General features: G+C 42.8%; 3 protein-coding genes and 1 pseudogene across 3 annotated transcripts; 3 read left to right on the top strand and 1 right to left on the bottom strand.

Moving 5' to 3' along the window:
* Window positions 1-18,379: 18,379 nt before the first annotated feature.
* On the top strand, window positions 18,380-49,192 carry FBP1 (fructose-bisphosphatase 1). Its single transcript, XM_019966535.2, has 7 exons — window positions 18,380-18,669; window positions 31,411-31,573; window positions 34,533-34,625; window positions 42,873-43,013; window positions 46,019-46,156; window positions 47,178-47,297; window positions 48,864-49,192. Exons 1-7 carry the CDS (start codon window positions 18,500-18,502, stop codon window positions 49,053-49,055), a joined length of 1,017 nt encoding a protein of 338 aa, XP_019822094.1. The 5' UTR covers window positions 18,380-18,499; the 3' UTR covers window positions 49,056-49,192.
* Window positions 49,193-71,192: 22,000 nt separating this feature from the next.
* FBP2 (fructose-bisphosphatase 2) lies at window positions 71,193-112,779 on the top strand. Its single transcript, XM_019966533.2, has 7 exons — window positions 71,193-71,468; window positions 76,567-76,729; window positions 78,704-78,796; window positions 95,800-95,940; window positions 102,462-102,599; window positions 109,021-109,140; window positions 112,374-112,779. The coding sequence occupies exons 1-7, from the start codon at window positions 71,299-71,301 to the stop codon at window positions 112,566-112,568; spliced, it is 1,020 nt and encodes a 339-aa protein (XP_019822092.1). The 5' UTR covers window positions 71,193-71,298; the 3' UTR covers window positions 112,569-112,779.
* Window positions 112,780-134,287: 21,508 nt separating this feature from the next.
* LOC109562565 (CTD nuclear envelope phosphatase 1 pseudogene) lies at window positions 134,288-135,133 on the top strand (annotated as a pseudogene).
* A 658-nt stretch (window positions 135,134-135,791) lies between these two features.
* Window positions 135,792-141,595, bottom strand: LOC109563231 (procathepsin L). The gene is made up of 8 exons (XM_019966532.2): window positions 141,505-141,595; window positions 140,901-141,036; window positions 140,274-140,396; window positions 140,033-140,179; window positions 139,340-139,564; window positions 137,635-137,797; window positions 136,633-136,750; window positions 135,792-136,165 (listed from the first exon to the last, which is right to left on the bottom strand). The coding sequence occupies exons 2-8, from the start codon at window positions 141,024-141,026 to the stop codon at window positions 136,066-136,068; spliced, it is 1,002 nt and encodes a 333-aa protein (XP_019822091.2). The 5' UTR covers window positions 141,027-141,036; window positions 141,505-141,595; the 3' UTR covers window positions 135,792-136,065.
* Window positions 141,596-144,179: the final 2,584 nt, after the last annotated feature.

The raw sequence follows: 144,179 nt of genomic DNA, 5'->3' as shown, positions 1-144,179 counted from the left end.
CCTAGCCAAAACAACTTTCTTTTTTAGATTTATTTTCTAATTGGAGGAAAATTGCTTTACCATATTGTGTTGGTTTCCAAAACAGCTTTAAAAAGAACAAAGTTGATCTACTAACACTACTTGATTTGAGGACTTATTTTAAAGCTACAAAAATAAAAATATAGGGTATCGATGTAAGATAGACAAACCGATCAATGGGACAGAATAGAGAGTCCAGAAATTAGATGTACACATACATAGACAACAGATTTTTCACAAAGGTTCAAAGGCAATTTAGTGGAGAAAAGATGATGCTTTTTGGGTATCCATAGGCAACCAATTGAACTTGGATCCATGCTTTGCACCACATATAAAAATTAATTCAAAATGTATCATAGACCTAAAGATAAACTGAAAAGTATAAAATTTCTGGAAGCAAACATAGAAGATAATTTTGTGGTATTGGGCTAGTAAAAGATTTGATTTAGATATAACAGTAAAATATAGTCCTTAACACATAAAATTGATAATAGGACTTTATCAAAACTAAAAACTTCAGCTCTTCAAAATGTTAGGGGAAACACTGACTGGAACTGCCCACCCTGGCCAGGCACCATAGTAGCCATTTGTATGAGTTATTTTATGACCAGAGGTCCTGGTAAGGAACATGGAACTGACAAGCCAACGGCAACTGGGAGAATCTGGGAAAGGTGCAAAGGAGATGCCACACATCCCGCCAACCCCCTGGAGTCCTTGCTGGGATCCACCTTGGCCGAGTGATGTGAGTGCCACCAGGAAGGACCCTGAGTCACAGTGATTGGCCAGAGACAGCTTGGAAACTAGTCCCATCGCCATAAAATCAGAGGCTGTAAGACAGAGCAGTCCTCCTGGGTTCCCTTACCCTCCTGTTCTCTACCCAGGCACCTCTTCCCAGTGAAGTCTCTTGCTCTGTCAGCAGCCTGTATCTCTTCAGACAATTCATTTCTGAGTGTTAGACAAGAGCCTACTCTCAGGCCTTGTAAAGGGTATCCCTTTCTGCAACAAAAAAGGCACTGTTGAGAGAATGAAAAGAGAAACCACAACCTGGGAGAAAGTATTTGCAGATCACATACTTGATAAAAGGCTTGTGTATGGAATATTCAAAAAATAGTCAAAACTCAGAGAATGACAATCAACCCAATTTTTGAAAATGGGCAAAAAATGTGAATAAACACTTTACTGAGAAAGGCATACAGTTAGCAAGTAAACACATAAAAGGATGCTCAATGTCATTGTCATTACAGAAAGGCTAGTTAAAATTACAATATATTTAATGCAACCAGTTAGAATGGCTAAAATTAAAATTATTAACCAACCATACCAAATGTTGATGAGGAAGTAGATGAATGCAACTTTCATATATTTCTAATGGGGATAAAATGGTTCAATGGATTTGGAAAACAGGGTGGCAATTTCTGAAAAATTAAATATACACCTACCATATGGTCCAGCCATCCCACCCCTAGATATCTTCCCAAGAGAAATGAAAACATTTGTATCCACAAATGTCGTAGCAGTTTTATCTGTAACAGACTCAAACTGGGAAAAGCCCATATTTCTCAACAGCTAAATAGCTTGATTATGGTATATCAGTACAATGGAATGCTACTTAGCAATACAAAGAGACTATTGATAACTAGCAACAACGTAGATGAATCTCAAAATAATTATTACATGTAACAGAATAGAAGAAGGGTGCATACTGTATGATCCCATTCACATGAGATCCCAGAAAATACAAACTAATTAATCTAGAACAATGAAAAGCAAAGTGGTTGCCTAAATATGTGTGTGTTCTGTATGCAGGCAGAGGGCAAGCCTGGGTGGGAAAGTCAGTTGAGGGGGTAGATTGTAAAGGTCATGAGGAAATTGAGGGGGCAATGATATATTTATTATTTTGATTGTGAAGTTATTTCTACACATGTCAAATTTTATCAAATTGTGTGTTTTAAATGTATGCAATTTATTATTAAATATACCTCAACAAACTGTTTTTACAAAAGGAAGATCTCATTAGGGGTTCTTACTTCCTGTGGTTCTCCAATAGCAGCAGGAAGAAGGAGTCTAGAGCAGAATCTGGTGACAAAGCAGCCCTGGGACATTTGGCTGGTGGCACACACACCCCTTGGGAGCACCTCCCAGGGACCCAGTACCCTCCAGTGCCTGCTAAGGCAAGAAAATGTTCCAAAGGATAGCTCTGTCTGTATTTGAATTATAATTAAAGTTGCAAATAATCCAAAATGAATAAAGACTTTCCAGCTAATGTGTCACTCCTAATTTAATCTAATTGGTCTCTGAATGAGAGCTTCAGCCTTTCTCAGAGGCAAAATTTTCCAAATGAAGTGACTTTAAACTGCTAAGTAATTGCAAACTGGGGGGCTTCATCACAAGAACAACTGTTATTGTTCCTTGATTACTTGCACAATTGGATTATTTGCTCATTACCATTAGAACCCCTGGGACTCTGAGGTAGAGGCCCTTACAGTACGTAAAATATTTTATAAGATCTACTGGAATGGAGAGTTTCCCACAGCAGATTGGCCCAAAACAGCTGATTTTCTGAATTATCTTGATTTATCTTGATTTTCCGAATATTTGGAAAATCTTAAAGCCTATTTCAGGCTTCCCTGGTAGCTCAGTGGTAAAGGATCCACCTGCAATGCAGGAACTGCAGGAGATAGGTTCAATCCCTGGGATGGGAAGATCCTCTGGAGAAGGAAATTGCAACCCACTCCATATTCACGCCTAAGAAATCTCAAGGAAAGAGGAGCCTGACAGGCTACAGTCCATGGGGTTACAAAAGGAATCAGACATGACTTAGCAACTAAATAATAACAACAACAACAAAGCCCATTTGTTGAAGAAATGAACAGCCTGTGCCACTCACTCAAATAACCTCCAACCTACTATCCTTGTGTTTGGAAACATCAGTTTTTACTTAGCCCAGGGATCTAGGTTACAAGCTCTGAGGTTGTCCCATGGAATCAGTATCTTGATTGTTCAATAGTTTTGAGGTGTAGCCAGTTATACCTGGGGAGGCTGCTGGAGCAGAAATGAGTGGAAAAGAAGACCTCTATTTTAGACCATTTCTCATCAGCTGTGTGATGTGGACATGTGATTGGACCCCTCTGAGACACAGGCAGAGAGAACTGGTGGGAAGAACTATTCACCTGCTGCTCCAGCGCTCAGTGGCTTATTAGCAGGCAAATCATTGTATTGCTTTCATTCCCTCTTCTTGAGCAATAACTGCTGCTTCAGAGAGTTGCTATTATTACTGAACATGATCAGCTTTGTGAAAACATTTTGTACTTGTTAAAAATTTTCTTTTTGTCACCTGTAAAATGAAGGAATTTAATCAGAGGATTTGAACAGTCCCTGTATTAATTCCCTGTGTCCACCATAACAAAGTACCATAAATTGGGTAACTTAAAAATACAGAAATGTATTCCCACACATTTTTGGAGGTTAAATCTGAAATCAGGGTGTTGGCAGGGCTGTATTTCCTTTGATGGCTCTAGGGGAGAAACCCTCCTTGACACTTAGCACTTGTGGGCGGGGCGGAGGGGGGTGGTCCCAAGTGCTTCTTGGCTTCTGGCTAAATCACTCTAGCCTCTGCCTCCATCTTCATAATGGAACTCTCATATATTGCTGGCAGGAATGCAAAATTGTACAGCTTCTCTGGAATGCAGTTTGCAGGTTTCTTACAAAACTAACATACTCTTGTCATACAAACCAGCAATCATGGTCTTTGATATTTACTTAAAGGAGTTGAAAAGTTATGTCCACACAAAAACCTGCAGAATGATGTTTAGAGCCACTTCAGTCATTATTGCCAAAACTTGGAAGCAACCAAGATATCCTTCAGTAGATGAATGGTTAAATAAACTGTGGTTCTTCCAGATAATGGGATATTACTCAGCACTAAAAAGAAAAGAGCTATCAAGCCACGAAAAGACATGGAAAAAACTTGAATGAATATTATTAAGTGAAAAAAACTCATCTGAGAAAGCCACACTGTGTATGATTCCAATTATGACATTTGGGAAAGGGCAAGACTATGGAGACACTAGAAAGATCAGTGGTTGCCAGTGGCAAGGTTGTGGGGAGAAATGAATCAGAAGAACAGAGGATTTTTAGGGCAATGAAAATATTCTGAATGAAAAAAAAAAGAAAAAAAAAGAAAATATTCTGAATGACATTATAATGATGAATACATGTCATTATACATTTGTCCAAACCCATTGAATGGACAGCACTAAGTGTGAACCCTAATTCACACCCTAAGTGTGAACTATGGATTTTGAATGATGATGTGTCGGTGTAGCTTCATTTTGGGGAAAAAAAATGCACCATTCTAGTAAATGAGGCTATGCATGTGTGGGACAGAAGGTATTTGGAAAAATCTCTATACCTTCCTCTCAATTTTATTGTAAACTTAAAACTTCTGTCTAAAAAATTTTTTTTTCTAACATTTTTTATGTGGCTATACTAGGTCTTAGTTGCAGCATGAGATCTTTGATCTTTGTCGTGCTATGTGGGACCTTTAGTTGTGCCATGTTGGATGTAGTTCCCTGACCAGGGATTGGGAGCACAGAGTTTTAGCCCCTGGACCATCAGGGAAGTCCCTCCAAATAGAGTCTTCTTGAATATATAAAGTGATTGGGCATAGGAATCTGGAGCTTCAAGGGGTGATCTGGGATGGAGATTGGAGTTAGCAGCTATTAGAAAATGGTAATTAAAGCCACAGACTGGCCGTGGGAGATACCTGAGAAGATCCATGAAGAGCTCCAGAGGGCCAGAAGACAAAGCAGAAGGGTGTGTTGCAAGGAGCCAAGGGAGTGTTGCAAGAAAAAGGGTGCAGTCAACAATGTCTAATATTCCTGAGAAGTCAAGAGGAGAACTGAAAACGTACTCCGAATTTAGCAGCATGGAATTTATCAGTGACCCTGGCAAGGATTCATTCAATGAGCAAGTATGAACAAGTAGGCGTCAAAGTTAACCCATAGTAGGATGTGAAAATGGAGCAAGTTTTTATACTCATTGACCTTTTTTACATTTTCTCGAGACTTGACTGTGAAATGGCAGCTGGAGAGAAGTAAGGGGGTCAAGGGAAGGATTTGCTTATTTTTCTTTTAAGAGGTAGGGTTTGTATATGTTCGTGGATAACAAGACAGATCCTTTTGTGAGGAGGTAGCTGAATATGCAAGAAGGAGACACTCCACAGCGGGGCAGGGTTTACTGAGAAGGCAGGCAGGTGGGCTTCAAGGCTCAGAGGCAGGATTGGGCTTTAGGAGGAAGGAAAGAAGGTCAGATCAGAGGCAGATGTAGTTAGATTTCTCATTTGGGCAGAAGCAGTTGAAGAGCTCCTACCTGAAGCTTTTATTTAATCATTGAAGTTGGAGGTGAAGGACTGGACATTTGAGAAAAGGTGAGTGAGTTGATTGGAGAAATGTCCAACCGTGTGTGTGTTTATGAACCTGTGGTGCGACAGTTGGCATGACTCTCTCCAGCAGAGTGCCCAGAGGAGAGAGAAAGCAAGTAGCTGGGTTTATCCTGGCAGAGGTGGTGAAAAGACTGGAGGGCAAGGAGACGTGAGCATTGCCAAGAATGCCATTGAAATGATGCCTTGTAGGATCGACGCTGGAAAAGGAAGCCTGGAACAAAAATATTGGTGGAGTAGGAAAAAGCAGAGGATGATGAGCAAACCCAAGTTCACCCCTCCCTTCCTCTGTGAACGCTTCCCTAGTTACCTCATGGAGAAATGAGTCTGGCTTCCTCCTGGTTCCTGAGGCATCGATGGGTGTATCGTCCCTCACCTGATATAACAAGTTATTTGTATTTATGACACTCAATAAACATTTATTGCACCTACTATCTGCTGTCAAAGAATAAAGCAAAGACCATCAGAACCATACACAAATATAATAATAACAACAACAAGAAAAAAATGCTGAGTTTTTTTTTTCTCTTGCAAGGGAAGTGAAGAAATTCACTGAAATGTTTTCTGGGAGGAGAAAATTCAGATTTTTCACCTTAGGAATTAGGAAAAATAGGTTTCATGGTGGCTATGCTAAATAAGGATGGATGCATGTACCCCGGATAGGACATCTTAGAAAAATACAATACAATACAATAATACAAAATACAATCAACACAAAAAAATACAATACAATCCCCTATGTATTGGTCCCAAAAGAGGCTCCAGTGAGTTCTACTATGGGTCTAGCATCCTGAGTTAGTTAGAACCAGTTGAGGTGAAGCAGCATTCCATTGTCATCTCTCCTCAGCAAGTGCTGCTCTAAGTGAAAACATTATCCTTTTACAGCACGATGTGTTTTTCTGTGTCCTGGATTAACAGAGGCAGTTCCTGGCCTCCTTGGAGCTTGGAGCCCAGGGTGGAGGGCAGAAAAGGGACAGAGCACAGTAATAAGTGGATGATGGAGGGGGTCCAAAGGGCAGTGCGGGCCCACAGGAGGGTAGCGGACCCAGCCCCTAGGGAGCCCGACCTCAGAGACCTCTCTGGTGGCCAAGGATTACCATGGCAAGTGAGAGAGGGGTGGACTGTTTCAGGCAGGAAAATAGCAGATGGACCAGCGTTGAGACTGGAAAGAGATGGGCCTCGGGCAAGACCTGAACTCTACAGATCCTGGAAGCCAGACAGAAGACAGTAGATTCCTAAGGTGATTCCCCCGCTGCTTAGCTGTGTGACCTGGGGGAACTATTTAACATCTCCAAACCAGTTTCCTCATTAAAGTGAAATGAATGAAATCATAGCTGCATTTATTCATAAGGGTGTGTGGGATCAAGTGAGACAATTTGTTTAAAACCATACTTTGCACAATGCTAGGCATAGAATGAGCACTTAACAAACATTAGCTATTATTACTACTCTGAGTCAAAGAATGTAAGAGAAGGAAGAAATTTTGCAAAAACTTTTAGTTTCACCTCCTTATTTTAAAAATAAGGAAGCTTGGCCCAAAGGGATTGACATTCTTAATTAAGATGAGCTGGTTTTTAGCAGAGTTGGTCCTGGAATCTGAGTGTTCTCTTTCATGGTCTCATCCCATGAGATAGAATCATGTTTAGTGCTAGCGTTCAAATTCCAACTCTGCTACTTATTACTGTATGGCATTAGGCAGAACAGTAAATCTGTCTAAGCTTTATGTAAATGGGTTAAGAATCTCAGGAGATTGTCATAGGGATTAATTAGAGACAGGCTGTGGGGACATATCCAAGAAACCCAGCCCATGGATGTTTCATTATGCCCCTTTTCTGACCTTTCTGCTATTTTGCTAAAATGATGATGGTATCACTAGCTGGGGCATAGATGAGTGCCCCGCTGGATGGTGAAATGGTCAAGACCTCCCTGTGCAGTCTTTGGTCCAGGGCAGTGGCCTTGAAGAGCTTGTCAGGTTTAGTAGGTGCAAAGTCATTGTCACAGAGGGAGTTCCAGGACCAAATGCGCAAACAAGGGCAGGGGGCTGTTTTGGGGAGTGAGGCAGCTGGAGCGCTGGAGAGGGTGAAGGCGGGAGTTGAGGCGTGGGGTTTAGTATTGTGCAGTGGTGGTTTTAGACGTCCTGCTCAAGAGCTGACATTTTCCCCCTGCCAGTAGGGAGCCTTGAGAGATTCAAGAGTGAAGGAGTGACAAGATCTGAGTATCTTCAAGAGCAGTAAAGCATTAAGGACAGAGAATGAGAGGATGGGAACTGGCAAAAAGTGGGGAGATGGGAGAGCTGTTTCAGAAGCAGAATGACTGGGTGTGAGGGCCCAGGAGTGCCAAGATTATCCCCAGGAATTTGGATTACTGGCCCATGGTCACCCTGAGATTACAGGCTTGCATGGTCAGAGAGCTGGCAGTGGCATCTTGCTTAAATTGTGCTCAGGATCCCGGATTTATTCCCCATGGTGTCTGAAGTGTGGGGACCTCTGAGTAGCTCAGGACCTATGACCTAATTTATTACATGTCCCCTTGGGAGCCGTTATACAGTCAAGACCCTGGAAGTAGAAGGGGTTTGCATTCTCAGGAAACAAAATTACAGAATAAATGATACAAAACCATTTCAGGGAGCAAAGAATGCCAAGAAGCACATGAAACAGGGCCATGAGGTACAAACTGATCATAGGAAGATTTCTTAGGAAACGACCTTTGATTCAAGGGCTGTGCTGCATGTGCTCAGCCATGCCTGACTTTTTGTGATCTCATGGACTGTAGCCCGCCAGATTTTTCCTCTGTCGACAGATTTTTCCAAGCAAGAATACTGCAGTGGGTTGCCATTTCCTTCTCCAGGGGATCTTTCTGATCCAGGGATTGAATGTATGCCTCCTGCTTTGGCAGGTGGATTTTTTGCCATTGAGCCGCCAGGGAAGCCCCTTTGATTCAAGGCTGAACAACAAAAGAATTGGGGCAAATGAAGAGCTTATAGAAAAATGTATAGGAGAATAAGCAAAGAGGGCAGCAGGTGTAAAGGTCAAGGTGGAAATGGGTTGGAGTATTCAAGGAACAGGGCTTCCTAGGTGGCAATAGTGGTAAAGAACCCACCTGCCAATGCAGGAGACGTGGGAGACATGAGTTCAGTCCCTGGGTAGAGGAGATCCCCTGGAGGAAAGCAAGGCAACCCACTCCAGTATTCTTGCTTGGAGAATTCCAAAGACAGAGGAGCCTGGCAGGCTACAGTCCATAGGATCTCAAGGAGTCAGACATGACTGAAGCGACACAGCACAGACACTCACACATTCAAGGAACAGTAAGAAGGCCAGGGTGGCTAGAAGGGGGTGGGGGGGAGGGATGAGGAAGAGCCATAGGAGATAAGGTTAGAAAGAGAAGCAACAGCCAGATGATGAAAGGCCTGAGAATAAACTGTAGCGGGTCAAGTCGAAAGTCAGGAGGCGAGCTGAAGGAAGTTGATTCAACCTCTGCTTGATTGCCTGTCAAATGTGTGAAGATTCTGTCATATTCCTCATAAATTTTTACTTTTCCACCACATATTTTTAGCTCCTTCTATTGTTCCTCATATTATATTTTCAATTCCTCCAATGGCTCCTCATATGGCAAAGCCCTGTAGCTCTTCATGTCCTTCTCTGACCTTCTGGCTCCATGAAACTCCTCCCACACCATGCTCCATTCTACAATTGCTCCTCCTCTCCTGTCCATCCCATACCCTAGGGATCCATTCTCCTACTTCAAAATTAGCCTACTTTTCTTACCCCCACTGATAGTAACTAGGCTAATGATTGCAACAGCAGGATGGAACTCAAAGTGGAGGAGAGGGCTCAGCCAGCCCTGCAGGGAGCTCTGAAGCTGGGCTGACCCGTCAGAATAGTCTGAAGGTAGGGCAGGGGGGCCAGAACTTCTATCCCCCTGTCAACCTGTCATTGGCTCTAGGCTGCTATGGGAAAGGTCATGGCACAGAGGAAGTGGCTCTCTTGTGTCCAGGAAATAGTTCCAGGAGCTGGAGAACAAGTTCTTTATCCTCGGTGAGGAACTGGTGACATATTACAGCATCCACTATGATAACCAAGATGACTAGGAACTGAGGTGAGGCAAGGATCTCTCTGTATCTCTCAGCTTCCCTTTCCTCTCTGTGTCATCTCGCAGATCCTCTCTTCCCTTGGAGGAAAGTGTATGACCAATGATATTTCCAGACTTATGTTCTACCAGCTTAGATTTACCCACTGGTTCCAACAAAACCAGTGGCTTCCCTGGTGGCTCTGGGCTTCCCTAGTGGCTCGGAGGGTAAAGTGTCTGCCTATAATGTGGGAGACCCAGGTTCGATCCCTGGGTCGGGAAGATCCCCTGGAGAAGGAAATGGCAACCCACTCCAGTACTCTTGCCCGGAAAATCCCATGGACAGAGAAGCCTGGTAGGCTACAGTCCGTGGGGTCACAAAGAGTTGGACACGACTGAGCGACTTCACTCACTGGTTCCAACAAAAACCCAATGCTGAACTCCTACTGGTCCAGATAAGTGATCATTCCTCAGCCAATGATTGTCATTATAGGGATAACACTGGACCTGCTCTAATTTATTTATTTACTTTAATAATTTTATTTGTTTTTTATCTTTGATTGTGCTGGGTCTTTGTTGCTGCATGTGGGCTTTCTCCAGTTGCGAGCGGGGGCTACTCTTTGTTGTGGTACACAGGCTTCTCATTGTCATGGCTTCTCTTGTTGCAGAGCACAGGTTCTAGGGCACATGGGCTCAGTAGTTACAGCTTCTGGGACCTCGCGCACAGGCTCATTAGTTGTGGCACACTGGCTTAGTTGCTCTGTGGCATGTGGACTCTTCCCAGACCAGGGATCAAATCCATGTCTCCTTCACTGACAGGCAGATTCTGAACCACTGAGCCATCTGGGAAGCCCTCTAATTTATTTTGAAAATGCAAATAATTATGAACATTAGCACTTTGCCTGTTTACAGGTCAAATGAAATACATCAATAAAAGCAAAGCACATGAAAATTAATAGATGGTCAATCTACTGCTGTTGTTGGGATTTAGATCATTATCAAGGGTTGGTATCCAGGATTGAACATTCTGGAGCCAAAAGGAACAAGAAATAGCATAAGAAAGCTGAATTGAATTTGAGGGACAGTGAGTCAATCACATTCACAAGGTGGATGATTTTTTTTTTAAATAATATTTGTTCATTTGGCTGCATCAGGTCTTAGTCGTGTCACACAGGCTTTTCTAGTTGTGGTATGTGGGCTTAGTTGCTCTACAGCTTGTGGGATCTTAACTCCTCCAGTGGGGATTGAACCTGCATCCCCTGAGTCACAAGGCAGATTCTTAACCACTAGACCACCAGGAAAGTCCCCAAGGTGGAGGGTTTTGATGGGAGAAGAATAGTCAGCAAGTCTGGAGAAGAGCATTTCATATAAAAGGACAAACACCAGTTAACTCTTTGCTCCTTGGGCAACTTTTCAGGAGAAATACTGCAGAATGCTAAAAGCAGGGGGAAGGGACTTGGAAAAGAAATATTTCCGTAGATATAAAACTTGAAGTATAAAGACTAATATTTTGGGCCTAGCAATGGGTAATAGCAGCTCTGTTTAAGTGTTTGTCCCCTTATGTGCCAGACATTTAGTCCCTTGGGATCTCAGATTTGGTGGGACATAAAAGGCATCTAGTCCAGCCCAGCCCAGCCCTCCTGAAGTTTATTCCCTTGGAAACCATCTCTAATAAGAGGTGAAATGGTCAGGATTGGGGTGGGGCAGGCCTGCTGGATTCTGAGTGCCAGCTCTCCCCAGCCTGGAGACCTTAACCAGTTCCCCTATCTCACTAAACACACGTTATTTGTAAAGTAGGATGGTTGTTTCAGTTCAGAGGGGTGTCACGATGGCAGAGTGCTCAACTCCCAGCTGGGCAGACAGGACACACTAAGTACACGAAAGCGCATCCGTCTAGCTCATCTGTTGCTTCCTGTCACCCACAGTGAAGGGAAGCCCACCACTTACAAAGGTAACCACCCCCTTAGATATAGGCCACTTTGCATGGTGGTCAGGTACACAGACTCTGGAGCTAGATGGCCTGGGTCTGCATGTCTACTTATCTCACTGAGCAATATTTTGTTCATCTGTTAACTGGGGCTAATGATTGTAGCCACCTTAGAAGACTGTATAGTGATGCAGGTGCAGTGTTTAAGAACCTCCCTGCTCACCCTGCAGTAAGTATCAACACGTGCTATGTAAGCTTTGTTATGTGAATAGTGACAGCACTACTGAACTGAGGAAGACAATACTCAAGAGTGTGTTGGTTGCAAAGGACAGTTTGGTTTATTCAGGAGGCCAGCAACCTGGGGAAAAGGCAAACTCGTATCCAAGGAACAACTCCAAAGATTCTGCTCTACCATGAAAGTTTTTAAAGGAAGAATCATTTAGGGAGGTGACCAGAGCCTTCATTATCAACACTGCGTGCAGGCTCCCTTCTGATTGGTTGGTGGTGAGTTAACAGGGTGGTATTTCTGGAATCTTGGGCTTAGCCTGAAGTTACCATCCTCCACCTGGGTAGGGGCCTTAATTCCTACAGAAGAACGCCAAGATATTCTTGTGTATTTTACTTGAGGAGGATCCAGGACCTTGCCCCATGGCTGCACTACTGTTTCTTGACTGTTCCTTTTCATTTCTGTGTTCCCTCCCTTTGTTGTTCAGTTACTCAATTGTGTCCGGCTCATTGTGACCCCATGAACCACAGCGCGCCAGGCTTCCCTATCCTTCACTATCTCCTGGAGTTTGCCCAGATTCATGCCCATTGAGTCAGTGATGCCATCCAACCATCTCATCCTCTCTCGCCCCCTTCTCCTCTTGCCCTCAATCTTTCCGAGCACCAGGGTTTTTTCCAATGAGTCGGCTCTTTACATCAGGTGGCCAAAGTATTGGAGCTTCAACTTCATCATCAGTCCTCTCAGTTACTATCCAGGGTTGATTTCCTTTCAGATTGACTGGTTTGATCTCCTTGCTGCCTAAGGGACTCTCAAGAGTCTTCTCTAGCCCCACAGTTCGAAAGCATCAATTCTTCAGTGCTCAGCCTTCTTTATGGTCCAACTCTCACATCCATGACTACTGGAAAAAACATAACTTTGACTGTACAGACCTTTGTCAGCAAAATAGTGCCTCTGCTTTCTAGGTTTGTCATAACTATTGTTTCTTGACTACTTCTCCTTTGTTTCTGCATTCCCTCCCTTATTCGATTAACAACTATTTGAATCTGCCCTTTGGAATTCAGGGAAGGTCAAGGAGACTGACTGAAGCTTTCTTCCTACCAACAAGAAATGGAGGACATGGAAAGGATGTGTGTCCAGGAGGGCCCTACAGGGTCCTGTTCTGTTTCAACAACTGTTGGTTTTATACAAAAGCAGAAGAAAGTTCCCTTGTTATCAGTAAGGGGCTAAAAGGACATGGAAATGGAGATTCAGACTGTACTTGCCTATTGCACAGTTATGTCCCATCCATCATGTTAATGATTGTGACTAGTTCTTTTCTGAGTCAGAGTACATAAACTTATTACCTGGGTATTAGCCAGAATCAGGAAGGTGCATGACCGGAGGACAGTGGGCACCTCCACAAACAGGATTTCTCCCTCCTGCCTCCACCTGTGCCCGGCAGAGCTGCTCCTTGCTGGCTGCAATGATTTCTCCTCTTCGATCATCACAAAACACACTGACCTCACACAACACTGTAGATGTAAATGGCATGTGTATGGCATTACCAACTTTGTTACAGTTCTTCGTCCTGTGAACAAGCAGTGATCACCAATTTCCTCACTCAGCTTTGTGTCAGAGGCAGGACGTTGAGAAGTAACAATCTGGGTGATCACTCACCACCCCTGCCACCCACCCCCTGAAATGAAGGTACTTCTGCTTGTTGCCCCACACCTCAAGGCAGCTAGCGCAACAGGGAGGTGGCCTCCTATCTTGATAATCTATTTACAAAAACTTTTAAGCATCCTCCTTAGGTTTAAGAAATTCCTTAACCTCAGCTCTAAGGCATGGGGGCCATTTCCCACCCCCACCTCCCCCCAGAATCCAATTGTTTGGAAATAGTCGAATAGTCTTTTAAGGGGCCCCAAAGTCTTAAGTAGGACTCCTAAATCCATTTTTTTTTGTTTGTTTGTTTTAGCTCTTTCTACTGGACCTAGAGCCCATAGAGCTGGGTTTACTTTCTCTAAAATTTTTGTTGTTTCGTCACTAAGTCATGCCCCATGTTTTGTGACCCCTTCACTATCTCCTGGAGTTTGTTCAGATTCATGTCCATTAGTCAGTGATGCCATCCAACCATCTCATCCTCTGTTTCCCCCTTCTCCTCTTGCCCTCAATCTTTCCCAGTATCAGGATCTTTTCCAATGAGTCGGCTCTTCACATCAGGTGGCCAAAGTATTGGCTTCAACTTCAGCATCTGTCCTTCCAGTGAATATTCAGGGTTGATTTCCTTTAGGATTGACAGGTTTCATCTTGCTGTCCAAAGGACTCTCAAGATACGGGCCACTAAGTTTTCAGGTTCTATTATATCCTCTTCCAGGGCTAGTGAAAGCTGTGTTCCTCTCCTGAGATATATGCCCATTCATAATGAAACAAGAGGGAAGGGGGCAAGGCACAACTTTTAAAAGCCTGACATAGCCACAGGACATGAAAATAAATAAACTGGTTAGAACCAAATAGGTCCAAGATAGTGGAAGATTTGACTTCCAGTAGAGCCTGAGACTCGTTATACGCTTATTGTAATACATTAGCATGCTAAATCAGAGAAGGCAATGGCACCCCACTCCAGTACTCTTGCCTGGAAAATCCCATGGACGGAGGAGCCTGGTAGGCTGCAGTCCTTGGGATCACTAAGAGTCGGACACGACTGAGCGGCTTCACTTTCACTTTTCACTTTCATGCATTGGAGAAGGAAATGGCAAGCCACTCCAGTGTTCTTGCCTGGAGAATCCCAGGGACGGGGAGCCTGGTGGGCTGCCATCTATGGGGTCGCACAGAGTCAGACATGACTGAAGCGACTTAGCAGCAGCAGCAGCAGCATGCTAAATGACATACTGACCAGTGCCATGACTGTTCAGAGGCTAATCACAGAAGCCCAAAAAGTGTACAGTGGCCCAATTCCTGGAAATCCCCAACTCCTTCCCCAGGATTAGTTAGAATAATTCTCCCATTCATTAGCCTTTGAAATTACCCAGCCCATAAAAATTAACCATGCCATATTCTGGCATGTTTTGCCTTCTGAGATGGCCCACATTCTGTCTGTGGAGTGTTTTTTTCTCTAAATAAATCCACTTCTTACCTCTCACTTTGTCTTTTACTGAATTCTTTCTGCAATAGACATCAAGAACCTGAGCTTCATTAAGTCCTGAGATCAAGTGTGTGATCTCAGTTTAAAAGAAGCCAGGCTCAAGTCTCAGCCTGTAGGTTGAAGTCCCAATCTGGCTTCAGCTGGGTTTGAGTCCTGGCACATGGGTTCAAGTACCAATCAATGTTGCATGGTTTCAATTAGGTCAAAACTTATAGAGACTTTTACTTGAAGGGTCCCATATCACATGCCAATGGTTCTAAAAGAGAACCTCCTGTTAGATCTGCCCAATTCCCCTTTAACAGCACACTCCTGTTGGAACATTCTTCCCTTCAAGGTGGTCAAGACTGAGCAGAAATGGCTTCAAGAACTATTAAAAATTCTATTTTTTCTTCTTCCACTTCTTAGACAACCCAGGGCTCCTCTGGGGGAGATGGGGATTATACCCCAAGGAGCCAACTAGGGAGCCCCTAGTCCCTGTCAGTGTTCCTCTGCTTGTGGCACCTTGCACTCTCCATGGTCCCCCTTCACAGAGGATGATCGGAGCATTCCCTTTTACTTACTGTCTTCCTTCTTGCTGGAAGCACATTGGTTGGGCCCGCACCTTGGTCCCTCAGCATATTCACCTGCGTTCATCCATCAGTGCCATGGGTTACTCAGTGTGCCCTAGGGGGCGACAGCCAGGAGACTGGTTTGTCTCTTTAGCTGCTTGTCCTCCTTTTCTTCCTCAGCCAATACCTGGGTTATTGAACACTCCCAACAGGAATACCCACCACATGAGAGTTTGGGGGCATTTGGACCCACCGCTACTTTCTGCAACTTCCCTTAGATGTTGGGGGCCACTCTGAGGTATAAAGTATAACCACTGGGTCACTCTCAGGGGTATCTCCATTAAGAGTTGTCAGAGGCATTCTCTACCTTCTCTAAGAATGTTGATGGGTTTTCATTGCCTCCTGTTGAATGTTTCTGACTTTTCCCATTTATAGGTCTCCAGGCAGCAGCCTTCATCCCTTTAAGTAGGAGACTTCGATGATGCTCAAGTCAGGCCCTGCCCAGTCTCTATGGGATCCCATGTGGGTCAGTGGTGGGCACTACTCCTGTAGCTGGTCTCCAGGTCTGGTGACTGGGCTGAGTTTGGTGCTGCTGCAGCCCCATAAGGTACTGTACTAATGGGATCTTGTTCCACTTTTCTAACCTTTTGCAATAAAGATCCAACTGCAGGATGGTGTTATAGTTTATCTTCTGGCCACTTTTCTTGATTTTCTATTGAGTCTTGGGGCCAGGCAACATTCCTGAGAAATGCCATCTGGTATTTTGCATGGGTTACACCCAAAAGATTTCCAATTTACAATACATTCCGATGAAGAATTGGGAACAGAAAAGTTGTTTTCCATTCTGATGTACCACAGTCAGCCATTCTCAAGGGCTGACTAATGTGAGTTATAGATACCCGAGTTTGCTTGTCCTGAGCCTGAAAGTAGATTTTCCTATGGTTGCTAAGGAACTCAATTTCAATTAATTTATTAACAGATAAGACAATCAGACATTGAAGACGAGACAAACAAGGCAAAAACATAAACTAGAACCCTATGACTCAAAACCAGGGTGAACCCAGACCAGCAGCCAAAGCCTCAGAACTCGAACCCCAGTTTAGTCATCAGCTTCTGCCACCTGAAAGGGTGAGTTCAAGAACCCTATCCACCTATGTGTTCCCTGCACGCAAAAGTCTCTTGTTTCTTATTGAAAAGGGACTCAAATTGCCCCCCACCCCCATCACAGAAAAGGTGGCTTCTAAACCAGAGGTCTGCAGTTTCCCACTGGAAGGAATGCAACCTTCCAAAGTAGTAGGAAGGGAGTTCTCATTCACAGAGACCTCTGGTTCCTCCGTGGCAGGAATGCAACCTCCCAGTGATAGAAATCAGGACCCGGTCTGGAACCCAGGGTGAAATCAGAAACCCAAGCCCAACTGAGTGCTTCTCAAATTCTGGTCTAAAAAGTGAGGCTATCCTGACATCCCCACCCACTGTAGCACCAGTTCTGAATTCTACTCACCCTCTGAAGTCTACTGGCATTGAACAGAGTTGTGCAGGTGGCCACTTGGCTCACAGAGACTGAGCCAGTGAACAGTCTGAACCAGTAGACACCCAACAGAACAATGTCTGACCAAGAGGACCTGGACTATCTGACCAAAATCAGAAGCAAATTAGTCCACTTCACTCCAGTGTGGCCAGCTCCCTTTGTCCCTGGCCAGGGCACATGTCCTACCAGAATTGCCAGAAATTGTACAGAACTCAACAGGCCCATCGTTTGAGGTGCTTGTAAGGAGACAGGGGCTAGCTCTCAAAGCACGGTCTTGCTAATAGCAGATGCTCAATAAATATTGTTCCATGAATAAGTGCATGAACTGCCTTAGGACAGAAGCAATGTGCCTACAAAACCCTCAGGATGTGGCCTTGGAGCCTCTAATCTCAGTGTGGTATCCAGGACACCCTTTCCTGGGTCTGTGAACATTTTCTCTGCAAAGTGCAGTTATTGGAAAGGAAGGTCTCTAACCCAGCACCAGCAGGACTCTCTGAGGCCTTCCCCCATATCAGCTCTTCGAAGTACCTAGATAATATAGATAACAGTATTTGATACAAGTTTCCTGAGTTATTTTGTAGACGTGAATCCGCCTCCCTCCACCCCTCCACCAAATGAAGAAACTGCTTGATGACAGTGAGCACGTAGCCCCTGCCACTGCCCCCTGCGCCGCGCCCCGCCCCCCCCGCAAATCTGCCCTTAAAAATACTTTGCCAAAATCCTTTGAGGAGCTGGAAACTTTTCCGGGTATGAGCCACCTTGTTTCCTTGCATGGCCTTGCAATAAACCTTTTTCTGCTCCAAACTCAGACTGTTTGACTTTGTTTGGCCTTACTGTGGGTTTGGCACAGGAACTCGCATTAACAGGTCCCTTTAATAGCTCTCAGACTACAGAAATCCTGAGAACAGATCTGAATTAAGGATCCAAAACCAAGCCATCGGACAGTAAGGAACAGAGGAATCCAGTCTCTTGAAGTTGGTCAGAAGAATCAGACGACAGGACAAGCAGGGGTGGACAGAGGGCAGGGAGCAGATGGCAGGTGACGACGGTGGCGGTGGGAAGCACAGCGGTTAGAGCCTGAACCCCGGAGCAGCTGGGCTGCAGCGCGGGCTTTTCACTCACTAGCCAGGCTGCACTGAGCACTGCGCTTAACCTTCCCAACTTCCGTTTTCTATCTTAGCGGGGTAGGGCGGGAATCAGGATTGCACCTGCGTGGCAAGGTCGTCGTGCGAACTGAAAAGGACCATGGCTCAGAGTAGCGCTCTACCACGCTGGAGGCAGTTGGGCAGAGGCGCATCGCGGCGACAGCGAGGAAGCGGAGGTGGGGTGGGGGCGGGGCACGAGGCGGGGGGACACCCAGCGGCTGGGGGAACTGAGACTGGACGAGGATCCCGGACGTCATAGAGGGTCGGAGAGGGCGGGGCCGCAGTCGGGGGGGCGGGGTCCGGGGCGCGGAGGTGTTCCCGGGGGCGGAGGGCGGTGACCCGCGCCTATAGGCTACCCGGCCCCGGGACTGGAACCTGGCCCGCTCCGGAGCCGCCGCGCTGACACTCTGTGCTGCGGCCGCTTCCCACCGCTTCCCGCCGCCCGCACCTGTCGCCTAGCGAGCCGCAACCCGGCCCCAGCATGACGGACCAGGCAGCCTTCGACACCAATATCGTCACCGTGACCCGCTTCGTCATGGAAGAGGGCAGGAAGGCCCGTGGCACGGGCGAGATGACCCAACTGCTCAACTCGCTTTGCACCGCGGTCAAAGCCATCTCCACGGCCGTGCGCAAGGCGGGCATCGCGCACCTGTGAGTCAGGCTTCTGTACCCCCCAGCCCCCACCCTGGCCGAGTCCTCTTTCTCTCTGGCTGGGGATCTACCGGGCAGTATGCTGTCGGTGCTCTGCCCCTCCTGTCAGTCTGTCTCTCTGATAGCTGAGATACCTACACACTGTCTCCGGTAGCTCCTCTGCAGAAGCTCAAACCACACTCAAGCCCTAGTTCCCCCCTCCCTTAAGCTTGTGGGTGCCCACTTGGGGGGCCTGTCTCACAGTCCATACCTGCCTCCACCCTGCAACCGGCGCCCCTGGGCTGAGCAGCCTTGGCACCTCTCTCGGCCTCCTCCTGGTGAAACTGACTGGCCCCATGGACACCTGGCCTGCCCACCACACCCACCCTAGCCTCAAATGGGAAAGTGCTGGTCCCCGTGCCTCCCTTTCCGTTTTTCTCTCCTTTTGCTTTCATTCCCTTTGAAATTGGGGTCCCAAGTCAGGTTTCTAATTGAGTATCTCCTTGACCCTGAACAAGTCTTGTTAAGAAGCAGCAGGTAAGCCGGGCTGGGAGGAGGCTGGGAGGAAGCCTGCAGTATTTAGCGCCTTCAGGGTTTCAGTGCTGGTGTACACGGGGCTGCAGAAGGTCTGGGGTGGGGACTGAGATGCTGGATTTCTAAGTTCTGTGGTGGTAGGGCTGCTGGTCTGCAGATCACATTGTGCGTAGTAAAGGAATGAACGGGACACAGGGATTCAAAGGGTACCTTCTTGTGAGGCTTTTACGTTACTAAGACAAATACCCTTTGCTTTATTCTGGTGTGCACAAGGATTTTATGTTTAGACTGGTCCTCACTTTAGCTGAAGGATACTTGGGTTTTCAGATTGCTCATACTCCTTCCTAGTATTTCTCATACTCAGGAGCACTTCATAAGCATTGTACACAGTGCTCACTGCAGCTGAAAAAGCCCAGCCCCTGAAACCTGGATTCCTTATCTTGTCAGTTCTTCGCCTTTGGTTTTACAGTATGGCTTGGTAGAGCTAACTTAAAAAAAAAATTTTTTTTAATCTTATATTGGAGTATAGTTGGTTAACAATGTTCTGCTAGTTTCAGTTATACAATAAAGAGATTCAGTTATACATACACATGTATCTTTTTCAAAACTTTTTCCATTTAGGTTATTACAGAGTATTGGCAGAGTCCCCTGTGCTATACAGTAGGTCCTTATTGGTTATCTGTTTTAAATATAACAGTGTGTACATGTCAATCCCATCATCATTTATTTGCAGATGTCAAGCAAAGTTGGGCCCTGATGGGAGAGGGATTGGGAAATATGTTAGAAGGTGGTGACTCCACTACTATTTCACCTATGACCTTCTTAATACATGTCTAAGGAGACTTTGCTTTAGGAAACATTCAATTAAATTCTTACTTTAAACGTAATGTACAACAAGTAAAAGTGTCCTCACAGCTTTACCTGACTTTGAAAACCAGGGGGCTTATTTAAAAAGTGAAGGTAAGTAAAAGTAACTCAGTCATGTCTGATTCGTTGCCACCCCATGCACTGTAGCCCACCAGGCTCCTCTATCCATAGGATTTCCTACTGTTTTAAAAAAGAGTGCTTGTCATTTTTGTATTGTTTAAAAATGTGTCAGCACCTCTCACAACCCCAAAGAGACTCAGAAACACAAGATCTGCTTTGAGGTGCATCTTTCCCACCTAAGGGCTTCCCTGGTGGCTCAGATGGTATAACGTCTGCCTGCAATGAAGGAGACCCAGGTTCGATCCCTGGGTCAGGAAGATCCTCTGGAGAAGGAAATGGCCACCCACTCCAGTACTCTTGCCTGAAAAACTCCATGGACGGAGGAGCCTGGCAGGCTACAGTCCATGGGGTTGCAAAGAGTCAGTCACGACTGAATGACTTCACTTCTTTTTTCCCACCTTATAAGTAACCTCAGATAGTGGGACCGTAGGTAGTGGGATATTAGTAGAACCTGGACAAAGGGTGCCAATTTTGGCTGTATGAATTGTGCATATTTGTTAAACTAGACACCTGTAAGCACTAGGTTAAAAAATAGTTTTTGCTATAATTATAAATTCCTTTATATGTTGCGCACGTGTGTGTGTGTGTGTGTGTGTTAGTCATTCAGCTGTGTCCAACTCTTTGCAACTCCATGGACTCTACTGTCCGTGGAATTCTCGAGGCAAGAATACTGGAGTGGGTTGCTGTGCCTTCCTCCAAGGGATCTTCCTGACCCAGTTATTGAACTTGGGTCTCTTTCATTGCAGGCATATCCTTTCCCTCTGAGTCACCAGGGAAACCCTTTATATGTTACTTAACAAAAATTCAAACCACTCAGAAGAACACAAAGGGAAAAGTGAGACCCACCTTTATCCATTCCCCGGGGTAGACACTGTTCATAATCTACTGGGTTTCTTTTTTTACTAGATACTTCTCTATATTAATATAAATTTATACATGGATAAGCACTTCCATGTGACTATTTGTAAACAGCAAACAAAATGGAATCACACTTGACATGCCTTTCTGCAGTTTGCTTTCATTATTCAACTCTACCTAATTAGCCTCCTCCGATGTCAGGACATGTAAATTCACCTCCTCCTTTTTAACTGCTGCATAGTGTTCACTAGGGCTTCCCAGGTGGCACTAGTGATCAAGAACTTGCCTGTCAATGCAGGAGATATTAGAGAACCAGGTTCGATCCCTGGGTCAGGAAGATTCCCTGGAGGAGGGCATAGCAACCCACTTCAGTATTTTTGCCTGAAGGATCCCATGGACAGAGGAGCCCAGCAGGCTGTAGTTCATAAGTTTGAAAAGAGTTGGACACAACTGAAGTGACTTAGCACACACAGTGTTCCACTGTACAGCCATATCATGAGCTATTTGACATTTCCTGTATGTTTGGGCACGTCACTGGTCTTTCACTATTTCAAAGAGCATTGTACCCATGAAATGGGCATTTCACATGGTCATGTGGATGGCTGACAGAGAAAGAGTAGAACCTGAACATTCTGTATGCCCGTGGGAAAGTAAGTTTGACTGTCTCTGTATCATATGTAGTTGGGGAGGGGGCAATAAGACAAGATCTCAGCTTGGGCTCCAAATTATGCTTATTATCGGCTTTGATATTCTGGATGAAAAGGCTAGCGTACCTGCAGATAACTTGTTAGTGCTGCTGACTTGCCCTAGTAGGGCATCTAGCCAGAGGGACAAGATGATTGCAGACTTGCAGGAACCTTGTGGGACCAGTTTATGGATGTCAGCTCTGACTCCTCATCAGGCAGATCAGGAGTTTAAACATAGAGCCTGGAGCTCGCTCTCTCTCTCTTAAATTTTAGAAGTTACTGAGAGATGAGAAAGATACAGAGCTTATGCTTTAGGGAAAATATTACATGTATAGAGTTAGAATACAATAGAGAATCTTTTCAAAAGAGATTTATTTGGCCACATAAGCTGAGTTTTAGAGGCTGGAGAAAGGTAGGGTGATTCCAGGCTTAGCTGCAGCACTCGGGATCTTGGTTCCTACCTGCAGGGGTCTTCCTTTGAGAATGAGGGATCTAGGTCCCTGACCAGGATCAAACCTGGGCCCTTTGCATTGGGAGCATGGAGTCTTAACCCCTGAACCAACAGGAAAGTCCCAGCAATAGAGATTCTGAAAGATACTTTTGTATAGTTGGCAAAAATATGTGGATGCGAAAGATGGTGGCCCATCAAGATGGTTGTTTGTAGTGGGCAGGCATAGCTGGTCATAAGGCCTGATGGCTGGGCTGCCATGTGAGGAGAGGTACGAGCTAGGAAGATGTTTCTGGAAAAGGTGCTTATTTGGTTTGACTGAAACCTGGAACCCTTCATGTAATGTAGTGATGGAGCATTTGTGGATGTTAAATTGTGGGCGCATTGGGGGAACATTATGTGGCAAGGGTGAATACTTTATTTTTGAGGGGGTGACCAAAGGGGAGAGGTACAGGTTTTTGAGTGGGGCAGTGGCACGATTGGAGATTCATCTGGGGCAGCTATGACTGGAAGTACAGAGTTAGAAGAGGGAAAGTGGAAGATGTGGAAACCCATCAGGATTCAGAACTGCAGGATTAGAGGAGATGGGGGAACATGGGAGAAGTCTGGGTGGGGGCTGGGGGAGAATGACAGTGAGGGAGGTTCTCAAAGAGCAGATCCTAGCAACTGAGATCAGGGCTGTAATGTTAAAAAACAAAACAGTGAAAATAAAACCACAATTCCAAAGGAGGGGCTGAGTTTTAGAGGCTAGAGAAGGCTGGGAAGATGATTCCAACATTATGGAGATGCTGAACTTGAGGTGTGAGAGGGGCATCCTATTGAAGATGTTGTGCAGCCTTCAGTTAGTGGCGACAGTCTGGAATTTGGGTATGAAGAAGTGACTTAAGATTAGGCCTCTGGGTTTTGACACATGCACCCGAGATAGGCAGAGAAGAAAACCAGGACCTGATTTAGCAGAACAGAAACATGGGGGGCTTTCAGATCAGTTCAGTTCAGTTCAGTCGCTCAGTCATGTCCGACTCTTTGCGATCCCATGAACTGCAGCACACCAGGCCTCCCTGTCCATCACCAACTCCTGGAGTTTACCCAAACCCATGTCCATCGAGTCGATGATGCCATCCAACCATCTCATCCTCTGTCGTCCCCTTCTCCTCCTGCCCCCAATCTTTCCCAGCATGAGGGTCTTTTCACATGAGTCAGCTCTTCGCATCAGGTGGCCAAAGTATTGGAGTTTCAGCTTCAGCATCATTCCTTCCAATGAACACTCAGGGCTGATCTCCTTTAGGATGGACTGGTTGGATCTCCTTGCAGTCCAAGGGACTCTTAAGAATCTTCTCCAACATCACAGTTCAAAAGCATCAATTCTTCAGTGCTCAGCTTTCTTTATAGTCCAACTCTCACATCCATACATGACCACTGGAAAAACCATAGCCTTGACTAGATGGACCTTTGTTGACAAAGTAATGTCTCTGCTTTTTAATATGCTATCTAGGTTGGTCATAACTTTCCTTCCAAGGACTAAGCGTCTTTTAATTTCATGGCTACAATCACCATCTGCAGTGATTTTGGAGCCCAGAAAAATAAAGTCAGCCACTGTTTCCACCATTTCCCCATCCATCTACCATAAAGTGATGGGACTGGATGCCATGATTTTAGTTTTCTGAATGTTGAGCTTTAAACCAACTTTTTCATTCTCCTCTTTCACTTTCATCAAGAGGCTCTTTAGTTCTTCTGCACTTTCTGCCATAAGGGTGGTATCATCTGCATATCTGAGGTTATTGATATTTCTCCTGGCAATCTTGATTCCAGCTTGTGCTTCCTCCAGCCCAGCATTTCTAATGATGTACTCTGCATTTAAGTTACATAAGCAGGGTGACAATGTACAGCCTGATGTACTCCTTTTCCTATTTGGAACCAGTCTGTTGTTCCATGTCCAGTTCTAACTGTTGCTTCCTGACCTGCATATAGGTTTCTTAAGAGGCAGGTCAGGTGGTCTGGTATTCCCATCTCTTTCAGAATTTCCCACAGTTAATTGTGATCCACACAGTCAAAGGCTTTGGCATAGTCAATAAAGCAGAAATAGATGTTTTTCTGGAACTCTCTTGCTTTTTCCATGATCCTTCAAATATTGGCAATTTGATCTCTGGTTGCTCTGCCTTTTCTAAAACCAGCTTGAACATCTGGAAGTTCATGGTTCACGTATTGCTGAAGCCTGGCTTGGAGAATTTTGAGCATTACTTTACTAGCATGTGAGATGAGTGCAATTGTGCGGTAGTTTGAGCATTCTTTAGCATTGCCTTTCTTTGGGATTGGAATGAAAACTGACCTTTTCCAGTCCTGTGGCCACTGCTGAGTTTTCCAAATTTTCTGGCATATTGAGTGCAGCACTTTCACAGCATTATCTTTCAGGATTTGAAATAGCTCAACTGGAATTCCATCACCTCCACTAGCTTTGTTCGCAGTGATGCTTCCTAAGGCCCACTTGACTTCACATTCCAGAATGTCTGGCTCTAGGTGAGTGATCACACCATCGTGATTGGGTCGCGAAGATCTTTTTTGTACAGTTCTTCTGTGTATTCTTGCCACCTCTTCTTAATATCTTCTGCTTCTGTTGGGTCCCTACCATTTCTGTCCTTTATCAAGCCCATCTTTGCATGAAATGTTCCCTTGGTATCTCTAATTTTCTTGAAGAGATCTCTAGTTTTTCCCATTCTATTGTTTTCCTCTATTTCTTTGCATTGATCACTGATGAAGGCTTTCTTATCTCTCCTTGCTATTCTTTGGAACTCTGCATTCAAATGCTTATATCTTTCCTTTTCTCCTTTGCTTTTTGCTTCCCGTCTTTTCACAGCTATTTGTAAGGACTCCTCAGACAGCCATTTTGCTTTTTTGCATTTCTTTTTCTTGGGGATGGTCTTGATTCCTGTTTCCTGAACAGTGTCACAAACCTCCATCCGTAGTTCATCAGGCACTCTATCTATCAGATCTAGTCCCTTAAATCTATTTCTCACTCCCACTGTATAGTCCTAAGGGATTTGATTTAGGTCATACCTGAATGGTCTCGCAAAGAGTCGGACACAACTGAGCGACTGAACTGAACTGTACTGAACTGAATGGTCTAGTGGTTTTCTCCACTTTCTTCAATTTCAGTCTGAATTTGGCAATAAGGAGTTCATGATCCGAGCCACAGTCAGCTCCCAGTCTTGTTTTTGCTGACTGTGTAGAGCTTCTCCATCTTTGGCTGCAAAGAATATAATCAATCTGATTTTGGTGTCGACCATCTGGCTTTAAGAACATATTTTGGAGAGATGGAGCTGGGCTCAGATTGGTGGCTCTGCTGTTTAATTTCTGTGAGGATTTGATACCATCCTATGAGCACACTTTGGGCTGGCATGAACTTAAGCCAACATTGGGGTTTGCAGCCTTTGAAGCTGCTCTGGTTGGCATCTCTTCTTCAAAATATAGTTGTTCCTAGATGTCCATGAGGATTGGTTCCATGACACCCCTCACCTACCAAAAGACACGGATGCTCAAGTCCCTTAGATAAAATGTCTGAGTACATCTGCCCTGAGTAATCTTGGGTTCAATTAACCACAGGTGGAAATTCGTGGATGCAAACCCCAGGATACCCAGGGTGGACTGTATTTCTGATCTGACCTTTGGATGTTCTGGGTTGGATGAATGGTTGGTCATTTACTTCAGAATCAATCAACAAGTCTGCTTTAGCAATAAGGATTAAATAACAATCTGCCTCCCTTTTTCTTGTGAAGATGAGCTCTTCCTCCTTGGCTCTGGTGCATGCTAATTCAAGAACTTTACATGGTCATGCTGACCTCAGAAGGAGAAGATCTAGTTAGTTAGCAAATCAAGGAAGTCATCGAAAGTTTTCTAAGTGTGGCCCTGACTCCAGTCCTTGTATCTAGAGAGGTGCTTCAGGAATGTTAAAGGAGACTTTCCCAGACTATCAGTAATCATAGACTTTATGGCTTTAAAACAGCTCTAGAAACTGTATGCAAATTTGAAAAAAGAAAAACATGCTAATATTTAGTCCAAATTTCTAAGGATTTAAAAACACTGGTCAAATGAACCTATCCTTCTAAAGAGTTTCCCACCATGTGAATTAAAGTGACTTATAGCTGTTTCACAGTTTCAGTGAAGTTTATATAGTAAGTATAAAGGAAGAGAGATTACTTGCTGCGTGGTGTAGCCAAAGAGAGAGAGAGAGAGAGAAATTACAGACAGCAAAATTTAAGTTGATTTTTTCTTCCCAAACTCCAGAGAGTTTTTTCTTCCCAAGCTCGGAGGACTTTTGTGTCTCCAGGGATTTAAAATTGAACAGTCACAGAGACATAAACCTTGACAGAATGCTGTGCCACCCTGAACAACTTGGGCTGCAGGGCCAACTAATATGAATAAAATTGAGGTGACATGTCATAAGCGTCTGAAATGAAATAATACATTTCATTTCAAAATGACCGGTTAGTCAAATGTGAACTTTGAGCACTTTCTTTTGCTTAGCTATCTGTGACACTGTTCTGCGCTGGCTGTCTTCCCAGAAGCTGCCTGAAAAACTGGTTCAGAAGTAGTTCCCCTCCCCCTCATCAGCCAACCGGTACTTAGTGGGTTCCTGTGGGACAGGCACACAGCACCACACGTGGGGCTCCATTAAGAATGGTGATGGCTGCCTTTGGCCTCTATGAACCAGGTGCATCAGGTGGATTAGTCCTTGTCCTTACAAAGCCTAGAAATGAACCATCAGGGAGCTGAGACAACTTGATGGAAATCATGCAATCAGCAAGAGAAAAAGGCAGAATTTGAGCCCAGGTCCCTCTGGTGCTTCTCAGCAGGGTTGTATTCCTGCTGAGGGGTGTTGAGGGTGGGATTCTGTTTCCTGCCGACTTCCTTGGTGCCAGTCTCTGTTCTAAGTCCTTTACTCTTGTCAACCCATTTACACTCCTTCTCTACATACTGTGCCATAGATACACTAAATTCCGATTTTACCAAAGATCAGAGATGCTAAGAGATTGACACAGAATTGTTCAGCATGTGGCAGAGCTGGGATTTGAACCCTCATGGTCTAGGGTCCCAGCTTATGGAGGAAAGCCCATGATGCTGTTGCCTTTCCCTGCTGCTGCTGCCTGTGGCCATCAGGTTATATAGTGAAGGCTCTATCCTTTGGGACCTTTGATGGAATGATGACTGATCAAAATGCAGAAGAGTATTGCTTTTAAGGAGCTTCCCAGGTGGCTCAGTGGTAAAGAATCTACCTGCCAAGTAGGAGACCTGGGTTTGATCCCTAGATAGGGAAGATCTCCCTGGAGAAGGAAATGGCAACCCACTCCAGTATTCTTGCCTGGAGAATCCCCATGGACAGAGGAGCCTGGTGAGCTATAGTCCATGGGGTCACACAGACATGACTTAGCAACTAAACAGCAGCGGCATTGTTTTAAAGGATTTTCTGAAAACTTTTGAAGAAAATAAACTCTTTTCTTCAGCTAATGACTTCTCTGAGCTTGAGAAGAAAAAAACTCTCTGGAGTTTGGGAAGAAAAATCAACTTGAGAAGACTCTGCACTTCCTAATGCAAGGGATTTGGGTTTCATCCCTGTTGGGGAACTAAGATCCCACATGCCAGGGAGGTGTACCCAAAAAGTAAAAAAAGAAAAAAAAAAGTTGCAGAATCCTTTCCTGCTTCCGACTTTTCATTGATCCGTAGAATATGTACTGTCCAGGTCTTGCTTCCCTTCTGGGGAACCCTCGTGAGACGTTGTGGGGGAAGCCTGACTGAACATTTGCTTAGTCCTGGCTCGTCATTCCTGGGCAGGATGAAGCAGGGCCATGTGAGATAAAGCTAACTTCACGCGCTAAGGTGCACCATGCGGAAACCAAGGTGATGGGGGTATTGACTCAGATATCGTCACTAGTGAGATGGCAGGAATTCTTCATTCATTGGTATTCTTCATTCTGAAGCCTGTTTCTACCTTAGAGTCACTTTCCTGATCCTTCTTGAAGACCTTCCTAACACAAGGTCCCACTAGGGGAAACCCTCCCACAAGATATCCTAGAGTGTGCCTGAATCTTGACTTTAAGGGGCCCAGAATAATCTCTCTTCATTTTTTTTTTATGCTTCACAGGCAACTGGAGGAAAGATGGGGAAGGATCTTTCTGGTTAAAACAGAGGAGGGAGGCTCCACAGGGGTAAAGAGGAGGATGGAGAGGTGACCACCTGTCCAGGCAGGGAAGCAGGGCCATCACAGAGGTCTGCATGGTTTGGCCAAGATGGCAATTTGGGTTCTGGTGTGTGGAGTGTCCCCCACAGTTCTGCAGCTGTTATATGGCCCCACCTGACTCCCCCTGAGAGGTGGTGTGACCCCAGGACAGGAGCCGCCTTATAACCCTAGAACAGCAGAGTGGAACCCGGCTGGATGAGCCAGCTGCCCTGAGGCTGACTACAGCCTCTTGTAGCCAACAGCATGGGAAAGACTTTGAGGTTTAAAAAGTTACTTGTATAAATGTGCACAGAGCAACCCCTCCCATTTGGAAATATGTGAAAAACAAAGTCCTTGTCCCTTTGGATAAATTACTAACCCAGAGCTATTCTTTGGAATCATTACTGGCTGGCTTATTTGGACTCTCTTAGGGCTTTGTCATAGCTTCATTTTTGTTTGGAAAACATCCAAAGTATCCTTCAGCTGGAACTGCTCCCTTGCAGTGAGATCTTCCTTGACCATCTTGACCCTTTCCCAGCCGTCCCCCAGCACCTTGTTTCCTTTTATTAAAATGAGAGCACCTGTCACTTTCTGACATCATCTTATTCATTCGGAAGTACATATTGATTTCTTGTTTTCCTCACTCACTAAGCTCCATGAGGGTTAGATGCTGAATGGCATCTTGTTTAGCACAGCACTCAGTACAGTGGAGACAAAAAATATTTGCAGAATAAATAATCACTCACACAGGCCTCTGGGAAGATTTTGAGTGAGAGGGCTGAGGCCTAACTGCTCTTCACCCATCTCACTGAGCCAGGTGCCTGAGCAAGTGGAACATGGATAGTAGGTATTGCCCACTCTTGCCTCGGTGGCTCATCCACCTGTTCCAGCCCCCCAGGCCTCCCTGGAGCTGTCCCCATAGGCCAGTCACTCTGGGGACTGTGCCAGAGGCTTCCTCCACACTCCAGGGTGTGGAGTGACCTTGAAGTCTACTGAGTCCTATACTCATTTCTTCAGGCTTGAGTTTCTATTCTCTTCAGTGGATACTTTTTAGCAAGTATTGCTTGAGGGCCTACTATGTGATGGAAGCTGGGACACAGTGGGGAAAAACATACCCCTCTGTCCTCATCCTCATGGAATTAAAAGTTAAACAATCATGGCAACACGATGATGGGTGAAGCAAGGTGGATCTTGAGAATCCTCCCATAGTGCTGCAGATTCTTAATGAGTTCTCCTTTTAGTGGGAAAACTGGGGATTTAACATTGAGAGTCAAGAGCTGTGCTAAACCCATTGTATATATGCGATGTGTGTAATCCTCCAACAGCCCCATGAGGCATCATTGCCTTCCATGTTCATGAGTGAAAAGGAGAGCTCAGAGTAAGCAAAGGATTTGTAGAGCTGAGGGTCGAGCCAGGTCTCTGTCAGGAAGCCCATATTCTTTTCCATCAATGTTGTTTGCCCTTTTGAATTAGTGATGATTTTAATGGTGGAAATATCAGGCTAGGAAGGAGAGCCAATTGATGCCAGTAGGGCTTTTGAGGGAGATGGAGGCCAGTGAGTGGTTGGGTCCAGCCAGGCCCTAGTTCAACCCAGAATTTGGCTGCCTTCCTTCTTCATCAACATCAGCCTCTCAACTGAAGTGAGAAAGAGATTGTGTGGAAGGAGAAGCAAAACCTCAGCTGCAAGTCTGATAGATCCCTTGGTCTTTCATTCATGTAATAGGAGTGACATAATGAAAAGAAAAGGGTTTGGAGGAGGGCTGGAGGGATGAGATGATGTTTCCAGGTGGGCGGGAGAATGCTGCTGAAAGAGACGACACTGGAGAATGGGCTCGGTGATAACTGGAGTTACTTCCTGGAGAGAGTCAGGCCAGATGAGCCATTTGGGTGCTGGCTCAGTTTTGGCCAGCCAGAGTCTTCCACGTTATGTGTAGAGAAAATGCATCTTTGAGAGTTGAAGCAGTGAATACCATGACAGTCAGTCCCCAGATAAGTGCTCCCAGCCATCTCAGCCGAGGTGCCCCATAACACCCACTCTCAGCTGTTTGGCATTATCTTCAATGCTCTTACTCTTTCTCTCTCCACATCCAGCCTCTTCTCATGTTCTGTGCATCCTTCCTCAAAAACATTTCCCCTCCTTTCAGTGTTCCTATTCAACCCCAGGCTATGACAACCCTTTTCTTCCCTCATTCTAACAAACTAGGCTCTACTTTGGACCAACTATTTGTTGGTCCACAATTGTGGGAATTCCACAATTACTGATTTGCAGGTACCTTTCAAATAAAGTAAGGACTCCGGACTTCCCACTCCCTCCAGCCCCTAGGACTCCTGCTGGAGGTTGTGAGGTACCACCAGGAGGGGCCTGGCCTGGAAGTCAAAGTGAGCTTCTCACCTCCGCTCTGCTGCTCCAGTTTAGAGAAGGTATCTTAGAGTGAGCTTCCTCTATAAAAGGAGGTGGTAGGATCTGTCAATATTTATTTTCTTTTAGGATCTTGTCAGCTATAAAACCAGAGATCCCTAGGCTTAGTTCCCATCTCAGGCTCCCTCCCGCACAGAAGGTTTCTTTGCTTGCCTTGTCTCTCACCTAACTCATTGTACATTAACTCATGCGTTCAGGGGTTAAAATTCATTATTGGTGGTGGTGAAAAAAACAGTCATTTTAGGTATGAAACATATGGACAGATAGTGCATAAACAGACACACTCTATCTGTAATATTAAATTTTCATGGGGGAGTGTGTTAGAGGAAAAAAATAAGCCTCCTTAGGGCCATAATGAGAAAAAGGCTGAGAAGCACGGATTTAGCCACAAAGCTGTGCTGGTTATCATGCTAGGCATTGGACAGGTGAGCGACAATATTGCCTTCCTTCCAGAAGCCACTCCAGGGAGACGGCCATCCTTCTCATTCTGTTTCTCTCAAGCCATGTGTCTCCTTTCATTTCTTCTAAATCTGACCAAATGCTCTCTTTCAGTGACTTTATAGATGCACTAACATTCTGGTATTCATGGCTTATATTTTTGTGGCTTTTTTTCCCCCTCTAGCTATGGAATTGCTGGCACTACCAATGTGACGGGAGATCAAGTGAAGAAGCTGGATGTCCTCTCCAATGACCTGGTTGTTAATGTGTTAAAGTCATCTTTTGCTACCTGTGTTCTTGTGTCAGAAGAAGATGAACATGCCATAATAGTAGAACCTGAGAAAAGGGTGGGTCTGCTCCTACGCTACTGAGGGTTTTAATGTAATCATTTTTCTTTCTGGCTTCGTCAATGACTCCACTTGTTCAACCAAGCTGGATTCTTAAGACTCACCCTAGATCCCTCCTGGATCACCGGTCATCATTTCACAGATTCCTCCTCACTGCCATATCTCAGACTGTCCTCTCCTGTCTGCACTTTGACCACAGTCCATTCTGTTATCATCTTTCCTATGTGCTCATTCATGGGAGAGACTCAAATATATTCATATTTATCTCCACTTCTTTTAATTGTCATGTTCAAAGCTCTACAAAGTCTGTCTTCTGTTAACTACATCATTTGCTTCATCTCCATTCACTTAGTTTCCAATCTTCACAACCAACCTTCCTGCCAATCTAAACTGCTAGCAGTTCCTATCAGTGATTCATGCATTGGAATCCATTGGAATCTTATTAATCTTGTTACCAAACTTAGGTTGCTCAAGAATCAAATACTGAGAGAAAAAAAGGGAAAGTGAAAGTTGCTCCGTTGTGTCCGACTCTTTGCAACCCCATGGGCTGTATAGTTCTCTGAGCCAGAGAACTAGGTCTGAATTCTCTAGGCCAGAATATGGGAGTGGGTAGGCTTTCCCTTCTCCAGGAGATCTTCCCAACCCAGGGATAGAACCCAGGTCTCCTGCATTGCAGGCAGATTCTTTCCCAGCTGAGCCACAAGGGAATCCCACTGAGAGACAAGTGTTGGGTAAAAGGAAAGATAGCTTTATTGAGAAAACCAGTCATGGTGGGAAGAAGGTGGACTCATATCCCAAAGAACAAACTCTCTGCTGCTGATCTAGGGGCAAGAGTTTTTAGAGGGGAGTTTCAGGGGCTTATAGGCAGAGGGAAGGAGCTGTATGCAGAATAGCACAGTCGGCCCTGACAGTCATCTTGAAATTGGTCATGTAGTGGTCAGATTGGTGTCATCTTGATTGTTTTAAATACGGCTAATCTTCAACTCCAGGGTCAGTTTGTTCCCATCTCCTTGAAGCTAGTTCTTAAAAATAATTGTGTAAGCTTAATGGTTAGCCTGGTTTTCATGTAGTTAACTTCTTCTACCTGGGTGGGGGATTCAGTATCTGCAAAACAGCTCAAGGGATATGGCTCAGAAGAAAGAAATGAAGGTTCTTGACTTTGTTTAATGACTAAACTATTATTTGGTCTTCCTTGATTGTTTTCCTTTGTTTTTGCATTTTGTCACTTCTATGATTGAATTTATTCTTTAGCCAAAGTGTTTTTCTACAGACAGAAGGCAGGCAGAGGACATAGGGGTAGGGGAGAGGATCTTTCCTAAGAAAGCCCTATAGGCTCCTGCTCCACTCCAATCTGATTGCTTCTTGAGGGCAGAGAACAATTTCTATTCTCTATATTCCAGCATCTGGCACAATACCTGTGCATTGTAGGGGATCAACAATAGATTATTGTTGAAAAAGTGAATGAAAGGGTATATCCAGGTTTTATTGAACAACAATCATAATACTAATAATACCTTTTGAGTAGAAAAATGCAGTTATATGGCTTACTATCTTTCCCTGTTTGAGATAAATTGAGGACATGAAGGAGTATGATGAGAAAAAAGCAACAGGAGGTCAATTTAAAGACACTGCCTGATATCCAGTCTAACCTTTATAAGAGGAATGGAGAGTCACATCCGATTTGATTGCTTTGTGTCATTCCTAAAATACTACTGAAGTTCATATTGTTCTCTGCTGCGTTTCTAAAGGTACTTGTCAGTTTAGGGCATGTTCATTTTAGGATTGAATTTGCTGTTTAATATTCTCTGTCAGCCCAAGTTCTCTGATAACAATGCACTGTAGTGATAAGCATACTCCTGTTTTCCTGATGACAGTTTCTCCTGCATTGGCCAGGAGGATTTGTTAGGAGCAAGAAGCCAGGGAATCAGAGAAGTGCCTTAATTTGATGCAAAAAATTTAAAACCACATATTAAAGTGGCTAACTTGGAGATGGAAAATTTCCAGTGGTATGCTGGTAAACTGTCTCTCTATTAGAAAAAAAAATCTGTAATTTGTAGCACTTGTCACTTGAAACTGTGAAATAGTGTCCCATAATTGATTTTAAGTTATCAATATGACATCACTGAAAATAGAGTTGGGAAGAGATGTGCACAATTGGCTCTTGAGAACCAGTACCAATCAGCTCCAGAGTACCACTGAAAATCCTATCCATAGACTGAATCTTTGGTAGTTCCACTACTGTTGAGGGTTATTTCCTTTGGAAATTATAATAGGAATATGGGTGAGAACTCTGTGCATTGTAACCCCAAGTGTCATCTGTAGGAACTACATGAAAATTTTCTTATAGACCTTAATGTTGACTTTATTTCACCTAAATTATTACATTTGTGGCTCAAACAGTAAAGAATCTTCCTGCAGTGTGGGAGACATGGTTTTGATCCCTGGGTCGGGAAGATCCCCTGGAGAAAGGAATGGGTACCCACTCCAGTATTCTTTCTTGGAGAATTCCATGGATTAATAGAAGAGCCTGGCAAGCTACAGTCCGTGGGGTTACAAAGAGTCAGACACGACTGAGCAACTAACATATCCCTTATGAATAAAGAGAATGAAGTGACTAATCTTGTTTCTCTTCTTCCTTGACTGCCAGGAAACTCAAACCATAATGATGATTCATTCAAATCAATGATATAATAAATTATTTAATATTTGTATTTCTCACCTTCATCTATGCCTCCTATTCTGTGTTTTCTCTTCCTAATGATCTTTTGATATATGTTTGTTATTGTTTTCACTCTGTGTACCATCTCATACCTTCCCTGACAGAGTATAAACAAACACATTTCTTGAATTTTCCCTTAGATTTCTTCTTTTAACCTCTTAGTGTATATTCTCTGTTTTGTTACAATGTATTCATTTTTAAAGCAAAGTTGTATTAATATTTTCTTTCTTTTTTGTTCAGGGTAAATATGTGGTCTGTTTTGATCCCCTTGATGGATCGTCCAACATCGACTGCCTTGTGTCCATTGGAACCATCTTTGGCATCTACAAAAAGGTAAAATGTAATGGATCAAGCAGCTGGCTTGGGATCAAAAGTACAGTTAAGGTTGAATATCCAGTCCTGCTTCACTGTTGATGGCACAGCCAGACTGTACATCATGAAACCCCACGAGGCTTGAAGTAGGGGGGTAGCCTATTCCTTCTTCAGTGGATCTTTCTGACCCAGGAATCGAACCAAGGTCTCCTGCATTGCAGGCAGATTCTTTACCAGCTGAGTAACCAGGGAAGCCCCAAAGTGAAAGTGTTAGTCACTCAGTTGTGTCCAACTCTTTGTGACCCCATGGACTATAGCCTGCCAGACTCCTCTGTCCATGGAGTTCTCCGGGCAAGAATACTGGAGTAAGTAGCCATTCCCTTCTCCAGGGGATCTTCCCAACCCAGGGATCAAATACAGGTCTCCCACATCACAGACAAATTCTCTACCACCTGAGCCACCAGAAAAAAAAATAAAAACCCTTATTTCTCAAGTTATGACTTTTCCAGCATTAACTGCATAGTGAAAATCTATTAAGTTGTTAAAAGAAAATGTAGTAAGAGGTAGATGGGAAGAGCTGGTGCATAGCTGTAGCACTGATAACCATGTGAACTGAGAATTGTGAGAGTGTGACAACAGTAGGGATTATATCAAAACTGTCCTTTAAATTTTCTAAATCAAGTCTGCAAACTGTGGTTTCCCCAGGCCAAATCCAGCACATTGCCTGATTGCTATGGCCTGTGAACAAAAAATAACTCTTTGGCATTTTTGAATGGCTAAAAAGAAAATTAAAAGAATAATATTTCATGACCCGTGACATTTATATGAAACTTAATTTTCAGTCTCCATAAATAAAGTTTTAATGGCATATGGTCAGCTTGCTTGTTTACATGTTGCCTTTGGCTGATTTTGCACTACACAGGCAGGGTTAAGTGGTTGTGATAAGGACTGTGACAGTAAAGCCTAGAATATTTACTCTCTTGGTTTACAGGAGGAGTTTGCTGACCCTAAACTCCTTTGTTATAAATTACAGAAAGCATACTGGTACAGCATGGGGATCCAGATTTCTGCCCTGTGTCTCTTCTTCCCGCATGACCTGTGCAGGAACTCTACCTCTAAAGCCTCTCTTTAAGTCTGTGTGTGGAGGGCTGGGGGGTGGAAGAGAGTTCAAATATACAGACAAGTGAAAAATAGATAAATACCTGTGGGTCCATCATAAAACACGATGAAATCTAAAATGTGTCATCTTGTCTTCAGCCCTCTTGTTTATTTTAGAAATAAAACTTTACAGATGCCTTTGAGGCTGAGCCCTTTCCTTCATCTTAATGGACGAGGCAGCTAATTCAGCCGACCTCCGAGGTTCCTCCAACTCCCCCATTCTGGGATATAGAGGCCATAACTTAAGAACTGAGACTGCAATTTGTGCATTACTTTTCAAAGTGACTTGTCTAGTATTGCACATAATCTCCTTTCAAACATGGAAAGTAGGACCACCATGGGACAGTTTTCTTTCGTTACTGAAATAAATTTTGCATTTGTCTTGGCTGGGAGACAGTTTAAGTAATTGAAGGTTCTAATACTCATACCAGAAAGACAAAGGCGGGAATTAATCTATCTTTCAAGTCATACCATGAAATATTCCCTTCTTGGTATAGATATGCAGGCATGTAATTTTACCTGCAAGGTAGCAGATCCAAATATTATAGTATACAAGAGAGCTTTGTAGCAAAATTCTTCATATAGAGGTAGACTTTTGGTTAATGACTCAACCAAAGCTAAAGCAGCATTAACATTTGCCAGCCCCAGTTTCTGCCTCAAGCCCCCTCTCCCAATAAAGACTCTTTTAAGGGAAAAAAAAAATTGGGAAACTGACACTATCAACTGAAAAAAAATAACAGCTTGCGGCAGCAGCTTGAATTACAAATGCTGGAAGAACTCAACGATGCATCTCCACACTCTTCTCAATAAACCTGAAGTGACTCTCTTAAAGACTGAGAGAGGTGACGAGTGTCACATTGCCTTTAAGTCATTTCAGTTTTCAAAAGCCTTATTGATTGTTTGAAGCCATTTGAGAGCTTACAGGGCATAAATACTGAAATGTCTGATGTTTTAAAGGAGGCCTCTCCTGCTTTCTGCGGAGCTGGTTCTGGGCTGGAATTCAGGTTCCTGGTGCACCCACTCAGAGGCATAACATCAGTTGGTAACTGGAATCTGGCAACAGTGAGCTGGTCTTGCCCACAAGATGCCTGGAAACAGGCTCCAAAGGGATCTCTTAGGGCCCGTGGTCCAGTGTTTCTATGAAGTTCCTGCCATGGCACCTCCAGAAGAGTCACCCTGCCTCTGGCTAGAGATATTCAGAAGGGGTAGAATTTTCCTGAGGTGTTGAATGAGTGTTTGTCCAAATATTGAATCAAAATCTGTCTCCCTGTTGCTCATAATGGCCTTTTTGTATCATTAGAAAATAAGATTCTTTTACATGCTTGGAAATGGCTTTTTTGCCCTCCTCTCTCTTTCTTTTGAAGCTTGCAAAGTCGCTTCAGTCATGTTCAACTCTTTGCGACCCTATGGACTGTAGCCCATCAGGGTCCTCTGCCCATGGAATTCTCCAGGCAAGAATACTGGAGTGGGTTGCCATTTCCTTCTCCAGGGGATCTTTCTGACCCAGGGATCAAACCCAAGTCTCTTTCTTTTAAGTCTTCTGTATTGGCAGGAGGGTTCTTTACCACTAGCACCACGTGGAAAGCCCTTTCTTTTAAATCTTAAGTTAAATATCTTTCATGTGAGATGATTTTTCGACCTCTCTCTAGTGTGCTTATCCTCTATTGGATACATTCTAATTTTTAATATCCGTTAAACATATCCTGGCCCAGAAGTAAAAGCAGAGTTTCAGAGGTGTTCTAGCAGCTTCAGAATCCAATTCACTTCCCTTAACTGGACACACAGAGTCTTAATAGCCATATAGAATATGGCTTCCTGACATTGACACTTACTAGGTTTGTGAGACCTTGGGCAATATAACCTCTTGTTTCATTATCCATAAGGACAAGATATTGAAAATTAAGCATAACAGCAATGAAAATAGTGCCTGGCACATAAAAAGTGCTCAGTAAATAGTGGCCATTAATATTACTTGCTTTTTCTATTAATATTCAACACACAATTTCACAACTCAAACCAACTTAAGGAGAGAAAGGAAGGAGGGAAGGGAATGGAAAATGACTGGTGTATGTAACTAGAAAGTCCACTGGGTAGTACAGCCGTTTTCGAGGACTCAGACACTCACATAACAGGACACTTTCTATCTCTATAGCTCCCTCCTTTCTGGTAGAAGAATGGCTCCCAGTAGGTCTGGGCTTACATTCAATCCTTTCAGTGACTCAAACAGAAGATGCAAAACTTAGACTTCCCTGATGGTCCGGTGGTTAAGAATTCACCTGCCAGTACAGGGGACATGGGTTCTGTCCCTGGTCCTGGAAGATTCCACATGAACAGGGCAACTAAGCCCATGTGCCACAACTACTAAGCCTGGGCTCTAGAGCCTGGGTGCCCTAGAGGCCACTGCACTGAACCTACATGCGGCAACTGCTGAAGCCCGTGGACCTAGAGCCTGTGCTGCTCAACGAGAGAAGCACTGCAATGAGAAGCCCATGCACCACAAGGGAAGAGTAGCCTCCGCTTGTTGCAACTAGAGAAAGCCCGCATGCAGCAATGAAGTCCCATCACAGCCAAAAGTTAATAGACAAGTAAAAGAAGATGGAAACCTCTTGTCCAACAATTTCAACAGGGATTTCACCTCATCAGCCCTGCTTGGCTTGACTTAAGTCATGAGTGCATCTCTCAACCAGTCACTGTGGCCTAAGGCATGCAGTGATCTGACTGGTCAAGTCAGGGTCATGTGTCCACCATTGGAGCTAAGAGTGAGGGGGACGGTATCTTAAGGAAGATTAAAGTTCAGTTGTCAGCAGAAGAGTGAAGCATACTGGCCAGGCAAAATCAGCTGATGTTCACTCCAGATTATATACCCCTTGAGATCAGGGACCTCATTTTATATATATTTTTTTGCACACTAGGTTGGTACAGTAGTGAGTAATATTGGCTGAGTTACTGGAGATGCTGCCAAATGTCCTGTGAGAACTTTTAGGGATGGTTGGGTTGTCCCTCTGTGGGAAGACTGTCTATTGACATGACAGCTCCACGCCAATTCTGCCTGACTTTCTCCTCCACCACCTCAAGTCTCCAGAATCCATGGTGTCTTTCATGCTCTATATGGAGTAGCATGGGTTAAAACAAATCAATACCTGTTGCAGGTGGTGGCCTGTGATAAGTAGAAAAAGGTAGGGTCCAGAGGCTTTATAATTTTTGCCAAGCTTTATGCACATTGGTCTGTGAGCATCTACATGAGACTGTAATAGGTTCTTTTTGAACAAAGACATTCATTGTTGGGGGTTTGGAGGAGGCTGGGCATTAGAAAGGGGTTTGGGCTAGAAAAAAATTCCTCCAACTCCATGACTAGATGGAATTACTTTGTATTTCTTTTGAGCATATGGATCATAGAAAATGTTGAGTTCAGTTCACTTCAGTTGCTCAGTCATGTCCGACTCTTTGCAACCCCATGAATCGCAGCACACCAGGCCTTCCTGTCCATCACCAACTCCCGGAGTTTACTCAGACTCATGTCCATCGAGTTGGTGATGCCATCCAGCCATCTCATCCTCTGCTGTCCCCTTCTCCTCCTGCCCCTAATCCCTCCCAGCATCAGGGTCTTTTCCAATGAGTCAACTCTTCACATGAGGTGGCCAAAGTATTGGAGCTTCAGCTTTAGTATCAGTCCTTTCAATGAACACTCAGGACTGATTTCCTTTAGGATGGACTGGTTGGATCTCCTTGCAGTCCAAGGGACTCTCAAGAGTCTTCTCCAACACCACAGTTCAAAAGCATCAATTCTTCGGCGCTCAGCTTTCTTTATAGTCCAACTCTCACATCCATATATGACCACTGGAAAAACTATAGCCTTGACTAGATGGACCTTTGTTGGCAAAGTAATGTCTCTGCTTTGTAATATGCTATCTAGGTTGGTCATAACTTTCCTTCCAAGGAGTAAGTGTCTTTTAATTTTGTGGCTGCAATCACCATCTTCAGTGATTTTGGAGCCCCCAATAATAAAGTCTGACATTGTTTCCACTGTTTCCCCATCTATTTCCCATGAAGTGATGGGACCAGATGCCATGATCATCATCTTCTGAATGTTGAGCTTTAATCCAACTTTTTCACTCCCCTCTTTCACTTTCATCAAGAGGCTTTTGAGTTCCTCTTCACTTTCTGCCATAAGGGTGGTGTCATCTGCATATCTTAGGTTATTGATATTTCTCCCCACAATCTTGATTCCAGCTTGTGCTTCTTCCAGCCCAGCGTTTCTCATGATGTACTCTGCATAGAAGTTAAATAAGCAGGGTGACAATATACAGCCTTGATGTACTCCTTTTCCTATTTGGAACCAGTCTGTTGTTCCATGTCCAGTTCTAACTGTTGCTTCCTGACCTGCATATAGGTTTTTCAAGAGGCAGGTCAGGTGGTCTGGTATGCCCATCTCTTGAAGAATTTTCCACAGTTTATTGTGATCCACACAGTCAAAGGCTTTGGCATAGTCAATAAAGCAGAAATAGATGTTTTTCTGGAACTCTCTTGCTTTTTCCATAACCCAGTGGATGTTGGCAATTTGATCTCTGGTTCCTCTGCCTTTTCTAAAACCAGCTTGAACATCTGGAAGTTCACGGTTCATGTACTTCTGAAGCCTGGCTTGGAGAATTTTGAGCATTACTTTACTAGCGTGTGAGATGAGTGCAATTGTGCGGTAGTTTGAGCATTCTTTGGCATTTCCTTTCTTTGGGATTGGAATGAAAACTGACCTTTTCCAGTCCTGTGACCACTGCTGAGTTTTCCAAATTTGCTGGCATATTGAGTGCAGCACTTTCACAGCATCATTTTTCAGGATTTGAAATAGCTCAACTGGAATTCCATCACCGCAACTATACCAAGGCAACATTTCATGCAAAGATGGGCTTGATAAAGGACAGAAATTGTATGGACCTAAAAAACACAGAAGATATTAAGAAGAGGTGGTAAGAATACACAGAAGAACTGTACAAAAAAGATCTTCATGACCCAGATAATCACGATGGTGTGATCACTCACCCAGAGCCAGACATCCTGGAATGTGAAGTCAAGTGGGCCTTAGAAAGCATCACTAGATAACGTTACCATTTCTTATTCCACGCAAGGAAGTTGAAGGGTTGAGATTATTTGGTGACAGTATTTCAGGGAAAAGTGGTTCATTCTTTAAAAAAAAATTTTTTTTTTTAAATTTTTGACTCCGCTGGGTCTTCATTGTTGCAAGAGGGCTTTCTCTAGTTGCATCAAGTAGAGGCTACTCTCCAGTTGTGGTGCTCTTGCTTCTCATTGCAGTGACTTTTTTTGTTGTTGCACATGGGCTTAGTTGCTCTGAGGCATATGGACTCTTCCCGAACCAGGAATTGAACCCATAGCCCCTCCATTGGCAGATAGATTCTTAACCAAGAACAAGTTTGTTCTTTCTTGTGCCACAGGCAGACATGGATGATTCTGGATGAGGTGACTCTCTGAGGGACTTTTCTTGGTAGAGAACTGACTACTCCAAGCCTCCAGGGGCTTCCATCTGTTTACATACTGACTTTGTTCTATTTTGTGCTATACTTGCAGTGTTAAGTAGTTATTATAGAGGAGATGTTTAGAGCCTGCCTGTTTTCTTCCCTTTATATCACTGGTTTCAAGGCTGTGCACTTAAAATTTGGAGTTTGAGAAAACAACTCAAATATTTGGTACTGTGTTTAGTCTGTGTTTAGCTGCAAAGTACTACCCTGGGAATACAAACCAAACTAAAGCAAATAACTTGGCCCAACCCAACCAGCCAAGAAACCAACCAACTGTCTAGATGAAAACTATTAAATACAAAGCTTGGAGATACGAGAAAAAAAAGGAAAGAAGTGATTTTTTGTGACTCTTCCTTTTACATGAGTAGTTCTTAAGCTTCAGTGCGAGAGTCATCTATGGTGCGTGGTAAAATGCAGATTCCCAGGGCCCACCTTAGAAAATCTGATTAGTAAGTTTAGGTCGCAGGCCCAGAATTGCATTTTAAATAAACATCTCAAGTGATTCTGAGGTACATGGACTCTGGGTCATACATTCAAAAGTTATAGGGAAAATTACCAGGAATGTGTTTGCTGAGGTGACCTCCATCTCCAGTATCATGATATGAATTCCCTTATTTATTCTCAGGCCCTAGAATCTGTGGTTGGGAAAGAATAAATGAAATTTGCAGAAACTGCTCATTTTCATTTCTGTTTAAATTCAAGTAGAGAATTTTCAAGCAGAAAGATTTGTTTGCGGCTGTTTTGAGGACCATAGAAGCCAGTTGTTAAGAAGATAATTATTAGTGACCATTGCTTAGGAGCCATGCCCTTAAGTTCTTCCTTTCCTTAGTATTAGGGAACAAACTGAGGCACTGACCCAGTGGGCTGTGTTTTTAATGAAAAACAAAGGAGATTAGAGTAGATGTTATGTTCTAAGTTTAAGTATTGTTTTGTTAAATTTTTGTAGTTGTATTGGTACTGGTTTGTGATATAAAATGTATTTTTTACTGTAGGTAATGGTTAAAAACATGGAGAGCATTGTCCTGCATGGTAATGACCCTGGAGAGATAGTGTCTGTATTTCTGAGAATTTCTTTGTGTGACTACGGAGCATGTTGCTCACTGGAGTATGTGCCACAACTGGCAGGAACTCAGGAAATTGATTTCCTCGCCAGACTGGTAGCCGTGCAGCCCAGTTTTAATTTGTTTAAATAAAGATAGAGTAGGCAAGGGAAAGACATTGATGCCTGTAATAAGATTAAATTAGTGGGCGCTGGCATGGAGGCATGCTCTTTTTTTGAGAGTGATAATGGAGAAATGAAGGAATATCAAATTAGTAAGATTGAAGGAGAACTCAGATTGGAAAGATGGATCCAGATGCAGGAAATTTGGGTTTTGGTGGGAAGGTCGCTGTGGTAATACAATCAGGATATGACTGGTGTGTGGAGGAAGCCCTCCTCCCTGCCCCCGCCCCCCTCCCCATCCAAGAAGATGCCCTATTTCATTAGGAGAGCACCTTGATAATGCATCTTGCTAAGGGAGGAACTGCAAAAAGAACCACAATACAGCAAAACAAAGATGTTTTGTTTTCTTTCTTGTCCTAGATTTCGAAAGATGACCCTTCTGAGAAGGACGCTCTGCAGCCAGGCCGGAACCTGGTGGCTGCTGGCTATGCACTCTATGGCAGTGCCACTATGTTGGTCCTGGCCATGGCGAATGGAGTCAACTGCTTCATGCTGGACCCGGTGAGAGATCCCGGAGTGGGGGGCAAAGTCAGGTGCTTGGCTGGTGGCTGTGAGTGTCTGTTGTGTGTGTGGCGGTGGGAGTCAGTTCCTAAAGATGGAAGATGAGACCCATGGAGGGACCGAGACAATGGGGTGGGGAAGCAGGGTAGAGAGATGGATGGACCATATGTGTACATTATAAGAAGATTACTGAGGTGACAAATGGTGTCTGTCCAGAGCACAAGAGGGAGTTTTTGTTTCACAATGAATTCTTTAGGGCGGACATTACTGAGCTGACTCAGATGCCTGCTGGGCTGGGCAGGCCACACGAATGAGTGGAGTGTGCTGGGGCAAGATGGCAGGCACTGTGAAGGGCAGTGGGGGGTGGCAGGGAACTGGGGAGGTCCAGTGGTTGTTACTCCTTGGGAATAGCGGCTCTCTTCTACGGCTTCCAGTGTTTCAAGAAACACTGGATTTTTAGAAAATGTTAGGTTTCTGGATGTGTAAAACACTGTGCTAGCCAACTAAAGCACGTTTATAGACCAGATGGGGCCCATAGATGGTCTGTTTGCCACCCACTCTCTCCATTACCAGTTTATTTTCCTGAGGTGAATGGGTGTCCCAGCTGGAGCAGTAGATCACCTCATTTCTTCAAAATTAGCTCCCAGATTCATTTGATGTGCATTGCAACATCAAATGAAATGCAAGCTTCAGTGCATGCAAACCTTCAGTGAACCCTTGTGGTTTTGAAAGACTGAAACTAGCTCGAGGAAGTGGAAATAAGGAAATGAAGATAATTTCTTAGTCCACCTTATAGAGGAAACTCCCTCATGAAGAGGAGCTCAAGGCACCATGAAAAATATTCATTTGCTAATTAATATTAATTTTAATTTGAGGATAATTTCTTCCATATGTCTATTAATTGGGGTTGTTTATTTACTCTGTTGGATGACAGTTTTAACACAGCAGATAAACCAGGCAAAGAACTCTCTGTAAATACTTTGCCCGATTAAACCCACCTTTGATATGGACTCCATAGAATCATCTTCAGTAGGTATGCCCTTGGTCCAGTGTCCCAAGGGAAAAAGAATTGAGTTTTTAAATACCTTTCAGTTTTAGAAATGTCCTCAGATAACATTTAATGAAGCACTTTATTTATTTGGTGCATTTTGCTGACAAACTGAACACTAGGTACCATTACCTACTGGCGTCCTGTGAGGAGCAGGCTGCTGGTGGTGGGGCCTCAGGGTTTGTGGGTGGCAGGTCGTAGAAATTGGAACTCAGGCTGCCTTTGTCCCTGCACTGTTGCACAACTGGACTTTGGCTCCTTGGCATACTGGTACTTAACAAATAAACAAGGGTAAGGAAATGCACTAGTTCAAGCCTCCAAAGGCCATTATTTCAGGGAAAACAGTGGCAGACCCAGAGCAAAGTTCACACTGACCCCAGGGATTGATTTCCCAAATCACTGATGTCTGTGAATTTATCCTCTTGCTGGGTGTTTACCTCTTCTCCAGACATTCTTCTGGTGACTTCTCTATTACCTTTGAACTGATGGAAACATTAAATCTCTTCTTGTTTCAAGATTGCAGATGTTATGTCCGGGAGTGAGTTTCTGTGTGTTTCATAGTCTCTTGCTGTCCTCACGCCTAATGGGCACTCAGTGTTTGGAAGAACCATGCAGGCTGGCTGCCCTCCTTCTTGCTGGCTGCCCTCCCCATTGCTGACAAAGCCTCTGCTCCCCATGCCTGTGGAGTAGGGGTTGGGGTGGGGGTGGCGAGCTTCTGATCAGGATACAGCTTTCATTTCATTTTGGCTGACAGTTTCTGCTCAAAAGACTGCAACAGCTTTATGTGCTTCTCTAGCAAGCTTTAAAGTACGAAAGGCTTTTCAGTCTCTTTTCTTCATGTACAAGAGACTCACCCCCTCCATGGGTAGGATGCTTTGGCCAGGTACCAGGGTGAGGTGTCTGTGAAGCATGGCTTCATGAGCACTTGTGCAATGGCTTCATTTTCTAGACTTTCACCAAAAAAATCATAAAGGAAAAAAAAAAGAATCACTCACAATGGTACCTTTCAGTGACCACTGTTAATTCTCATCTGTTTTCTCTCCCTACACTCCTCTCTCCCTCCCTCCCTTCCTCTCTAGTTCCAATGTGCTCCATATTGGCAGGAACCAAGCTTTGCTATGGGAATAAGTGGCTGGGGAGAGATGTGTCCATGGGAGGGCCTCCCTTCTTAACTCACCTGTCTCTGGAGCAACTTCCTTCTCAGATGGGTAGAGCCTCAATCACTCTCTTATCAGGGACATGGAGAAGCCCCAAACAGTCCAGAGCTCCAGTAGTGATGTGACACTGTTTTCCCAAGTTTAAATCTCCAAAATGGCAACCCACTCCAGTATTCTTGCTTGGAGAATCCTACGGACAGAGGAGCCTGGCAGGCTACAGTCCATAGAGTCTCAAAGAGCCAGACGTGATGGAAGCGACTTAACATTAACATTGAAGAATCTAAGCCCTGAAGGCATCAGCTTAGTGCTGGGACTTTGCGGAAGCTTGAGTCCTGAGAAACAGTCTTCAGATCAGTGAGCAAAGGCATGGGAAGTTATACATGCGGTAAACTCGGGGTACTCGGGGAAAATGACATCAAGACAGAAACAAAAACAGGAAAGCTAAGATAAGAGCAACCATGAACACCTTTTCCTGATATCCTAGCTCCAGTCTCATCTTTTTTTTTTTTTTCCCAAAGGCACACCTGTCTCAGGCCAAGGATTTCCCTTGCTGGTAATCATTTCACAACATACACAAATATGGAAGCATTATGTTGTATACCTGAGACTAACATAATGTTATGTCAATTACACCTCAATTGAAAACACAAAATCCAAGCTCTTTGTACTGAAGCATATACTGAAGCACAGGTGTGACCTCAGGCCTCGAGCCCCCCCTTATCCCCAACCCGATCTGTGACCCTCTCCTGTAGGCCTGGAGGAGACGTCCTCATCTTTCCACTTTCCTTTCTGTTTCACAGGCCATTGGAGAGTTCATTTTGGTGGACAGGGACGTGAAGATCAAAAAGAAAGGGAGCATCTACAGCCTCAATGAGGGCTATGCGAAGGACTTTGATCCTGCCCTCACCGAGTATGTCCAGAGGAAGAAGTTCCCCCCAGTAAGTGAGGGCTGGGGGTGGTGGCGGTGGGGATGGCCCCTGAGCTTGCAGAAATGTGTTGACTCATGATTTACCCTGGAGAGGAAAGGTGGGGGGTGGGGTGGAAGTAAGTGGACTCCACTGTGCACTGACCCCTATGGTTAAGTTCCCACTCAGGTACTGGGGACTGGAAACCCTGTCCTGGGACATCACCCCTTTGTCACTTTCTTTTGACCGAAGAAAATCAGGACGATCATGTCAGCCAGGTGAATGACGTCGTGGCAATAAAACATGTTCACTTCTGGGGTCCGTGATCTCAGTTGGTACAAACGTGATTCTTGTACCCCAGGCCCCAGCCCTGTGGCACTGGATGGATTTCTGTGTTGTCTCTAGATTTAGCATCCATTGTGGTAGCTCTCTAAAGAGGTTACAAGTCACTGAAAACGAAGAGAAGAAATGGCTGGTCCTATGTGGGAAAATCCAATTTTGTCCTATTCTAGCTTGACACCACTAGAGGCTGCTGAGTTCTAAGGACAAAGCCCACATGCTATTAGTATGGCACTTGGGGCCCTCGGAGCCGACTCCCAGGCTCTCTCTCCAGCTTTATCATCTCTCCTTCCACCTCTCCCTAGAAATGCCCTCTGCCCCAGCGGCACCAGGCTCCTCCCCGGGCCCAAGGCAGACAGCTTCTCCTTTGCCTGAGCAGTTCCTGCTCCTATGAGATGCAAACCTCACCCTTGTCCCTGCTTCTCAGCTCCACAGAATCCTTCTTCCCGCCAGATCTTGCGAAATGCCTGCCCCACCCCAGAGCCCGAATCTGCCCCATTCTCCTCGGGGCCTCCTTGGGTAAGCTGAGCTACTATGAGATGTGAGAGGCTGTCTCCATTATTCCCATTTTCTGCTTCTTGGGAACAGATTTTCATCACTAAATACACATCTCAAAAAAGGTGCTCTGTTTGATTGCTGAATCGAATAAGCATAGAGGACAGAAAGAAATCTCTCTTTTCTATAACCCTAATTATTGCTGGTCTTCATGTTATAGGACAACTCAGCCCCCTATGGCGCCAGGTACGTGGGCTCCATGGTAGCCGATGTACACCGCACCCTAGTCTATGGAGGGATCTTTATGTATCCAGCTAACAAGAAAAGCCCCAGTGGAAAGGTAAATAAATCCCCTATGAGTGGTGGAGCAGCAGTAGATTTCATTTGCAGCCCAGGGGGTTTGACTGAGGAAGAAAGAAGAGTCACAGAAGCTGTTATGCTCTGCAGTAGGAAGCAAAGGATGTCTATGGCATATTCTTTTCTAGATTAAAGGCTGTCCTGGTTAATGTCAGGTGATATCAGGTAAAAATGATCTCTCGAGAGCCCTTCTGTTGCTAAAGATAAGTAAAGATGTTATGGTCAGAGGGGACTGAAAGTGCTTAGTGCTTCCAGTGGGTATGTGGTTTGGCTTGGACAAAATGAATTCCATTCATAAAGTGAAATGAAACAGTCCAACCTCATTACCAAGGCAGCAAATCACATATGTATCCCACACAGAGGTTTTCCTTGATTGCTTTTTCAAAAGGCAGAAAATTGAAATAACTTAATGCTGCTCGGAAAATGATACCTTTCTATAGAAGGAAAGAATCTCTGGGGACACCTAGAGCTTTCAGGTGAGCTGTTACTGATGCATTGGTCTCATGGCCACAGGCTTCCTGGAAGCCACGGGATGCGCTGTGCTTGCTCATGCTAGTGAAAGGGTGTCTCACTTTTCTCCTACACAGAGGGTCAGTGTGTTTGCTTCTCTAGTAGTGTACTTTTGACCACCCCCCCTTTTTTTAATATGAGCGAAGGAACAACGATCCCCATAAAATAGTTATAAATTGATGTATTTCAGATATGATCAGATCTCTGTTTATGGCATGTGGCATCCAGTTCACTAAGGATGTTCTTACTTACTTAAAACACCACTCTTGTCATAGCCCCCTCTGACATCCCAACCTATGTGATTAGCCTGCTTTATAGCACTTTTCTCTAATGCCTCAAAAAATTGTTCCTTAATGTAAATATTGAGGTTCCTCCCCTCCTTTTTATTTTCAGCTTTGCAGATCTGACCCTGACACCTGTATGGAAATAGAGTCAGGAAACACCTGCGAAAAGCTGTCTACTCAGTAGGCAGACTGCATGAAAATGCATACAATAAAAAAGTTAACATTTAAAAGTAAATGCCAAGATGTATAGCATACTAAATCCCAACCCTCGAGCCTTAGGAGAATTGTAAAAGGAATGTGTACAGAGTTGCAAACAATATTATACTGTTTGGAGGAGCCTGTCTGCTTTCCAGATGTCTGCAGCCAGACACTGCCATGGACTTTAAATGCTTTTAGAATAGGCAAAGGTCCATCCAAAACACACACAGAATCACTCATTAGGTCCATTCTCCGGGCTATAAAGAGAAGGGAACCATCGGTTCTGCCAAAATGTCATTCAGTCCTGAATCCAGGTGGTCTGCCTCACATGCATCAGGCAGTCTGTTGCTGGCTCTTGATGGATGGCTTAACTTAACCAAATGATTAAATTAACCATTCAGTCTTAGACACAACCTCATGGGGGAGCTTTTACAACCTCATGGAAGGTAAAGGAAAGTATCAGTTACCTTGGATCGGCTCTGCACTACTTTGCTATGGAACAAATCTCTTTTCTGTGTAATATGTTCTGGTGTGAGCATGCTGTGCTTGTTTTCCAGCTGAGACTACTGTATGAATGTAACCCCATGGCCTATGTCATAGAGAAGGCAGGAGGAATGGCTACCACCGGGAAGGAAACTGTGCTGGACATTGTTCCCACTGACATCCATCAGAAGTCGCCCATCATCTTGGGGTCTCCTGAAGATGTGACTGAGTTCCTGGAGATATACAAGAAGCACGCTGCCAAATGAAGAGTGGGCCCAGCCCACACCAAATGGAATTGCCTTTTATCTGGACCTTTTATCTCACAGAGTGTTACCACATTCCGACTGTTCACCATACATTCCTAGTCATAGAAATAAAAAGTATGGCTGTTTTCACCATCAAATGCTCTGTAATGCACTACCTAACCAAAATGCTAAATCAATAATGCTACAGGGTCAAGATATATTCTGAGTGGATAGAGAAGAAATGAACATATTTGTCCTTTTTCTTAAAAAAAAAAAGTCTTCATTGTTTTGTGCCAAATAATGGTAATAATAATAGCTAATGCCTATAACATTAGATAACTCATTTAATCTTCACAATGACTTTATGAACTAGGTACTATGAATAACCCATTTCACAGATTATGAGATAGAGGACTGAGTAAAGTGAAGTGAAAGTTGCTCAGTCATGTCTGACTCTTTGTGACCCCATGGACTATACAGTCCGTGGAAATCTCCAGGTCAGAATACTGGAGTGGGTAGCCTTTCCCGTCTCCAGGGGATTGTCTCAATCCAGGGATTGACCCAGGTCTCCTACATTTCAGGTGGATTCTTTACCAGCTGAGCCACAAGGGAAGACTAAGAAAACTGGAGTGGGTAGCCTATCCCTTCTCCAGCAGATCTTCCCGACCCAGGAATCAAACTGCTGTCTCCTGCATTGCAGGTAGATTCTTTACCAACTGAGCTATCAGGGAAGCCCAGAGGACCGATAGATGAAGTCATCTGCCCAAGGTCTCTAGCCAACAAGCAACTGAGCTGGGTTACGAACCCAAGCAATCTAGACATTGAACTCGGAGTTACCACATCAGTTCTCCTATGTGTTCTTTTCTGGGTGTGCAGAACAAACCCGAGTAAGGTTGTTTAAGCCCTCCTTGGAACTGGAGAATTGAAAAGTTAGTGGTGGTACCTATTGAGATCTAGGACCTCTTGGCCTCCTGAATCTGGGTGTAACCATCCAAGTCACAAATGAAGGTTTATGTTTTGACTCAGTGGTAAGTTTTCTATAAAAATGTAACACTTCATTGAATTAACATATGTAATAATTCCTAAGGTTTAATTCTGTAAATGAAAGGATTCATCATAAAAAGATTTAAAGAAACACAATTTGTTGCAAACAAATGTTTGTATGTTTCTGCTAGGCTTTCCATAAAAATACTTCCTCCCTTAGCAGACCTTGGTTCTTTTTGGACTAGAATTCCAAGATTATAGCACATTATACCACATGTTAAGAAATATCTGGACTTTCTTAAGCTCCACATTGATTAAGATTTTGCCAATGGAATGTAGGTGGAAATAATGCATATTAATTCTAGTTTGAAAACCCAATGAATAATTCTTCATCCACTCTTTTACCTTCCATGCATTAAACGTCATGTGTTTCAATGACAGTATGACAACGACAGGACAAAAGTCTGAGTGCCTGAGCCACTGTTTTGTCAGAAGTGTCTTTTCAAATGAGTCAGTTCTTCGCATCAGGTGGCCAAAGTATTGGAGTTTCAGCTTCAGCATCTGTTCTTCCAATGGATATTCAGGACTGATTTCCTTTAGGATTGACTGGTTGGATCTCCTTGCAGTCCAAGGGACTCTCAAGAGTCTTCTCCAACACCACAGTTCAAAAGCATCAATTCATCTGTGCTCAGTTTTCTTTATAGTCCAACTCTCACATCCATACATGACTACTGGAAAAACCAAAGCTTTGACTAGATGGACCTTTGTTGGCAAAATAACGTTTCTGTTTTTTAATATGCTGTCTAGGTTGGTTATAACTTTTCTTCCAAGGAGCAAGCGTCTTTTAATTTCATGGCTGCGGTTGCCATCTGCAGTGATTTTGGAGCCCAAGAAAATAAAGTCTGCCACTGTTTCCATATCTATTTGCCATGAGTAATGGGACCGGATGCCATCATCTTAGTTTTTTGAATGTTGAGTTTTAAGCCAGCTTTTTCACTCTCCTCTCACTTTCATCAAAGGCTCTTTCATTCTTCTTCACTTTCTGCCATAAGGATGGTGTCATCTGCATACCAGAGGTTATTGATATTTCTCCCTGCAATCTTGATTCCAGCTGGTGCTTCATCCATTCCAGCATTTCGCATGATGTACTACTCATAGAAGTTAAATAAGCAAGATGACAATATACAGTTTTGATGTACCCCTTTCCCAATTTGGAACAAGCCTGTTGTTCCATGTCCAGTTCTAACTATTGCTTCTTGACCTACATACAGATTTCTCAGGAGGCATGTAAAGCTTACTGGTGAATTCTACCAAAAATTTAAGGAAAAAATAATACCAAGTCTTTGCAATCTCTTTTCAGAGAATAGAAGATGAGGAAATGCTTCCTAACTCATTCAATGAGGACAGCATTCCTCTAGTACTAAAATCAGGCAAAGACATTACAAGAAAAGAAAACTATATAACCATACCTCCTGTAAACAAAGATGCAAAAATTCTTTTTATATTTGCAGCATTCTCATTTTTAATTTTTAAAAATTTATTTATTTTAATTGGGAGCTAATTACTTTACAATACTGTAGTGGTTTTTGCCATACATTGACATGAGTCAGCCATGGGTGTACATGTGTTCCCCATCCTGAACCCCCCTCCCACCTCCCTCCCCATTTCATTCTTCTGGGTCATCCCAGTGCACCAGCATTAAGCACCCTGTCTCATGCATCAAACCTGGACTGGCGATCTGTTTCATATGTAATAAACATGTTTCAATGCTATTCTCTCAAATCATCCCACCCTCGCCTTCTCCCACAGAGTCCAAAAGACTCTTCTATACATCTGTGTCTCTTTTGCTGTCTTGCATATAGGGTTATTGTTACCATCTTTCTAAATTTCATATATATGAGTTAGTATACTGTATTGGTGTTTTTCTTTCTGGCTTACTTCACTCTGTATAATAAGCTCCAGTTTCATCCACCTATTTAGAACTGATTCAAATGTATTCTTTTTAATGGCTGAGTAATATTCCATTGTGTATATGTACCACAGCTTTCTTATCCATCTGTCTGTTGATGGACATCTAGGTTGCTTCCATGTCCTGGCTATTATAAACAGTGCTGCAATGAACATTGGGGTACACGTGTCTCTTTCAATTCTGGTTTCCTCAGTGTGTATGCCCAACAGTGGGATTGCTAGGTCATATGGAAGTTCTATTTCCAGTTTTTTAAGGAATCTCCACACTGTTCTCCATAGTGGCTGTACTAGTTTGCATTCCCACCAACAGTGTAAGAGGGTTCCCTTTTCTCCACACCCTCTCCAGCATTTATTGTTTGTAGACTTTTGGATAGCAGCCATTCTGACCGGTGTGAGATGTATCTCATTGTGGTTCTGATTTGCATTTCTCTGATAATGAGTGATGTTGAGCATCCTTTCATGTGTTTGTTAGTCATCTGTATGTCTTCTCTGGAGAAATGTCTGTTTAGTTCTTTGGCCCATTTTTTGATTGGGTCGTTTACTTTTCTGGAATTGAGCTGCAGGAGTTGCTTGTATATTTTTGAGATTAATTCTTTGTCCGTTGCTTCGTTTGCCATTATTTTCTCCCATTCTGAAGGCTGTCTCTTCACCTTGCTTATAGTTTCCTTTGTTGTGTTTAATTTTAATTAGGTCCCATTTGTTTATTTTTGGTTTTATTTTCAATATTCTGTGAGGTGGGTCATAGAGGATCCTGCTGTGGTTTATGTCGGAGAGTGTTTTGCCTATGTTTTCCTCTAGGAGTTTAATAGTTCCTGGTCTTACGTTTATATCTTTAATCCATTTTGAGTTTATTTTTGTGTATGGTGTTAGAAAGTGTTCTAGTTTCATCCTTTTACAAGTGGTTGACCAGTTTTCCCAGCACCACTTGTTAAAGAGATTGTCTTTTCTCTATTGTATAATCTTGCCTCCTTTGTCAAAGATAAGGTGTCCTCCATAGGTGCATGGATATATCTCTAGGCTTTCTATTTTGTTCCATTGAGCTATATTTCTGTCTTTATCCTAGTACCATACTGTCTTGATGACTGTAGCTTTGTAGTATAGCCTGAAATCAGGCAGGTTGATTCCTCCAGTACCATTCTTCTTTCTCAAGATTGCTTTGGCTACTCTAGGTTTTTTGTATTTCCATACAAATTATGAAATTATTTATTCTTGTTTTGTGAAAAATACCATTGGTAGCTTGATAGGGATTGCATTGAATCTATAGATTGCTTTGGGTAATATACTCATTTTCACTATATTGATTCTTCTGATCCATGAACACAGTATATTTCTCCATCTATTTGTGTCCTCTTTGATTTCTTTCACCAGTGTTTTATGGTTTTCTATATATAGGTCTTTTGTTTCTTTAGGTAGATATATTCCTAAGTATTTTATTTTTTTCATTGCAATGGTGAATGGAATTGTTTCCTTTATTTCTCTTTGTTTTCTCATTGTTAGTGTATAGGAATGCAAGGCATTTCTCTGTGTTAATTCTATATCCTGCAACTTTACTATATTCATTGATTAGCTTTAGTAATTTTCTGGTGGAGTCTTTAGGGTTTTCTATGTAGAGGATCACATCATCTGCAAACAGTGAGTATTTTACTTCTTCTTTTCCAATTTGGATTCATTTTATTTCTTTTTCTGCTCTGATTGCTGTGGCCAAAACTTCCAAAACTATGTTTAATAGTAGTGGTGAAAGCGGGCACCCTTGTCTTGTTCCTGACTTTAGGGAAATGCTTTCAATTTTTCACCATTGAGGATAATGTTTACTGTGGGTTTGTCATATATAGCTTTTATTATGTTGAGGAATGTTCCTTCTATTCCTGCTTTCTGGAGGGTTTTTTTTTTTTATCATAAATGGATGTTGAATTTTGTCAAAGGCTTTCTCTGCATCTATTGAGATAATCATATGGTTTTTATCTTTCAATTTGTTAATGTGGTGTATTACTTTAACTGATTTGCAGATATTGAAGAATCCTTGCATCCCTGGGATAAAGCCGACTTGGTCATGATGTATGATCTTTTTAATATGTTGTTGGATTCTGTTTGCTAGAATTTTGTTAAGGATTTTTGCATCTATGTTCATCAGTGATATTGGCCTGTAGTTTTCTTTTTTTGTGGCATCTTTGTCAGGTTTTGGTATTAGGGTGATGGTGGCCTTGTAGAATGAGTTTGGAAGTTTACCTTCCTCTGCAATTTTCTGGAAGAGTTTGAGTAGGATAGGTGTTAGCTCTTCTCTAAATTTTTGGTAGAATTCAGCTGTGAAAGCAGTCTGGTCCTGGGCTTTTGTTTGCTGGAAAATTTCTGATTACAGTTTCAATTTCTGTGCTTGTGATGGTCTGTTAAGATTTTTTATTTCTTCCTGGTTCAGTTTTGGAAAGTTATACTTTTCTAAGAATTTTTCCATTTCTTCCAAATTGTCCATTTTATTGGCATACAGTTGCTGATAGTAGTCTCTTATGATCCTTTGTATTTCTGCATTGGCTGTTGTGATTTCTCCATTTTCATTTCTAATTTTGTTGATTTGAGTTTTCTCCCTTTGTTTCTTTATGAGTCTGGCTAATGGTTTGCCAATTTTATTTATCTTCTTAAAGAACCAGCTTTTAGAATTGTTGACTTTTGCTGTGATCTATTTTGTTTCTTTTGCATTTATTTCTGCCCTAATTTTTAAGATTTTTTTCCTTCTACTAAGGAAGGAAAAAAAGATTTCTTTTCCTTCTACTAAATGAAGAACCTTGGGTTCCTCATTTCTTCCTTTTCTAGTTTCTTCAGGTGTAGAGTTAGGTTATTTATTTGACCTTTTTCTTGTTGTTGAAGTAAGCCTGTATTGCTATGAACCTTCCCTTTAGCACTGCTTTTACAGTGTCCCATAGGTTTTGGGTTGTTGTGTTTTCATTTTCATTTGTTTCTATGCATATTTTGATTTCTTTTTTGGTTTCTTCTGTGATTTGTTTGTTATTCAGAAGCCTGTTGTTTACCCTCCATATGTTGGAATTTTTAATAGTTTTTTTCCTGTAATTAACATCTAATCTTACTGCATTGTGGTCAGAAAAGATGGTTGGAATGATTTCAATTTTTTTTGAATTTACCAAGGCTAGATTTATGGCCCAGGATGTGATCTATCCTGGAGAAGGTTCTGTGTGCACTTGAGAAAAAAGTGAAATTCATTGTTTTGGGGTGAAATGTCCTATAGATATCAATTAGGTCTAACTGGTCTATTGTATCACTTAAAGTTTGTGTTTGCTTGTTAATTTTCTGTTTAGTTGATCTATCCATAGGTGTGAGTGGGGTATTAAAGTCTCCCACTATTATTGTGTTATTGTTAACTTCCCCTTTCATATTTGTTATCATTTGCCTTACATGTTGCGGTGCTCCTATGTTGGGTGCATATATATTTACAATTGTTACATCTTCTTGGATTGATCCTTTGATCATTATGTAGTGTTCATCTTTGTCTCTTTTCACAGACTTTGTTTTAAAGTCTATTTTATCTGATATGAGTATTGCTACTCCTGCTTTCTTTTGGTCTCCATTTGCGTGAAATATCTTTTTCCAGCCCTTCACTTTCACTATGTGTCCCTTGTTTCGAGGTGGGTCTCTTGTAGACAACATATATAGGGGTCTTGTTTTTGTATCCATTCAGCCAGTCTTTGTCTTTTGGTTGGGGCATTCAACCCATTTACATTTAAGGTAATTATTGATAAGTATGATCCTGTTGCCATTTACTTTATTGTTTTGGGTTCGAGTTTATATACCCTTTTTGTGTTTCCTGTCTAGAGAAGATCGTTTAGCATTTGTTGGAGAGCTGGTTTGGTGGTGCTGAATTCTCTCAGCTTTTGCTTGTCTGTAAAGCTTTTGATTTCTCCTTCATATTTGAATGAGATCCTTGCTGGGTACAATAATCTGGGCTGTAGGTTATTTTCTTTCATCACTTTAAGTATGTCCTGCCATTCCCTCCCGGCCTGAAGAGTTTCTATTGAAAGATCAGCTGTTATCCTTATGGGAATCCACTTGTGTGTTATTTGTTGTTTTTCCCTTGCTGCTTTTAATATTTGTTCTTTGTGTTTGATCTTTGTTAATTTGATTAATATGTGTCTTGTGGTGTTTTGCCTTGGGTTTCTCCTGTTTGGGACTCTTTGGGTTTCTTGGATTGGGTGATTATTTCCTTCCCCATTTTAGGGATGTTTTCAACTATTATCTCCTCAAGTATTTTCTCACGGCCTTTCTTTTTGTTGCCTTCTTCTGGGACTCCTATGATTTGAATGTTGGGGCGTTTAACATTGTCCCAGAGGTCTCTGAGGTTGTCCTCATTTCTTTCAATTCTTTTTTCCTCTCTGCTTCATTTATTTCTACCATTCTATCTTTTATCTCACTTATCCTATCTTCTGCCTCCAATATTCTACTGTTGGTTACCTCCAGAGTGTTTTTGATCTCATTTGATCGCATTATTCATTATTGATTGACTCTTATTTCTTCTCAGATCAGATCAGATCAGTCGCTCAGTCGTGTCCGACTCTTTGCGACCCCATGAATCGCAGCACGCCAGGCCTCCTTGTCCATCACCAGCTCCCGGAGTTCACTGAGACTCATGTCCATCAACTCAGTGATGCCATCCAGCCATCTCATCCTCTGTCGTCCCCTTCTCCTCCTGCCCCCAATCCCTCCCAGCATCAGAGTCTTTCCCAATGAGTCAACTCTTCGCATGAGGCGGCCAAAGTACTGGAGTTTCAGCTTTAGCATCATTCCTTCCAAAGAAATCCCAGGGCCGATCTCCTTCAGAATGGACTGGTTGGATCTCCTTGCAGTCCAAGGGACTCTCAAGAGTCTTCTCCAACACCACAGTTCAAAACCATCAATTCTTCGGCACTCAGCCTTCTTCACAGTCCAACTCTCACATCCATACATGACCACAGAAAAAACCATAGCCTTGACTAGACAGACATTTGTTGGCAAAGTAATGTCTCTGCTTTTGAATATGCTATCTAGGTTGGTCATAACTTTCCTTCCAAGGAGTAAGCATCTTTTAATTTCATGGCTGCAGTCACCATGTGCATTGATTTTGGAGCCCAGAAAAATAAAGTCTGACACTGTTTCCCCATCTATTTCCCATGAAGTAATGGGACCAGATGCCATGATCTTCGTTTTCTGAATGTTAAGCCAACTTTTTCACTCTCCACTTTCACTTTCATCAAGAGGCTTTTGAGTTCCTCTTCACTTTCTGCCATAAAGGTGGTGTCATCTGGATATCTGAGGTTATTGATATTTCTCCCGGCAATCTTGATTGTAGCTTGTGTTTCTTCCAGTCCAGCGTTTCTCATGATGTACTCTGCATATAAGTTAAATAAACAGGGTGACAGTATACAGCCTTGATGTACTCCTTTTCCTATTTGGAACCAGTCTGTTGTTCCATGTCTAGTTCTAACTGTTGCTTACTGACCTGCATACAAATTTCTCAAGAGGCAGATCAGGTGGTCTGGTATTCCCGTCTCTTTCAGAATTTTCCACAGTTTATTGTGATCCACACAGTCAAAGGCTTTGGCATAGTCAATAAAGCAGAAATAGATGTTTTTCTGGAACTCTCTTGCTTTTTACATGATCCAGCAGATGTTGGCAATTTGATCTCTGGTTCCTCTGCCTTTTCTAAAACCAGCTTGAACATCAGGAAGTTCACAGTTCACATATTGCTGAAGCCTGGCTTGGAGAATTTTGAGCATTACTTTACTAGCGTGTGCGATGAGTGCAATTGTGTGGTAGTTTGAGCATTCTTTGGCATTGCCTTTCTTTGGGATTGGAATGAAAACTGACCTTTTCTAGTCCTGTGGCCACTGCTGAGTTTTCCAAATTTGCTGGCATATTGAGTGCAGCACTTTCACAGCATCATCTTTCAGGATTTGGAATAGCTCAACTGGAATTCCATCACCTCTGCTAGCTTTGTTCGTAGTGATGCTTTTTAAGGCCCACTTGACTTCACATTCCAGGATGTCTGGCTCTAGGTCATTGATCACACCATCGTGATTATCTGGGTCATGAAGGTCTTTTTTGTACAGTTCTCCTGTGTATTCTTGCCATCTCTTCTTAATATCTTCTGCTTCTGTTAGGTCCCTACCATTTCTGTCCTTTATTGAGCTCATCTTTGCATGAAATGTTCCTTCGGTATCTCTGATTTTCTTGAAGAGATCCCTAGTCTTTCTCATTCTGTTGTTTTCCTCTATTTCTTTGCATTGATTGCTGAAGGCTTTCTTATCTCTTCTTGCTATTCTTTGGAACTCTGCATTCAGATGTTTATATCTTTCCTTTTCTCCTTTGCTTTTCACTTCTCTTCTTTTCACAGCTATTTGTAAGGCCTCCCCAGACAGCCATTTTGCTTTTTTGCATTTCTTTTCCATGGGAATGGTCTTGATCCCTGTCTCCTGTACAATGTCACGAACCTCATTCCATAGTTCATCAGGCACTCTATCTATGAGATCTAGGCCCTTAAATCTATTTCTCACTTCCACTGTATAATCATAAGAGATTTGATTTAGGTCATACCTGAATGGTCTAGTGGTTTTCCCTACGTTCTTCAATTTAAGTCTGAATTTGGCAATAAGGAGTTCATGGTCTGAGCCACAGTCAGCTCCTGGTCTTGTTTTTGCTGACTGTATAGAGCTTCTCCATCTTTGGCTGCAAAGAATATAATCAATCTGATTTCGGTGTTAACCATCTGGTGATGTCCATGTATAGAGTCTTCTCTTGTGTTGTTGGAAGAGGGTGTTTGTTATGACCAGTGCATTTTCTTGGCAAAACTCTATTAGTCTTTGCCCTGCTTCATTCCGTATTCCAAGGCCAAATTTGCCTGTTACTCCGGTGTATCTTGACTTCCTACTTTTGCATTCCAGTCCCCTATAATGAAAAGCACATCTTTTTTGGGTGTTAGTTCTAAAAGGTCTTGTAGGTCTTCATAGAACCGTTCAACTTCAGCTTCTTCAGCATTACTGGTTGGGGCATAGACTTGGATTACTGTGATATTGAATGGTTTGCCTTGGAAACGAACTGAGATCATTCTGTCGTTTTTGAGATTGCATCCAAGTACTGCATTTCAGACTCTTTTGTTGACCATAATGGCCACTCCATTTCTTCTGAGGTATTCCTGCCCGCAGTAGTAGATATAATGGTCATCTGAGTTAAATTCACCCATTCCAGTCCATTTCAGTTTGCTGATTCCTAGAATGTGGACTTTTACTCTTGCCATCTCTTGTTTGACCACTTCCAATTTGCCTTGATTCATGGACCTGACATTCCAGGTTCCTATGCAATATTGCTCTTTACAGCATCGGACCTTGCTTCTATCACCAGTCACATCCCCAGCTGGGTATTGTTTTTGCTTTGGCTCCATCCCTTCATTCTTTCTGGAGTTATTTCTCCACTGATCTCCAGTAGCATATTGGGCACCTACTGACCTGGGGAGTTTCTCTTTCAGTATCCTATCATTTTGCCTTTTCATACCATACATGGGGTTCTCAAGGCAAGAATACTGAAGTGGGTTGCCATTCCCTTCTCCAGTGGACCACATTCTGTCAGATCTCTCCACCATGACCCGCCTGTCTTGGGTTGCCCGACGGGCATGGCTTAGTTTCATTGAGTTAGAAAAGGCTGTGGTCCTAGTGTGATTAGATTGACTAGTTTTCTGTGAGTATGGTTTCAGTGTGTTTGCCCTCTGATGCCCTCTTGCAACACTTACCGTCTTACTTGGGTTTCTCTTACCTTGGGTGTGGGGTATCTCTTCATGGCTGCTCCAGCAAAGTGCAGCCATTGCTCCTACATTTCTTGCATCTTCTCAATCCTTGTCTCCAGGCTATTTATCTGTAACTCCCTTTTGTTTTCAAGATTTTGGATCATTTTTACTATTATTATTCTGAATTCTTTTCCAGGAAGACTTCCTATCTCCTCCTCTTTTGTTTGGTTTGGTGGGCATTTATCATGTTCCTTTACCTGCTGAGTATTTCTCTGCCTTTTCATCTTGTTTAGATTGCTGTGTTTGGGATGGCCTTTCTGTATTCTGGCAGTTTGTAGTTCCTCTTTATTGTGGAGGTTCCTCCCTGTGGGTGGAATTGGATGAGTGGCTTGTCAAGGTTTCCTGGTTAGGGAAGTTTATGTCGGTGTTCTGGTGGGTGGAGCTGGATTTTTTCTCTCTGGAGTGCAATGAAGTGTCCAGTAGTGAGTTTTTAGATGTTTATGAGTTTGGAGTGACTTTGGGCAGCCTGTATATTGAAGCTCAGGGCTATGTTACTGCATTGCTGGAGAATTTGCATGGTATGTCTTGCTCTGGAACTTGTTGGCTCTTGGTGGGTGCTTGGTTTCAGTGTAGGTATGGAGGCTTTTGGATGAGCTCTTATCAATTAATGTTCCCTGCAGTCAGGAGTTCTCTGGTATTCTCAGGTTTTGGACTTAAGCCTCCTGCCTCTGGTTTTCATTTTTATTCTTACAGTAGCTTCAAGACTTCTCCATCCATACAACACTGATGATAAAACATCTAGGTTAATGGTGAAAAGATTGTCCACAGTGAGGGACACCCAGAGAGGTTCACAGAGTTACATGGAAAAGAGAAGAGGGAGGAGGGAGATAGAGGTGACTAGGAGGAGAAGAGGGGGAATCAAAAGGAGCGACAGATCTAGCCAGTAACCAATTCCCTAAGTGTTCTTCACAGCCCAGAACACACAAAGAGATTCACAGAGTTGGGTAGAGAAGAGAAGGGAGAGGGAGGAGATAGAGGTGACCTGGGGGAGAAAAAGGAGAGTCAAAAGGGGGAGAGGGTAATCACACTCCTATGTAAAAATGAGTACTGAAGGTTGGATTCTTAAAGGTACAAAATTGATAATAAATACCAAAAAGCAAAGATTAAAAATCTAGAGTAGAGGTTAGACTCTCAAAAATACAATATTTAAAAAAAAAACACAAAAATTATAAAAAATATATATGAAGTTTGCTTTAAAAATAGGGTTTTTTTTTTCAAGGTAATAGTAGGTTATAAAAATGAAAATTAAAGGAGTAATAAAGGACTTAAAATTTTTTTTAATTTAAAAAAATAAAATGATAATAGTAAAAATACATCTAGGAATTCCTCTGGAGCTGTTGTGGGCAGTGTGGGGTCAATTCAGTTTCAGATAGTTCCTTGTTCCAGCTTATACTTCTCAAGATCTATAGGCCCCTTCCAATGTAGTCGGTGCTAACTACAGGGTTTTAATCTGTTGCACCTGTCACTTCCAAAGCGGTTCTCTATGTTTATTTTGGCTTCTTCTGTTTGCAGGTCTCTTCAGTGTCTAATTTCCACCCTGACATAAGGGGGCGAAGGTAGTCACTTATTTAGGCTCACTTGTTCAGTTGTGCAGAGAAGGCAATGGCACCCCACTCCAGTACTGTTGCCCGGAAAATCCCATGAATGGAGGAGCCTGGTAGGCTGCAGTCCATGGGGTCGCTAAGAGTCAGACACGACTGAGCGACTTCACTTTCACTTTCCACTTTCATGCATTGGAGAAGGAAATGGCAACCCACTCCAGTGTTCTTGCCTGGAGAATCCCATGGACGGAGAAGCCTGGTAGGTTGCAGTCCATGGGGTCGCACAAAGTCAGACACGACTGAAGCGACTTAGCAGCAGCAGCAGTTCAGTCGTGCTGTGGGGAGGGAGGAACATTGCAAACAAATATCACTGGTGCGTGGGGGGAGTGCTCGCAGTGTCTCGGCCACACTGGGTTGCCCCTGCTCATGGCGCATGTACTTTCCCGGTCTACACTGCTCAGGCTCCAGGTTGCTCTGCAGGGGAGCTGTCTAAAGCAGGCCCTGGGTTGCATGCACATCCCAGGTCTAAGCCACTCAGGTTCAGGTTCTCAGGTACTCCACAAAGGTGCAGACTCGGTTGGGCCTGCGTTTTGTGCCCTTCTCAGGTCCGAGCAGCTCAGGTGACCAGGTACTTGGCGAGCGCACTCTCCCTAGGTACAGTGCGTCTTATCGCCTCCCCAGTCCCAGCCGCTTGGTTTCCTGGGTGCGCAGCAGTCACACTGCCTCAGGTGTGTCTCTTCTGGGCAGCTGATCTCTGGCTGCAACCCTCCCGGCAGATGTCAACCGTCCAGAATCCCAGGAAGTCTTGGTTAGAAGCTGGGAGCCTGCTCGTAGTTTGGTAGAGGATGCCATTTCTGGGGCCGAGATTGCTCCTTTCCAGCTCTGGCTGCCGCCCGCCTACTTCCGTGCCTCCGGCGGGGGATGGGCCAGTCCGCAGCCGGCTAGCTCTCCTCTGGTATTCGCTCAGTCCTTTGTTCTGTGAGTGGGCTGGCAGTGCCTTAGGTTAGGGCTTTTTGCGGGAATAGTTCTCTCTCTCTCTCTTTTTTTTCCCCCTCTCTCTCTCTGGCTATCCCACAGTTTGGGTTTCTATGTCACATTAGCTCCCTCAGATTTCCCTCAGGGCATTCAGGCATAGTCCTTACCATAAGCAATGCAGCCCATGCCTCCCTGTTCAGCCTCGGCTTGCTGGTGGTGGATGAGAGCATCTGGGCTACATCTCTGCTGGGAGTTGCCATTAGGCACATAATCTGTGGGTTTTATTTATATATTTATTTATTTTTCCTCCCAGTTATGTTGCCCTCTGAGATTCCAAAACTCCCTGCAGACTTGCCAGTGAGAGGGTTTCCTGGTATTTGGAAACTTCTCCTCTTTTAAGACTCCCTTCCCGGGATGGGTCTCCATCCCTAACTCTTTTGTCTCTCTTTTTATCTTTTATATTTTGTCCTACCTCCTTTCGAAGACAATGGGCTGCCTTTCTGGGTGCCTGATGTCCTTGGCCAGCATTCAGAAGTTGTTTTGTGGAATTTGCCCAGCGTTCAAATGTTCTTTTGATGAATTTGTGTGTGTGTGGGGGGGGGGGGGGGGGGGGTGGGGGGGGGTGGTTTCCCTGTCCTATTCCTCTGCCATCTTAGGACCTCCCTGATGCAAAACTTCTTAACAAAATATTGGCAAATCAAATTAAAAAATTGTAAAAATAATTATATACCATGACCAAGTGGGACTTACACAGGTATGCAAGACTGGCTCAACATTTGAAAATTGGAAAAGACTCTGATGCTGGGAGGGATTGGGGGCAGGAGGAGAAGAAGACGACAGAGGATGAGATGGCTGGATGGCATCACTTACTCGACGGAGGTGAGTCTGAGTGAACTCTGGGAGTTGGTGATGGACAGAGAGGCCTGATGTGCTGCAATTCATGGGGTCGCAAAGACTCGGACACGACTGAGTGACTGAACTGAACTGAATCCATCACATAATAGACTAAGAAAGAAAAATCACATAACCATATCAATAGATGCACAAAAAGCATTTGACAAAACCCATTTAAGATAGAAATTCTCAGTAAACCAGGGATAGAAGGGAATTTTCTCAATTGATAGAGATTATCTACAAAAACCCTACAGATAACATATTTAATGATGAGAAGCTCAAAACATTCCTGTTAAGATCAGGTGCAAGGCAAGGATGCTCCCTCTCATCTCTATTTTTCAATGTCATACTGGAATTTCTTGCTAACAATATAGCAAGAAAATAAAATAAAAGATACACAGATTGGGAAGGAAGATAGAAAAGTGCTTTTGTTCGCAGATGACATTGTAGTCTATGTAGAAAATCCAAAAGAATTGATACACACACACAAAAAAAAAACCCCTCTTGGGACTACTAAACAATTATAGCAAGGCTGCAGGCTTCAAGGATATTATACAAAGGCAAACCATTTTCCTACATACCAATAATGAACAGGTAGAATTTGAAATTATAAATATTTCTATTGACATTGACACCTTGAAAAATGAAATAGTGTAAGTCTAACAAACAAAACCTTAAAACTCTGATGAATGATATCAAAGAACTAAATGAATGGATAGAAAGCCTCAATATTATCAAGATGTCACATCTTTCCAACTTGTTCTATATATTCAATGCAATTCCAGTCAAGATATTTTACAAATATTGTCAAATTGATTCTAAAATTTATATGGAGAGAAATAAATTTATATTGATTTAAATTGATTCTAAAATTTATATTGAATGAGAAGAAAAAGCTGGAGGACTTAAGCTACCTGACTTGAAGACTTAAGGTAAAACTATAGTAATTAAGACAACGTGGTATTGGCAAAAGAATAGACAATGGAACAGAACAGATAGACCAGAAATAGACCCCCATAAATACAGTCAACTGATCTTTGAGCCTCTTGATGAAAGTGAAAGAGGAGAGTGAAAAAGTTGGCTTAAAGCTCAACATTCAGAAAACGAAGATCATGGCATCCAGTCCCACCACTTCATGGGAAATAGATGGGGAAACAGTGGAAACAGTGTCACACTTTATTTTATGGGGCTCCAAAATCACTGCAGATGGTGACTGCAGCCATGAAATTAAAAGACGCTTACTTCTTGGAAGGAAAGTTATGACCAACCTAGATAGCATATTCAAAAGCAGAGACATTACTTTGTCAACAAAGGTCTGTCTAGCCAAGGCTATGGTTTTTCCAGTGATCATGTATGGATGTGAGAGTTGGACTATAAAGAAAGCTGAGCTGTGAAGGATTGATGCTTTTGAACTGTGGTGTTGGAGAAGACTCTTGAGAGTCCCTTGGACTGCAAGGAGATCCAACCAGTCCATTCTAAAGGAGATCAGTCCTGGGTGTTCTTTAGAAGGAATGATGCTAAAGCTGAAACTCCAGTACTTTGGCCGCCTCATGCGAAGAGTTGACTCATTGGGAAAGACTCTGATGCTGGGAGGGATTGGGGGCAGGAGGAAAAGGGGACGACAGAGGATGAGATGGCTGGATGGCATCACCAACTCGATGGATGTAAGTTTGAGTGAACTCTGGGTGTTGGTGATGGACAGGGAGGCCTGGTGTGCTGCGATTCATAGGGGTCGCAAAGAGTCGGACACGACTGAGCGACTGAACTGAACTGAACTGATCTTTGATAAAGATGAGTGGGCAATAGCAACCAGGATGTTCTTTGGTAGATGAATGAATAACTAAACTGTGGTACATCTAGACAATTGGATATTATTCATTTTTAAAAGAAATGAGCTATCAAGCAGTGATAAGACATGGAGGAATCTTAAACACCTATTTCCAAATGAATGCAGCCAATCTGAAAAGGCTACCTTCTGTATGCTTCTAATTATTTGACATTCTGGAGAAAGCAAAACTATGGAGACAATAAGAATATCAGTGGTTGCCAGGGGTAAGGTGGCGAGGAGAGGTGAAAGGCACAGCACATAGGACTTTTAGGTCAGTGAAACTATTCTGTGTGATATATATCATATTATAATATATAACATATATTATAATGATAGGCATATGTCATTATACATTTGTTCAGACTCACAGAATATACAACACCAAGAGTGAACCTTAAGGTTGATTATGGTCTTTGAGTGATAATGCTGTGCTAATGTAGGTTCATTCTTTGTTAAAAAAAAAAAAAAAAAGTGAACAAAATACCATACCATTCTGGTGAGTGATGTTAATAACAGGGTAGACTATGCATGTGTGGTTACAGTGGGAAATGAGGAATCTCAGTACCTCCTCTCAATTTTGCTGTCAACCTAAACTACCCTAAAAAGTAAAGCTTAAAAAAAAATTATTTTTTAAAAAGCATAGTATCATGAGAATATAGGTAAATGGTGCAGTGGGTACCAAAGAATTAAAATATAAGTCCAGGGATTTCTCTGGTGTTCCAGTGGTTAAGGAGGCTTCCCAAGTGGTGCCAGAGGGAAAGAATCTGCTTGCCAATGCAGGAGATGCAAGAGATGCGGATTCCATCCCTGTGTTGGGAGGATTCCCTGGAGGAGGGCATGGTAACCCACTCCGTATTCTGGCCTGAAGAATCTCATGGACAGAGGAGCCTGGAGGGCTACAGTCCACAGGGTCACAAAGAGTTGGAAATGACTGAAGCAACTTAGCACACATGCATGTCAGTGGTTAAGAATCTGTCTTCCAATGCAGGGGACTCTGGTTAGATCCCTGGCCAGGGAGTTCACACACGCTGTAAAGCCAGTGTGCTGCAACTAGAAAAATCTGAAAACTGCAACTAAGACCTGATGCAGATATATAAGTAAATATTTTTAAAAAGAAAAAAGAAAATAGAGGTCCAACATATGCCAGTCCCACTTTAACTTCATTTTTGCATTTGAAGACTGTATACAGCACTTTCTTCATATTTTTATACATTGAAAGCTAGACTTGGTATTGCTATGTTATAGTAAAGTAGAAATTGTATTCTTTACTTTTTATCTTTGTTTTCTGTTGACCTACAAAGCTGATGCTTAAGCATCAAGCCGGTTGAGGCATGAGAGAAGGAAGCTGTGGTCTCACAAAGTCCCTATGTGAAGCAGTTTAGCACAGTGTTCAATGGTCAGTGCTCAGGTATATAGTAAGTACTATAGTCCTATGGGGACAAGTGTGTAGATATTCTGACACATTTTGCCATAATTGCATAATATTTTGCATTACATTTTTTTTCCCCATTTTTACCTGAAGGCATTGTGATAGGGCTTCCCAGGCAGCACAGTGGGATGTGGGTTCAACCCCTGGGTCAGGAAGATTCCCTCCAGCAGGAAACGGCAATCCACTCTCATATTATTGCCTGAAAAATTCCATGGACAAACGAGCCTGGTATAGTCCATGGGGTTGCAAAGAGTCAGACGCGACTGAGCAATTAAACACATAATAAAATCTTCTCTGATTGAAAACTTCAAAAACAAAGTAAGGTAAGAAGCTATGTTGGGATTACATGAGAGAGTATACATAAAGCATCTTAGCAGAGTTTTGCTAACAAAGAGTACTCCCTCAGTTGACAGTCTAGAGTCACATTCTGGATCCCTGCCTTTGGGTGGAGGGCCCTGAGGCAGACATGAGATGGTCCTGTCTATTAGAAGGGTCTGCTTGTCTTTGTTAGACTTAGGTCTGTGAGCATTTTTCACTAAGCAGAGCAAGGCCAGAGATAGCTTTGTGGTCACCAGTGTATCCTTAGCACTGAAATAAATGTGATCTGGATGCTCTTCTCCCTTCCTCGGGGCTTTCACCATAGCTCCTAATATGTTTTCACCCCGTCATGTGCCCTGAAAGAACTTTGGCATTTGCTGAAAGGTCATCAGCTGCAATCTTAGACCACTGGGTAACTCAAACTTCTGACATTTAAATGCAGCTGCAAAGGGGTGGGACTGCTGCTCCAGCCTAGCCCAGGCAGGAGGTTGGCAGCCCCTGCCTTGGATCCCTTTACAAACGAGTGGTTGACTGCTTAGAGGTGACACCAGCCAATACTCTCCCTCCTATCCTCAAATTATCAACCCTGGGTGCCTGTGATAAAGCACTAGTCTGTTACTTTCATTTCCAATCTCTTGTGAACAAATACTTTCAGAAAACATAATAAAAGGAAACTAGAAAGGCTAAGAAGTACATGAAAAGATGCTGAGCATCACGAATCATTAGGGAAATGCCAGTCAAAGACACAATCAGATACCATTTCATACCCATGAGGATGGCTGTTATTTAAAAATAAACAAACACACACAATGGACATCCCTGGTGGTCCAGTGTAAGAATCCATCTGCTGGTGCAGGAGACACAGGTTCAACCCCTGGTCTGGGAAGATTTCACATGCCATAGGGCAACAAAGCCTGTGCACCAAGCCTACGTGCTGTACAGCTCGTGCTCTGCAACAAGAGAAGCCACTGCAATAAGCCTGCACATCGCAACTAGAGAGTACTCCCCACTCACCACAGCCGGAGAAAGCCTGCTTGCGGCAACAAAGACCCAGCACAGCCAAAAATAAAAACAAATAGATAAAATTTTGAAAAAAATTCTTGGCAAAGATGTCTACACACTGGAACTCTTGTGCACTGCTGGCGGGAAAGTGAAATGGTGCAGCTTCTGTGGAAAATGGTACAGGGATTCTTCAAGAAGTTAAACACAGAGTTACCATATGACCCAGCAATTCTACTTCTGAGCATGTACCCTCAAAAAACTGAAAGCAGGGACTTGAACATGTATTTGTCCTACTATGGTCATGATGGCATTGTTCATAGGAAAAGGTGGAAACAAACTGTCCCTCAACGGATTAATGGGTAAACAAAATGTGATGTATCCACCAGTGGAATATCATTCAGCCTAAAAAGGAAGTTTCAGACACATGCTACCACATGGATGAACCTTGAAAATATGATGCTGAGTGAAATAACCCAGCCACAAAATGAGAAATATTATATGACTCCACTTATACGAACTACCTAGAATAATCAAATCTATAGAGACTGAAAGAATGCTGGCTGCCAGGGACTAGGGATTGAGGGGGAAGAGAGAGTTATTGTTTAATGGGCATAGAGTTTCACTTTACAATAAAATAATGTTTTTTAAATGAATAGTTTTATGAATTTTGACACATGTATAGGTTCAAGTTGCCATCACCATAATCAGGATACAAAACAGTTCCACCAGCAAAGAATTCCCTGTTCCATCCTCCCTGCCCACACCAACTACCCTGGCAACAATGAAGTTGGTCTCTGACTATAGTTTTGTTTTTTTTTGAAAATATCATATAAATGGAATCATATAGCATATAGCCATTTAGGCTTGGCTTCCTTCACCTGCATAATGTCTCTGAGATTCATCCCAGTGCCACAGGCAGTTTGTACCAATAGTTTGTTCCTTTTCATTGCTGAATATTGTTTTATTTTGTGCATCTATTAATACCACAGTTTCTTTACCCCCATTGAGGAGCATTTGGGTGTTAGCAGTTTCTGACAATTATAAATAGAGCTGTCATAAATATTTATGAGTGGCTTTTGGCATGAACATACACATTCATTTCTCCAGAAGAGATGTGACAGTCCACTGAGTGGCATTGTTTTGTACCACCGGGGGGAAACCCTCTTAATCAGATGACAACATTCAACTTCAAAGGAAACCTGGAAACCAAGGAACCAGGCCAGTCTCTTCAGTTACAGCCAATTACTGACCCAGGTAGCCTAATATCCAGCCACTGCCCTTTCTATAATTATGTCTGAAGAATTATGGTTGATGTCCCGTGCGAAGGACAAAACTGAATTACTTATGGATGGCAACGTGATACATGAGGACCAAAGAAAGTTCCATTCTACAGTCCTCACAATTCCCAGAAACTCTTGGGGGAAGAAAAAGAACGTTTTCTTATGTTCTTAAAGAAATTTAGATCCTGGTGATGTCAAAATTAAAATGCTCCAACACAGCAGTTCATCTTCTACAGCTGTATCTTACTGAAGCCCTCACACAAGCACTGGCATAAAGGTGAGGAAGCTTGGTACAGCACTGCTGGAAGAACAAACATTTAGAAGAAAATCTAACTGTCCACACGTGGGAATGCAGTATGTCTCTGTGTATTGACACAAAGATGTTTGCTGTGGTAGACACTTAAGACTGGTTGATTCAACACCAGTGTCCAACTCTTGCAGAAAGCATCACCCATCTGGCCAATGCTACATAAGTGGAAGGTTTCTTGGGACAGCGCTGAGGGGTGGTAATGGATGTTTCCGGGGAATGACTTATTTATTTCCTAATAAAAGAGAACTAATGTGGTTGAAGCTGCCTTCTCCTCTCTGAATCTTCAGTGTGAGCTAGATGTTTGGAGCTGCAATGGCCATTTTGTGACGATGAGATGATAAGCATGGAGGCAAAAGCCCACTGGCCAGGGATTACAGAGAGGAGACAGAGAGGTTCCTAATGGAACTTTTGACCAGCTACATGAATGCCAGCTGCTGCCTCAGAGAAAATATGAGAAAAATATGTGAGACTTCCCGCATATTTAAATCACTCTATATTTTCTATTACTTGCAGCTAAACACATTCCAATTGAAGTAACTATCAAAGGAAAAAATCAAATTGCCCAGCAATGCACATATTGTCCTATTTCGTAAAATGAAATTGTATATGTATACCTAATAGTTATACAGACATCATAAAATTGGAAAGGTAATAGTAATTAACCAGTATTGAGCACCTGCTGTGTGACAAGCATACCTTATCACTTTAACCCTCACAATCACTCTGTAAAGGTAGATGTTTTATTGTTTTCACCACTTATAAGTGAGGAATATGAGGCTTCAGGAGCTTTTCCAAAGTTGTACCGTACAACTAGCAGATGGTTAGCCTGGAACCTGGAACCAGGTTCTCTCTGCTCCTAGAGAAAGTGCTTGGAGCACCCTATGCAGACCCCACCCACACACCTGCCTGAGGTGCCTATTACTAGTACTGTGTGTGCTTAGTCGCTCAGTCATGCCTGACTCTCTGCGATCCCATGGGCTGTAGCCTCCCAGGCTCCTATGTCCATAGGGATTCTCCAGGCCAGAATACTGGAGTGGGTTACCATGCCCTCCTCCAGGGGATCTTCCCAGTCCAGGGTTGAACCCAGGTCTCCCGCATTGCAGGCGGATTTTTTTTTACTGTGTGAGCCACAAGGAAGCCCATTACCAATACAGACCCCACCAGCTCTAATACAGCTATTTCTACAGGGTGGTTTAGGGGATGGGCCATTTCCACAGTGTTTCCTTTTCAATAAGCAAGTATTATTTTTGTTTTGAAAATACAAATGTAGAGAAATTGGACAACTAAAGAATTAATCAAGTAACTCTGGTGTTAGGCACTGTGCTGGAAAATTTTTTTTCTTCCAGATTTGAATATCAACTATCAGTCATATAGGCCTTTTGGAATTAAAAAGCATCCTTTTCAAACATATGAAAGAAGCCTGGCTAAGCGGATTGCCAATATTTTGTTATGTGACCTATACCCCAGATAAGTTATCTGCCAGACTGACTCCTGCCCCAGGAAGGAATGAAACCCTGCAGGAAATACATGTGAAGAATACTTTTGAGTCTTTGAATAAGAGTGTTATGACTCATTTTTCTAGTGGCTGGATTTCTCATCTCCTACCTGTTACTAAATGATTGCTTCTTAAGGTCTTTAAAGAAAAAAAGTTCATCAAGAAAAAGCAGGTCTGTGTTCCAGGTTCTATTTACAGCTGACTTATGGCTCCTTGGCAGCCTTCAGGTCAGCCAGCCAGAGAGGTTTCCTTGAGGGCTCGCCCAGTTATCTCAACCACGTGATCTGAGGCACTTTCCCTTAAAGGTCCTGGCACCAAGGTACAGATTTCTAATCAGCTCTGATACTGCGGAGCCACTGATCAGCCCTTAAAGATAAGGCTTTCTTCTGCAGTGAGAAAAGAATCCGAAAAATTACCCGCCGCCATGGGGGACAGAAGCCCCTTCGAAACGGACATGCTCACCCTGACCCGCTATGTTATGGAAAAGGGGCGTCAGGCCAAAGGCACCGGGGAGCTCACGCAGCTGCTCAACTCCATGCTGACGGCCATCAAAGCCATCTCCTCAGCCGTGCGTAAGGCGGGCCTGGCCAACCTGTGAGTGAGATCCCCGACGACACGTTGCGACCCCGGTCCGGTGGGGGTGGGCAGAGCTGCGGGAGTCTGGGCCGGAAACTGGGTCAAAAGTATTAACCCGCACACCCTGCAGGGAAATGGCCTTCCAAGTTTCTGCCAGGTGTGGTTTGATAAGGAGTCCTTTGACTTGTCTCAGGAAAGGCACAAAATTCTTGGAGACATGCTATGGAGAAAAAAAGCATCATTTTTCCAGTCGCTGTGTATTCTAATGACAAGCTCAGGGGCTTGTTCCATGAAAACATATCCTCAGTTAAATCTGAAATCTGTTAGTTGCTTGGTCATGTCCAACTCTTTGCAACCCCATGGACTGTAGCCCACCAGTCTCCTCTGTCAACAGAATTTTCTAGGCAAGAATACTGGAGTCGGTTTCCATTTCCTTCACCAGAGGATCTTCCCGACCCAGGGATTGAACCCAGGTGTACTGCACTGCAGGCAGATTCTTCACCCTCTGAGCCAACAGAGAAGCCCACCTCTGACAAGGAGACTCTTATTAGCATTCTCACTGGCACAAAGCGACCACCAGGAGACTTGAGACCACTCCTGACGCCCTGGGCAGATAGGAGTGGTTTTACTGTCACGACCTTTGCCCAAAGTTGTCAGGAGCTAGAAATCATTTACCGAATCTTTTTTTCTCTCATTTACCAAATCTTAAGGCCCGTCATCCATCTCCTGTTGATTGTTGAAAGAAGTGTTTTGCTTTTAAAACCAGTTGTTATTTCTTCTCTGTGACTCAACCTTCTGTCCACTTGGTATGCAGGATGCTGGGAGGTGCTGGCCTGGGAGCAGGGAATGAAGGGCCTTCTTCCACTTTGCTCTCTTGGTGCTTCACCCAAGCCCAGGAGGCCAAGTTCAGGCTGTGCTGCTGATCCTCACAGCCAAGGGTCCGGTTCCAGTCTGTGGTGAAAAGGATTAGTCTTAGGGTTTCCACTTTCCTGGTAGCAATTCCAATGGAGGTCCTCTCAGAAGATGAAGAGACCCCATCATTCATTATTATTATTATTCCAAAATGAAGAAATAGCCAAATCCAATAATTTAAAATATTTATTCCTGGGCATTCCCTGATGGCTCAGTGATTAAGACTCTGTGGTTCCATCGCAGGGTGCATGGGTTTGATCCCTGGTGAGGGAACGAAGATCCTGACAGCCAAGGGACCAAAAAAAAAAAGTAAAAAATATTTATTCTTAACAACTTAGCACTTTTAACACCAAAAACAATGTGATAATTACAGAATTTATTTATATTAATGTAAGGTTTCGTGACCCAGTAACCCAGTAATGAGCTCCAAGTTAGAGGAGATTGTGACTGGCTTCCCTTCTCTCTGTGTGTTGCTTTAACTGTCTTAGTACCTCACTTGGCAGTAATGGCCAACTCCATCTTCAAGGACCTTTGTGAATGTGAGCCACAGCCACTTGTCTCTGTTCTGCTCCTGCCTGATGGTGAGCGGGGCTGCGTGTAGAGCAGTTCCCCAGGCTGTCTGCTGAGTGTTACTCACCTGAATGGGCTCCCCTGTGCAGGGGGCTGGGCAGGGCAGGTGTTGTGGCTAATTGCTGCAGAACTCTGACTTCGTGGTCATGTAGTGTCCAGAGGAAGTGGACTTAGGGATTGGATAATTCAGGTGTTCCTTTGACTTGGTTTTTCATGCCATCTGATTATAGTCAATGACCCACTCTCGCTAGGGACTGTAAAACTGTAAAATGACTTGGATACTAATAGCCTCTAACTAACTTGTGGGGCTGTTGTAAGGCTTAGTAAGCCCATGTGATGATGATTTTGACATTGCCAGCCCCATAATAAGTGCTCAGTAAGTGCTCATTATTTGTTGTTCAGTCACTCAGTCGTGTCCGACTCTTAGACTCCATGGACTGCAGCATGCGAGGCTTCCCTGTCCTTCACCATCTCCTGGAATTTGCTCAAAGTCTTGTCCCTTGAGCTGATGATGCCATCTGACCATCTTATCCTCTGTCATCCCCTTCTCCCCCTGCCCTGCCTGCAATCTTTCCCAACATCAGGGTCTTTTCCAATAAGTTGGCTTTTCACATCAGATGGCCAAAGTATTGAGGCTTCAACTTCAGCATTGGCCCTTCCAATGAATATTCAGTGTTGATTTCCTTAAGAATTGACTGGTTTGATCTCCTTTCTGTCCAAGGGACTCTCAAGAGTCTTCTTCAACACCACAGTTCAAAAGCATGAATTCTTCAGCACTCAGCTTTCTTTATAGTCCAACTCTCACATCCATACATGACTACTGGAAAAACCATAGCTTTGAATATACAGACCTTGGTTGGCAAAGTGATGTCTCTGCTTTTGAATATGCTGTCTATATTTGTCATAGCTTTTCTTCCAAGGAGCAAGTGTCTTTTGATTTTGTGGCTGCAGTCACTGTCTGCAGTGATTCTGGAGCCCAGGAAAATAATATCTGCCACTGTTTCCACTTTTTTCCTCAACTATTTGCCACAAAGTGATGGGACAGGATGCCATGATACTAGTTTTTTGAATGTTGAGTTTCAAGCCAGCTTTTTCACTCTCCTCTTTCATCCTCACCAAGAGGCTCTTTAGTTCCGTTTCCCTTCTGCCATTAGAGTGCTATCACCTGCATATCTGAGGTTGTTGGGTTCCAAGCCCAGTTCAGTTCAGTCGCTCAGTTGTATCTGGCTCTTTGCGACCCCACGGACTGCAGCACACCAGACTTCCCTGTCTGTCACCAACTCCCGGGGATTGCTCAAACTCAGGTCCAAACCTGGGGAAATTTGCGGGCTAACAGGTTGATGTTGCCAACTGACCACTAGGTGGCGGGCGCAGCCTGTGGAAACAAGATGTCAGAATTTCACACTTCACCGGAGGACAGAGGCAGGATTAAGTTTGACAGAGACCATGTGTTCTGCCGATTCAGATATTTCTGTCTCTTTCCCATTTAGGGGGCTTCAAGCACCTCATTCCTCTGCTTCCTCTTTTTGGGGAGATATTTCTAGGCACATGCTCCATAAATGCAAAACTGATCTGAAAGTCTCATATTTTTCTTCTTTTTTTCCTGCTTCCTGCTATAGGAAGAAGGGAATGTTAGCATTCTGGGAATGCTGTCCCCAGAATCCTCTCCACAGCTTCCTAATGTCAAAATGCAGAACAATTCATTTATAATATGTCAGTAAAGTTTTAACATTAGTAAAAGCAGTAAGAAGATACTGTCTATGGCTTATAAAGCATTTTCCTGTCCATGATCTAACTTGGAGCAGTTGTCAGGCAATTAGATCTCTTGTGAATGAGCTTCCATTCTTTCTGGAAGGAGAGGTGTTGATGGAGGGATTGTAGGAAGGGAGGGAGACAGAGCAACATGCCCAGTTCCTGCAAGGAGGGTGCACAGGGTGGGCTGAGAGGTAGGGTAAGGACAGGGTTAGTGTGGTGTTGGGGAGCGGTGTTTGCAAAACATCGAACAGAGAGCCTGTTTCTCTTCCCCGCCACCCACAGGCCCCAGGCACCCCAGCTTTTCATTCTCCAGTAGAAGCTGCATTAAACAAGAAAACCGAGTTCACAGGGTTTGTGAACACTGTAAACGCTGATGCAGAACAATCTAGTTTTGTCATTGTGTGCTTGTTTGCTTTTATTTTGAAGTAGAAGGTACAGTCTTTGAGGTCAGTCTACCAGTATCATTTTCCAAGGCAGATCTCATCACATCAGACATCAAGTGATGGGAGACACCTCTTGGGGAGAGGGGGGATGTTGTCAGTCAGGGAAAGGGATGGGAAATGAGTTGTCTCCCAGTTTAGGGTAAATCAGTGGCTCTCAACCCTGGCTACTTGCTAGAAACACTTGAAGAATCCTTCAGTAAATAAATGGTGTTAACAAAAAGGAGAGGAAGGAATTACTTTCCTGCCATCCATTCTTTGTAATTCAGTGAAGGTATACTGAGCCTCTGAGCACTGTGCAAACAGGCACAGTGAGGCATAGCTCTTGCCTTCAGTGAGCAGACAATCCATCAGGGAGGACATTTCCATGAACAGACTGTGAGCTGCTGTGGAAGGGCTGACAGGGCTGTGTCTGGTATGTGGTGGGACCAGGGAAGCTTCTGGAAGATGTTAGGAGGGCTAAGCTGTCAGCGGGCAGAAAGCACTTCCATGGGGTGGGGGGACACCCCATGACTGAAGGTGGGAAAGAGAAAAGCAGCTTGTGGGGTGCTGGTGGCCTCAGGACCTTTGCGGCTGTTGGAATGTGGAAGGCTGGAGGGGAGTGATAGCCATGTGGCTCATGGAGAGACGAGCATGAAGCCAGGGGACAGTGAACCAGGAGTCCATGGAAGGCAGGTGTGTGCACACGCAGGGTTCCAGAGGCTGAGGGTGAAAGGCTAAGCGGCAAGGCCAAGTGTGGGGCCAGGGCTTCCTTGATAGGGTCTGAAGCCAAGTATGGGGGACTTGGGGACTCTGGGAGAGATGGGGGTGATCTGACTGGCTTTTTAGAAGGTTCCTAACCACGAGGACGGGAGCCGGAGACTTTAGATAGCAATCCTCTATAACCCAAAGCACCCAAATAGAATTTTTACACTGCCACTCTTTCTTATATTGCTTGGTAATGGTAATAAAGAACCAAATTAAATTTTATCCCTAATTTCCTTCTTTATTCAAGTAATGCCAGGCTACAGCAGAACAGTTTTTATTTCAGCCCAACAGGCCACTATTTGAGGATAATCAACAAATACTAGAAATTCCAAGGCTGGAAATCCACAGTCCTTTACTTTTTAAAGTTTTTAATTATGGCGATGTGTCTGACTTTATGAACTCCCCCTCCGTCCTTCAGGGCCCCGAGGGAGGCGGGGGTGAGGCAGAGTTGTACATTAGTAAGATTGAATCCTGTAGTGTTACTGAGATGACTAGGAACTTGCAACAGTGGCTCCGAGCCAGGGTAAGAACCAGCGCTGTGAGACAGGACGCATTCGGTCGTATTTATCATCTGGAGACCCTGGAGCCATGAAGGGAAAAGAGGGATACAGGGGAGGTGTCCTGGCGTCCTGACATCTTCGCTGGAGTCCTGGGCTCCCTTCCTGATTTCCTCCAGCTTTTTGCCGTCTTAGGTACGGAATCGCGGGAAGCGTGAACGTGACGGGGGATGAGGTGAAGAAACTGGACGTGTTATCCAATGCCCTGGTGATCAACATGCTCCAGTCCTCCTACAGCACCTGCGTCCTGGTGTCGGAAGAGAATAAAGAAGCCATTATCACCTCCAAAGAGAAGAGGGTACGTGTGGCAGCCGGGCTGAGGTTCTTCTGTTCACCAGTGGAGGGCGCAACTGAGCTGGGAAGAATCTGATTGCCTTGCTTTATTTCAGTTTCTGGGATTTTTCCTCTATTGCTTAATTTTTGTTTTCCAGAAACCACGGTTTGCATATTTCTTTACTTTGAAGTTTTATGCTGTTTAGTCAAAGAGACTCCATAATAAGGAAGTGATTCATTCAGGAAATAAATCAGAGTGCTTTACCGAAACTTATCAGTGGACAGGGTTCATCTTGGGTTTTCACCTAATGTATTAGTAACAAGTCCCAACGTTTTGGAGCTTGAAAATCAGGTCCAGTAAAAAGTAGAGTTCCTGGGAAGAGCGATATTTTTGGTCTTTTACTTTTCTCATCCCCACAATCTTCGCCCCTTCCCCAAGGGGGTTTGGTTTTAGCAGAGATTTCCTCATGCCTGGCAACCTGTTAGACTACAACAGAAAAGAAATTGTAAAGATTGTTGCTCTTGCCTTAATACAATGGTAAAATTGTTTAGTTCATGGCATGCCTGGGGAGGGTCTATATTCAGTATGGTTCCACAGTTTATTTTTTAAAAAATTCGTGGCCAAAAATTTAACCCATGTTCAGTTGCGATACAGTAATACCACATAAATGCCAGTACTGTTGGCTCTTGTTTTATACACTGGATCTTGAGGACAAGGTGCCATTGCTTTATGATTAGCTGAAAGGATGGAAAAAGTAAAGCCAAATTTATTAAACACTTACTATATACTGGGGATTGTGCAAAAGCCCTTTGTACTTGTCTCACGTAATTCAGGCTAAGTCACACCTGTTATTCTCAACTGTCACACCGGCTCCTGAACATTCTCCAGTGTGTGCTTGATGTTGAGCAAATAACTGCTGAATGCATGCAGGCGTGAATGAATGAGCTGATTTGGATTATCTACAGGGAGAATGAGAGATTTCCAAGTTTATGGATTCCACTCCCCTACCCCCACCTCCTACTGAGAAAGAAGGAAGGAAAGCCAAATTAATCTAGGGCACTACTCATTGGAAAGTCAGGGGAAAAGTAGCTAGGCAGTGGGAGAAATGACTCCCATTTTACTTGATGTTGTACTGGCAGTATTTAATGAGCCAGGAGACCCCAGTCCCCATCATTAAGGCTCTCACAGAACCTCGTACCTAGGCGGTCAGTAAAAATTATCTGGTGATTTCTTTCCACTGAGTTGTCTGTGACAGCAGCATGGGCGGACATGAGGGACCTGGTATCCCAGGACCCCATTTGGTCTTTCTTCTGGTCTTCACGTCAGAAAGGAAAGGCAGATGCAGCAAAACCCAAAGGAATACTTTTATTCTCTGGATGTACTTTCATACAGCTGCTATCTTAATAAGAGAGGCCCAGAGGCCCTGGGACCTTGTTCCGAAGTTTTGTTTTGATAAAAATGTGCCAAAATGAAGAAAGCCTGTCTGGGGAGAAGCTTGATGTATCAATAATTCAATAACGACCTTACTATGGACTTAGGTAGAACTTACCCAAGTTTATCTGAAGCTTCTCCAACTCCTTCCAGCATGGTGCCCAGTTCAGACCAGTTCCTCTCACACCTTCAGCAATTCCCAGTGGTCCCAGGTAGGAGGGGAGGATGAAGCCAGAGTAGGTGGGAAAAAAGATATTTGGGGGTAGGTGGGAATCAGCTAATCTGATTAATCAGCTAATCTTCACCCCCTGTGGGAATCAGCTAATCTGTTTATGGGCAAGTGAGCTGTGAACTGCACAATTAATATATGTGGATATGCTCTGCCTTCCTTAAGTAATTGTAATTGTAATTTTTGATAAGGATATCCCTTTGGTCTAAGTCGCTTCTGATGGGGTTTTACCTGCCAGACTCAGCCACTTACACAGAGTGTGTTCACTGGAACAGAGTGTGGAATTACGCAGTGTATTGACCTGTGTTGATCAGGTGTTCTGCCTTCTGTGCACTTAGGGGAAATACGTGGTCTGCTTTGACCCTCTGGACGGATCTTCCAACATTGACTGCCTGGCTTCCATTGGAACCATATTTGCCATCTACAGAAAGGTGAGCAAACAGTCTGCTCTTTAACACCTCCTTCCTCTGATGGTTTCAGGAAGGTTCCTGGGCTCAGAGCCACGAGTCTGGAGTTCTAACCTTTGTCCTCCCACTAACCAGACACACCACAGCAAGCAAGCTACGAACCTCCCTCTGCCTCAGAATCCTCATTGAAGACCCAAGTCGGTATTTTCCCTCAGCCCTTGTCTCAGTGTTCATGGGAAGGCAGGGTGAGAGGATACATGGGACCTTATTTTGAAAATCTGGGTGTGATACAAATGCCAGACATGGAGTTAAGTTCCAAGCGACATCTGAAGGCCTCTGTGTTCCTTCCTTGTGTATCTCACATCTTATTGCATTCATTTTCTGTTGCTGCTGTAACAATTCACACGCATTTAGAGGTTTAAAACAACACCCATTTATTGTGTCCCAGTTCTTGGGTCAGAAGTCTGACAGCATGGCTGAGCTGTATCTGATAAGGCCAAAATCTGGGTGTTAGCTGGCTTGGTCTCCTATTGAGAAGAGCTCGCTTCCAGGCTTATTGAGGTTGTTGGCAAAATTCAATGAAATAGTCAATATCCACCCTCTCAATAGGTGCAGTTTTTTGTTCTTGTGATGAGCAACTCTCACATTAGTTGCTCAGTCATGTCTGACTCTTTGCCACCCCACAGACTGTAGCCCACCAGGCTCTTCTGTCCATGGAGTTCCCCAGGCAAGAATACTGGAGAGAGTTGCCATCCCCTTCTCCAGGAGACCTTCCCAACCCAGGAATCGAACCTGGGTCTCCCGCATTGCAGGCAGATTCTTTATCATCCGAGTCACCAGGGAAACCCCATAGCAGCTTTCAAATATACAGTGTGGTATTGTTAACTGTAGTCACCATGCCATCTATTACATCCCAAGGACTTATTTATTTTATAACTGGACGTTTATATCTTTGACTACCTTCACTCCCTTCACCTACCTCCATCCCCTGATTCTGGCAACCACCAATCTGTTCTATGAGTTGGGTTGTTTTTTTTTTTTTTTTTTTTTTGAGTGCACATATAAATGAGATCATACAGTACTTATCTTTCTCTGGCTTATTTCATCTAGCATAACACTGTCAAAGTTCATTCATATCATCACAAATTGCAGGATTTCCTTCTTTTTCATGGCTGAATTATATATATACACACACACACATTTGAAATAAACATTTCCTTCATGTTTATACTAAAAAGTATAATTCCTGGAAATTATATATAGCTCTATTTTTAATTTTCTGAAGAACCACCACACTGTTTTCCATAGTGGTTGTACCAGTTTACATTCCCACGGGCAGTTCACAAGGGTTCTGTTTTCTCCACATCCTCACCAACATGTGTCCTCACTCATCTTTTTTATTTAGTCCTTCTGGCAGGTGTGAGGTGATATCTCATTGTGGTTTTGATCTGCCTTTCCCTGATGGTTAATGATGTTAGACACCTTTTCATGTACCTGTTGGCCCTTTGTATGTCTTCTTTGGAAAAATGTCTATTTGGTCAGATTGTGTTTTTTGCCATTAAGTTGTGTGAGTTCTTTATATATTCTGGATATTCATCCCTTATTCTATGTATAATCTGCAAACGGTTTTTGCCTTTTCCTTTTTTATGATGGTCTTAATAGCCTCTTAAGACCAACTGATTTAAAAATGAAAAGGAATAATGAATGAGGCTGTGCATGTGTGCAGACAGTGGATATGTTGGAAATCTCTATTTCTTTCCCACAATTTTTATGTGATTCTAAAACTGTTCTAAAAAAATGAAGTCTGAAACAAAAAAGAGAGGAATATTATTATATATAATATGGGCTATTCACATATGGATTTTGGTGATTTTTGAACACAGAGATTTTGTCTTAAAATTTAAGCAAAACACAGGCTCTGAAGGCTAGTCCAAATAACCACAGATTCTCTCTGATTGTATTGCTAAAGAAGGGGGACAATATTGCTTAATGCTCTAGTGAGAGAGCAGGTCGCTTCAGAGCTCTAATTACAAAAAAAAAAAAAAAACTGCAAAAGAAATGACACTGTAAATAAAATTAACAGGCAGATGACAATTGAGGAAAATGTTTGCAACATATAAGGCATTTATATTTTTCATATGTAAAAAGCAAATCAACAATGCTTGCATGCCAAGTTGCTTCAGTCATGTCCGACTGTGCTACCCTATGGACTGTAGCCCACCAGGCTCCTCTGTTCATGGGATTCTCCAGGCAAGAATATTGGAGGTTTCTGAGCCCTCCTTCAGGGGATCTTCTTGACCCAGGGATTGAACCCAAGTCTCTCATGTCTCCTGCATTGGCAGGCAGGTTCTTTACCACTAGCGCCACCTGGGAAGCCCAAAATCAACAATAAGAAGATGACTATCTAGATAGAAAAGTAACCAATGAAGTGAAACAGGCAACTTACACAATAAGAAATAAAATGGTCAATTAATATATAAAATTTTACTTTATTAGTTATACAAAATGGAAACTAAAGCAAGTATCTTTTTTTTTCACCCATCAAGTTGACCAAGTTGAAAAAAAAAAAAAAAACAGCGCTATCTTATGTTTATCAAATTAAATTAAAATGAATGCTCTTGTCACTGGTACCAGCCTTGTCATGGTGAATGGGCTTGCATAACTCTGTGAAGTTATGAGCCATACTGTGCAGGGCCACTCAGGACAGATGAGTCATAGTGAAGAGTTGTGACAAAATGTGGTCCACTGGAGGAGGCAATGGCAACACACTCCAGTATTTTTTCCAGGAGAACTCCATGAACAGTATGAAAAGATAAAAACATATGATACTAAAAGATGAACCCCCCAGGTTGGAAGGCATCTAATATGATACTGGGGAAGAATGAAGGGCAATTACTAACAGGTTCAGAAAGAATGAAGCCACTGATCAAGGAGGAGATGGCAAGACTGAACATCTGTTTCTTAGTAGATGTTAGTGAACATTACATGTTAGGAATTAGTGAACTAAAATGGATGGGAATGGGTGAATTTAATTCAGGTAATCATTGTATCTACTACTGTGAGTAAGAATCCATTAGAAGAAATGGAGTAGCCCTCATAACAACAAAAGTGTCTGAAATGCAATACTTTGGAGCAACCTCAAAAATGGCAGAATGATCTTAATTCATTTTCAAGGCAAACCATTCAGCATGACAGTAATCTCAGTCTATGCCCCAACCACTGATGGTGAAGAAGCTGAAGTTGACCAGTTCTATGAAGATCTACAACACATTTGAGAACTAGAACCAAAAAAAGATGTCCTTTTCATCATAGGGGATTGTAAAAATAAGGAATGCAAAAGTAGGAAGTCAAGAGATGCCTGGAATAACAGTCAGGTTTGGTCTTGGAGTACAAGATGAGACAAAGCAAAGGCTAACAGAGTGTTGCCAAGAGAAAGCAATGGTCAGAGCAAACACCGTCTTACAACAGCACAAGAGAGGACTCTACGCATGGACATCACCAGATGGTCAATATTGAAATCAGATTATGTTCTTTGCAGCCAAAGATGCAGAAGCTCTATACAGTCAGTGAAGACAAGACTGGGAGCTGACTGTAGCTCAGGCCATGAGCTCCTTATTGCAAAATTCAGGCTTAAATTGAAAAAAGTAGCAGAAACCACTAGGCAATTCAGTTCAGTTCCCTTCAGTTGCTCAGTTTTGTCCAACTCTTTGCAACCACAGGGACTGCAGCACACCATGCCTCCTTGTCCATCACCAACTCCTGGAGCTTACTCAAACTCATGTCCATCTCATCCTCTGTCATCTCCTTCTCCTCCTGCCTCCATCTTTCCCAGCATCAGAGTCTTTTCAAATGAGTCAGTTCTTTGCATCAGGTGGCCAAAGTATTGGAATTTCAGCTTCAGCATCAGCATCAGTCCTTCCAATGAATATTCAGGACTAACTGATTCCCAAAGAATGACAAGGAGAGATAAAAAAGCCTTCCTCAGTGATCAATGCAAAGAAATAGAGGAAAACAATAGAATAGGAAAGACTAGAGATCTCTTCAAGAAAATTAGAGATACCAAGCGAACATTTCATGCGAAGATGGGCTCAATGAAGGACAGAAATGGTATGGACCTAACAGAAGCAGAAGATATTAAGAAGAAGTGGTAAGAATATACAGAAGAACTATTCAAAAAGATCTTCACAACCCAGATAATCACAATGGAGTGATCACTCACCTAGAACCAGACATCCTGGAATGTGAAGTCAAGTGGGGTAAAGGAACAGGATAAATGCCCACCAAACCAAACAAAAGGGGAAGAGATAGGGAATCTACCTGATAAAGAATTCCAAATAATGATTCTGAAAATGATCCAAAACTTTGAAAACAAATTGGAGTTACAGATAAATAGCCTGGAGACAAGGATTGAGAAGATGCAAGAAAGGTTTAACAAGGACCTAGAAGAAACAAAAAAGAGTCAATATATAATGAATAATGCAATAAATGAGATTAAAAAACACTCTGGAGGGAACCAACAGTAGAATAACAGAGGCAGAAGATAGGATAAGTGAGATAGAAGATAGAATGATGAAATAAATGAAACAGAGAGGAAAAAAGAAAAAAGAATTAAAAGAAATGAGGACAACCTCAGAGACCTCTGGGACAATGTTAAATGCCCCAACATTTGAATCATAGGCATCTCAGAAGAAGAAGACAAAAAGAAAGACCATGAGAAAATACTTGAGGCAATAATAGTTGAAAACTTCCCTAAAATGGGGAAGGAAACCAAGTCCAAGAAACCAAGAGAGTCCCAAACAGGATAAACCCAAGGCGAAACACCACAAGACACAAATTAACAAAGATCAAACACAAAGAACAAATATTAAAAGCACCAAGGAAAAAACAACAAATAACACACAAGTGGATTCCCATAAGGATAACAGCTGATCTTTCAATAGAAACTTCAGGCCAGGAGGGAATGGCAGGATATACTTAAAGTGATGACAGAAAATAACCTACAGCCCAGATTACTGTACCCATCAAGGATCTCATTCAAATATGAAGGATAAATCAAAAGCTTTACAGACAAGCAAAAGCTGAGAGAATTCAGCACCACCAAACCAGCTCTCCAACAAATGCTAAACGATATTCTCTAGACAGGAAACACAAAAAGGTGTATAAACTCAAACCCTAAACAATAAATAAATGGCAATGGGATCATACTTATCAATAATTACCTTAAGTGTAAATGGGTTGAATGCCCCAACCAAAAGACAAAGACTGGCTGAATGGATACAAAAACAAGACCCCTATATGTGTTGTCTACAAGAGACCCACCTTGAAACAAGGGACATATACAGACTGAAAGTGAAGGGCTGGAAAAAGATATTTCACACAAATGGAAACCAAAAGAAAGCAGGAGTAGAAATACTCATATCAGATAAAATAGACTTTAAAACAAAGGCTGTGTAAAGAGACAAAGAAGGACACTACATAATGATCAAAGGATCAATCCAAGAAGAAGATATAACAATTATAAATATATATGTATCCAACATAGGAGCACCACAATATGTAAGAAAGTATGAAAGGGGAAGTTAACAATAACACAATAATAGTGGGAGACTTTAATACCCCACTCACACATATAGATAGATCAACTAAACAGAAAATTAACAAGCAAACACAAACTTTAAATGATACAATAGAGCAGTTAGACCTAATTGATATCTATAGGATATTTCACCCCAAAACAATGAATTTCACCTTTTTCTCAAGTGCACATGGAACCTTCTCCAGGATAGATCACATCCTGGGCCATAAATCTAGCCTTGGTAAATTCAAAAAAATTGAAATCATTCCAAGCATCTTTTCTAACCACAATGCAGTAAGATTACATGTCAATTACAGGAGAAAAACTATTAAAAATTCCAACATATGGAGGCTGAACAACATGTTGCTGAATAACCAACAAATCACAGAAGAAATAAAAAAAGAAATCAAAATATGCATAGAAATGAATGAAAATGAAAACACAACAACCCAAAACCTATGGGACACTGTAAAAGCAGTGCTAAGGGGAAGGTTCATAGCAATACAGGTTTACCTCAAGAAACAAGAAAAAAGTCAAATAAATAACCTAACTCTACACCTAAGCAACTAGAAAAGGAAGAAATGAAGAACCCCAGGGTTAGTAGAAGGAAAGAAATCTTAAAAATTAGGGCAGAAATAAATGCAAAAGAAACAGAGACCATAGCAAAAATCAACAAAGCCAAAAGCTGGTTCTTTGAGAAGATAAATAAAATTGACAAACCATTAGCCAGACTCATAAAGAAACAAAGGGAGAAAAATCAAATCAACAAAATTAGACATGAAAATGGAGAAATCACAACAGACAACACAGAAATACAAAGAATCATAAGAGACTGTTATCAGCAACTATATGCAAATAAAATGGACAACTTGGAAGAAATAGACAAATTCTTAGAAAAGTACAACTTTCCAAAACTGAACCAGGAAGAAATGGAAAATCTTAACAGACCTATCACAAGCACAGAAATCGAAACTATAATCAGAAATCTTCCAGCAAACAAAAGCCCAGGTCCAGATGGCTTCACAGCTGAATTCTATCAAAAATGTGGAGAAGAGCTAACACCTATCCTACTCAAACTCTTCCAGAAAATTGCAGAGGAAAGTAAACTTCCAAACTCATTCTACGAGGCCACCATCACCCTAACACCAAAACCTGACAAAGATGCCACAAAAAAAGAAAACTACAGGCCAATATCACTGATCAACATAGATGCAAAAACCCTTAACAAAATTCTAGCAAACAGAATTCAACAACATATTAAAAAAATCATACATCGTGACCAAGTGGGCTTTATCCCAGAGATGCAAGGATTCTTCAATATCTGTAAATAAACAATGTAATACACAACATTAACAAATTGAAAAATAAAAACCATATGATTATCTCAATAGATGCAGAGAAAGCCTTTGACAAAATTCAACATCCATTTATGATCAAAACCCTCCAGAAAGCAGGAAAAGAAGGAACATACCTCAACATAATAAAAAGCTATATATGACAAACCCACAGCAAACATTATCCTCAATGGTGAAAAATTGAAAGCATTTCCCCTAAAGTCAGGAACAAGACAAGGGTGCCCACTCTCACCACTACTATTCAACATAGTTTTGGAAGTTTTGGCCACAGCAGTCAGAGCAGAAAAAGAAATAAAAGGAATCCAGACTGGAAAAGAGGAAGCAAAACTCTCACTGTTTGCAGATGACATGATCCTCTACATAGAAAACCCTAAAGCCTCCATCAGAAAATTACTAGAGCTAATCAATAAATATAGTAAAGTAGCAGGATATAAAATCAACACAGAGAAATCCCTTGCATTCCTATATACTAACAGTGAGAAAACAGAAAGAGAAATTAAGGAAACAATTCCATTCACCATTGCAACCAAAAGAATAAAATACTTAGGAATATATCTACCTAAAGAAACAAAAGACCTATATATAGAAAACCATAAAACACTGGTGAAAGAAATCAAAGAGGACACAAATAGATGGAGAAATATACCCTGTTCATGGATCAGAAGAATCAATATAGTGAAAATGAGTATACTACCCAAAGCAATCTATAGATCCAATGCAATCCGTATCAAGCTACCAACGGTATTTTTCAGAGATCTAGAACAAATAATTTCACAATATATATGGAAATACAAAAAACTTCAAATAGCCAAAGCAATCTTGAGAAAGAAGAGTGGAACTGGAGGAATCAACCTGCCTGACTTCAGGCTCTACTACAAAGCCACAGTCATCAAGATTGTATGGTACTGGCATAAAGACAGAAGTATAGATCAATGGAACAAAATAGAAAGCCCAAAGATAAATCCACGCACCTATGGATACCTTATCTTTGACAAAGGAGGCAAGAATATACAATGGAGAAAAGACAATCTCTTTAACAAGTGATGGTGGGAAAACTGGTCAACCACTTGTAAAAGAATGAAACTAGAACACTTTGCAACACCATACACAAAAATAAACTCAAAATGAATTAAAGATCTAAATGTAAGACCAGAAACTATAAAACTCCTAGAGGAGAACATGGGCAAAACACTCTCTGACATAAAGCACAGCAGGATCCTCTATGACCCACCTCCCAGAATATTGAAAATAAAATAAAAAATAAAAAAATGGGACCTAATTAAAATTAAAAGCTTCTGCACAACAAAGGAAATTTTAAGCAAGGTGAAAAGACAGCCTTCAGAATGGGAGAAAATAATAGCAAACGAAGCAACAGACAAAGAATTAATCTCAAAAATTTACAAGCATCTCCTGCAGCTCAATTCCAGAAAAATAAACAACCTGATCAAAAAATGGGCCAAAGAACTAAACAGACATTTCTCCAAAGAAGACATACAGATGGCTAACAAACATATGAAAAGATGTTCAACATCACTCGTTATCAGAGAAATGCAAATCAAAACCACAATGAAGTGCCATTTCATGCAAGTCAGAATGGCTGCTATCCAAAAGTCTACAAGCAATAAATGCTGGAGAGGGTGTGGAGAAAAGGGAACCCTCTTACACTGTTGGTGGGAATGCAAACTAGTACAGCCACTATGAAGAACAGTGTGGAGATTCCCTAAAAAACTGGAAATAGAACTGCCATATGACCCAGCAATCCCATTGCTGGGCATACACACTGAGGAAACCAGAATTGAAAGAGACACATGTACCCCAATGTTCATCGCAGCACTGTTTATAATAGCCAGGACATGGAAGCAACCTAGATGTGCATCAGCAGACGAATAGATAAGAAAGCTGTGGTACATATACACAATGGAGTATTACTCAGCCATTAAAAAGAATACATTTGAATCAGTTCTAATGAGGTGGATGAAACTGGAGCCTATTATACAGAGTGAAGTAAGCCAGAAAGAAAAACACCAATACAGTATACTAACACATATATATGGAATATAGAAAGATGGTAATGATAACCCTGTATGTAAGACAGGAAAAGAGACACATATGTATAGAACAGTCTTTTGGGCTCTGTGGCAGAGGGAGAGGGTGGGATGATTTGGGAGAATGGCATTGAAACATGTAAATTATCATATGTGAAACATCACCAGTCCAGGTTCGATGCGTGATACAGGATGCTCGGGGCTGGTACATGGGGATGACCCAGAGGGATGGGATGGGGATGGAAGTGGGAGGAGGGTACAGGGTGGGGAACACAGGTACATCCATGGCAGATTCATGTCAATGTATGGCAAAACCAATACAATATTGTAAAGTAAAATAAATAAATAAAACTGAGATTTTAAAAAAAATGAAGTCAAATGGGCCTTAGGAAGTATCACTATGAACAAAGCTAGTGGAGGTGATGGAATTCCAGTTGAGCTATTTCAAATCCTAAAAGACAATACTGTGAAAGTGCTGCACTCAATATGCCAGAAAATTTGGAAAACTCAGCAGTGGCCACAGGAATGGAAAAGGTCAGTTTTCATTCCAATCCCAAAGAAAGGCAATGCCAAAGAATGCTCAAACTACCACACAATTGCACTCATCTCACATGCTAGCAAAGTAATGCTCAAAATTCTCCAAGCCAGGCTTCAGCAATATGTGAACCATGAACTTCCAGATGTTCGAGCTAGTTTCAGAAAAGGCAGAGGAACCAGAGATCAAATTGCCAAAATTCGCTGGATCATCGAAAAAGCAAGAGAGTTCCAGAAAAACATCTATTTCTGCTTTATTGACTATGCCAAAGCCTTTGATTGTGTCGGTCACAATAACCTGTGGAAAATTCTGAAAGAGATGGGACCACCAGACCACCTGACCTACGTCTTGAGAAACCTGTATGAAAGTCAGGAAGCAGCAGTTAGATTTGGACATGGGACAGCAGACTGGTTCCAAATAGGAAAAGGAGTATGTCAAGGCTGTATATTGTCACCCTGCTTATTTAACTTCTATGCAGAGTACATCATGAGAAATGCTGGGCTAGATGAAGCACAAGCTGGAATCAAGATTGCCGGCAGAAATATCAATAACCTCACCTATGCAGATGACACCACCCTTATGGCAGAAAGTGAAGAAGAACTAAAGAGCCTCTTGATGACAGTGAAAGAGGAGAGTGAAAAAGTTGGCTTAAAGCTCAACATTCAGAAAACTAAGATCATGGCATCCGGTCCCATCACTTCATGGGAAATAGATGGGGAAACAGTGGAAACAGTGACAGACATTTTTTTGGGGGGGCTCCAAAATCATTGCAGATGGTGACTGCAGCTATGAAATTAAAAGATGCTTGCTCATTGGAAGGAAAGTTTTGACCAACTTAGATAGCATATTAGAAAGCAGAGACATTACTTTGTCAACAAAGGTCGGCCTAATTAAAGGCTATGGTTTTTCCAGTAGTCATGTATGGATGTGAGAGTTGGACTATAAAGAAAGCTGAATGCCGAAGAATTGATGCTTTTGAACTGTGGCGTTGGAGAAGACTCTTGAGAGTCCCTTGGACTGCAAGGAGATCCAACCAGTCCATTCTAAAGGAGATCAGTCCTGGGTGTTCATTGGAAGGACTGATGTTGAACCTGAAACTCCAATATTTTGGCCACCTGATGTGAAGAGCTGATTCAGTGGGAAAGACCCTGATGTTGGGAAAGATTGAGGGCAGGAGGAGAAGGGGACAACAGAGGATAAGATGGTTGGGTGGCATCACCGACTCAATGGACATGAGTTTGAGTAAACTCCGGGAGTTGGTGATGGACAGGGAGGCCTGGCGTGCTGTGGTTCTTTGGGTTGCAGGGAGTCGGACATGATGAGCGACTCAACTGAACTGAACTGATCTCCTTTAGGATGGACTGGTTGGATCTCCTTGCAGTTCAAGGGACTCTCAAGAGTCTTCTCCAACACCACAGTTCAAAAGCATCAATTCTTCGGCGCTCAGCTTTCTTTATATTCCAACTCTCACATCCATACATGACCACAGGAAAAACCATAGCCTAGACTAGACGGACCTTTGTTGGCAAAGTAATGTCTCTGCTTTTCAATATGCTATCTAGGTTGGTCATAACTTTCCTTCCAAGGAGTAAGCATCTTTTAATTTCATGACTGCAATCACCATCTGCAGTGATTTTGGAGCCCAAAAAAATAAAGTCTGACACTGTTTCCACTGTTTCCCCATCTATTTCCCATGAAGTGATGGGACCAGATACCATGATCTTGGTTTTCTGAATGTTGAGCTTTAAGCCAACTTTTTCACTCTCCACTTTCACTTTCATCAAGAGGCTTTTGAGTTCTTCTTCACTTTCTGCCATAATGGTGGTGTCATCTGCATATCTGAGGTTATTGATATTTCTGCTGGCAATCTTGATTCCAGCTTATGTTTCTTCCAGTCCAGTGTTTCTCATGATGTACTCTGCATGTAAGTTAAATAAGCAGGGTGACAATATACAGCCTTGACATACTCTGTTTCCTATTTGGAACCAGTCTGTTGTTCCATGTCCAGGAAACCCCAAAGCTTCAGAGAGGGACTGGACCAGAGAAGGTCAGGCCAGGAGAGCTTTTTCCCTTGAAGTCTCTCATCTCACCTTCCCAATTTTCTCTTGTTCTCTAGCCAGTGGCAGAGGAAAGATGGTCACCCAATAACTTCTATGTGGATATTCACCAGAATGCTATAGCCCCAAACAGATTTCTGGAGCATAGAGTGGGCCAATTGGAGTCACCACATTCCACAAAGTGGCAATGAAGAAAGTTCTTTAGATGTTCTGGCTGGATATTCTGAGTGCTGGGGAGAACCAGGAGGAGCACTGACGTTTAAAAGGTCAGAAGAAGGGGAGTTGGCAAAAGCAAATGAGAAGGCATATGGAGAGTCTTAGAAAGAAAATCAGAAGAGAGGGAAGTGGACAGAAGCTCAGGAGAGACACATTTCATGAATGAGGTAGCAGCCACTGGATCCAGTGCTGCCAAGAGGCAGAGTAAGAGGAAGACTGGAAAGTGTATGCCCAATTTAGTGGCAGCCTGCAGTGAGGACAGGAGAAGAGAGATAGCCAGTGTAGACAGATGTTCTCCATTCCAGAACTTAGATGAAGACGGAGAAGGGGCAATAGCTGGAGGGAAGCCCTGGGTCTACAAAGTATTGTTTAAATTTTTCTAAGGCCAGTGAACTAAAGAGCCTCTTGATGAAAATGAAAGAGGAGAGTGAAAATGTTGGCTTAAAACTCAACATTCAGAAAACTAAGATCATGGCATCCGGTCCCATCACTTTATGGCAAATAGATGGGGAAACAATGGAAACAGTGAGAGATTTTATTTTGGGGAGCTCCAAAATCACTGCAGATGGTGACTACAGCCATGAAATTAAAAGACGCTTGTTCATTGCAAGAAAAACTATGAGCAACCTAGACAGAGTATTAAAAAGCAGAGACGTTACTTTGCCAACAAAGGTCCATCTAGTCAAAGCTATGGTTTTTCCAGTGGTCATGTATGGATGTGAGAGTTGGACTATAAAGAAAGGTGAGCACCGAAGAATTGATGCTTTTGAACTGTGGTGTTGGAGAAGACTCTTGAGAGTCCCTTGGACTGCAAGGAGATCCAACCAGTCCATCCTAAAGGAGATCAGTCCTGAATATTCATTGGAAGGACTGATGCTGAAGCTGTACACTAATACTTTGGCCACCTGATGTGAAGAACTGACTCATTTGAAAAGACTCTGATGTTGGGAAAGATTGAAGGCAGGAAGAGAAAGGGACAACAGAGGATGAGATGGTTGGATGGCATCACCGGCCCATGGACATGAGTTTAAGCAAGCTCTGGGAGTTGGTGATGGACAGGGAGGCCTGGCGTGCTGCAGTCCATGGGGTCACAAAGAGTTGGACACGACTGAGAGGCTGAACTGAACTGAAGGCCAGTGAGGTCTATTTGTAATTCAAAGCCAGAGGAGCCAAAGGGGGAGGAGTGGTTCTTTTCAAGCCCCAGTGCAGAGTCTAGAGGACCAAGGACAAGGTGTGATGCCAAGTGGAGGCTGCAGGATCCCAGCTCTGAGAAAGAATAGGCTCTAGTTTGGGAGAAATCAGAGAACAGAACTCTGGTTTCATACACAGAAAATGTAATCCTTCTGATGACTAAAATGAAGATATTTCAGAAACTTCAATGGGGAAAACTAAAGATTTTAATAAAAATCCAATTCTGCCTTTGACTTCTACTTTGCTGAAAGTCCTTAGGAGATCATGCTGTAGAGCAGTAGCTCCCACACTTTAGTGTGGAAGGTTGATTCTGAGGGCCCAGGGTTTCTGATTCTGTAGGCCTGGGGTGAGGTTCAAGAATTTGCATTTCCAAGATCCCAGGTGATAATGCTGCTGCTTAGCCACATTGAGAATCATTTCTCTAGAGCCTGGTTCTCAGAATTTGTATGTGGCCTGGGAATCTGGAAATAAAGTGAATTTATCGAGTACATGTGCAAGTTGCATAAAAATGTATCTAGCTTTAAGAAAAAAAAAGGTTAGAAAGAATGCAAGATTGTGAAAGTAAGGAAAAGTATTAAAGGGAATACACTGTTTTAATTTTTTAATTAATGGTTTTTGTAGTCCTGAGGAAATATGAAAATAACAAAAATATTAAAAGGAATGTGGCATCTTTAAAGAAGGATGAAATTTGGTGTAAAAATAAAGGCCTTAAGGGAATCCCTGATCATCCAGTGGTTAGGACTCTGTGCTTTCACTGCCAAGCATGGGAGTTCAATCCCTGGGAGGGGAGCTAAGATCTCAGAAGCTGCACAGCGTGGCCAAAAAAAGAAAAGTCATTGTGATTTTACTAGCAGACAGCAAACTTGGCCCCATATTCCAAGTGCTGTTGAGAAGAATGCTGGCTTCCCACCAAGAGACTTGGGTCAAGCCCCAGCTTTATTACTGTCTGGTTTCAAGATGCTGTGTACCTTTCTGACCTCCTTCTCTTTTCTTTCAGAAAAAGAGAAAAGTTCTCTTTGAAAAACAAAAATTCTCTTTCAAAAAAATTTTATAGAGCCTCTTCGTTGTTTCATAAAACATAATGTGAAAGTGCTGTGCCGTAGGGAAGCAAAATTTTCCACCCCAAAAAGTGTCTCCATGGCATGAAAATTCATTTAGGCTGATTATTTTATTTTATTTTATTTTATTTTTTTTACTTTACAATATTGTATTGGTTTTGCCATACATCAGCATGAATCCGCCACGGGTGTACACATGTTCCCAATATTTTTAAGGCCCGAAAGACTCAGGAAGAACCTTTAATCTACACCCCAGTTGCCTAAAACAATGTGGATAGTAAGATCTTGTTTCCGGAAGGGAGCTATTGCCATCAGTATTATAGTATGAAACTAGGCTTGTAGACTGGGAGAAACTTAGCAGAATCTGTTTGTTAGAATTGCACTCTGTATCTGATTGTCTCTGCAGGGTCCAGGAACATTTGTTTACCAAACATTTGCTTTTCCATCTCCGTGTGAATTGCTTTCCTCACCTTTGAAGTCCCAAGCCACTACCTCCAACATCCTCTTTTGTCTTTAACTGATGATGAGGGCTTTAGACATTTTGGCAAGTTACAGTTTTCCTGGGTCTCTCCCATGTATACATATTACTAAACCTTTTTTTGTTAATCCTGTTAATTTGTCTCATATCAATATAATTCTTAGAAGAGCCTGAAGAACTTAAAAGGGTAGAGGAAAATTTCTTTCTCCCTGATAGTACTTTAAAAGATATAAAATCTCATATAATTACAACTTATTTTTTTACCTTGAAATTTTTTTTTTAAGGAACTTCTTGATGGTCCAGTAGTTAGGGCTCCATGATTGCATTCCTGGGGGCCCAGGTTAAAATTCCTGGTTGGGGAACTAAGATCCTATAAACCACATGGCATGGCTGCACCCCCACCACCAAATTTTTTTTTCAGGAGTTAATTATCATAATGGACATGCTTCCAATGTGTGTGTAATATTCAAGCTCACTATCATTCTCTTTCCTATGAACATAATCTGTCTTCCTAACTTTAAATGTGCTATTTTTCACTTCCATCAGTTTCCAGTTCTCTGGAATTTTCTGCTCAGGAGGAAATCTCTATGTAGTATTTCTGGACCTGTCTTTTTGTTGCAGGAAGGGAGATCCTTCCAAGGCCCAAGAGTGGGTTCTTGTCTAACACTCAGAAGTGAATTGTCTGAGGAGACACATGTGCTGACAGAGCAAGAGACTTTATTGGGATGCCCTGGTTATGAGCAAGAGGGTGAGGGAACCCAGGACTGCTCTGCCACGTGGCTCCCAGTCTCAGTCTTGGGTTTTATGGGGATGGGATTAATTTCCTGGTCATCTCTGGCCAATCATTCTGACTTTGGCCTACTGGTGCACACATTGCTCAGCCAAGATGGATTCCAGCAAGGAAAATTCTGAGAGGTTGTTAGGACATGTGGTATCTCCTTTTGACCTTTTCCCAACTCTTCCAGTTGGTGGTGGCTTGTTAGTTCTGTGTTCCTTACCAGGACTTCCTGGCTTAAATAACTCATGCAAGTGGTTACTATTGTGCCTGACCAATGTGGGTGCTTTCAGTCAGTGTTTCCCCTGACATTTTAGCCAAAACTCACTGGTGTCTAGAGAAAGCACAGCCTCTAGCTGAATATCTGTGGTAGCTACTCTAGTAAACAGATGGGAGAAAATCGAATGACAGAGCAGTAAGGCCAACAATTTTTGATTTGATCCTTGCATAGGAAGCACCACAGTCTTTGGGTATGGTGATCTTTGGGAAGCAAGTTTGGAGCTTCAACTTGTCACGTGTCATACTTATTTGCTCTGTGTGTGAAGCTGAAGCTAGTTGCATCTGTTGCTCTGAAAATAGTTCATTCAGATCTGCCCATTCACTTTTCCTTCAAAGCTCCTCTCACATTTGCCATCCATAATGATGTTAAGGTGTAGAACCAGAGCCCGAGTGTTCCTGCAAACATTCCCCTCTCCCGTACTGCTTCCAAAGTGTGTGCAGTGTAGTCAGAATCTTAGACGATGGTGGAAAAAGAACTGAGCAACCCCAGTGGCCACGTTCCTGCCTCTCCTTCCCCCATCCAATCAGCTCCTCACAGTGGGGGCAGGAAGTTCACTCTCTTTTTTTCCAAATTCATAAGATTTGCTTCCTTGCTTTTTTGAGCATAAGAAGGTAGGGAAGGACAAGCCCTTCAGGAGATCCTTGGAAAAGCAGGTTGTGAAATCCAGTCTCATCTGTGGCTCCCCCCTTCCGTCAGGAACCTTTGCTGCTTCTCCCTTGGATGCCTGCCTCATCCTGTCTCACTGAATTCACACTTCTATGCACACTTTTAGCTAACAAGAGAAGCTTCCTCAAGAAAATGTCCAGATTTGTAGAGTTGGACCCTAGGGTGGGAACAGGCAGGGGCAGAGCCTTGAAGGGGCAGCTACCTGGGTTGATTCCAGCTCCGTCTGATGTTGGGTGAATTATCCAATCACTCAGGCTCTAAGTTTTTCATCTGTATGATGGAGACCATAAAGATATCTATCTCGGAGTGCTGTTGTGTATGTATAATGAGATATTGCACAAAATCAGAGCTCAATGACCTTGGTCATTATAATCATTAAGGAGCATGGCTTATGATTTTTAAGAAAGGCTGTGATTTTAGCACCTTGGCATGCTGTTCTTGGCAGGATAGAGATAACTATGTTCAAGAAATGGAGAAATCCAAGAATGGCCTTTGCAATGGCTCAGCTAGATGCAGTCATTAACATGGCAACTCGTTTCCTCCAGCTACCTTTACTGCAGCTTGAAAATCTGAGAACCGCACTTCCTTCCATGGTTCAAGTAGATCTGAAGTGCAGTTCAGTTCAGTTGCTCAGTTGTGTCTGACTTCACAGCCCCATGGACTGCAGCACATCAAGTGCCCCTGTCCATCACCAACTCCCAGAGCTTGCTCAAACTCATGTCCATCAAGTCGGTGATGCTGCCTCTGGCAAAGGGCTCTCTCCAGAGACAGTAATGTTTCTCTTTCTCTTTTGCAGACCTCAGAGGATGAGCCTTCTGAAAAGGATGCCCTGCAGCCAGGTCGCAACATTGTGGCTGCTGGCTATGCACTCTATGGAAGTGCAACCCTGGTGGCTCTTTCCACAGGGCAAGGAGTGGACCTCTTCATGCTTGACCCAGTAGGTACCTCGTGATGAAGTATGAGCCTTTGTGCTTTAATTCTGTCCCCTGGGATAATTTACTGGTTATTCCTAATACTTGTTTTGGGGGGCAGGGAGTCTAGTTTGGGGGACCAACAGCATAATCTAAAAACATTAAGACCTCTGTTCATGGGAGGGTATTTGAGGGGCTCTACAAGGTTAAATGTATCACTCATGCCCTGTTTGTAAGGAATTTATTATCAAAAAAATATATTCAGCTTCTGTGGTTTGTGGAAATACAATGACTTAAGAATCCCAATGCTGCCAATTTCCAGACAGAAACATAGATTCTTTTTGTTTGTTTGTTTGATTTTTGGCCACTTTGTGCAACATGCAGGGTCTTAGTTCCCTGACCAGGGATCCAATTGGTGACCCTGCATCAGAAGGGTAGAATCTTAACCTCTGAACCACCAAGGAAGTACCAAACATGGATTCTTTACAGTAGCACCATCCAGTAGAATTTTCTGTGATAATGGTTATGTTCTGTAATCTATGCTGTCTGGTATGGCCACTAGCCTTTTGTGACCATTGAACATTTGCAGTGAGTTAGTGTGACTGAGAAACTGGGTTTTTACATTTTATTTCATTTTAATTAATTTAAATTACTACACGTGACTATTGGACTACTGGTACCCTATTGGACACCAGTTTGGACGATGTCCCCTAATATACATGTTCTTCCCAAAAGGAGGAGTCACTGGTAGAAAGCTGTTTTATCAGATCCTGTGTTATTCTCCACACTTTCCATGATGATAAAATAGCAGTAGCAGAAGAGGAAGAAGCACAACCTCTGGGTAGATGAAAAATATAACACAGTGCTGATTGGGAGAAGTAATTGGATAAAGACACAGAGTTCAAAAACAAAGATTGAGCCTTCATGGCAAATGTACATTAAAAATGTTCAGGAGATCAACTGTTCTTAAAATTTTTTATGTCAATGCTGCTGCTGCTAAGTTGCTTCAGTCGTGTCCGACTCTGTGAGACCCCATAGACAGCAGCCCACCAGGCTCCGCCGTCCCTGGGATTCTCCAGGCAAGAACACTGGAGTGGGTTGCCATTTTCTTCTCCAGTGCATGAAAGTGTAAAGTGAAAGTGAAGTCGCTTAGTCGTGTCCGACTCTTCGCGACCCCATGGACTGCAGCCTACCAGGCTCCTCGGTCCACGGGATTTTCCAGGCAAGAGTACTGGAGTGGAGTGCCATTGCCTCTCTGGAAAATACTAAAAACAATAAACAATAAATTTACTACACATACTTTTACTTGCTAACTATGAAACTCTTTTGTAATGCTATGATCAAGCTAATCCGTCATTTCATAGAAGCAAGGTATCTATTCTGAGAATTAATGATTTGGGGGGGGGGGCTCTAGAATGAAAGATTCAGTTCAGTTCAGTTTAGTCACTCAGTCGTGTCTGACTCTTTGCGACCCCCATGGACTTCAGCACGCCAGGCCTCCCTGTCCATCAACAACTCCTGGAACTTACTCAAACTCGTGTCCATCAAGTTGGTGATGCCATCCAACCATCTCATCCTCTGTCGTCCCCTTCTCCTTTTGACTTCAATCTTTCCCAGCATCAGGGTCTTTTCCAATGAGTCAGTTCTTCACATCAGGTGGCCAAAGTATTGGAGTACAGCTTCAGCATCAGTCCTTGAATGAATATTCATGACTGATCTCCTTTAGGATGGACTGGCTGGATCTCTTTGCAGTCCAAGGGACTCTCAAGAGTCTTCTCCAACACCACAGTTCAAAAGCATCAATTCTTCAGTGCTCAGTTTTTTTTATATTCCAACTCTCACATCCATACATGACTACTAGAAAAACCATAACTTTGACTAGATGGACCTTTGTTGGCGAAGTAATGTCTCTGCTTTTAATATGCTGTCTAGGTTGGTCATAGCTTTTCTTCCAGTGATCAAGCACCTTTTAATTTCATGGCTGTAGTCAGCATCTGCAGTGATTTTGGAGCCCCCCAAAATAAAATCTCTCACTGTTTCCATTGTTTCCCCATCTATTTGCCATGCAGTGATGGGACCAGATTCCATGATCTTAGTTTTCTGAATGTTGAGTTTTAAGCCAACTTTTTCACTCTCCTCTTTCACTTTCATTAAGAGGCTCTTTAGTTCACCCTGCTTATTTAACTTTTATGCAGAGTACAGCATGAGAAATGCTCAGCTGGATGAAGCACAAGCTGGAATCAAGATTGCCAGGAGAAATATCGATAACCTCAGATATAAAGAGAATACCACCCTTATGGCAGAAAGCAAAGAAGAACTAAGGAGCCTCTTGATGAAAGTGAAAGAGAAGAGTGAAAAAGTTGGCTTAAAACTCAACATTCAGAAAACTAAGATTTTGGCATCCGATCCCATCACTTCATGGCAAACAGATGGGGAAACAGTTGAAACAGTGGCTGACTTTATTTTGGGGGGCTCCAAAATCATTGCAGATGCTGACTGCAGCCATGAAATTAAAAGATGCTTACTCCTTGGAAAAAAAGTTATGATCAACCTAGACAGTGTATTAAAAAGCAGAGACAGTACTTTGCCAACAAAGGTCCATCTAGTCAAGGCTATGGTTTTTCCAGTAGTCACGTATGGATGTGAGAGTTGGACTATAAAGAAAGCTGCTGCTGCTGCTGCTGCTGCTAAGTCGCTTCAGTCGTGTCCGACTCTGTGCGACCCCATAGACGGCAGCCCACCAGGCTCCCCCATCCCTGGGATTCTCCAGGCAAGAATACTCGAGTGGGCTGCCATTTCTTTCTCCAGTGCACGAAAGTGAAAAGTGAAAGTGAATTTGCTCAGTCATGTCCAACTCCTAGCGACCCCATGGACTGCAGCCCACCAGGCTCCTCCGTCCATGGGATTTTCCAGGCAAGAGTACTGGAGTAGGCTGCCATTGCCTTCTCCAAAGAAAGCTGAGGACCTAAGAATTGATGCTTTTGAACTGTGGAGTTGCAGAAGACTCTTGAGAGTCCCTTGGACTGCAAGGAGCTCCAACCAGTCCATCCTAAAGGTAATCAGTCCTGAGTGTTTGTTGGAAGGACTGATGTTGAAGCTGAAACTCCAATATTTTGGCCACCTGATGTGAAGAGCTAAGTCATTTGATAAGACCCTAATGCTGGGAAAGATTGAAGGCAAGAGGAGAGGGGGACTACAGAGGGTGAGATGGTTGGATGGCATCACCGACTCAATGGACATGAGTTTGAGTGGACTCTGGGAGTTGTTTATGGACAGGGAGGCCTGGTATGCTGCAGTCCATGGAGTCGCAAAGAATCAGACACGAGTGAGCAACTGAACTGATTGAGCATCCAGTGAGTCCTCAGATACCATTCTAGGCAGTGGAGGGAGATAGTGCACTGGTCAAACAGAAATTATCTGTCAGGAGTTTACATGCTGATGCATGCGAAAGCACACAGCTCTGGTCATGGTGCCTGTGGGTGTATCATTTAGTTTGCTAATGTGCACCGAGGCTCAAGGTCTAGTGAATGTCAACTCTGTCTGCCATCTTGGATCTATTTGGTTCTAGTCAGTTTATTTTGTGTCCTTGTATTATGTCATTCTTTTAAAGACTGTGCCCTGTCCACTTCCCTCCTGTATCAATTGTCACACGCTCTCTGCTGAGCTCTCTTTATTAGCCTGAAAACCCACAAAGGACACTTGAACAAGGACCCTATGTATGAAGCTTAGGACCTGTCTGAGAGGTTGAAGCAGCATATGGCACTTGTTACAGGTAGAAAACCATGGAGGGTGGCCTGCATGTTACTCATGCAGGGCCTCACAGGACAAAGTTCCTTGGTGGGGCAACCAGAACCTCCCTAATCTGCAAGTTTGCAGGGCTGGTAATTTGATTTTGTCAGAACACAGATTTTGTTCAGGTACAGAGAGACTACCTCACTTAATCAAACACTTAACTGTGGTCTAAGCCACAATGAGACGTATTTGTTTACATATGACAGATATAATTTCGAAATGGCAGGGATATGGTGCCTGATCATCAGGTGCCCTCTTGTCCAAGTTGTGGAAGGCCATTTGTATACACAGTGGGTGCTAGTGATCACAGTCAGAACAAAGGTATGTATTCTCCAGGTTGGAGTAAGGCTCCACAACCATCTTCACCCCACAATACAGAACAACTCACCAGGGTCCTAAGTGTCCACATTCCCAGCCCTGGGGTGGATAAACAAGTGAAGACATTATTTAGACAACAGTTGTGTATCTGTCTTGATCTTTGTGGTGCTGGAGAATACCCTTGAGAGTCCCTTGGACAGCAAGGAGATCAAACCAGTCAATCCTAAAGGAAATCAACCCTGGATATTCATTGGAAGGACTGATGCTGAAGCTGAAGCTCCAATACTTGGGCCACCTGATGCGAAGAACCAACTCATTAGAAAAGACCCTGATGCTGAGAAAGACTGATGGCAGGAAGAGAAGGGGATGATAAAGGATGAGATGGTTGGATGGCATCACTGACTCAATGGACATGAGTTTAAGCAGGCTCCAGGAGATGGACAGGGAAACATGGCATGCTGCAGTCCATGGGGTCGCAAAGCATCAGACACGGCTGAGTGACTGAACTAAAAGAGTCAAGGATCTTGGCTTAACTAAGGAAAGGGTGTTATTGTATTAACGGAAAAACTGAGGCCCCAGGTTAGAGATGGGCAGGTCTAGGAGACAGGATTCACAGGACCAGTCCCACAGCACTGCCCCTGGTCTGGACACCACCCAGGGAGGAATAATTATTTTGCCAAGCTAAGTTAAGTACTTGACCTTGGGCTAGGGGAAGTCCAGTTTAGAGTCTTTCTAGACTGGCATCCAATAGGAAGAGTTAATTATTCAAAGGAAGTTCAAGTGCTTTTAAAAAGTGGAACTCCACACTGGTCTACTCCAAAGCAACAAATGTCTAGAGCAGGTTATTAAGTTCATGATCCAGAGACTGTCAAGAACTTCTCTAAGAAGCTGGGTTTACTAAGCTTGGGAGAAGGCATTCTAGAAGAATCATGAGGCCTCGTGCTGAGAGGGGGTTCAGTTCAGTTGCTCAGTCGTGTCCAACTCTATGATCCCATGGACTGCAGCATGCCAAGCCCCCTGTCCATCACCAACTCCTAGAGCTTGCTCAAACTCATGTCCATCAAGTTGGTGATGCCATTCAACCGTCTCATTCAGATGAGAGAGGAGGTTGGCATGATCTTATTATATATAGAACATGGGCTTTTGCTTGATGATTCTAAGGAAGGTTTGAGAAAGAGAGGGTCAATTCTGGATTGGGTATTGTCTAGATGTGGGTACAATTAATGATTTTGTATCTCAATTTTTATCTGGGAGGTGGGAAGGTTAAAGTGAGGGCGACGATTCATTGGTAAAAAAGCAGTCAGTACTCACATTTCACAGAAAAGAAGCATGTTTGGTTATTTTTGCAGTTTAATATCCTTGTCATTGTCTTATTTCAGACACAGTCAGCGTAGCCTTGTCTCTTTGTCAGAGTGTTGTCAATGTTCATTAGGAATCTTCTAGCTGTGAGCTGTCATCTTGGGGGATTTTTCCTTTCTCAGTCTTCAAAGTTTAATCAGAACCAATTAGATTTCCGGGTCTTGATTTCCTTCCTAGTGACTTAGTGAGACGTTGAGCCTTTCAAAGTGAATTTGCAGCTAGCTAATTGCAGCCCTAGAGATGAGACCACCAGCACTCAGCTAAAGAGATACCTGAGGGATGCCCTGCAGAAAGGGACCAGGTGGCTATCGGGAGACTGGGCACTTTTATAAGTAATTCTGAGGATTAAAATAAATTTTATCAATGATTCTTCATGCCAAGTGAATACAGTTTCTGATTGAAGGGATTTCCTCTTTACCTTGTATAAGAATACTTGGGGGTACAAGGAACTTTGCTCTTTTTTGTTCTTTTTTTTTTTTTTGCTGTGACACGCAACTTTCAGGATCCCCACCAGGGATCGAACCTATGCCCCCTGAATTGTAAACATGGAGTCTTAACCACTGGACCACCAGGGAAGTCCCTAGGGAGGCAAGAAAATTTGAATGGCTTCCAAGATTGAATCATTAAGATAAAATAACTGGACCACAAATTAGTGGTCTGATTACATCCCCACTTTCATGACAAATCCCATCTGTGTAACTTCTTCCTCTCATTGTTGATGGCCCAAATCTTCCTGAAAACATTAGGGATTAACTGGGGATGAGAACTTGAGGGGATAAATACAGCTAGGTTCTTTACAAATGAGAGTTACAAGGGAAACTTTCCTTCTTATTCCTTTGAATTATTTTATTTTTTGTTATATTGCAGCTTGTGCTACCCATGCAGGCTCTGCATTGTCCCTGTTATTTGTAAGTCTCATAACAACATCACTGGACAAGCTATAGGAGGACCTTGCTACCCCCTGGGTCCTTTCAGCAGGTCCACCTCAGTTATTGTTCTCTGGTTATTGGAGTGTGTGCTATTGACTTCTGTTTCCTGATATCTCTCTTCTTCCTGGTATTTCCCTTCACCTTTCTAGGCTCTTGGTGAATTTGTCTTGGTGGAAAAAGATGTCAAGATTAAAAAGAAAGGAAAGATTTACAGCCTCAACGAGGGCTATGCCAAGTATTTTGATGCTGCCACCACAGAATATGTGCAGAAAAAGAAGTTTCCTGAGGTGAGTGAAGAAAGCCTGAAACAGAAGCAGGGAGAATACTGTCTCAGTAGGTTCCTGTTTGGGAAATGGCTGTGGGAGGCTGGCTGAAAGGGTTTGTTGCCCCTGTTTGTGGCTTTGACCAGTGTGAGCATGGCGGACTCTGACTTTCTTCATTAGCAATCAATTATCTTTCTTTCATAGCTAAGATTTACCTACTAAAGGTATTACTCTCTAGGTTAGTTTATCCAGGAAAAATTGTCTATGAAGAAGGCAGAGACAAATTTTTCAAAATACAGAGTTTCAGGCCAGGGCATCTCATTTTTTGCCAAGCTACCATGTGTGTAGATTCTGGTCACTCGGTTATGTTTAAGTGAAGGTCCCTTTCACATGGTCTAAAATCAGGACCTGGTGTTTACTCCAAGTTTTAGAAAAGTCTTCGGCTCTAAGGGTGAACACCAAGTCCTGGACTTCATGTGGCTATTCAGACAGCCCAAACAATCCAATAAGTATGTCTGCCATACAAAAAGCCCTATTAAGACAAGTGTGGGAGGGAGTCACAGTGTTTCCAGGTCAAGAGTGTGAATTCTGACCCACACTGGAAGTGACAGGAAGGACAGTGGTGTGAGGCGCCAGCCTGGCTGTCCCTGAAAGCCCTTCACAAGCTCTAGGCAGAAAGTGCTCAGGATTCCATGGAGTCCAGAGCACTCGGTTAGCAGGGTGCTGGACCTACCTCTGCTGCCTCAGACTGAAGCTTTAGAGAGTTTTCTTCTTTCTGTCTTGTTTGTTCTTGAAGCAAAAATCTTAGAATGCAGTTTCTGGTATCTCTCCTTTGTCATCACACAAAAACCCATCAGGTATCTTAAGGGCAGAGGTAATAGGATATGGATTGTGAGGTTGATAAAGTCAAAATTATTTATTTACAAATTCCCAGTCTTGGTGATAATTTCACAGTGGTTCCCATTCTAAGGTAAAAGGTACCTCTTCTAGAACCCATAAAGGAAGATACTTATTTTACTCCTGGAAAACCAAACTCTTAGGCAAAAAAAAAAAAAAGCCATAAATCCCTTTGAAGGAGAAGTTTCAAACTGAGAAACAAAGGAGTCATCCCATGTATGAACAACAACAGGTGAAGAGTCTGACTGCACGAGGACCCAAATACAGGGATGAACACCCAAACAGAAAACCAGACAAAGGGCACGATCATGCAAGTCATGAGAGAAACAGGAATGTCCAGTCAGCAAATTGGAAGATGCTAATAAAAAAGAAATGCAAATTAAAACACAACATCATTTGAGATTTGCACAGATTCAACAGATGAATAGTGCTCAGTGGTGTGGGAAAATAAATACTCTTATAAAATGTTAAAGGAAACTTAAATGTCCCCCCTCACCCCTCAACCTTTCTGGGTGGGGCAATCTGACAGTATGATTTCCAATATTAAATATTCATATCTTTTGACTCAGTTAATCCTAAATTTCCCCCAGAAACTGACCCTAAAAAACCAATTGATCAAATAAAAACAGAGATAAATGAACAAGGATATGTCACTGCAGCATTGTTTTATAACAACAACGAAGGAACAACTGAAGTATCCAACAAGAAGGGTTGGTTGGGGCATTCACAATATTCTAGTGAAGTGTTGTGCCACACAGCTATTCATCCATTAGAAATTTAAGTCCTGCTTTATATATTGGTAGTGAGACATGTCCACAAGATAGGCAGTCAACGAAATGGATTACACCATTAAATACATGTGAATGTATTTCTGCACACACATATGTATATGTAGGATGTGTGTATGCATAAAATGTCTTCAAAATGTGCCATCTTGTTAATAGTGGTTTCTAGAAGTTGATATTATAGAGTTCTTGACTTTCTCTGATGTATGAATATGTGCAATATGTCATTGAAAAGAAATCATTGTAACTCTTTCTAGAAATTATTACAAAAACCTTTGTCATTTGCAGAGGCAATCAAAGAGTATGCAACCAAGAAAATTGAAAGGGAAAAAGCATATCAAGTATTTAATTAATAAAAATACTATGTTCTTTTTCTGGATTTTATGGTGTTTAGTATAGTAAGAGTCAGCTTTTAAAAATGTGTAATATGTTGTGATTCCTTCTCCCTTATTTTAAATAATAAGTGTTTACTCTTACACTTAAAAAAAAGGAAAGAAGATAGACTATTCTGTTTTGAAAAGAAGTCCCCTTGCTGTCTGTAGTTTTGCCCTGGGAAGCCCATCTCCAGGGTGAGCAGGCAGTGTCCCACTCCTCCCACTCCTCATTCTTCCGGAGGCCATTGCTTTCTGGCAGGGTCTTTGTGTTCTGGCTGCTCTGCTTCCACATGCTGCACCCCAAGGAGATGGGAAGTGGACCAGCACTTTTCTATACCATCCACCATTGTGGAAAGAGCAGTCCTCCTTTGCTATTTCTGTCTCTTGCCAATGGCAGTTTCTCCTATCCCTAACTGCACTCTTCTATTAGTCATGATAATCATAGCTAGTGTGTCCTGTGTCTGTTCCAAGTGCTTATCATGTACTAACTTATTCAATTCTCCAACAGATTACAAGATAAGTATTAATACCACAACCTTCATTTTACAAATAAAGGATCTGAGGCCCAGAACAGTCAAGTAATGTTAAGGAGTGCAAGCTCTTACTACTTGCCACGTGACAAGCCAATAAATCGAGAGACTAGTTGTTGGAGCAAGGAATAAGGACTTTATTAGGAAAGTCAGCAGACCAAGAAGATGGTGGACTAGTGTCCCAAAGAACCATCTTTCCTGAGTTAGAATTCAGGCCTCTTTTATACTAAAAAGAGAGAGGATGTGGTTGTTTGTTGCAAACTTTTTGGTGTCAGGATCCTTTGTTCTTGCAGTTGCCCAGGTAGGTCAGGGTGTGATGTTCCTTTAAAACTCCAACAAGACAAATGTTATTCTCTGTTCTGCAACTTTTTATTTCTCTGTGTGTGTTAGTTGCTCAGTCATGTCTGACTCTTTGCAACCCCTTGAGCTGTAGCCCCCCAAGCTCCTCTGTCCATGGAATTCTCCAGGCAAGAATACTGGAGTAGGTTGCCATTTCCTTCTTGCAAAATTGAAATTCTATAGCCATTGAACAACAACTCACCATTTTCTCCTTCCCCCAACCCCATCCCTAGTAACCATGTCCTACTTTGTGTTTCTATATATTTGATTACTTTAGATACCTCATATAAGTTAAATAATGTTGTATTTGTCTTTTTTTTTTTTTTTTTTTTGACTGGCTTATTTCACTTGGCACAATGTCCTCAAGTTTCATCCATGTTGTGATGCTGAAAGCTCATCTTCTCTGTACACTGGTGCTGAACAAGGTGCTGAATTGAACCTTGGGGACATAATTTGGGGTGAAGTAGAAAAGAATAGTTTTATTGCCTTTCCAGCAAAGGGGGACACAGCAGGCTCATACCCTCAAAATCATGAGTCCCCTCTTGGGGAAGATAGTGAGAAGTTTCGTAGTAATTGTCCAAAGAGGACATGATCAGCTTGTGGACATTCTTCTGATGGGTTGGTGGTGAGCTGAGTTGGAGTCAACATCATCAACCTGCAGGTCCAACTGGTCTGGGGTCTACATGCTTGTGGGTGGCATACATTGGATAACATTAATTGTTATCTTCTTTCACCTGTGGGGATTTCAATATCTGCAAAATAGTTCAAAGATATTGTTGTGTGTATCCTTTGATGGGGAAAACAGGACCTTGTCCCAAGGCTGCTCTTGACTGTTTCTCCTTGATCTTCCATCCCCTCCCTTTTCTGATTAACAACTGCTTGAATCTGCCCTTTGTAACTCAGGGACAGTCATGAAGGCTGAATGAAGGCTGCTTCCTATAATCAAAAAAATGGGGGACACAGAAAGTCTTTGTGCCCAGGAGCCCCAAAGGGCCCTGCTTGATATCAGTTGAGCAAGTGACAAGATTTTTTTTTCAAAGTCCAAATAATATCCTACTGTGTGTGTATACCACATTTCCCTTATCCATGCATCTGTCAGTGGACACTTAGGTTGCTTCCACTTCTTGGCTATTGTGAATAATGCTTCGATGAACATGGATATGCAGATATCTCTTTGAGATTCTGTTTCCAATTCTTTTGGATAAATACCCAGAAGTGGAAAGAAGGTTTTCATTTTTTGAAAGTTTTTCTTTCCTTTCATTCCCTCTTTAACCCTCTTTGCTCCAATATCAGCCCTTGGTAATCCTCTTTTACGTAATCCAGCATCATGTTTCCACCTTATGTTACTTGACCTCTCCATGGCATTTAGAGTTGTTTACTCTTCCTTTCCAGCTTCTCTGGTGGCTCAGTGGTAAAGAATCCATCTGTTAATGTGGGAGAAACTGGTTCAGTCCCTGAGTCTGGAAGATCCCCAAGAGAAAGAAATGGCAACCCACTCCAGTATTCTTGCCTGGGAAATCCCATGGACAGAGGAGCCTGGCGGGCTACAGTCCATGGGATTGCAAAAGAGTCGGACGCAATTTGGTTGCTAAACAACAACAGCAACCCTGTCCTTCATGAAACTTGTCTTCTTTAGCCTTGTGTCTGGTTTTCCATCTCTCTTCCTAACCATCTTCTTCTTTTTTTAGTTCCCACACCTCTGCCTACACTTCCATCTTGGTACATATAGTACTCTATTCCCAACAAACCTTTCGGCTCACTCTTGTCCCCCCAGGGTGATCTCATCTAGTCTCTTCTCATAGGGTTCAGATCTGCCTGCTCCTCCAGACACCTAGAACTCCACATATCCAACTCTGACCCTCCTATTCCCCACCCCCCACCACTCTACACACACACACACCCACACACACACCCACACCCACACACACACACACCATCTCCCAAGTTTACTACTTTCTGGTTTTCTTCTCTGGACCTATACTGCCTCTACCATCATGTTCATTCCCAACAAAGTTTGGGGAACCCAGAGGCTTACCTCTTTCTTATGCCCATGACTAATCATTTACTGGGCATTACCAACTCTATTTCCTAAATATTCCTCAAAAAGTGAAAGTGAAGTCACTCAGTTGTGTCCGACTCTTTGCGACCCCATGGACTCTTGCGAGCCAGGTTCTGCTGTCTATGGGGATTCTCCAGGCAAGAATACTGGAGTCAGTTTCCATTTCCTTTTCCAAGGGATCTTTCCTACCCAGGTATTGAACCTGGGTCTCCTGAATTGGAGGCAGACTCTTTACCCTCTGAGCTACTCAAGTTAGTCCATTTTCTTCATCCCCAATTCAGACCTGCATTCTTTTACCTATTGAGAAGTCTCTTAATTGGCATCTGAAGGTGTTTTGTATACTTAATATCATTATGTAAATAAAATGGAGGAGGCAAAATCTCCCATGTAATTTTTAACATACAACCTGAATAGTGCTTTCAAGATATCACATAAGTATACACTTCAGAAAGTATTTCCCCAGCAGCTACTTTTTGCCCCACACCAGGCTGAACTCAGGGAATGATGCCAAGATAAAGCAGACAGTCTTTTCCCCAAGGGTGTCACACACTGATGGAGAGATCTGGCATATAAATGCTTATAAAATCAATGCACTTTATAGTGGCTGATGCCACACAAAGCATTGGATATTTACTCTGAAAATTCTTGGTGTTTCCTTGTACTGTCAGAGAATTATTAGATTAGACACAGAAATATCACATGGGTCACTGAGTGAGGAAAAAGCAAACCTGCCCGAAGGAGCCCTTTCATCAGATAGCCATGCCTTACTGATATGCCCTACATAAGGGAAATCATGAACTTTGGCTTATTTCTTTCAGAGCAAATCTTTTCGTTACAAGACTAATGAAATTGACATTTACACGGAAGCTGTTTTATTTCTTTGAATGATTTCTAAAGGTATTTAAAATAATTTTACCAGTGGATAAATGCTGCTTACACTAAGTGCAAAAGTTGTCATGGTTCAAGGGGATCTGGTTTTCAAGAAGCTAAAAAGTGTTCTGAACTGTGAGGGCCAAGGAGGAGATTCAAAGAGGAGCCCAACAGTTGGTGTTTGTCTATACTTCTTTTTCCAGTGTTTTGTTTTGTTGTTGTTTTTTTTTTTCTCATTAGCTTCTGTCTTAGGACACATATTGTCTCTCACTTTAAGTAGTGCAACATTTAATGAGTCTGATTACTAGTTGAGGTTTGGGAACTCCTAATGGTCAGCTCCAGGAGTTGGTGATGGACAGGGAGGCTGGCGTACTGCGATTCATGGGGTCGCAAAAAGTCGGACACAACTGAGCAACTGAACTGAACTGAACTGAATGGTCAGCTACATAATAATTTCAATTCCTAAGCTAGTGGGTAGAGGAAAGAGGACCTGGAATGCAGAGCTCACACCCACTGGATGTGTCACCTGAAGCAGGTGCTGACTGATTGCTAAACCCATTGCATCTTGCCTCTCCTCTCTCCATCCTCCAGGACGGCAGTGCTCCCTATGGGGCCAGGTACGTGGGCTCCATGGTGGCTGATGTGCACCGCACCCTTGTCTATGGAGGGATCTTCCTGTACCCAGCAAACCAGAAAAGTCCGAAGGGCAAGGTAACTCTCCTCTGTCTGCTGGCTGAATCTGCTCAGGGAGCCGGTCACAATTCCCTTTCTCATCATGCCTGTTTTTGGCTACCATCTGTCTGTGAGTGGGCAGGTGGAAGAGAAACGAAGTATATATGCCATTAATAGTGTTCTAAGGTTGTGGTAGAAGGTCTGGAGGAGGAGGAGGCTGAAGTTGTTGGTGATTGTCACTGGCCTTTACTTCTGCGGCTCTCATGCTCCTCAAATGACTGTGAATCAGCTGTGTTCACCCTCCACTTTCCACATGCTGTGTCTGTCTTTTTGCTTCATTACCAGCTGATTTTGGATCATAGATCCTTTTGAGAACTTAATGAAACTTACAAAACTTACATGAAACTTATTACATGTAAACATACACGTTACATATATTGTCAGGGGGTTCACAATAACCTGAGGATGACCCAAGAATTTCCTAGAGAGTTTCCAGAAGTTCAGGCTAAGAACTTCTGAACTACCTGTAAAGGTAGCTCTGGAAAGATCTCATTGCAACTTTATGAAACAAAACCTAAAATACCCATGTTATCAAGTGGGAATCATATGATCCCAATGCGTCTATCTTGAATAGACCCTGCCATGGAAAGGTTTCTGATTTTTAGCCAGTCACAGAATCATAGGTAAGAAGACAAATTCAAATAAATGTCTGCATATTCTCTGACACACTAACAACTAGCCACACATATATGCATCTCTCAGTGCGGGCGATCTGACCTGAATTATTGGAATGTCAGATTCAAAGCCATGATAAGAAGTCTAACACACCATGTGAAACCAAAGAGAAGATTTTAACATGCAGGTTAGTGTATCAGGCATTTCTCTTCCTGTGATGGTTTAGCTCTTGTATATTAGCTTGTTGGACAGATAAATCTAGTGAGCAGAACAGTGCTAAGGAGTATTGCATGAGATCAAGTAGAAGATGTGGAAATCCTTAGGTAGAACCACATTTGCCATCTACTCAGTTCTAACAAGGAGAACATTAAGACTAATTACTACTAGCTATTAATATTAAGATGATTTAAAATTAGTCAGAAAATACCTACATATAATTACAAAAATATTTCCACAAGGTATATAACTGCATATATAGACCTACATTCATAGTACCATTGATTTCTTTTTTTAAACTTTATTTGGAGGATAATTGCTTTACAGTGTTGTGTTGGTTTCTGCCATATGACAACATGAATCAGCCATAAGTATACATATATCCCCTCCCTCCTGAATCTCCCTCCCACTCCCGACCCCATCCCATCCCAACATAGCACCGGTTTGAGCTCTCTGTGTTACACAGAGACTTCCCATTATCTATTTTATATGTGGTAATATATATGTTTCACTGCTACTCTCTCAATTCGTCCCACCCTCTCCTTCCCCTGCTGTGTCCACAAGTCTGTCCTCTGTGTCTGCATCTCTATTCCTGCCCTGCAAATAGGTTCATCAGTACAGTTTTCTAGGTTCCATATATATGTGCTAATATATGATATTTGTTTTTCTCTTTCTGATTTACTTCAGTCTATATAACAAGATCTAGGTACCACTGATTTCTGATCTCCATGTTTTAGCTCTCATGGTCTCTGTGACCATGTTTGTGTGAGTGGGTGGGTAGTGGGATGTGACTGCTTCTCCTCCTATTGTCTCTGTAGAGCAATGTAGATTTTAATTGTGGGGAAAAAAATAGATCACATAGCCTGCAGGTAAAGGCACCATGAAGATCTGGACACTGTGTTTTAAAATGAGTTTACTACAAAAATATCTTAAGGTCAGAACAAAACTTGGTCCCAAGGTAAGTTTTATGTAAGTATCCATGTCCTTATCTATCTATTTTTTTATAGTATCTGAATTAACATGGTACAAATAAAAGCATCTTATTCTGTTTCCCCCAAATGGAAATAAATGCCCCCTACAGTTTTAACTTACTTTCTGCTCAGTGCCTGGCTCTCCAATTCAGATTGGAAATAGTTTGTTCCTCTCTTTGAAATAACAATAATTTAAAAATCAGCACAAGATGTAACTATGAAGAAAAGAATGGAAAGAAGTTGTGCAGAGCTGGATCAATCACTCTGAAAGCTGATTACAGAAGAGGAAATTTAAGTTACAGATTTCATACCTATGAGGGAAGGAAGGAGAGGATAGTGTGATACAGAGTCAGAGCATGCAGCAAGAACGTCACCTGAATCTGTGTGACGTGTGTGCGTGTGTCTGCTGTGGGTCAGGGGATGAGGAAGAAGTCAAAACATAATGACAGAAAAAGACCCAGAAAGGACATTCAATCAGCCCGTTTCAATTCAACTCACCATATACTAACTGGACACAGGATTGACACCTAGTCATCTCATAGTGCCTTTTAGAAGGGCATTTCTTTCTCAGAACAGGCACTGGATCCATGTACCTGGCTTGGCAAAAAATAGTACAACTGATTTCTGCCCATTTCTGCCCTCCACTGGGAGCCCTTGTGCAGCATACACTGCAGCCTTGTTTGGACACTTCCTAAATGTCAGGCAGTACTAGGAATGAAGATGCCACAAAGACCAACCTTAAGAGATGCCTCCCCTGCCCTCAAGGGAGGGCGTCCAAGGAGGAAGGCAGATGTTAAACAAACCTCAGAGTCAGAATTATCACGAAAGGGGAAGTACAGGATGCTGTGGGAGAGCAAGCAACAAGAGACCAGGCAATTCAGTCTAAGGGGTCAAAAGAAAAGGTCATCTAAACACCAGAAAACTCTTCAGCCAAGTTGACACTTGAGCTGTTCCTCCCCGCCACCCTGGACAGTGTGGTTATCCTGAGAGACCACCCAGCACTCTCTAGGTGACCCTCCAATCCCATCCAAGCTTGACTCTATTGGCCTTAAGGTCTGGCATGTAGAGGCTCCTAATCTGGACCCAGAATCACTTCACCTCATTAACGAACTAATGAGAAGTGAACACTAAGATCTCATACTCCCAAGTCTCTCATAATCACAAAGGTCAGCAGACAGGTAGCTATCGACTGGAGGTGTCCCCAGAGGCATATGTGATCAGCATCAGCTAGGGCACCCAGCCTTCTGGAGAGTGTTGGTCTCTGGCAGCAGCTCCCCTGAGATGGGCAAATGTACTCACACTAATGAGACAGAGGCTCAGCAGTTGGAATTCCTCCTGGAGCTTCAGGCACATGGTTTGGGGGTCTTGGCAACTTAGAACACTTGTCCACCTGACTCTGTTTCTCCTCAGCTCCGGCTCCTGTATGAGTGCAATCCTGTGGCCTACATCATCGAGCAGGCAGGAGGGCTGGCGACCACAGGCACCCAACCCGTGCTGGACGTGAAGCCTGAAGCCATTCACCAACGAGTCCCCCTCATTCTAGGGTCCCCAGAAGATGTACAGGAATATCTCACCTGTGTACAGAAAAATCAGGCAGGCAGGTAGTGAGTCTGACCCACAAGCCCTCTTCTCTTTGTATGTGCTTTGTTAGGGATGAATAAGTGAGTGAATGCTGGTGATGAGAAACAAAAAGTAAATTCACTGAATCGTGTGCAGAAGAGCAGCAGCGAACTGCTCATGACAGGTCTAGAAACCAGAGGCGAGTTTGTGCTCAATGTAAAGGGCTGAAAATAAAACCCACACGTGAAAAGAACAACTGTGATTTGTCTTCTGTCATGAACAGTGGTAAATAGGATTGTTATTTATCAGCCCAAGTAATCAGCAGCTATCCCTTGTGGGCAGAAAGTACAGAGGTCAGTTAAGAATTTGTCTTGGCTGAGAATTTGAACCTAATGTCTTAATCCTATAGTGATTAATTTTCTTTCTAATAAAATAGATACATATGTTTACTATATATACTCATTTCATATATACTTATACATATATATTTAATGTATATAAGTATATCCATTATAGATATTTAAATGCCTGACTTAATTTCTTAAAAGTTTTGTCTTATTGTGGATAGGCTTTGAGTTATAAATCTCATGGCTATTAAATTGTAAAATTTTGGATCAAGCGAACAAAGATACATCAGGACAAAGTCAAGCCATTTTTAGGAGCAATGATTTGGATGACCAATAACTACTTGAATGGAAAAATGTGGTCACCTATTGACAAAGTCACATACTAAGTGGAGTTAATATTTAAAAATTAATACCTAGTTTTCTCAGCCTTGTGACTTTTCCTTTTTAATTTTTTGGGGAAATACTTTAATCTATTCTAGATCCTAACCAGAGTACACTGGTTAATTACTTCATTTGTCCAAATTGTGTTATGATTGGGATGAGTGGCATATGCATCAGAAATCTGTTTGCTTTTCCAAGAGTTGCTATATTTGTATATAGACCCGGAGGCAAAAAATGCCTAGTGAAATATTCACAAACAAATCCAGAAATATAAAACAAAGATACATCAGGACAAAATTAGGCTTAACTCCAAATTTCAAGAATGATTCAATATTAGAAAATCCATTACATAATGCATTAGATTAAGGCAAAAGGCAATGGTGGGGAAGTGGGGGCTTGGAGAAACCATGGGAAGAAACATTCCTCACTTTAGCTTTGGACAAGGTGGTTCATACATCCCAGAGGTGGATTTCAATTTGGATATAATTCAGGACCCAACAGTGTTCCTCAGTCCACCTCTGCTTGGCAGCAGTAAGAGAAGCAGTAAAATTTAAGCATAATCAAAAAGTTTTCATCTCCCCCCACAAAACACAAAGATTTTCTTTCTCTAGGAAAAATTCTGATGCTAAGCAATGGGCTATGAATGCTTTATTAGACAGTTCATCTGAAACTTATATCTGAAAGATTCAAACTGAAGTCTTTGCTTCTTAGGAATAAATTGATATGGTGCATTTATAACACATGGTTTCAAGACATCACAACCAGGAGGAAAGTTTTTCAGGAAGCAAAGCTGAATGATAGCACCTTCAGTCATGATTTGTATTGCTCTGATGAATATGGTAGGTGCTCAGGGAAAGATCCATTCACTATCCTTCTTTAAGCTGAGACCCTTGGTCCCTGCACATCAAATCTGAAAACAGGAATCCAGTGAAGAGCATGGGACACTCATTCAATTCTTAGTGGCTACATATCAAAGATTTGAGGGTATCAGTGCAATGGTGCCTGAGTGGCCAGTGCTTTCATAAGCAGAGTCTGGAAAGACCATCAGAAAGAGGTTGTGCCTTCTGGCCTAAGTGATCTGAGAGTGGCTTTTCTCTTGGTTTCTCATTCCCCCGTGAATATCTTCACAGTTTATATGCTGGTGTCCAATTCAGGAGAAGTCCAGTTCTTTCCACTTTCCAGCAGTACACTCTCCAGGTGTGGCCCCACTTGAGGAAAGTAGGACCATTCACTGGCTTCCTTTGTGATTTGTACAGATGAGCTTCTCAGAGCAGACCCATTAACACATCAAAAGGAGAAAAGACATTTTAGTAGGTGTTCTTTAAAAATAAAAAGAAAACATGCTGTTTCAAATCAGTGGGACAAGAAATGACTGATGTTTGAATAATTAGCTAGTCATTTGAGGGGGGAAAAAATCCCAAAACCTGGATCCCCAAACATGTTGCAGATGGATTCAAAAATAAAACATAAAAAGTAAAACTGTAAAGGCATTGCAAAAAGATAAAGCATATATTTATGACCTTAAACAGGACCAAAAACACAAAGCCCAAGATATAAAGGAAAGACCGATGTGATTACATCAACATAAAAACAATACACCACAAATTAAAAAAGACAATTGATAGCTTAGGAGAAAATATTTATAATATATAACAAAAAATGAACACCAAGAATCATACATATTGAGAGAAAAAAGAAGCCATCCTAGAGAAATAAACTAATGATAAAAAACTGCAATTTGCAGAAGAGAAAATGCAAATAGTGAAAAGATGGTTAGACTCCCTGATAATCAGGGAAATATAAGTAAAATAACGTCAGATTCAGTTCAGTTCAGTTCAGTCGCTCAGTCGTGTCCTACCCTTTGCAACCCCATGAACCACAGCACGCCAGGCCTCCCTGTCCATCACCAACTCCTGGAGTCCACCCAAACCCATGTCCATTGAGTTGGTGATGCCATCTAACCATCTCATCCTCTGTTGTCCCCTTCTCCTGCCTTCAATCTTTCCCAGCATGAGGGTCTTTTCAAAATCATCGAAAGAACATTTGAACGCTGAGGAAATTCCACAAAACAACTTCTGAATGCCGGCAGAGGACATCAGGCACCCAGAAAAGCAGCCCATTGTCTTTGAAAGGAGGTAGGAAAAAATATAAAAGACAAAAAGAGAGACAAAAGAGGTAGGGACAGAGCTCCGTCCTGGGAAGGGAGTCTTAGAGAGAAGTTTCCAAACACCAGGAAACACTCTTACTGCTGAGTCTGTGGCAAGTCTTGGAACCACAGAGGGCAACATAACCAGGAGAAAAAATAAATAATTAAAACCCATAGATTACATGCCCAATGGTAACTCCCCCAGTGGAGAAGCAGCGCAGATGCCTGCATTCTCCACTAGCAAGCGGGGGCTGGGCAGGGAGGCACCGACTGCATTGCTTAGAGTAAGGACACGGCCTGAATGCCCTGAGGGCAATCTGAAGGAACTAACTTGGGCTAGCAAACCAGACTGTGGGATAGCTACCAAACGAAAAGCCCTAACCTAAGCACCGCCAGGCCCTCTCACAGAACAAAGAACTGAGCAGAGCTAGCCGGCTGCAGACCATCCCCCTCTGGTGACAGGCAGCCAGAGCCAGAAGGGGGCAATTGTGGCCCCAGAGAGGCATTACCTACCAAACTGCAAGCAGGCTTTGTTGCTAACCAAGACCTCTTGGGGTTCTGGACGGTCAACATCCGCCTGAGAAGGTGTGCTGGTTGTTCACCCAGAAAACTGAGTAACTGCACTCGCCAAACACCTGGTCACGTGAGCTGCTTGGACCTGCGAAGGGCACAAAACGCAGGCGCAACTGAGTCTGCACCTCTGAGAACTACCCGAATACCTGAATCTGAGTGGCTTAGACCTGAAAAGTGCATACAACCCAGGGCCGGCCTCAGACAGTTCCTGGCAGAGCAACCTAGAGCCTAAGCAGTGATGACAGGGAAAGCCCACGTGCTGTGAGCAGGGGCAAACCCAGTGTGGCTGAGACATTGCGAGCACACGCCAGTGTTATTTAAATGTTTGCAGCATCCCTCCCTCCCCACAGCAAGACTGAACAAGTGAGCTTAAAAAAGTGTCCACCACTGCCCCCTTGTGTCAGGGTGGAAATTAGACACTGAAGAGACCAGCAAACAGAAGACGCTAAAACAGAGGGAACCTCCTTGGAAGTGACAGGTGCAATAGATTAAAACCCAGTATGCTGCTGCTGCTGCAGCTAAGTCACTTCAGTCGTGTCCAACTCTGTGCGACCCCAGAGACGGCAGCCCACCAGGTTCCCCTGTCCCTGGGATTCTCCAGGCAAGAACACTGGAGTGGGTTGCCATTTCGTTCTCCAATGCATGAAAGTGAAAAGTGAAAGTGAAGTCGCTCAGTCGTGTCCGACTCCTAGCGACCCCATGGACTGCAGCCTACCAGGCTCCTCCATCCATGGGATTTTCCAGGCAAGAGGACTGGAGTGGGTTGCCATTGCCTTCTCTGGGAAGGGGCCTATAGATCTTGAGACATATAAGCCAGATCAAGGAACTATCTGAAAATGAACTGACCCCACACTGCCCACAACACCACCAGAGAAAGTCCTAGATGTATTTTTACTATTTTTACTATCATTCTTTATATTTTTTTATTTTTTTTAATTTTAAGTCCTCTATTACTCCTTTAATTTTCATTTTTTATAACCTACTATTACTTTGCAAAAAAAAGAGACCCTATTTTTTAAAGCAAACTTCATATATATATATTTTATAATTTTTGTGAAATTTTTTCTTTAATATTGTATTTTTGAAAATCCAACCTCTACTCTAGATTTTTAATCTTTGCTTTTTGGTATTTGTTATCAATTTTGTACCTTTAAGAACCCAATCTTCAGTACCCATTTTTCCTTGGGAGCGAGATTATTGGCTTGACTGCTCTCTCCCTCTTTGGACTCTCCGTTTTCTCCACCAGGTCACCTCTATCTCTTACCTCCACCTTCTTTTCTCTATCCAACTCTTTGAATCTCTTTGTGTGTTCCAGACGGTGGAGAACACTTAGGGAACTGATAACTGGCTGGATCTGTCTCACTCCTTTTGATTCCCCCCTATATCCTCCTGGCTACCTCTGTCTCCTTCCTTCCTCTTCTCTTCTCTGTATAACTCCGTGAAAATATCTGAGCAGTCCAGACCGTGGAGTGCACATAAGGAAGTGATTACTGGCTAGCTTGCTCTCTCCTCTTTTGATTCCACCTCATCTCATCCTGGTCACCTCTATCTCCCTCCTCCCTCTTCTCTTCTCCATGTAACTGTGAAACCTCTCTGGGTGTCCCTCACTGTGGAGAAACTTTTCATCTTTAACCTAGATGTTTTATCAACAGTGCTGTATAGATGGAGAAGTCTTGAGGCTACTGTAAAAATAAGACTGAAAACCAGAAGCAGGAGGCTTAAGTCTGAATCCAGAGAACACCAGAGAACTCCTGACTCCAGGGAACATTAATCGACAGGAGCTCATCAAACACCTCCATACCTACACTGAAACCAAGCACCACCCAAGGGCCAACAACTTTCAGAGGAAGACATACCACGCAAATTCTCAAGCAACACAGGAACACAGCCCTGAGCTTCAATATACAGGCTGCCCAAAGTCACTCCAAACCCACTGACATCTCATAACTCATTACTGGACACTGCATTGCACTCCAGAGAGAAGAAATCCAGCTCCACCCACCAGAACACTGACACAAGCTTCCCTAACCAGGAAACCTTGACAAACCACCCATACAACCCCACCCACAGTGAGGAATCTCCACAATAAAGAGAACTCCACAAACTGCCAGAATACAGAAAGGCCACCCAAACACAGCAATATAAACAATATGAAGAGACAGAGGAATACCCAGCAGGTAAAGGAACAGGATAAATGCCCACCAAACCAAAAAAAAGAGGAAGAGATAGGGAATCTCCCTGATAAAGAATTCTGAATAATGATAGTGAAAATGATCCAAAATCTTGAAAACAAATGGAATCACAGATAAATAGCCTAGAGACAACGATTGAGAAGATGCAAAAAAGTTTTAACAAGGACCTAGAAGAAATAAAAAATAGTCAATCTATAATGAATAATGCAATAAATGAAATAAAAAACACTCTGGAGGGAACAAATAGTAGAATAACAGAGGCAGAAGATAGGATTAGTGAGGTAGAAGATAGAATGGTAGAATTAAATGAAACATAGAGGAAAAAAGAATTAAAAGAAATGAGGACAATCTCAGAGACCTCTGGGACAATGTTAAACACCCTAACATTCAAGTCATAGGAGTCCCAGAAGAAGAAGACAAAAGAAAGACCATGAGAAAATACTTGAGGAGTTAATAGTTGAAAACTTCCCTAAAATGGGGAAAGAAATAATCACCCAAGTCCAAGAAAACCCAGAGAGTCCCAAACAGGATAAACCCAAGGCAAGACACATATTAATCAAATTAACAAAGATCAAACACAAAGAACAAATATTAAAAGCAGCAAGGGAAAAACAACAAATAGCACACAAGTGGATTCCCATAAGGATAACAGCTGATCTTTCAATAGAAACTCTTCAGGCCAGGAGGGAATGGGGGGACATACTTAAAGTGATGAAAGAAAATAACCTACAGCCCAGATTACTGTACCCAGCAAGGATCTCATTCAAATATGAAGGAGAAGTCAAAAGCTTTACAGACAAGCAAAAGCTGAGAGAATTCAACACCACCAAACCAGCTCTCCAACAAATGCTAAAGGATCTTCTCTAGACAGGAAACACAGAAAGGGTGTATAAACTTGAACCCAAAACAATAAAGTAAATGTCAACGGGATCATACTTATCAATAATTACCTTAAATGTAAATGGGTTGAATGCCCCAACCAAAAGACAAAGACTAGCTGAATGGATACAAAAACAAGACCCCTATATATGTTGTCTACAAGAGACTCACCTCGAAACAAGGGACACATACAGACTGAAAGTGAAGTGCTGGAAAAAGATATTCCACGCAAATAGAGACCAAAAGAAACCAGGAGTATCAATACTCATATCAGATAAAACAGACTTTAAAACAAAGGCTGTGAAAAGAGACAAAGAAGGACACTACATAATGATCAAAGGATCAATCCAAGGAGAAGCTATAACAATGATATATGCACCCAACATAGGAGCACCACAATATGTAAGACAAATGCTTACAAGTATGAAAGGGGAAATTAACAATAAAACAATAATAGTGGGAGACTTTAATATCCCACTCACACCTATGGATAGATCAACTAAACAGAAAATTAACAAGCAAACACAAACTTTAAATGATACAATAGACCAGTTAGACCTAATTGATATCTATAGGACATTTCACCCCAAGACAATGAATTTCACCTTTTTCTCAAGTGCACATGGAACCTTCTCCAGGATAGATCACATCCTGGGCTATAAATCTAGCCTTGGTAAATTCAAAAAAATTTAAATCATTCCAAGCCTCTTTTCTGACCACAATGCAGTAAGATTACATGTCAATTAAAGGAGAAAAACTATTAAAAATTCCAACATATGGAGGCTGAACAACACGTTGCTGAATAACCAACAAATCACAGAAGAAATTAAAGAAATCAAAATATGTATAGAAATGAATGAAAATGAAAACACAACAACCCAAAACCTATGGGACACTGTAAAAGCAGTGCTAAGGGGAAGGTTCATAGCAATACAGGCTTACCTTATCAAGAAACAAACAAACAAACAAAAAAAAGTCAAATAAATAACCTAACTCTACACCTAAAGCAACTAGAAAAGGAAGAAATGAAGAACCCCAGGGTTAGTAGAAGGGAAGAAATCTTAAAAAATTAGGGCAGAAATAAATGCAAAAGAAACAAAAGAGACCATAGCAAAAATCAACAAAGCCAAAAGCTAGTTCTTTGAAAGGATAAATAAAACTGACAAACCATTAGCCAGACTCATCAAGAAACAAAGGGAAAAAAATCAAATCAATGAAATTAGAAATGAAAATGGAGAAATAACAACAGACAACACAGAAATACAAAGGATCATAAGAGACTACTATCAGCAACTGTATGCCAATAAAATGGACAACTTGGAAGAAATGGACAAATTCTTAGAAAAGTATAACTTTCCAAAACTGAACCAGGAAGAAATAGAAAATCTTAACAGACCCATCACAAGCACGGAAATTGAAACTGTAATCAGAAATCTTCCAGCAAACAAAAGCCCAGGTCCAGACAGCTTCACAGCTGAATTCTACCAAAAATGTAGAGAAGAGCTAACACCTATCCTACTCAAACTCTTCCAGAAAATTGCAGGGGAAGGTAAACTTCCAAACTCATTCTATGAGGCCACCATCACACTAATACTAAAACCTGACAAAGATGCCACAAAAAAAGAAAACTACAGGCCAATATCACTGATGAACATAGATGCAAAAATCCTTAACAAAATTCTAGCAATCAGAATCCAACAATACATTAAAAAGATCATACATCATGACCAAGTCGGCTTTATCCCAGGGATGCAAGGATTCTTCAATATCTGCAAATCAATCAGTGTAATACACCACATTAACAAATTGAAAAATAAAAGCCATATGATTATCTCAATAGATGCAGAGAAAGCCTTTGACAAAATTCAACATCCATTTATGTTCAAAATTCTCCAAAAAGCAGGCATAGAAGGAACATACCTCAACATAATAAAAGCTATATATGACAAACCCACAGCAAACATCATCCTCAATGGTGAAAAATTGAAAGCATTTCCCCTAAAGTCAGGAACAAGACAAGGGTGCCCACTTTCACCACTACTATTCAACATAGTTTTGGAAGTTTTGGCCACAGCAGTCAGAGCAGAAAAAGAAATAAAATGAATCCAAATTGGAAAAGAAGAAGTAAAATTCTCACTGTTTGCAGATTACATGATCCTCTACATAGAAAACCCTAAAGCCTCCATCAGAAAATTACTAGAGCTAATCAATGAATATAGTAAAGTTGCAGGATATAAAATCAACACACAGAAATTCCTTGCATTCCTATACACTAATAATGAAAAAATAATGAGAAAATAGAAAGAGAAACTAAGGAAACAATTCCATTCACCATTTCAACAAAAAGAATAAAATACTTAGGAATATATCTACCTAGAGAAACAAAAGACCTATATATAGAAAACTATAAAACACTGGTAAAGAAATCAAAAAGGACACTAATGGATGGAGATATATACTGTGTTCATGGATCGGAAGAATCAATATAGTGAAAATGAGTATACTACCCAAAGCAATCTATAGATTCAATGCAATCCCTATCAAGCTACCAATGGTATTTTTCACAGAGCTACAACAAATAATTTCACAATTTGTATGGAAATACAAAAAACCTCGAATAGCCCAAGCAATCTTGACAAAGAAAAATGGAACTGGAGGAATCAACCTGCCTAATTTCAGGCTCTACTACAAAGCCACAGTCATCAAGACTGTATGGTACTGGCACAAAGACATAAATATAGATCAATGGAACAAAATAGAAAGCCCAGAGATAAATCCATGCACCTATGGACACCTTATCTTTGACAAAGGAGGCAAGAATATATAATGGAGAAAAGACAATCTCTTTAACAAGTGGTGCTGGGAAAACTGGTCAACCACTTGTAAAAGAATGAAACTAACACCATCAGTTCAGTTCAGTTCAGTCACTCAGTCATGTCCAACTCTTTGCGACCACATGAATCGCAGCACACCAGGCCTCCCTGTCCATCACCAACTCCCGGAGTTTACTCAGATTCACGTCCATCGAGTCAGTGATGCCATCCAGCCATCTCATCCTCTGTCATCCCCTTCTCCTCTTGCCCCTAATCCCTCCCAGCATCAGAGTCTTTTCCAGTGAGTCAACTCTTCTCATGAAGTGGCCAAAGTACTTTAGCATCATTCCTTCCAAAGAACAGCCAGGGCTGATCTCCTTCAGAATGGACTGGTTGGATCTCCTTGCAGTCATACACAAAAATAAACTCAAAATGGATTAAAGATCTAAAGATGAGACCAGAAACTATAAAACTTCTAGAGGAGAACATAGGCAAAACATTCTCTGACATAAATCACAGCAGGATCCTCTATGACCCACCTCTCAGAATATTGGAAATAAAAGCAAAAATAAACAAATGGGACCTAATTAAAATTAAAATCTTCTGCACAACAAAGGAAATTATAAGCAAGGTGAAAAGACAGCCTTCAGAATGGGAGAAAATAATAGCAAATGAAGCACTTGACAAATGAATCTCAAAAATATACAAGCAACTCCTACAGCTCAACTCCAGAAAAATAAATGACCCAATCAAAAAATGGGCCAAAGAACTAAATAGACATTTCTCCAAAGAAGACATACAGATGGCTAACAAACACATGAAAAGATGCTCAACATCACTCATTATCAGAGAAATGCAAATCAAAACCACTATGAGGTACCATTTCACGCCAGTCAGAATGGCTGCGATCCAAAAGTCTACAAGCAATAAATGCTGGAGAGGGTGTGGAGAAAAGGGAACTCTCTTACACTGTTGGTGGGAATGCAAACTAGTACAGCCACTATGGAGAACAGTGTGGAGATTCCTTAAAAAACTGGAAATAGAACTGCCTTATGATCCAGCGATCGCACTGCTAGGCATACACACTGAGGAAACCAGAATTGAAAGAGACACATGTACCCCAGTGTTCACTGCAGCACTGTTTATAATAGCCAGGACATGGAAGCAACTTAGATGTCCATCATCAGACGAATGGATAAGAAAGCTGTGGTACATATACACAATGGAGTATTCAGTTCAGTTCAGTCGCTCAATCATGTCCGACTCTTTGTGATCCCATGAATCGCAGCACGCCAGGCCTCCCTGTCCATCACCAACTCCCGGAGTTCACTCAGACTTAAGTTCATCAAGTCAGTGATGCCATCCAGCCATCTCATCCTCTGTTGTCGCCTTCTTCTCCTGCCCCCAATCCCTCCCAGCATCAGAGTCTTTTCCAATGAGTCAACTCTTCACATGAAGTGGCTGAAGTACTGGAGTTTCAGCTTTAGCATCATTCTTTCCAAACAAATCCCAGGGCTGATCTCCTTCAGAATGGACTGGTTGGATCTCCTTGCAGTCCAAGGGACTCTCAAGAGTCTTCTCCAACACTACAGGTCAAAAGCATCAATTCTTTGGCACTCAGCTTTATTTATAGTCCAACTCTCACATCCATACATGACCACAGGAAAAACCATAGCCTTGACTAGACGGACCTTTGTTGGCAAAGTAATGTCTCTGCTTTTGAATATGCTATCTAGGTTGGTCATAACTTTTCTTCCAAGGAGTAAGCATCTTTTAATTTCATGGCTGCAGTTACCATCTGCAGTGATTTGGGAGCCCCCCAAAATAAAGTGTGACACTGTTTCCACTGTTTCCCCATCTATTTCCCATGAAGTGATGGGACCAGATGCCACAATCTTCGTTTTCTGAATGTTGAGCTTTAAGCCAACTTTGTCAGTCTCCACTTTCACTTTCATCAAGAGGCTTCTTAGTTCCTCTTCACTTTCTGCCATAAGGGTGGTGTCATCTGCATATCTGAGGTGACTGATATTTCTCCCGGCAATCTTGATTCCAGCTTGTGCTTCTTCCAGCCCAGCGTTTCTCATGATGTACTTTGCATATAAGTTAAATAAGCAGGGTGACAATATACAGCCTTGACATACTCCCTTTCCTATTTGGAACCAGTCTGTTGTTTACTCAGCCTTTAAAAAGAATACATTTGAATCAGTTCTAATGAGGTGAATGAAACTGGAGCCTATTATACAGAGTGAAATAAGCCAGAAAGAAAATCACCAATACAGTATACTAATGCGTATATATGGAATTTAGAAAGATGGTATGATAACCCTGTATGCGATACAGCAAAAGAGACAGAGATGTATAGAATAGTCTTTTGGACTCTGTGGGAGAGGGTGAGGGTGGGATGATTTGGGAGAATGGCATTGAAACATGTATAATATCATATGTGAAATGAATCGGCAGTCCAGGTTCGATGCATGACACAGGGTGCTTGGGGTTGGTGTACTGGGATGACCCAGAGGGATGGTATGGGGAGGGAGGTGGAAGGGGGGTTCAGGATGGGGAATACGTGTACACCCATGGTGGATTCATGTTGATATGGCAAAACCAATACAATATTGTAAAGTAATTAGCCTCCAATTAAAATAAATAAATTTATATTTTTTTAAAAAAGAGTCTTCTCCAACACCACAGTTCAAAAGCATCAATTCTTCTGCACTCAGCTTTCTTTATAGTCCAACTCTCACATCCATACATGATTACTGGAAAAACCATAGCCTTGACTAGACGGACCTTTGTTGGCAAAGTAATGTCTCTGCTTTTTAATATGCTGTCTAGGTTGGTCATAACTTTCCTTCCAAGGAGTAAGCATCTTTTAATTTCATGGCTGCAATCACCATCTACAGTGATTTTGATTAACAAAGAACAATGAAGCCTGCAAACATTACATTGCTAACAAGGGTGGGAAATGATCCCCTTATCCCCGCTAGTGAGACAGATAGTGGACACATTCTTCTGGGAGGGCAATTTGACAGTTCTTCTTCTTTCTTTAATGTTTTCTTATTGACTTTATTTTTGACTGTGCTGGGTCTTTGTTGTGCGGCTGTCTCTAGTTGTGAGCGGGGGTGGGGGATGGGCGGTGGTGCCACTCTTCGTTGCAGTGCACTGGCTTCTCACTGCAGTAGCTTCTTGTGTTGTGGAGCACAGAGGCTAGGGCACTCAGGCTTCAGTAGTTGTAGCTCATGGGCTCAATAGTTGCAGGTCCTGTGCTCTAGAACAACAGGCTTAATAGTTGTAGTGCACAGGCTTAGTGGCCCTGCAGCAGGTGGAATCTTCCCAAATCAGGAATCAAACCTGTGTCTCCTGCATTGCAAGGCAGATTCTTTACCACTGAGCCACCAGGAAAGCCCTGAAAGTTCTTTTTAATAGGAAAGCCCCTTTGGCCCAATAGTCCCATTTTGGTATTTACAAAAACCTATATTAGTCTTTTAAAAATTAAGTATTATTTGTGATAGCAAAAGGATGAGAATAATTTTTTTTTACCTTATTCACAGAAATCCATGGTCTATTTTTTTCTAGGTTAATATGGAATACTGAATTACAGTTGCTTCCTCCTTTAGCAATCTGAGCTATGTGTTGACTTTTGATTCTTGTAGATTTATTCCAAACTATAGTTGCTAGTATACTTAGCCTTTAAACTTCATATATACCTAGCTGACCAGAAAAAATGAACAAGCAATAAAACAAAACAAACAAAATACCCAGGATGAGAACAATTTAAATGTCCACCTGCAGGGAGATAACAGATTTGCCATGTAGTAGTTTACATAAGTTGGGACTTACAAACCCAGTGGAAATAAATACATTAAATAGATTTATACAAAGGCATTCTTAAAATTAAAATAGATAAATGCAGAAAGAAAATATGTCTGCTAGCACCCTTTGGGGAGAAGGCAATGGCACCCCACTCCACTACTCTTGCCTGGAAAATCCCATGGATGGAGGAGCCTGGTGGGCTACAGTCCATGGGGTTGCTAAGAGTCGGACACGACTGAGTGACTTCACTTTCACTTTTCACTTTCATGCATTGGAGAAGGCAATGGCAACCCACTCCAGTGTTCTTGCCTTGAGAATCCCAGGGACGGGGGAGCCTGGTGGGCTGCCGTCTATGGGGTTGCACAGAGTTGGACACGACTGAAGCGACTTAGCAGCAGCAGCAGCACCCTTTGGCCTTTTGTTTCCTTTTAACCTGAATAGAATTAATACGTTCTTTACTCTCTGGCTTCATGTTCATGAAATGAAAGCTAATCACTTTTTTTTTTTTTTTGGTAAGAAAGAGAATACAAATGAGAAAGATATGGAGGGAAAGTGGGAGAGGGAGGGTGGGTCTATAAGGTGGGTCTGTATGTCAGTCAAGGTTCTCCAGAGAAACACAACTGATTGGGGAAACAGACACACACACACACCATGAACCCATGCTAGTGATTTAGCTGTGAAGTAGACAAAGTCCCTGCCCTCAAGGAGCTCAGGCCTGGTGGGTGAGACATATGTTTAATTGCTATTCACTGGGATAAGGGCTCTAGGAATAAAGTACCATATGTTTGCTCTGGAGCCATTTAAAGGAGCTGCCATTCTGAAAGTGAGGAGTCAGGCAAGGCTTTCCAATGGAAATGACTTTAAACTCAGACTTGAAAGTGAGGCCAGAAACTAGTCAGGAGAAAGTTAGGGAGGATGGAGAAGGCAAGTGAGAGGGATATGCACTAGCAGGTGAGAGAACAAAGATTTGAGAATAGGTAGAGTATGATTTCCTGGGGGCACAGCTGGTAATTCAGTTGGGAGTAGAATGTGAGGAGTGGGAGTGAGAGGTGAGTCTGCAGGGATAAGCAAGGCCTAACTCATACAGGGTGTTTTGAGTTGGTTAAGGAGTTTGAAATTCATCCTGAGGGCAATGGGGAGCCACTGATGAGTTTTAAGCAATGGAGGAACATAATCAATATGCATTTTAGTAAATATTACTTATACTATCAAGATAAGCGCGAAAAAAAAGATCAACAACCTCAGATATGTGGATTATACCACTCTAATGACAGAAAGTGAAGAGGAACTAAAGAGCCTCTTGATGAGGGTGAAGGAGGAGAGTGAAAGAGCCTGCTTAAAACTAAATATTAAAAAAAACTAAGACCATGGCATCTGGTCCCGTTATTTCATGGCAAATAGAGGAGGAAAAGATGGAATTAGCAACAGACTTCCTCTTCTTGGGCTCTAAAATCACTGTGGATAGTGACTGCAGCCATGAAATCAGAAGATGATTGCTTCCTGGAAGGAAAGCCAAGACAAACCTAGAGAGTGTGTTGAAAAACAGAGACATTACCTCTGTTAACAAAGGTCCATATAGTCAAGGCTATAGTCTTCCCAGTGGCCACATACGGTTGTGAGAGCTGGACTGTAAAGAAGGCGAAGCATCAAAGAATTGATGCCTTTGAACTGTGGTGGGGGGTGAAGACTCCTGAGAGTTGCTTGGACAGCAAGGAGATCAAACTAGTCAATCTTAAGGGAAATCAACCCTGAATATTCATTGGAAGGACTGATGCTGAAGCTCCAGTATTTTGGTCATCTGATGCGAACAGCTGACTCATTGGAAAATTCCCTGATGTTGGGAAAGATTGAGGGCAGAAGGAGAAGAGGGCATCACAGGATGGGATGACTGGATGGCATCACTGATGCAATAGACATGAACTTGGGCAAACTTTGGGAGATAGTGAGGCACAGGGAGGACTGGAATGCCACAGCCCATTTGGTAGCAAAGAATCAGATATGACTGCGCAAATGAACAACAACAACTTATACTATAGAAAATGGATTTGGAGTAGTCAAACTAGTTTTGTTAGTTCACCACCATAAGAAGGTTAATGTCATCATCTCCATGAAAATTGATGGTGATAAGCAAAAAAGCCATAAGTATAGAGAAAGCTTAGGTGTTTGAGGAATATTCACGAGGGTTGAGGTATCAGGGGTTGATTATGTATGTCAGAGGAAAGGAGAGGGAGGGAATTAATGAAATGTATGTTTGTGCCATATACAAAGCCAGGGAGCACTTGCAGATGACCTGTTCCATGTAAAATTCAGCTCTGTACATTGGAGTTTGAAGTTTCTGTGGATCAGCTGGGTTAGGACATCTTATAGGCAGTTGGGTACATGGGGGGTTTCGAGCTCAGGAGAGGAACTGAAAGTCATCAGAAATTTCAGGTGGTACCTGCAGTAACTAGAGTAAATGAGGTCATTTGGGAGGGTCTGGACTTTAGGGATGGACCTAAGTTAATAGAACGTGAGGAAGTGGGGTATAGCAAGTGTAAACAAGCTGTTCAAGAGATTTTACCTGGAAACAGGAAGAAGAATATAATGTAGTGACTGCAGTAGTAACCTGGGGCTAAAAGGAGGTTTGCTTGCTTATTTTATGATGGACAAGACACATTTACATCTTTAAAAAAAAGAAGAAACAAAAACAGTGAAAAACAAAACCCCACGTGTGTTTGGGTAAAGACAAAGAAAAAGGACTACTCATATCCCTGAATTAATAATTGTGGTTGTTCCCCTGAGGAAGGGGAATATTTAAGGGGATATAGTTTCAAAACGGAGAAGGCAATGGCACCCCACTCCAGTACTCTTGCCTGGAAAATCACATGGACGGAGGAGCCTGGTAGGCTGCAGTCCATGGGGTCGCTAAGAGTTGGACACGACTGAGCGACTTCACTTTCACTTTCACTCTCATGCATTGGCGAAGGAAATGGCAAGCCACTCCAGTGTTATTGCCTGGAGAATCCCAGGGACGGGGGAGCCTGGTGGGCTTCCATCTATGGGGTCGCACAGAGTCGGACACGAGTGAAGCGACTTAGCAGTTTCAAAAGGGGCCTTTGCATTATCTTCACTGCTAGACTTTCAAAGCTCTGAGAATGTATTCATATAATGTGGGTATGTTGGTTATTCATTTGTCCGGATAGCAGATAATATTTTGTGCCTACTCTGTGCCAGTTCTTGTCTTCAGCGCTGAGGATAGCTGCTGCTGCTGCTGCTAAGTCACTTCAGTCGTGTCTGACTCTGTGCAACCTCATAGATGGAAGCCCACCAGGCTCCCCTGTTCCTGGGATTCTCCAGGCAAGAACACTGGAGGGGTTGCCATTTCCTTCTCCAATGCAGGAAAGTGAAAAGTGAAAAGTGAAAGTGAAGTCGCTCAGTCGTGTCTGACTCTTCGAGACCCCATGGACTGCAGCCTACCAGGCTCCTCCGCCCATGGGATTTTCCAGGCAAGAGTACTGGAGTGGGGTGCCATTGCCTTCTCCGGCTGAGGATAGAGAGGTGAACAAAACAGAACCCCTTGTCTCTGTGTGGACCTCTGTATAGACTAAATGCTGATGTGTGGAAGAGACACAGTAAACAAAACTAACAAATAAAATGTAATAGCCTGATGGCGGTAAACGCTATGGGAAAAATAAATCAGGGAAGGGGAGAACAGTACTATCAGGGGTTATTTTAATTTTAGTTCTGGGTAAGGACATAATTATACTTTTGTCTGTATATATGCCTAGGAATGGGATTTTTGGATCATATGATAACTCTATTTTTAGTTTTTTGAGGAACCTCCATACTGTTCTCATAGTAGCTGTACCAAATTTCATTCCCACCAACAGTGTAGAAGGGTTCTTTTTTTTCCACACCCTCTCTAGCAATTGTTATTTGTAGACTTTTAATGATGACCATTCTGACCGGTGTGACCTCGCTGTAGTTTTGATTTACTGGTGCACATTTGATAGATGGAAAAGTGAGTAGATAAAAGGTAAGTTCTGGTTCTCACCAGGTGAATAGTTAACTCCACCTGAGACCATGTTCTCTGGCCTGTTCCTTAACAAAAGAGTTTCTCAGAAACACAAGGGTTTTTTGTTTGGGAATGCAGCTTATCTCCAGGAAGCTATCTTCTTCTCAGAAGTTAGAATGATACTCAGGACAGTATGACAGTCTGTGACAAAAGTCATGTGACAAAAGGCTCCTAAGACATCCAGGGAGAATGAGGGTGGTGGGCCAGTAAGTGCAGGCCAGGACTACCTCCTACCAAAGGAAAACAAAAGTCAACCCAGGAGTCAGAGAAAGACTCCTATTACTAGAGATCAGGAATTCAGTGTCAAAAAAGACCATAAAAGTATTCCCCAGCACGAGTTAGGCCATTTTGTGTCACGACTACTTTTTTTTTAGCAGCATTTATATTGTTAATATTAAGTCTTATTGCATCAACTCCCATGTTTCCTTCATATCCTTCTTATGATCTTTCCTGCCTCACAGAGAAAAACAGGAAACATTTGATGTTATCAAGTAAAAGTGGTGCCAGTGAGTAAAGAAGACATTAATTTTCAAGTTAATAACTTTAATTCTCAAGTTAAATACAAAGAGAAGGAAGCAAAGCTTGTTTTCAGTGCATTTTAATGTGTGAGAATGTCTTTCTATGAGGTATCGACTATCTCTGGTTTGAAACACTGACCAATGCTTGATTTAGATGAGAGAGGACTTGTAAGGAAGGGAAAAGATACCCAAACTTCTTGTGCCTTTTTTTCCACTTGCTGATCATTAAATCCACTGCTAAGTCATGTAGGGTTTCTTCAGCTTCTCCTGTCTTAGCTGACTATTGCCTTGTGGTCGGTACCATTTGAAGAATTGCAAAGAAAGGCTGAGAGGGATATGAGCTGAGGGATTCCTGATGTTATCCCTCTGTGTTCAGCAGGTCTGACTCGTCTTGGGCGGTCCGGAGCCAATGAGTCCTCTTGGGCTGTCTGGGCTGCGGAGGAGAGCACAGGCGAGCTGCGCAGGCCAGGGCTGCACTGGGGCTGACATACACCACACACTATGGCTTAAAGTCATAGGAATTTACTCTCTCACTCCCGGAGGCCAGAATTCCAAACCAAAGTGTCTGCAGGGCTATATTCCTCCTGAGGGCTCTAGGGAGGAATCCTCTGTTGACTTTTCAGCTTCTGACAGTAAGTTTACGTTTCAGACCAGATTATTGTGTCAACTGAAGAAGAAAAAAAAGCACAACCTAAAAGTTGGGAATTATGCTTTACTTACAGACTTAAGCAGGAGAGACAGCCTCTCAGATAACTCTGAATGACTGTTCTGAAGAGGTAAGGGAGGAGCCAGGATATATAGGAGTTTTTGCAAAAAACAAAATAAACAAATAAAAAAATACCCCAGGTAACTTCCCTAGAAGCTCAAACAGTAAAGCAACTGCCTGCAAGTTAGGAGACCCAGGTTCAATCCCTGGATCAGGAAGATCCCCTGGAGAAGGAAATGGCAACCCACTCCAGTATCCTTGCCTGGAAAATTCTATGGACAGAGGAGCTTAGCGGGCTATAATCCATGGGGTCGCAAAGAGTTGGATACGACTGAGTGACTAACACACAGTCAGAACATCAAAAGATAAATGTTAATTACTTTGTGTACTTAATCGCTCAGTTGCATCTCATTCTTTGAGACCCCTTGGACTGTAGCCCACCAGGCTCCTCTGACCATGGGAATTCTCCAGGCAAGAATATTGGAGTGTGTTGCCATACCCCTCCTCCTAGGGATCTTCCCAACCTGAGGATCGAACTGAGGTCTCCTGCATTGTAGGCAGATTCTTTATCCTCTGAGCCATGAGGGAAGTCAGTTAATTACTTTAGTGCTTTTCTATGTTTGGGGAGATGCCAGAATCTATATTCCCTGCAATTAGTTCTTTGATTTGCACCTTAATTATCTAGGTCTGGTATCCTGTTTTTCTCCATCCCGAATCCCCTCAGGTTCACAGTTGGTGGCAGCTTTTAGTGGCTGAGGGGTTGATGGCTGCAATATCCTTGGCTTACTAATATGGCAACATTTGTCTAAAATAAAAATTTGTTTTCAGCTTTATTTGATTTACGTCAATTGGCTTATATTTTAAAAAGCTTTTACTACAGATACTGTTTCAAACTTTTCAGAGTTTAAATAAATACAAATGTCTTTGAATGTTGCAGAAGATTCTAATATCTGTTTAATTATCTGATGTCTGAGAAGTCTTCACATTTGCATTCATATCAGCACCTAGGCATTTTCTTAGAGTCTGGGGCTGTACTTCCAAGATTACATGAAAGCAGTATGAACTAGCCTGTCATAGTGAAGCAAGGTGAGAGACACTAAGGCAGTCCTTTCTAGTGGACTTTCAAAGATTGAAGGTGGCAGATAGCATTTTCCAAGGATGGCTGCAACCACATCTTCCATCCCACATGCTCTTCTACTAAGTGACCTTGCCTTGCCCCACCAGGAGGTGGACTGTCAATCCCTTCCCCTGGAACCCGAGCAACATGCTGTGAATACAGTGAAGCAGCAGAGGTTGCACTTGGAACTAAGATCAGGTCAAAAGAAGCCTCGCAGTTTCTCGTTAGGCATCCTGGCCTGTTCTCTCGGGATGTTCCTCTCCGAGCCAGCCTTCATGCCGTGGGAGTTCAGGTCACGGGGAGGTCCATGTAGGTACTCTGGTTGGCAGCCAGGGCTGAATGCCCAGACTGCAACAGCATCTAGGATAGCCACATGAGTGAGCCTGCTTGGATGTCAGCCTGTCAGAACTGCTAGCGATTCCCGAATGCACGAAAGACTTCCAATGGAAAACAGTGTAGTTAAGCTCAGTCAGGAAGTTGGAAAGATAGTTTTTTTTTTTTTTTTTCCCCAAACTGCTATGTTTCCTTATAGTTTATTTTTACAGTAATAAATAACCAGAATAGTCTTTTCACTGCATGCCCCACTGGTTCCCCTGTGTCCTAAAAACCTAAAAATCCCCATCTCCTGCACCTTAATCTAATCACTTCCCACTTTCTCTAAATGTCATTTCTCTTTTCTAAGGGTTCTGACCTGGGAATTCTATGCTCAGACACCCACCCTTTTATCCTGTATTATTGATCGACTCAGGCATCCCTGGTGGCTCAGTGGTAAAGAATCTGCCTGCATTGCAGGAGACCCAGGTTTGATCCCTAGGTTGGGAAGATCCCCTGGAGAAGGAAATGGCAACCCACTCCAGTATTCTTGTCTGGAGAATTCCATGAACAGAAGAGCCTGGTGGGCTACAGTGCAGGGGTCGCAAAAGAGGTGGACATGACTTAGTCTCTAAACAACACAACCATAACATTGACTGGACCCTCTGGGTCCACGTTAGGTTTCTCTCCCTTCTGGTGTTTCAACCACCTCCCTCGAATAGCACCATCTCCTCCTCAGGATTGGAAATGTCTCGTCCACAGCATCACCAGGACACAGAGGATGCTACAATTCTGGTGTCTCAATCTGGCCCCAACCAGTCGAAGGGGCTCAGATTGGGAGCCTCCCAAATTTTCCTGTGGCTACACTGGGTCGTGCTATCTCAAAACCCACAGACTTTTACTCCAAACACATCTGTCATTTTGGGTCAGGAAGTTGGAAATGTAAGCACCTGTGGCCACACTGAAGCTCCAGCATGACACACAGTCCAGTGCAGATGGACTTGACCAGAGACTGCTGGAAGTTTCGTGGGCTGAGACCCTAACTGTGCTCCACTTCACGTCCTCATAGCATTCTATTAACTGAATGCTTCCACTTGCTTTTTATTTCCCTGAGTAGGAATATGATAATTTTAAACCCAAAGACAGTAAATACTATGTGTTTCCTTAGCCTGCAGAATGTAGGGTTTTTCTTTTTAAAATCAAATTCAGGAATTAGGGACCTAGGTGTAAATTAGGCTTCAGACAATCACTTTTGATATTCACCTATTGTCCACCTCTGAGGCCACCATACTACTTTTGAAGCCCAGTCTCCAAAGTGGGTGCTTGTCCCTCATTGCTTATGGATGTGAAGACAAACATTCTTGGCAATGCTTTGGGTCTTTTGCAAAGTAGCCACGTTGTCTTCACTAGAAGTCCGGCAAGTTGCACCAGAAACAGGCCCTGGGACATTGCTTTTCACAGTTATAGCCTATAACATTGTGGGCCAAACTATCATGACCTCTAAGGCCCTTTTCTTGATTGGAAATCATATGCATGTGTGTTCACTTTTCCAAAATGTGAATTATTTCCTTATGAGAACAATTTACCGTCTTTCCTGAGGGCAGTGCCCTAGCACACCTGCGCAGCAGGCCACCCCCTGCTTCCCCCTGCCCCTCCCCCTTCCTTAACCTTCCGTCCCTTCTCCCTAGCTCCTCAATTCTTCATCCCCTTCCCGCCTGGTCTCAGAGGACCCCACTGTAGCACCACTTGTCTCGGCCCTGCCGGCAACCTCCGCGAAGCTGTCGGTACCACTCCCAGCCCACGTGGGCCCCAGTGGGCTGCCCACATCTGTCCCCCAGCTCCCTGTTCTACTGGACTTTCTAAGTCATCAGAAAGATGACTTGTCGTGGGTGGCTTTCTGAGCCGCCCCTTCCATGCCCCTCTCTGCATCTTCTTCGGCCACTTGGGACTCCGCCCCCTTGGCACCCACCCCCAACCCCGTCCCATTACCGCGTTCCCCCCGCCAGGGATCCGGCGGTCATGTGTCCCGGAATCGGCCAAGCCAGGTGAAGGGGAAGATCCTGGTGTTACTCATTCCCCTTTTCATGGGGTCCTGAGGCCCACAGTCCACCTGGAACACCTCCTGACTTCATTCTGGAGGTGGCAATAGACAAACATCCCCTTGGGATTTTGTAGTTAAGAGGCCCCATGTGGCTCCCTTCCTGGAAGAGGTGAGCCAGTGGTCCCAGCTGGTGGTGGTCACAGCAAGCGTGGAGACTCGGGGCTCTACTGTGGCTGATGCACTGGATAATAGCAGAAGCACTCTGGAAATACTGCAGACGGCACTGCACTTGGGAATCTGGCCACTACCTCCAGGACACTCTCTGTGATCCACAGTGACTTCTCCAGCACTGTGATCCTGCATGACTCCCCAGGGCGTACAGAAGCCAGCCAAGGTCATCCCCATCAAATCCTGGCTCAGTGACCCCAGCAATCTCACTCTTCTCGACCTGATTCTGATGCCAGATGCCCTCGGGTTCACCACTGATGTTTGTTCTGTGCTGAGCGGAAAACTTCACCAACATAGGCTCTGGTGGCAGCTGCTTCCCCTCCCCCTGAGTTGGGGTGGGGAAGGGAGGTTGAGCCCTCGGGAGGCTGTTTGTTTGATACCCTGTCCAATGGTGATGACGGCCTGCGCAGGGTCTGCCCTCCCACCCTCTCTGCCCTCAGAGCCCTGCACTCTGTATGGAGTCTGGATGGACACAAGGGCCAGATTTTGAAGCAGCCACCCTTTAACTTCATGTTTGCACTCCCTGAAAACTGCAGACTGGGACCTAACAGTCTAGGAGAGCCACAACAGTGCTCTGGCCGGTCGAGAAACACGACTGGCCAGAGTATGAGACACATTCAGTAATCTAGGAGGCTCAAAAGAGAATCCAAGCTAGCTTTGTTTTGATTTTTTAATAACTCTTGTACAAAAAGACTTACCCTTGTCCTTTAGATTGTCAAATTTTGCTCTATTCAAGGGATGTCAGACACAGTCAATGGGCAGCTAACATAAGATCTGCATATTGATAACTATAAGAACCAGAAGGCCACACAGCCATTCTCCTAATAGACCACTGGCACATTCAGTTAGGGGCTTCCCTGGTGGCTCAGAGGTAAAGAACCTACCTGCAATGCAGAAGATGTGGGTTTGATCCCTGGGTTGGGAAGATCCCCTTGGAAAAGGAAATGGCAACCCACTCTGGTATTCTTGCCTGGGGAATTCCATGGACAGAGGAGCCTTGTGGACTATAGTCCATGGGGTCACAAAAGAGTCAGACGTGACTTAGCAACTAAACAACAACAAAAAATAATCAGTTGTGTCTTAAGAGCCCAATTATGTTTTTTACTCTAAAAATGTAATGTATTAAAAACAGAAAGAAGCCACCTCTATTCTGAAATAAAGTTTTATTTTAAAAGGTAAAACTGTATACATCCTTTTAAAACATAAAAGTTCAAAATTCATTAGGCAAGTTGGTCATACAAACTATATTTACAACAGTAGTGAAAGAAGTGGTAACATTTCACCAGTGTAAAAGGTCACAGAATTCAGATCACAACTTGGATCTTCAATGATTCAAGTCTTTCATTCCCACACAATAAAGTCTGGTCAGTTTTAAGAGAAAATCCTTCCTCTGGATATTGTTCTTAATCCAGCCTTTGAGATTTAGACAGTAGGATAACTGGCCATGGTGGCGATTCCACAGTGGTTGTTCCGGTCTTTGGCCATCTTTATGTAGCCATTCATGCCCCAATGTTCACCCCAGCTGAAAGAAGAGAAGGTTTTCATTTTATATGAAGAATCAAACACATTTATATTTATTAATATTTAAACAGTGCACCAGAGGTCAAGACAGATTCAGAAAGAAGCAAGAAATGCAGTTGTTCTTATTCATGGTTGAGTTCTAAATGTATACATAACTTCTATCCCAAACCTTTCACAAAACTATAAAATTAGAGACATAAAAAAGAAACTCTTGGGGCCAGATGTGTTTTAGAATTTAAAAAATGTTTGGATTTAGAAATGAGATGATACCCAAACTACATCAATACCTTAGGCAACTTCAGACAGTATCTTAATGTTATAATCAAACATTAATATGCCTGTGATCATCCTAAGTGGCATAAGACTTCAGAAGTGTACTTAAGGATTTGAGGACCTGAATTCAAATGCTGATTCCAAAAAGGACTCCCCTTTTCAACCTCAAATATAAGTATTTGGGGCATTTTATACCTGTTTTTGACAAGCCAATATTTATTGTCATCTGAGTCTGCTCCTTCAAAGCCATAGCCAACTACCAGAACAGCATGATCCACGGATTCACTGCTACAATTTGGCTCATAATAAATGCCTGGGAAAATAAAATACAATGTTGGGGTGAAGACCTCCAAGTGACCTAGTCTATTAATCAGGGTAAGGAGACATCTCAAAATTAAGCTAAATGATATAAATCTAGATAAGATTTAAAAACAAGATTTTTTTTTTCATTCTAGGCTAGGGATCCAGGCCCTCATCTAACACTAGCAGATATACAAACGGCATACTCTCTTTTGTAAACAACATGTCAAGAGACATAAAAGAACACTCCTTAAAATCTTATCATTTTACTTTCAAGACATTCAGTCTAGGGAAATAGCACACAACACAAAATTACTTCAGCCAAGAAGTTCTTTCTGGTTTTAATTACAGTAGCAAAATTCTTTGGAAAATTTCAAAGGTCTAACAGTTGAAACTCTGGGTGGCTACAGTCGTAAATAGGACTTTCAAGGTGGTGCTAGTGGTAAAGAATCTGCCTGCCAATGCAGGAGACTCACGAGACGTGGGTTCGATCTCTGGTTTGGGAAGATCCCCTTGAGTAGGAAATGGCAACCCACTTCAGCATTCTTGCCTGGAAAATTCTACAGGCAGAGGAGCCTGGTGGACTACAGTCCATGGGGCTGCAAAGAGTTATGGACACAACTGAGCACACACAACTGGAAAAAAGTAAATTAAGCTATATGAATCAAATTAAGTAGCCATTCAAATATATTTATGAAGTGCTTAAAATCATGGGGACATGGTTCAAGTAATGTCAAATGGACACATCAGGTACAAATACTAACATTAACAACTATATTAAATCTATAGACCTTCAAATTTTACATTGAATTCTACATACCAAAGAGTCAGTTTTGCTGTATGTCATGGTGATTTTCCAATTTTTCTGCCTAAATTTCAAGATAGACAAATACTTACCTGACTTGTAGAACTGGAAAGATGGATTGTGTGCATCTACAGCAACAGAGATGGGACCCAAAGTTGCCACTGCCTTCATAAGAGCCTTCTCCTGCTTAGGGAGGTCCACGAAACCAGTTTCATTAGCAGCAGAATTGTTGGGATTGTAAAGGCAGGTGCCAACCTTTTAAAGGTAATGGGGAAGAGGCTTGATTAATACCATCCTCCTCCTGAGGTATATGAGTTCAAGACATTCTGCAGCTTAATGATTTCCAAGTCAAGTTTGTTACAAAGCATCCCAGGAGATGGAATGCCATTGGCTGTTTTGAAATGGAAAAAATTAGCTTGTGTCTATGCAATCAAACACTCTCAATCTACCTGCCCATAAGAAACCTTTACTCAGGAGAAATTTGTACTTATAAAGAATGATATGTATATTTCCCTGGTGCCTCAGCAGTAAATAATCCACCTTTACTCCTACAAGGTAGGAGACAGGGGTTTGATCCCTACAAGGCACGAGACATGGAGGCAGGGGTTTGATCCCTGGGTTGGGAAGATCCCCTGGAGGGGGAAATGGCAACCTACTCCGGTAATCTTGCCCAGTAAATCCCACAGACAGAGGAGCCTGGCAGGCTATAGTCTCAGTTCAGTTCAGTTCAGTCGCTCAGTCATGTCCGACTCTTTGCAACCCCATGAATTGCAGCACACCAGGCCTCCCTGTCCATCACCATCTCACGGAGTTCACCCAAACTCATGTCCATCGAGTCGGTGACGCCATCCAGCCATCTCATCCTCTGTTGTCCCCTTCTCCTCCTGCCCCCAATCCCTCCCAGCATCAGAGTCTTTTCCAATGAGTCAACTCTTCGCATGAGGTGGCCAAAGTATTTGGCCAAAGGAGTTTCAGCTTCAGCATCAGTCCTTCCAATGAATACCCAGGACTGATCTCCTTTAGAATGGACTGGTTGGATCTCCTTGCTGCCCAAGGGACTCTCAAGAGTCTTCTCCAACACCACAGTTCAAAAGCATCAATTCTTTGGCTCTCAGCTTTCTTCACAGTCCAACTCTCACATCCATACATGACCACTGGAAACACCATAGCCTTGACTAGACGGACCTTTGTTGACAAAGTAATGTCTCTGCTTTTGAATATGCTATCTAGGTTGGTCATAACTTTTCTTCCAAGGAGTAAGTGTCTTTTAATTTCATGGTGCAATCACCATCTGCAGTGATTTTGGAGCCCAAAAAGGTTGCAAAAGAGTCAGATACGACTGAGTGACTAAACAACAACAACAAATGTATATTTCCACATTCAATAGAAATATTAACAGCTTTATGGTAACTATCTGGGCTCCCAAGTAGCACTAGTGGTAAAGAACCTGACTGCCAATACAGGTGACATGAAAGATGTGGGTTCGATCCCTTCCTGGGTCAGGAAGATCCTCTGGAGGACATGGCAACCCGCTTCAGTAATCTTGCCTGGAGAATTCCATGGAGAGAGGAGCCTGGTGGGCTATAGTCCAAAAGGTCACACAGACTTGGATATGATTAAAGCGACAGCATGAACACATGGTAAGTAGCTAAACAGAGAACTGTGCAAGGCTAACTATTTTAATGACAGTTCTGACAGTCTGCAGATAAAGATTCTACAATCTAAAATGTGGATTCTAAACATGATATCTATTTTCCCCTAAAGTGTTCAACTTGGATTACAAGGAGCTCCTCTTACCAATCCAGTGTATGGATAAGATTCCTCTGAGTCCAGGCCTCCAACGTCCAAAACATACTGGAAGGCATTATCTATGAAGCCACCGTGACAACCCCGATTGCCTTGAGGCTGAGAGCAGTCCACCAGGTTCTGCTCACTCAGTGAAACAAGTTTGCCAGTTTTTTGGAACATCTGTCCTTCAAGAGCACCCGTGGCACTAAAAGCCCAACAAGAACCACATTTACCCTGAAAACAAAATTTAAAAGCATAAGTTACAAAACAAATAGCAAGACTTGGACAGTAGCCCATATATATGGAAATGCTTTTAAAACCTAGTGAATGGCATGTTGTTGCACAGTGTGTCCGGAGAAGGCAATGGCACCCCGCTCCAGTACACTTGCCTGGAAAATCACATGGATGGAGACTGGTAGGCTCCAGTCCATGGGGTCGCTAAGAGTTGGACACGACTGAGCAACTTCACTTTCACTTTTCACTTTCATGCATTGGAGAAGGAAATGGCAACCCACTCCAGTGTTCTTGCCTAGAGAATCCCAGGGACAGAAGAGCCTGATGGGCTGCCATCTATGTGGTCGCACAGAGTCGGACACGACTGAAGCGACAGCAGCAGCAGCAGCAGCACAGTGTATCATAGCAAGGATGGCAACTCCTATTTGGCTTTACTCTTGGAGAGAGATTTGCTGAGTACCATCATACCTGATTCTTCACAGGAGTTACATAGCCTTTCTCTCTCCAATCCACGGATGGAGGAATCGAAGCAAAGATAGTTTCATGGAACTCTTTCCCCTTCTTGTTCTTCTGCCTTTGAAAGCCATTCATCGTGTGCCTGAATTCTTCATTGGTCTTCAAGGAAAAGGAAATAGAATGTTGAAAAGCAAGAGGTTATTTTGCTAAAGTGTTAAGCAGAGAAGGCACAAAAAATTCATGCCACACTCACCATGTCACCAAAGGCATTCATTGCCATGCTGAAGCTATGTTTCCCTTGGCTGTATTCCTGATTATGCAGCTCAATCATTTTCATATTCTTCTTCCACACGGCTTTTCTCCATCCTTCTTCATTCTAGAAGCAAACAGGTAGCCTATATTCTTTTATTCTATTTAAAACCAATTCACCAAGGGCTTCACCAGGTGGTGCTAAGTGGTAAAGAACTCCCGTGCCAAGGCAGGAGATGCAAGAAACACAGATTCAATCCCTGCGTTGGGATGATCCCCTGAAGGAGGGTATGGCAACCCACTCTAATATTCTTGCCTGGAAAATCCCATGGACAGAGGAGCCTGGTCACAGAGTTGGACACGACTGAAGCGACAGCACATACCGTCACCAAGTGGATTTGTATATAAAGAGGAAGAGAGACCATGGCCAGAGATGGCTCTATACTCTTGGGAGCTGTTCTCCAGCGCCCACATGACAGGACAAATGTCCACAGTGTACTCAGTGACAGGTGCCATGAAGTTACTGCCCTGACAAGAGCCAGCCTCAAGAGACTACTATCTGCCATAAACTCCCAACAGCATGGACCATTCTCTGCAGGGTTTCAGATGGACAGTTTCAGATGTTACCAACCAAGTCGTATGGTTTCCTGTGTGTTGCCTTCCACAATTTCCATTGTGTATCTAAACTGTGGTCAAATTTTGGAGCAGCTGAGGCTATTCCCAAGCAAAGGGCTGTCAGGAGGAGTGAAGGATTCATGTTCAAAAACCTAGGAAGGGAGAAGAAATGAGTATCTGATTAAACCAATCTTTCTAAAAGGCCATCTTTTTTTTTTGAGCCACTATGGTGGAGTAAAAACATTTATATTCCCAAGTATTTATAAAAGGACAGTAGGGGAAGTCTATGGATGTGGGTGGAGAAAAAGAGCTCTGAGACCCCAGTTTCCGCGCGGGACAGGGTGAGGCTCTTCTGGGACTCAAACAGCGGCCCGGACGAGCCACCCTCCCGCGCTGCAGGCGGGCCCAGCCCAGGGGCGGGCCCAGCGAACTCCCTCCGCTGACAGAGTATGTAGACGCGGTGCCGACAAACGCTCTGCAGTCCAGCTAGCGGGGGTCATACTGCCTTGTCACACCGGCGCCTCCTGGAACCCCTCCCCAAGCCCTCAACCCCCAAGGCTGCAGTCGCGCTGCTAGCCGGAGTGACCCCGCCGCACCATGTCTCATCCCGTGGCGCTCACCTGTGGCGAGGGCTGCCTGCCGCACAGGCACAACCGGCGGCTCCGGATCCTGCGGCGTCTAAAGTTGGGTTGTGGGCACCAAGACCTCCCATTTAAGGCTCCAGGACTGCGCTCGGCAAGCCCCGCCCCCCGTTAGCACGCCCCGCGATTGGCTGAGCCTCATATAGGCGGGCCCGTGTGCTGGGACTCCCGGCGCGTGACAGGGCTGGTCCCAAATTGTCCAGGTGCCAGCCTCAGTGGACCCCACGGCAGCGAGCTGGGGGGCCATTGGGCAGAACTAAGGAGGGCGGCCGGCGCCTCCCTGGGGACCCAGATCAACTAATTACATCGAATTCGTGCTCTTGGTCGGTGGTTCACTAAAAGAGGCTTGCAGGGGGTCCCAAGTGGATTTTTAGCGTAACCCTGTGCCTCCTTCCTTAGGGTTTTGTTTTGTTTTGTTTAAATTTTAAGTCCTAATCCTAGAGTTCTTGGTGAAAGTCTTCGGGAGGACTGAGAACTGTCTCGTACAGGGGCTCCCGCTTATTCCGCAGCGAAGGTGGGGCAGGCTGGAGGAATGCAAAGCTCGCAAGCCGACCTCCAGGGTTAAGGGTGGTACAAGCTGGGTTTGAGGAGCAGAATCGCAGTTCCTCAGAGGATGTGGCGCCCTGGTCACTGCCCAAATCCCAGGAAGGCAAAGGGCTGGGAGGGTCTCCAGAGAATAGGTGGTATTTTGTAATACCCTTCTCCTGTCTTCCCCAGTTAGGGGTTCTTCTTGTCTCTCAAGTTTTCCTCAAAACCAACAGAAACGAGTTGTTTACAGAAAATTTTAGTTTAATTAAGAAAAAAGGAAAAATGGAGGGTAGGCAATGGCACCCCACTCCAGAACTCTTGCCTGGAATATCCCATGGACGGAGGAGCCTGGTAGGCTGTAGTCCATGGGGTCGCTAAGAGTCGGACACGACTGAGCGACTTCACTTTCACTTTTCACTTTCCTGCATTGGAGAAGGAAATGGCAACCCACTCCAGTGTTCTTGCCTGGAGAATCCCAGGGACGGTGGAGCCTGATGGGTGCCGTCTATGGGGTCGCACAGAGTCGGACACGACTGAAGTGACTTAGCAGCAGCAGCAGTAACTGCTTTTACTTTCCCGCTCTTCTTCCTTAGTATCTAGGTCCTTTTCTCGAGATTTAAGGAAAGATGAAAAACTGGAAATAGAACTGCCATATGACCCAGCAATCCCACTGCTAGGCATACACACCGAGGAAACCAGAATTGAAAGAGACATGTGTACCCCAATGTTCATCGCAGCACTGTTTATAATAGCCAGGACATGGAAGCAACCTAGATGTCCATCAGCAGATGAATGGATAAGAAAGCTGTGGTACATATACACAATGGAGTATTACTCAGCCATTTAAAAAGATACATTTGAATCAGTTCTAATGAGGTGGATGAAACTGGAGCCTATTATACAGAGTGAAGTAAGCCAGAAAGAAAAACACCAATACAGTATACTAACACATATATATGGAATTTAGAAAGATGATAAAGATAACCCTGTATGTGATACAGCAAAAGAGACACAGATGTATAGAACAGCCTTTTGGACTCTGTGGGAGAGGGTGAGGGCGGGATGATATGGGAGAATGGCATTTAAACATATATAATATCATATGTGAAACCAATCGCCAGTCCAGGTTCGATGCATGATACAGGGTGCTTGGGGCTGGTGCACTGGGATGACCCAGAGGGATGGTATGGGGAGGGAGGTGTCAGGGGGTTCAGGATGGGGAATAGGTTTACACCCGTGGCAGATTCATGTTGATATATGGCAAAACCAATACAATATTATAAAGTAATTAGCCTCCAATTAAAATAAATAAATTTATATTAAAAAATAAATAAACAGATCTTGAGAACAACAACAACAACAAAAGATTTAAGGAAAGAAATTTAAGATTTAAGAAAAGGTCCTTTTCTGGAGATTAAGAATTGTGACTTTTACTTCAGTGATTTCTACTTTAATTTATATTGAATGTCAGGATTTAAAGGACAGCGAAACGTTTTAAATGGAGGAAAATAGGTTTATAGGTTAAATATTAATTTACATAACTAAGAACTTAGGGAACACAAGTCAAACTTTGTACATGTTTGTCCTTTACTACATAAAAACATATTCATTATAGAAAATCCCTTTTAGAAAAAAATGATCATTACCTCATGTCTGGTCCCACATTACTTTTTTTCTGCGCATATTTTGAATCATTTAAATTAAAATGTAATCATGATTCATGGACTTCTGAACTAATTTGTACTTAAGATTAAGTTTATAAGCATTTTAGAAGCACAATCAGACATGTAATTTTACTATGTTAATATCTACATAACATAAAAATGTTTATTTAAGTGTACAGTTCTGTGGCATTAAGTACATTCACACTGTTGTGCAACCATAACCATCACCCATCTTTGGAATATTTTCATGTTCTGAAACAGAAACTCTGTACCATGAAACAATAACACTGCATTTCTCCCTGCCCACTGCCCGCCCCCCACCACAGAAGCCTTTGGCAACCACTATGGAATCATGTAATATTTGTCATCTTAGGCTTATTTTACTTAACATAATGTCTTAAAGGTTTATTCATGTTGTTCAGTTCAGTTCAGTCGCTCAGTCGTGTCCGACTCTTTGCAACC

This window comes from Bos indicus, chromosome 8, assembly GCF_029378745.1.
Source record: "Bos indicus isolate NIAB-ARS_2022 breed Sahiwal x Tharparkar chromosome 8, NIAB-ARS_B.indTharparkar_mat_pri_1.0, whole genome shotgun sequence".
Lineage (NCBI taxonomy): Eukaryota > Metazoa > Chordata > Mammalia > Artiodactyla > Bovidae > Bos > Bos indicus.
The sequence above is the reverse complement of the archived record's forward strand: the minus strand, read 5'-3'. Positions and strand labels throughout refer to the sequence as shown.

Bases quoted from the DNA above. Each gene is read 5' to 3' on its own strand.
- FBP1 (XM_019966535.2), top strand. From the start codon at position 18,500: ATGACGGACCAGGCAGCCTTCGACACCAATATCGTCACCGTGACCCGC. The intron at 31,574-34,532 runs GTGGGTCTGCTC...TTTTTTGTTCAG, and splicing joins TAGTAGAACCTGAGAAAAGG to GGTAAATATGTGGTCTGTTT. The intron at 47,298-48,863 runs GTAAATAAATCC...CTTGTTTTCCAG, and splicing joins AGAAAAGCCCCAGTGGAAAG to CTGAGACTACTGTATGAATG.
- FBP2 (XM_019966533.2), top strand. From the start codon at position 71,299: ATGGGGGACAGAAGCCCCTTCGAAACGGACATGCTCACCCTGACCCGC. The intron at 76,730-78,703 runs GTACGTGTGGCA...CTGTGCACTTAG, and splicing joins TCACCTCCAAAGAGAAGAGG to GGGAAATACGTGGTCTGCTT. The intron at 95,941-102,461 runs GTAGGTACCTCG...TCACCTTTCTAG, and splicing joins ACCTCTTCATGCTTGACCCA to GCTCTTGGTGAATTTGTCTT.
- LOC109563231 (XM_019966532.2), bottom strand. From the start codon at position 141,026: ATGAATCCTTCACTCCTCCTGACAGCCCTTTGCTTGGGAATAGCCTCA. The intron at 137,798-139,339 runs GTAAGAGGAGCT...TACCTTTAAAAG, and splicing joins CTTATCCATACACTGGATTG to GTTGGCACCTGCCTTTACAA. The intron at 136,166-136,632 runs GTATAAAATGCC...CTCTTCTTTCAG, and splicing joins TATTGGCTTGTCAAAAACAG to CTGGGGTGAACATTGGGGCA.